Source organism: Pecten maximus, chromosome 7 (genome assembly GCF_902652985.1).
Source record: "Pecten maximus chromosome 7, xPecMax1.1, whole genome shotgun sequence".
NCBI lineage: Eukaryota > Metazoa > Mollusca > Bivalvia > Pectinida > Pectinidae > Pecten > Pecten maximus.
Genome location: NC_047021.1, coordinates 30,503,873 through 30,623,699, shown reverse-complemented (window position 1 = coordinate 30,623,699; position 119,827 = coordinate 30,503,873). Strand labels below are relative to the sequence as shown.

Here is a 119,827-nt window from a genome sequence, read left to right as displayed (position 1 = left end):
GGGTGATATATTGCTCGATACAAATGTACAGTTATATGACACGTTTTGTCATTTCAACAAATATGACCGTGTTATACAAAATTAATGTCATAATATTATTGTAGCAGATATTAATTGAATTTTTATGAATGCAGACAACATTTCATGAAACATATCAATTAATTTCAGACGTCAAGTGACAGGTAAATATCTCGAGAAAAGAAGTTCTCGCCAAACTCGACCCCTCGGGCCCCTTCCGATCTCACAACCAAAGGCAAGGGTCAACAGACGATGGGACAAGGTCGATTTGGTAAATCAGTTTTGTTTTATATTTCATTCTTGAAGACTCACAGCTCCTGTCAACATCGAACGAAATTCCTCAGCAAACATGGATCTTAAGGGAACATAGACAGTTATTATTCATGTTTGAAAAAGTTTAACTAGATACTGTGCGCGCTATGGAATACAACTCAGATTTGAGAAACTAGAATTTAAATCGTTCCAACTTCTACAAAAGACAAAGAAATCCTTATTCTAGAAATCTGTGATATTTTATTAAGACAAAGCAACATGGATCCGAATGTACGTGCTACCCTTTTGGAAATGAATCGGAAACGAGGAAAATTCCGGACTGAAGCTCTAAAGCGATCACACGAGAAAGTGAAGCAAGAACTCTCCGGGAAGTTAAAGTTAAAAAAGGTTTGGAAAACTTTCAACTCAGTTGTCCCGAACCCGAGTTGTTCCGTAAAATGTACCAGCTCTTTTCTATACGAACTGTTTCCGTTCTGGGGGATAATGAGGAAATACAGTATACGGAGGTTCTTGTTATCCGACTTTCTGGCGGGACTGACAGTAGCCATCGTCCATATACCACAGGGTACGTATTCCGCAGAGTCCGTATATATTACGGTATGTATTTTACAATGTGATACTGTGATTTGTAGGTAATATAGATAAGGGTATGTTTTTATACAGATTCAACACCGGTAACTGAATGTATTGTATATGATTCAATATAGGATAGGGTTCGCTTTATACAGGTTTATTCAACTCCGGTAACTGAATGTATTGTAAATAGTTCAATATATGATAGGGTTCGCTTTATACAGGTTTAACACCGCGGTAACTGAATGTATTGTATATTGTATAATATAGGATAAGGTTCGCTTTCTACAGGTTCATTCAACACCAGATACGGATTACAGAGGTTCCGTATCATTATTTGTATATTATACAGTTCATTCAAGAAAAGTTCCGAGTACATTCAGCAGATACATGTTACCGTTTGCGCGTTTCATATTTTTACGTGTTAACGTTTGTTTTCACATCACTAATTTCATCTTCGTGTAAAGTAATGATTTTAAATATTTATTTCAAATACGAGTTGATTGACCGTATCCATGTACTTACAACTACTTCTAGGAATGGCGTACGGACTGCTTGCGGAGTTACCTCCCGTTTATGGACTTTACAGCTCATTTCTTCCAGTCATTACGTACTTCTTCTTTGGTTCCTCTAAACACATATCTATGGGTAAGTTTTTCTCTCTATCACCTGTCTACAGAAATGTTGGTCTATGTTGATAATACGCGTCATGTTTAAGTGTTTAGATCTCTAAACACGTGTCTATGGGCGAGGAATGATATCTAAACACGTGTCTATGGGTAATGAATGATCTCTAAACACATATCTATGGGTAAGTTTTTCTCTCTATCACCTATCTACAGAAATGTTGGTCTATGTTGATACTACGCGTCATGTTTAAGTGTTTCGATCTCTAAACACGTGTCAATGGGCGAGGAATGATATCTAAACACGTGTCTATGGGTAATGAATGATCTCTAAACACATATCTATGGGTAATTTTTTCTCTCTATCACCTGTCTACAGAAATATTGGTCTATGTTGATAATACGCGTCATGTTTAAGTGTTTAGATCTCTAAACACGTGTCTATGGGCGAGGAATGATCTCTAAACACATGTCTATGGGTAAGTTTTTCTCTCTATCACCTGTCTACAGAAATGCTTATCTATGTTGATAATACGCGCCATGTTTAAGTGTTTAGATATCTTAATACGTGTCTATGGGTGAGGAATGATCTCTTAACATATTTCTATGGGTAAGGGTTAGCTCTCAACACGTTCTATTGGTAAGGGTTGCTATCTAAAAACGTGTCTATGGGTAAGGAGTGATCTCTAAACACGTGTCTATGGGTAAGAGTGATATCTAAATACGTGTCTATGGGTAAGAGTGATATCTAAACACGTGTCTATGGGCAAGAGTGATATCTAATCACGTGTCTATGGTTAAGGGTTGGTCTGTAAACGCGTTTCTATTGGTGAGGGCTAACCTCTTAACAAGAGTATATATTTAAGGGCTGACCCCTGTTGGTAAGGGTGGACCTATAAACACGTGTTTATGGGTAAGGGTTGACCTCTTAACACGTGTCTATTGGTAAGGGCTGACCTCTTAAACACGTGTCTATAGGTAAGGGCTGACCCCTGTTGGTAAGGGTTGACCTCTAAACACGTTTCTATGGGTAAGTGTTGACCTTTTAATACGTTTCTATGGGTAAGGGTTGACCTCTAAACACTTTTCTATGGGTAAGGGTTACCCTTTTAACACGTGTCTATTGGTAAGGTTGACCTCTAAACACGTGTCTACTGGTAAGGGCTGACCCCTATTGGTAAAGTTGATCTCTTAACATGTGTCTATGTGTGAGGGTTGACCTCTAAACACGTCAGTGGTAGGTAATAAACACGTGTCTATCGGTAATGGTAGTAATCTCTATACAATAAAAGAGCGCTTAAAAGAAGCCATCCGCCATTTTATTATGATATCAATAATACTAAAATCAAAGTACAACTACGTACTTGCTAACTTCTCAAGACTCATGTACAAACCAATTAAACAAACCAACAAATATCCGGATGTAACGGCATGTACTTCCCTTTAGACTTGGAAGGTACAATGCCGATAATTGATAATCTCACAGAGCAGCAATGTCATATATATTGAAGCTAGCCTCTAAACGCGTGTCTGTTTTATTCTCCGACACCTGTACGTGTAAAATCATCATCTTAACAACTCCTCTGTGGGTAGGAGTCTAAAGCGCCTATATTGATAGATTCTTATTTTTAATGAATACTGTCATGTGCAAATGTGTTATCTTAAGTTTTATTCTGGAACATACAGGTAGCACATCCTAACTATATTAAGGTCTATATAGTTTTTGTCACATGAAGTCCAATCTGACTAGTTACAAATGTAGAAATATAGACGAAAACTCTCGTTACTGTATATTTCCACAGGGTTACGTCACGCCTCATCTGTTAATCAATACGGGCCCTATCATCAGTGTACTATTGTTTATTCGTGTTTGTCCTGGATTGGTTGCTGGTCCGGAACGACGATCCCGTCTGCTTTGTCAATTAGTTTACTAGGATAGGACCGTACTTATGTAATTAAGCATCGTATAATATTTCTATAAATTCTGTCTGTTAAACATTTAAAACTTGCCATGTTCATGCATGATGGCAATTGCTCCGGTTCAGTGAATATTGCGATGCTGTATGCCAAATGAGTTAACAGAATTCCAGGTTTGTGTTACTTCTGTTAATTTGAACAATTAAAACAATAATTGAGTGTTTTCTATTGTTGTCTTGTCTAGGTACATTTGCTGTGACGAGTTTGATGATTGGTTCGGTCGTTCAGGAGGGCCTCGAGAGATACGAAGCCATGCATGGTGGTGTTGCCACGTCTAATTCCTCGGCAGGGTCAAGAGTGGGACATCACTAACGTTACTCAATCGACTCTATACAATACGAACGCTTCTAGCGATGGCGTCAGTATACTTCAGGATTCTGGCGGGAACACAGCAGAAAGCGTCTTCTCTGAACTAGACCAAATGAAAATAGCATATGCAATGTCGGCAACCTTTACTGTTGGATTATTTCAGGTGTGTTTGAAAAGTTGAGCCAAACAAAAAACAAACAAACAAGCAAACAAACAAAAACACAAACAAAAACACAAAAAACATTCCACGTGCTTAACAAATACGAAACGAAACGACAGTTAGAATTTGTGAACAATAGCTTTGGATATTTTGCCCCTCCCCCCCCTTCCCTCTTTTTTTTACATTAAAATTGTTTCGTTAGCAATGATTATAACTCGCATTGTCCAAAGTTCATGCATGTCATTTTGATACCGGTACAATTATATTTCTTCATTTTGTTGTTCCTAACATCAATAATTGATATTTTACCTTGATCTTGAAATGCTATTATAATTGATGAGTGAAGGTCTCGCTTGAACCCAAGTTCGTGCTCTAGTTTATACCGCTCTCATTGTTTAACAATCTTTGTGCCAACCATGTACACGTTCTATTTACCACAGTTGTTGATGGGAGTATTCCGACTCGGATTTCTAGCGTCGTTCCTCTCCGACCCGCTGATTAGTGGATTCACCACGGGTGCAGCGGTGCATGTCTTCTCCAGTCAAGTGCATCACCTTTTCGGGGTGAAAGTTCATCCATACCACGGTCCACTGCGTCTCATATATGTTAGTATGATTATATATTTATCATTTTCCTTTGGTATTGTTTTAACTAAATTCATTAATTTGGTGGAGTTATAGGGTATTCTCTGTTACTTGCACTCACTATGACGATACATTGGGAAGGAAACATGAATAGCGATTTTTTACTTTAAAGCAGCATGCATTCTCAGAAACTTCCAACAGTTTGAACGTGGCATATAATTCCTAAAACTTTATTTAAGATGTATTAAATATTGAGAATTTGATTGGCTTGTAATTTGTAAACGCTCTGCTAGTCTCGTCACTATTGATGTCACGTATTGATTCGCGCCACGAATAACAGCGTGACGTCACGACTATTGTTTCCATTCTCGGAGGGAAGCGCTCCGAATCAATGACAAAATGTGAATAAATGATGATTAAAACAGCGGTACATTGTTCATTAATTTGAAATTAGGAAATTTAGTGAAGTTAATTTCCCTCGTGTCACGTGACTTTGTCCAAGCGATCGCCAATCACGTGCACTCTGCTTTCTAGACCGACGTGGTAATATGGATTAAGAGAGACACTCTTTAGCGATTTAATTGCTTACGCATTCTTTCACTGAGTGAAATATGATCTTTTCACGGAAACTTAACTGTTCATGTATACGTTTTTTCATAAACAACTGAATTTCATTTTAACAGTAAACATGTCAAATATGGACTTCATTATGAGCACAATAACCGTAATTTAGGAGTTGTAATGAAATGCCTTGCTAAAAAGAACGAAGTGTCTGTAGTATTTAGATTCATTAATATTGATTGATAAACAAATAGGTCATTCTGAACCAAAAACGGAAAGAACAATTAAAAACCGTCGTTCGAACGTTTGGCACGAAAGCTTAATGCATATTATGCAGTTAACGGCGACAGGATGACCCGTATTTATGCATAGTACCATTTAATCATGTTTCATCAGGTGTTATTCCAAATATCTTATATATTTAGCAGATAAAAATGTATCCTTTTCATTTTGTCAAAAAAAAAAAAAAAAAAAAGAGAAAGAGAAAGAAAGAAAACAAATCAGGATTGACATTGCGCCGTAAGCTACTGTTAAGTTTGATTGGGACATACTTTCCCGTTCTCCCTGTTATTCACGCGAAGACACATATTCGGGTTATTTTCGACATTTTTTTTCTTTTGACATCTTGCACATATTTATTAACCCTTTCCTAAACAATACGTTTGTGTGCGCCAATTCAGCATTGCGCTAATTGACAATGCGCTAAATATGAGTGCGCCACAATAAGCAAACGCCATTTATTTCAATACGTATTATTTTGTGCAGTTTTACAGGGATTTTTTCCGGAACATCCACACCGTGAATCCAGTGACAGCCACTGCATCCGTCACATGTATCTTTGTTCTCGTCCTCATCAAGGAGGGGGTTAATTACAACCCTAACTGTCAGCCCGACCTCCCAGCTCCCGTACCTATAGAGCTTATTGTGGTAGGTATAACGCTCGTCCTTCACCTTCACCTCTCGAGATCGTAGTCACCACACCATGCCATATATCTGGAAAATAATCAAAATGGTCTTTATTATTTTATCTGATGCCAACTCAATTCCTATTGAAATCCAGAATGCCAGGCACATTTATTTGACCCGTTTTGATTTTTCCGACTACACTTTTGTGTCCTAGATGGTAGGAACAGCTGTATAATACACTTATTTTATCATTATAAGTCATAAAATGTCTATATTATCATTTAAATGTGTAATTGACTTGTGTGAACTTTAGGATTGTAGGAATCTAAACGATGTTCAAATAATAATGATAAAGACAACTTGAACAAACGCCGATTTCTTTTTCTTGAAAGGTAATTGCGTCTACTGTGATATCATATTATACGAGGATTCACGAGGAGTTCCAAGTAGATGTGGTCGGCATGATTCCGAGAGGGTAAGTTATTTATAGAACGTTTGCAATGATTACTGACAGTGCAATATCGAACTCGACTGCCAGAGACACGAATCGAACCTTTGCCAGAGAAGAGGCCCATTTTTATAAGCACGACGGCAGAACACAGGCGTTGTCATTTTTATCAACTGTAAATACATCTTCTGTCATTAGATGACGAGGAAATAGTTTGCACATGAAATTGATATTGGACAGGCAGATACTGAGGTTTTTTTCTCTCCTAAAAAGAAAAAGGCTAGTCTTCTGTACTTAACATACCAAAGATTGATCTTCACTAACAGATTGCATCCGTTTCGGTTCGAACAGCCTATTAGTCCTTCTGTTGCAGATTATAGTCGACAAGCGTGCATCTGAGGAAAAGTCGGAACTATCAGCTCAGCCTATGTTCGTTGTTGTGATTTTTAGAATCCATTTTCTGCAGAAAACTAGTTGTTTAAATAGTTTTGTATCTAGTATTGCAGTACGTGTCAAAAGGGTAACGTTTTGATAGATGGTCTAGCCAAACCACTTACAGAGAAAAAACGAAATGAAGTTGCAGAATACCATACGGGCGCCATACAATGTGTGATGGGATATGTACAAAATAAAACATTCAACAAACAGAAGGCTATCCCAACCTTCCTACTACACTTTTTACTGATAAATGACTATCAATGACGCTCCTCGTCATCCTTGACCTTTTATCAAAATTCCCCGTGCTTTGACCTTTATCTAACATTGGCATATATCATACAAAACACAGATAAGCATTTGTTATATATATTTCATATCGTCATGACTTTGATCTATTGCTTCAAATACTGCAAAACTTGCTTTTTCGATAGTTTGATGGTGTTCCGAAAAGTTTGAAACAAAGCAGACCATATTTTTCATAATTTTATTTGAAAGAATTTTGTTCTCCAGATTTTAACTATCCTTAATAATAGCTAGATATAGAATCATACGAAAACGAGTCGTATACTTTGGACAACACCATTTACTATGAACCTATATTAATAATCTATTTCCTCACCAAGCCTGCCCCCTGCCAGCGCCCACGACCTACGATATGTGTGGGAGACGTTTGCAGACGGACTGATGATGGGTTTTGTTGCCTTCACCATATCTTATGCTATGGCGAAAATACTGGCCGAAAAACACGACTACGCCGTCAACACAAACCAGGTACGACTGATGTGGAAACTAGTACCAATATGCCATGATTGTAAACTTTGTATTGACTTTTCTGACAGTAATCTATAAGAATTTGAAATTTACCGGCGACTCGTAAACAGAGAAATACTTTTTTTTTTGTAAAAATGTTTTAAATCATACTATCCGTATTGACTTGGTTGGTATAAACATCAACGGAAACAAATATGTTTATAATTGATGAGATATTTTTTTAAATGACGTTTCAATCATTAAATTTTCATGTGTTTTTTCAGGAACTTGTCGCTAACGGGATGTGCAACTTCATGGGTTCCTTTTTCTCGTGCTTTTGTTCTGCGGCGTCTCTGTCCAGGAGTCTGGTACAGGACAATGCAGGCGGCTGTACGCAGGTAAGGGCACCTTCAACAAATAACGGACTAAATCATTCATTTTAATGTGAAACAGCTTTATCCGAAATATATCTCATCAGCATGTGCTTTTCCTTGCGTGAATAGTTATAATATGCTAGTTTATGTACCTTTGTAACTTTAATTTAGAAAAAGTTCAAGACGCCATTTAATTGCCGAATATGATTAGAATGGAGTATTTATGTCATAAATATTCCATTTTAATCATTTTTAAAATAAGTCTATGAGTCAAAACAGCGCAGGAATCAGTAGCAGAATCGTTAACATTGTAGTTCCTTATGTCGTTACGATTGTCAACAAGACAACGCCATTTTGAATGGGCTGCCCAGCGAAATTGTTAAATTTCTTGTTACCAAGTAATATTCACTTAAAATGTTGTCAAATGAGTTCTTTGTTGGTATAATAACAAAAAACCGACATTTGAAATTTCTGTCGCCTTATCGATATAATTCCATTTAGTTCTCATATCTTAATAATTATTATCTTTTTTGCAGATGGTGGGAATATTTTCATCATTTGTACTTCTCATAGTTCTCCTCTATATTGGACCATTTTTTTCATCTTTACCAAATGTAAGTATCTCACAAATATAACTTTCCTTACGAATTCCCGTCAATAAGATATCAAATTAATCTATGTATTTTATAATAAAACCTATAAAATACTTTTATTTAAATAATTTCCAAATCTCTTAGTGAAATCAATACACAAATAAAATCCTTTGTTTACACAAACTGTAAAGTTTAAGTAGGCTAGAAAACACTAACATATGGACCAGAGTTACAATTTGGAAAACAACTTGTTAATTGGCGAAAACCTGCATGGACCGTTCCATATGGATTGTGCTTTGTTAGTGTGTAAACACAAAGGAATGATGCTTTATTAGTTTGTATACACTGAGGAATAGTGCTTATATTACTACAGACTTATTTTTATTATATCTGAATAATACTCAGGGTTTAGTTCTTTCCGTTAGCAATTGACAATAAATAAATAATTTCACCTTTCATGCAAACTGTATATGACAGGTTTTATTATAATCCACACAGACAGATACTTGGTTTAATGCTGTGTCGCTTTGTTATGTCACTAGATTTAATGGTTTTGTGGTGTCAAAACATTGTTTACGAATGTTCCAATTGTAATCATTTTGTTTTAACGTGTTAAAATATATTGTCAATTAAAAAATGTGACAGCACATCGCAAAATCGAAAATCAGTAAAATGGACTTGTTTTTCCCCCAAATGCATTATGCAACACCTAGATGTTAGATATGATGTTAGGTTTCATTGTTACTATCGGCTATTTAAAACGCTGTCAGTATGACATTCACGTGAATTGTACATAAATCATTGGTATTTGAAAGCTTCCAAACTATCTGTCATTGTCAACTGACATAGATAATGGATATTCATTTAACTACTCAGTTATTGCTGTGCATGTGTATGTAAATCAAATATCTATCATTAAGCAATTTCATCCAGTTAATAAATAATAAATGGTGGATATCGATACCAATATCATTGTTACAATGCCGTCCTTTCTGAAACTGTGAAACTAGAGAGTCAATGGACAATTTATAAGTAAACTGCTCAATTTCATTTGTAATTATAAAAAAAAGTGGTTTTCATAGGACATCACAGATGCTGGCTGATAAACACAATGGAAAATTTTATAGTTGGCATATATGATACCATTAGGAAACATTCTACTTCCTTGTGTGGAAATTAAACCAATTCATTACTGGTTAATACGCCAATTGGTTCCGCTGTCACCCACCCCAGTTCATATTTTGAGAACGTTACAGGGTTTGACCTAGATTCACATGGCGAGTGTCGTCGACGAAGCAGAAGACGCTTACCTGTCCTGAACACTTGGTCCTAATTACCTTTGAACGTTTTGAGAGTCTGTTAATTTAAAGTAAATTACTTTTATTTACAATTCATCGAAATGCAGTTAGACTTACAATTTGATTTACATGTCGGTATTCTCTTGTGAGTGGTGTAGTATAGTTATGGTCATCTAACTAGGGATTCTCTATTATCGGGTAATTATTTCTATCAAATACAAAAATCGCGACTGTAATAAAACGGGCTGGTATGACTGTTTGATTTGGAATTCCATCAGTATTTATTCCTGTACATATGTGAGCTTTTCGGTGGTTGAAATTTATCAAAACCTACTTGGAAGTTCTAATATGCACTTTGGTATAGTTATGAAATGAAGTATAACACATGAGTTTGATTATACTTTGAACCTAGTCGAGGCAGTAGAGGACGCTGAACTGGGTTATGAATATAACACATACGTAAATTGATCCCGTCTACAGGAAGCGGTCACGTGTAGAGGATATGTCACATTCATTACCTTTTGTTGTGTATTAGCACGTGACGGGTATCGACTCCCGTACAGGTGATTATGACACGCCTATCACACCAATGTCCCATACCTGTCGATCAGGGGCAATCTCTATACCACGCCGCTATTTATTTACATTACGACAGACAATGGTAATTCCGTCATTTTGTATACCGTTAATCATAGAGGAGATTCATACAAAATGTTACTTTTGTTTGAACTGCATTATAATCAATAAAATTGTACAATAGTATGTTTAGTAACCCATCATATTGGATTTCGATCTCGTTCCAATTATATCTCGCTTTTGAACTCTTTTATCCCAGCGTAAAAATGTTTCAAATAACTAAAATGATATCAATATTTCACCTATCTATGAATAATTCAGTACTTCTCTACTTGTAGTATTGTGTATGTTAACCGACTCTCTACACGCCCGGGGATGACTCTTTATGTCGGTATCCTGTCCTACAAATCAATTTAGTTTCGGGTCCCCATACCTATAACTGATAAAGCCACACTTTGTTTCCGGCAAAAGAGAAAATGCGTAAATGCAGGACAAACCTCGCATGGGTATCTTTATGAATGGGATGGATACTGTGTATACAACAATGGTATCTACTAGAAGGTATCGTTTCACGAACCCGTCCATATTCTCGGCTGTCCCACGAGGCCTCGCAGGCACGCGCTGGAACGGCAGCGCGTGAAGCGAGCTAATAAATGGTATCGAGGCCAATAAGAGACAACACGTTTCATTGTCATCATCAACTACACGTCTTCATATGTTATAGGTGAAAGGTCCCAGCACAATCCATGTGGGATTTGTAGTACCAATTGATATGGGAACACCATGGTCATGTGGTAGATACATATATTTAGATTCTAGATAAACACTGATGGAAATCAGAAGCAATGTGCCAGGTGACACACCGAACGGGACATTTTGCACCAGTACACATAGTTACACAGGTATCGACATGTATGTCAACGGTTTACACCGGATGATTATGTTATGAATATTTAATACAAATACATTGCTACCTGTTTGGTGTTTCTTACATTCACAGTGTATCCTGGCCTGTATTGTCATCGTGACGCTGAAAGGCATGTTCAAACAATTCAACCAGATGCGAATTCTTTGGAAGCTTTGCAGACGAGACTTTGTAAGTGAGAACCAAAAACCCTATTGCATGTTTTCGTATGGCAAGGTGATGGGAAACTAATCGAAGATCGGAAAATAAATAATCTATGCATGAGTGATCTACCGTGACAATGGGAAAACAAAACATCGCTAGTGGCTAAGTAATGATAGCAAACTGCATGCAAATTGGCTTCGATATTGGCGGTCACGGTTGTGAGTAGAACGTTACTGGATAATCATAACGCAATTGTCATGTCATTTACTATGGACTTTAGTTGGTGCTACCTGGATTCGCATCATTCAGTTTGAAGCTCTAGATGATATCTTGACATTTGAAAACTTTTTTTTGTGTGTGTGATGTAATTCGTCAGTGCCTTATTGGAGAGACACGAGGTTAGTTTCCTCTAAAACATGTCAACTCTACTGTCTGATATTACCTGATTCATAGAAGTCTAAGTAATATACGTAGGTGAGGCCGTACCATATATCTCTTAAAAAGAATTATTTAATTAATAATGAAAGCACAATGGACGCTGTGGATATGTATTCTTAATGTGTTGTATGGAAGCTTGACACTATTTGAAGTTAAAGGGTTTTATTAAGGATTATTACACTGGAAATTAGATTGTTGAAAATAATGTTGGAGCAGGAAAATGTGAAAATTTCCAAATTATAAATCAATGGAGTCCTCATCACCTCGATATGCTCCAGCATGGATGGGATGGACGAAAGAGATCAAGAGGTAATACTTCTAACTTCCATAGCTCCCTTATACCAATATCTGTAGGTCTATACGTCCATGGCTCCCCTATACCATTATCTGTAGGTCTATACTTCCATAGTCCCCTATACCATTATCTGTACCATTATCTGTAGGTCTATACTTACATAGATCCCCTATACCAATATCTGTAGGTCTATACGTCCATGGCTCCCCTATACCATTATCTGTAGGTCTATACTTCCATAACTCCCCTATACCAATATCTGTAGGTCTATACTTCCATAGCTCCCCTATACCAGTATCTGTAGGTCTATACTTCCATAGTCCCCTATACCAGTATATGTAGGTCTATACTTCCATAGCTCCCCTATACCAGTATCTGTAGGTCTATACTTCCATAGCTCCCCTATATCAGTATCTGTAGGTCTATACTTCCATAGCTCCCCTATACCAGTATATGTAGGTCTATACTTCCATAGCTCCCCTATACCAGTATATGTAGGTCTATACTTCCATAGCTCCCCTATACCAGTATCTGTAGGTCTATACTTCCATAGCTCCCCTATATCAGTATCTGTAGGTCTATACTTCCATAGCTCCCCTATACCAGTATCTGTAGGTCTATACTTCCATAGTCCCCTATATCAGTATCTGTAGGTCTATACACTTGTCCTATAGCTAGCCCTATACCAGATATGATATGTCTCATACTTCCATAGCTCCCTATACCAGTATATGTAGGTCTATACTTCCATAGTCTCCTATACCAGTATATGTAGGTCTATACTTCCATAGTCCCCTATACCAGTATATGTAGGTCTATACTTCCATAGCTCCCCTATACCAGTATATGTAGGTCTATACTTCCATAGCTCCCCTATACCAGTATATGTAGGTCTATACTGCTTTCATGTATCGAAATGTTAGGTTTCACATAACTTTTTAATTATCTTGAAATCAGCCTCATATATCCTGCAATGATTCTATTTTGTTGAATTTTATATACGACATAATTCTACATTCTGTTCTATTTTAACATAGACTATCTATTTAGCTGGGTGATCGATTTTCCATGACTGTTTTGCTATTCTTCCCATGGTGTTTGGTATCATCACTTCCTTTTTTTGCATAATTAACTGTACAAAATACGATATCTTAAACATTTTTTGGCAGTATATCAAGATTGAAAATGTCACTTAAATTTCTGGTTTATTAAAGGCAACATGATCACGTGTTCTTGATACCAATATATATACATGTATATATATATATATATATATATAATGAAACCTACTATAATGATGGGTCATATTCCTAGTGATAACTATCCATCTTACTTAGATATGTGTGAAAGAAAAAGTTTCAAAACACACTTATTGGAGTATGTTTGAAAATTTATGAATATTTTTTATATTTGTATCATCCTTTGGTCTCATGGTATGTACAATGTATGTACATACTGTAACTGTCGAGTTTCTAGCATGGCAGTTGAGGTTATCGTGGTTCAGCAACAAATTATTATCTCAGAAATTAGATTATGGGTAAATAAATCTATCATCTCTTCATCAACTGGACCACATATGTCACCAGATGGTCTAGTTTTAGGTTTGGGTTATGCAATCTTTGAGTCGTGTTGTCGTATTGACGACAACGTATGTCATAAAACATTTTGTTACGTCCTGTTGCTTTACAATGACATTTGCTGATAGAATTATTTTTATTTTAAAATTGGGAAAATATATGGCATACATTAAGATTTTGAATAATATATTCAATCTGTAATCATCAGTAATCTTAGATTTTAGGAGGTAAATCATGAAAAAATGAAAAACTTATTTTAGATAATATTTTCAGGTATATACACACTTGTATTCACATTGATGAACGTTTACTTCATGTTCTTACAGCTTGTTATGAATACGAACGTTTACTTCATGTTCTTACAACTTGTTATGAATACGAACGTTTACTTCATGTTCTTACAGCTTGTTATGAATACGAACGTTTACTTCATGTTCTTACAGCTTGTTATGAATACGAACGTTTACTTCATGTTCTTACAGCTTGTTATGAGTACGAACGTTTACTTCATGTTCTTACAGCTTGTTATGAATACGAACGTTTACTTCATGTTCTTGCAGCTTGTTATGAATACGAACGTTTACTTCATGTTCTTACAGCTTGTTATGAATACGAACGTTTACTTCATGTTCCTACAACTTGTTATTAATACGAACGTTTACTTCATGTTCTTACAGCTTGTTATGAATACGAACGTTTACTTCACGTTCTTACAGCTTGTTATGAATACGAACGTTTGCTTCATGTTCTTACAGCTTGTTATGAATACGAACGTTTACTTCACGTTCTTACAGCTTGTTATGAATACGAACGTTTGCTTCATGTTCTTACAGCTTGTTATGAATACGAACGTTTACTTCATGTTCTTACAGCTTGTTATGAATACGAACGTTTACTTCATGTTCTTACAGCTTGTTATGAATACGAACGTTTGTTTCATGTTCTTACAGCTTGTTATGAATACGAACGTTTACTTCATGTTCTTACAGCTTGTTATGAATACGAACGTTTACTTCATGTTCTTACAACTTGTTATGAATACGAACGTTTGTTTCATGTTCTTACAACTTGTTATGAATACGAACGTTTACTTCATGTTCTTACAGCTTGTTATGAATACGAACGTTTACTTTATGTTCTTACAGCTTGTTATGAATACGAACGTTTACTTCATGTTCTTGCATCTTGTTATGAATACGAACGTTTACTTCATGTTCTTACAGCTTGTTATGAATACGAACGTTTACTTCATGTTCTTGCATCTTGTTATGAATACGAACGTTTGTTTCATGTTCTTACAGCTTGTTATGAATACGAACGTTTACTTCATGTTCTTACAACTTGTTATGAATACGAACGTTTACTTCATGTTCTTACAGCTTGTTATGAATACGAACGTTTACTTCATGCTCTCACAGCTTGTTATGAATACGAACGTTTACTTCATGTTCTTACAGCTTGTTATGAATACGAACGTTTGCTTCATGTTCTTACAGCTTGTTATGAATACGAACGTTTACTTCATGTTCTTACAGCTTGTTATGAATACGAACGTTTACTTCATGTTCTTACAGCTTGTTATGAATACGAACGTTTACTTCATGCTCTCACAGCTTGTTATGAATACGAACGTTTACTTCATGCTCTCACAGCTTGTTATGAATACGAACGTTTACTTCATGTTCTTACAGCTTGTTATGAATACGAACGTTTGTTTCATGCTCTTACAGCTTGTTATGAGTACGAACGTTTGTTTCATGCTCTTACAGCTTGTTATGAATACGAATTACGTTATATACATTTTTTTTCTTGTATCTGTGATTGCGTGGGCGTCAGTTATTCACCTGCATAACCATCATGCCATTTTAAAAATGCTGTATTTAAAGCACTTCCACTACTCCCTTAATAGTTTGCTACATAGAAACATTCTCCTTATTTGGAAAGTATAGGATATTTCCTTAACACTATATTTACTCGTATATAACCCATCTAATTAAACAAAGTTCTGAATCATCTTGTGATGTTTTAATGACCGTTTTATTATCACAGTTACTGTATTCTGTTTTTAATGAATTGATGTTTTTAAATACTTGCTGTAACATTAGATATGCCGCATGCCTACACTTGTCAGTTGGAGACTGGTTCTAGGTCGTGGACAACACGGTGTGTGCGTCTATCCGTGTCCTTATAACGTGCCGCCATGGAAATGATGACACGAAACTTAAATTATTTAATGTAAATTCATGAATAATGGTAATGAGTCTATTTTTGGATGTCATATCAAAACTATGTATGGGCTTTTCTATATGTATTTGGCATAATGAATCATAGTTATTTCAGTGCAAGGCCTATGGTCTCTGTACCTCTAAATGACAATTATTAAGGTAAATTTTATTGGTTCTTTAGATAATTGAACTTTAAAAACTTCAGATACCTCATTGAAAGATTGTACAAAAGAAGACACACAATACAAGCTTCTTGCAATGAAATTGAGAGTTACATATAGCAGTGCCAACATTGAATCTAACGGCACCATGTAGCTGTTTCTTCGTTCTGGGACTCGTTAGTGTTGCTAAGAACATAACGCGTTGGTGTCTAGGATGCGACTAAAATAGGTCGAGTCAAAAGAACGTTATTCTGAACTATGTCAATTTTCCAATGAATGAAAGAGTTTTAAAGTAACTACAAAAGATACTATTTATTATTCAAAATGCTAGTAGCATAGTATTAAACTGTCGAGTTAATTACAATGATGACTAAATGATTACAATTTCAGGTACTCAGGTACTCTTAGTTTACAGCTGCTTGTGTCCCTTGCCATATCATAAATAACATGATTAACTCAAAATTGACACAAACATTGGTTATTTAACATATATTTATTTTTGGGACTGGGTCTTTTATATATTATCAACTTTGCACTATTTGGATATTTATACATTCTGAATTATCACTCAGATTCAGTTTAATGCACTTACACCAGAAAAAAGTTACAGATTTGTATTTTATTTTGTCGAGACCACGGTTCTCATTTTTAGAACGTGATATTACGCCTTGTTGATTTACATGACAGATGTCGTCGATTAATCAGAAAACAATTCTTATCAAAATACCAGGTAACACCAATATGTCTTATATTAGGAAATTTCCCAATCATATGCGATACGACTTCCACGTTTGTTTTGACATTTATATACCCATGAACTGTTCATTAATATCAGAGAGGACATATGTGATGATTAAGGGTAAGGCAGCAATTCACTGATTGATTCCCAGGTTTGACTTTATGTCATATAATGGTCATTAGCGGGGGATATTACGACATCACGATTGAGGATTAATTTGCATTTTAATGGCTAGTTATGATGCGTATCTTTTGACTCCATCTAGCAGCGGTGGTATTTACTGCTTGCAAATGACACAGGTGCACGATTAGAACCCTGCATTTTTGTTTTCCGACACCATATTTTACCCCAAGGGAAAGGATTTATAGGTTTCCTGCTGTTCTTATATTTGTCGTTCAATCAGAAAAGTGCCCGACCCATGACATCGATAGACCGAACGTTGTGGAATTGATTATGGTGAAACTTGAGTAAGAGTTTTATCCCTTGGGATTAATTCATTTCCCCTATATCAGAGATGATAACACCTTAACGTTATGTATATTACATCTCATTAAACACATACTCCGCCTCTGTTGAACACGTGACACGTCGTAGTTATCTGGCAGTATGTAGAAAGATTGCATAGTTACAAAAATGAGTATTTGAATGCCGAAGCATGAAACATTATTCTGTGATGGACAAGTATTCTATTGTGATTTGTAGTCATATTGTAATAGTTAGCCTCTATGGTATACCTCTACTCATTTGTCATTTGTTGTATTTAGATACAAAGTTAGACAACTGGTGTCCATCTGTTATTTTGAATTCACATGTACTTTGCCCTGTCCACTTTATTCCTTCTTCGCTAACACCTTAATCTACTATTAAGGGCATGTTGTTTGTCAATACATGTATTTATAGTAATTTTACTCCTGGCATGTATAGTCACAAATTTCGCGAATGACTCGTTGTATATTCAGATTAAAAGAAATCTCGCTAAAATGAAGTATTCAACAGGGAACAGCTACTGTATATTTCGCGAATCAAATAATTTGCTGGTATGAACAATTTTATACAGCATCGCCAAGTAAGCATTCTGCAGTAAACACCTACATTTATATTTGCGCTATAAGTACTGACCGCAAATATAGCAAATTTAAATCTCCCTAATATATTAGCTGTACAGTATATGGGTTAAAAACAGGCGAACATGAATAGAGTTATCGATACAACATTATATTTAATTCACGTTCAAGCTACTATTGATGTACATGGTCATTTAATTAGAATTGCACTGGTACGATTCCTGGATCGTGTCATTTGTGCATAGATGCATACTTCATGGAACATTGAACATAGCTTGCTATTCAACACATATTTGTCACCATTCTTGCTTGTTATTTATATTTGTTGCTGTACTGGCCTGTTCTGCCTTGTAAAACAAAACGTCATCAATATCGTTTGAAACACTCTGACTTTATTGATAAATTACAAGTGAAAATATGTCACTTTCTCCTGTTATGTTTATATAAATACACTAAAAAAAGTTCGTTTTATTTGTCATATGAGAAATGATATATTACGCTAATGACGATGTAGTACGGGGGTAATTAAACATATTTCTTCATTTAATCAACATATTTTTTTCATTTAATTAACATATTTTTTCATCTAATTAACATACATGGATGTATTTCTTCATTTAATTCGTTAATAAAGTAGATTAACAAACATGTAATATAGCTTCTGATCTCTACTGTTCGCTAATTATTGATAACACATTCAGCAGAACTGAGCCACTAAAATACCCGTGTATTGGTCATTGTTAAGGATTTGATGTCAATATTATACTTTCTACTTACACCTTATACTGCTTGAACTAATAAATCTGAAGTTATACTATTTGTAATTGAACAACAATATGGATACAGATACAAAGTATTTGTAATAAGATATTCAACATTCTGCTCTACAAGTTTTATGGAAATCGTTATTCTATTGTTATATCTGATTCTTTTTAAGTGTAATATTGTTGAATGGTGACCTTGACATTTGTTGCAGGCTGTATGGCTCGTGACGTTTATTGCCACTGTTGTCCTAGATGTTGCCCTTGGTCTGCTTGTTGGTGTCATATTTGCACTATACTTTATAGTGAGGAATTCACAAAAGTAAGTCTTAATATAGAACAATCCAAATCACAGAAAAATAAGGTATCTTTTATTCAATGGTAACGACTCTTCCTGAGATGGCATGCCATCGTTGTTCTATGAAATAATGACCTGTTAATATATTCAAGTAACGTAACAAATGAACACTACTAAGATTCAAGCCGAGACTTTATACGATTCCGACCAACTTTCGTGATGAAATGATTGTTCAGAAAAAAAAAACTATTTCATGATATATAGCTTATCTTTGCCAATAATTCTTCTGTTTGCAGGCCTCATACGTGTATACTTGGAAGAGTACCCGGGACATCAACGTACAAGGATATGAAAAGAAATCGACAGGTAAATCTAAGTCATCTTTACAAGCACAACAAGGAATACTGACATAATTACAAACCATAATTCAAACTTAAAATCGATTAAATGGGGGGAACATGTAAATAAAGATATGGATTTACATATTCTCCTAAAAAAAAGTACAAGGATAACTAGACCGGGTGTTCTTGAAGAGTAAGCGTCTTCTGCGTCTTTGACACAATCAATAAAAATTAAGTATACCTGCTTAAAGTATCATTGTATTAGAAATTATAATGATCCATTTTATTTCCACATTTATTTCGAATGTTGATTTTTTGTTATTCAAAAACCAAAAGAATTTGAATTATTGGATTAAATATAAAGTCAGAATCGACGTCATAAGGAAAGATAAATGAACTACCGTGGTTGGATTGAATTTAATTCATGATTATTCTATAATTGCTTATTATGGTACCTTTTGTTGTTTCTTACGGATGATATTAGGTGCCTAATGTAAACAGTAAAGACGGTAACGAGAACAATTTGAAATTTGAAACTACATGATAAACATCTATGTAAAATATATCCATTCGAAAATCCTATACAACATGTACTCGAATGTTAACTCCAATACTCGGTATATCTATAAACACACTGACTTTGAGATATCGAGGTTCGATTTAATATATTTGTTTCCTGATTGGCTCGTATAATATGGTTTATATACTATCTCAACTAATATATATAATATATAAAATGTACCAAGTTTCCTTCGACCTACACTTTTCATCGAGACTACTTACCACTTTTGTTAGAAATCATGTGTATTGATAGTTTTCATTTTTTTAAATGTACGATTATCACATTATTTTACAGGTATATGAATTGCCAGGAATAAAGATATTTCGGTTCGAGTCATCCTTGTATTTTGCGAATGCTGAACAGTTCAGAGATCGTCTTTACGAGAGAACAGGTCTGAATCCAAAGAAGCTTAAAGGAAAGAAACAAAGAGCTTTATACAAAGCCCTTCTTCAAAGGAAGAGGGAACAAGAGTTAGCAGAATTAGAGGAACGAAACTTAAAGTCTAAGTCCAAAAAGGATAAGGTAAGATATTGTATCATTTCATTTGTGTAATTTCATATCTTTAAAAGAATACAATAAAACAATCTGATCAGTGCTAAGGACATAAAGGAAATAATGAAAATCTGTTGTTATGATGTTCTCTTTTATCTAAATTTTGGTGAGATGCTTCAAAAATGAGTGATTTTTTTTAGCAAAACAATAAAAAAAAATTAAAAAAATTGTTTCCTCAGACACCTATCAACGTTGGAAGCTTGCCAAGGTTGGGACCCTGGGGTCAGTGTTAAAATCTAAAACTAATCGGAGGTTTATAGAAATATTTATATTTTATTTTCTAACAGAAGGAAGTCGAGCGTCAAAAGAACGCTATAGAGATAGAAATAGAAGAGGAAATACCGGAGGAGTTAACTGACGAACATAAAAACCTACTGATTGAACAGAAGAATGAGATTGTGGATCTCTTCTCCAAGGCGTGGATACCTCCCATACACACCCTCGTTATAGACTGTTCTGTTATCGATTACGTAGACACCAGTGCTGTCAAAATTCTAGCCCAGGTAAAGTGTCAGCAAGTTAACGGCAGTGGTAATTTGTTGTTACAGAAGACGTTTATCACTGTTGAACACCTGGTCTTATAACCTTATTTCAGGGTTCTCCGTGTTAATATATCTTGTCAATATTTTTCTGTTTTAAATTTAGAATTCGAATTAAGGCTTCGGATTAAATGGTGCTGTTTTTCAAATACTTTATATGCCATCTGTGGTAATTTCAGTGTACTTTGAAAATTAAACTTCATGAGGCCAATGTTTTAAAACTATGAAATTGATATATATGCCGAACATATGTATCCATTCTAGTGTATATATCTATACTTTGAATGGTTTTCGTCCAAACAGAGACTCCATTTTCTAGTTATAGAGTATGCTATTAGATTAAAAAGGAAAATTATTCTTATCATAGAACTGTCATCATTCGTTTGAGATTACATTGGACACAGTTATAATATATGTAGGTCATTGCTGATAAAAAAGACTGAACGTTTGTGATTATTTATAGGTTGTTCAATATCCACTGTATAGTCTGTAAATACTACTCTTGAAGTACAGATCTGCCACACATGTTACGATGTAAAGAATTGTGCAGTACTCTAAATGTATCCAGTAACACTAAAGCTTTTTATTGTAATTTCTTTTTTAAATTCATTGATTTTAAATTGTCCAAACAACTTCATAGAAAGGTTTACTTGCGTGTTAACTGTCTAACAAACAATCTGTGTGTGATAAAGTTCGATTCAAATATTTACATTATTTGGACGTAGTTAAGAGCAATTGATTTTATTGAATACATTATAATTACAGATAGTGAACGAGTATAAAGACGTGGGAATAAAGGTTTTTCTCGCAGGTTTGAGGGGTGAGTAGATAGTTTAAAAGTATGTTATCACTGAAACAGAAACTAAAATACGTATCGTATATTTTTCTTTTATGTTATTATGTTATTTGAAATGACAGGTCTCTGACATTGATTCAATTCATCATACTGTTTTTGATATATTTTAATTTAAATAAATATTACCGATGATATTCCAGGTGAGGTAAATATGAATTAATGATAAAGGTGCTCTAGTAAATACATATTAAAATAGATACTAATAATAGGTGACTAAAATCAATAGCTTCGTGGCATCACTGAAAGACACAACAAAAATCGATATCAATACATGTAAATATCACAAGGACTCAACGGGTTGAACAAGTATTTAATTCTTTAATTGTGATTTTCTTGCAGAGGATGGACGGAACATCCTGAAGAAGGCCGACTTTTACCATGAAGTCGAGTACAACTGCTTGTATTATACTGTACACGAAGCTGTGGTGATATCACAGGAAATCCATGCGCATGTACGTATCGAGTTTCTGGTTGTAATATTTTGAATAAGGCATTGTCTTTTACGTGTCGTCCCATTTGGGGACAGTAACTATAATGTTTCCTCCACTTAGAGGACAGACATGTAAGTGTCCTCCAATTATAGGATAGACATATGCAGTGTCCTTCAGTTATAGGACAGATATATTGATGTCCTCCAATTATAGGATAGATATCGGTGTCCTTCAATTATAGGACAGACATATGCGTGTCCTTCAGTTATAGGACAGACATATTGCGTGTCCTTCACTTATAGGACAGGTATATGCGTGTCCTTCAATTATAGGACAGACATATGCGTGTCCTCGAATTATAGGACAGACTATTGATGTCCTTCCAATTATAGGACATATATTGATGTCCTTCAATTATAGGACAGACTTTTATTAGTAAAGTGTCACCCAATTGCATGGCAGACACTTAAGGGTCCGATTTACGTGTAGGTTGAAGTGTCCTCTCATTACAAGATAGAGATATACTTGGAGTGTAAATTGTCCTCTCCATGCAGGATAAAGATATACGTGTAGTGTAAATTGTCCTCTCCATGCAGGATAAAGATATATTTGTAGTGTAAATTGTCCTCTCCATACAGGATAAAGATATACTTGTAGTGAAAATTGTCCTCGCCATGCAGGATAAAGATATACTTGTAGTGTAAATTGTCCTCTCCATGCAGGATAAAGATATACTTGTAGTGTAAATTGTCCTCTCCATGCAGGATAGAGTTGTATTTGCAGTGTAAATTGTCCTCTCCATGCAGGATAGAGTTGTATTTGCAGTGTAAATTGTCCTCTCCATGCAGGATAGAGTTGTATTTGCAGTGTAAATTGTCCTCTCCATGCAGGATAGAGTTGTATTTGCAGTGTAAAGTGACCGCTCATTGCAGGATATATATCTTTTTGTAGTGTAAAGTGTCCTTTCCTTGTAGTATATAGTTTTACTTGTACTTTATTGCCCTCTTATTGGAGAAATGACATAAAATGTCCTCGGATTACAGATCGGAATTGTATTGGCAATTTAATGAGAGGACAGACATATAATTATAGTGTTAAGAGTCTCCACCCATTGGAGGATATACTTTTACTTGTAATGTAAACTGTCCTTCCATTGGAGGATAGACTTTTACTTGTAATGTAAACTGTCCTTCCATTGGAGGATAGACTTTCACTTGTAATGTAAACTGTCCTTCCATTGGAGGATATACTTTTACTTGTAATGTAAACTGTCCTTCCATTGGAGGATAGACTTTCACTTGTAATGTAAACTGTCCTTCCATTGGAGGATAGACTTTTACTTGTAATGTAAACTGTCCTTCCATTGGAGGATAGACTTTTACTTGTAATGTAAACTGTCCTTCCATTGGAGGATAGACTTTTACTTGTAATGTAAACTGTCCTTCCATTGGAGGATAGACTTTCACTTGTAATGTAAACTGTCCTTCCATTGGAGAATAGACTTAATTTGTAGTGTAAACTGTCCTTCCATTGGAGAATCTTTGATTGTGCTCGGTACTTTCGTGCCATTACTGCCATGGTTGCTGTCCTCTTCATTTAACACTCGTATTAACATGATCCTTTAAACACTTCATCTAGATGTGTTCTGCTTCTTCTGATAATTGACCTAGGTATAGATGTCAGTGAAATTACGATAAACTATATCTGTATTCATATATCAAGTTTATAATTCATTTCAAGACAAGTAAGCATATATTCATCGGGAATCATTTATCAAAATTATAAATGCATTTATTGTACATACTTTCAGTTGGTCCAATCCGATCCAAAGTACCTACAGATGGTTAAACGAGAGTTCGGAGATACCTCGTCATTTACCAACCTTACGACAGTCGGAGAGTGTTCCGAGGAAGTGGACATGACTACTCAGGTGAGACAATGTCAATGACAAAACTGTCTTTGGGATCAAAACATTATAATGACGGTACATCAAATAGGGGTTGGGGTTGGATTTGGGGGGAGGGGAAGGGGGAGGGATAGGGGGGAGGGGTAAGTTTAATTCGCGTAATATATAATAATATAAAATAATTCGCCAGATAACGCAAAAATATTCGATGTTAGATTTATTCAATTTCTCTATATCTAGGGAAAAACCACTATACACGCTAAAAACGAAAGTCAATGTTAATAATACTCTCTCTTCATTATTTCTAAACATTTTTTTCGTTTTCTACATTTCAGGTGTAAAACTCCTCCGCAGTAAGAGGCGATACATGCTATACCCTACAGAATTTACTGGTGTGAATACTTCAACGTAAACACAAAATAAGCTGTCCCGCAACACATTTGCTGAATTGTTCCAAATTCGATGTATATTTATAAAGTGTTTGGATTCTTATCATTGACTATGACCGATGTTCAAAGACTAAGGAGAGGGACAAGGAAAGACAACTCCGTGTCATCATGTACATATATACGACTGGAGCGATAGATATTTTCATCATTTTAAAGTGTTGAGAATGGAAATAGTAATTATGTGCCTTGAACATGTGAACCTATTTGCTCGGTGCATATGTGAGAAAATGTGAAATATATCATATAAGTAGAAGATAGTAGACTTATACTGAGTTACATCGAAATCATACAGATATTAATTATTTATGCAAGGATTTCGTTTGCTCAGTTGTATCTTTATTTTGAAATTAAAAGAAAGTCTCGCGATTTTGTGCTAAATTAAATTAGATTGTTCGGTAAAAAAAAATCATCAACGAATGATCTATCTTTTAAGACGTGTATAGATTCCTATTGATAGGCGTGCAAATTTTAGATATGTACTCTGTTCGATTGTGTTCACTGTCATCGTACCATAACCAGTATTCCATTGAACAGTCGACTACATATCTAAAAAGTGAAACAATACATATACAATTTACAAATAGCTGTGTTCACTTCATGCTCATTTCGTTGTTATCTTATATCTATGCACAATATCATTTTGTACAGTTTGATTAAACCACACTATCTACGAAAAATGTTTTTTGTTTTATTTTGCACAATTTATAAATGTAAAAAAATAACCCTTGTTGTTACATTTGTCGGAGCTCTACTTCGGGAGAAATCTTTTTCAGAAATATTCGTTTCACGAATAAGTCTTTTTCATGAATAACTGTAATTTATTGGTATTTTCAGTACAAAGTATTTTTCAACTAATTGCCTTCTTTATGAAAACGTAATTTGACATTACAGGAATAAAAGGGAGGAAAGAAATATTGGATGAATGTGATCCATGCCAGTAAGTGTTTTCCCTCATGTACAATTAACTAAAAGTTTTGTACAGAAACGTGTATGACCTGTTTTCAAAATCATATCTTATTTTAACTCCAATGTCAAATAAGCTACACGTTAGGGATTAAAAGAAATTGAAAATAACAATCAATGCAAGAAACCTCATATTTAGAGAAAAACAAAAACAAAAAACCCCCCCAAAAAAAGCGTGTGAAATGATGTTGCGATGACATGAAATGCGATTATCACTCAATCAACAAATATTTCACGCTTTTCTCACCAATGTATCAAATAAACAAAACACTACAATGACCTTGTCCCTTGACAGTGTGTTTGACAAAAGACACTTTATATGTATGATATACATGGAATGATAAAAACGAGGAAGCAGAACTCATTTTGAGACCGAAGACAATAAAACAGAATTGAAGACGAATAGATTAGGTTCACACCTCGGAAAAACAAAACCGTCAAAAATGGAAATCTAAAGCACATTCACGGCATAATATCGGATAATGCAGGGCTATTTATCTCCCTCTGAACCCGTATACATTCATGGATGTTTTTAAAGCGTGAGAATTTTGACAGTATATTGTGCATATTTTGATCTGATATGTAGTTAATAAAACATGTTTGAAAGTTTGCCAAATTATTGAATGACAAATGTGTTTTTACAATTTCCTAAAGAAAACAGGACACTTGAGAATGGCAACAGCGTGAGTAATGAGGCCATTGTAATTAGTGACCCATAAATAACACTAAAGAAAAATAACAACATGTTGTAACAAAACTGCCCTACGTCGTTTTCACACGAATATACATGTATCTTTTTAAACCATAGCAACCCGATACAACATTAGACTAAATATATATAATTATACCCCCGCAACGATGTTAGGGGGGTATACTGGAATCAGGTTGTCTGTCCGCCCGTCCGCCCGTCCGTCCCTCCGTCCGTCCGTCCGTCCGTCCCTCCCTCCCTCCCTCCGTCCGTCCGTCCGTCCGTCTGTAGACACATTTTGTCCGGACAACTCCTCCTAAACCGATGGGCTGATTCCAATGAAACTCCACACACATATTAATGATCATGTGTAGATGTGCATGCCACTTTCTTTTTCTCAAAATTATGGTTGCTATGGCAACTGGTCACTATAAACAGGTTTTCCGATAAGAACCATAACTTTAAGTTTGTCCTGACAACTCCTCCTAAACCGAAGGGCCAATTTCAATGAAACTTCACACAAATATAGAGGACCATGTGTAGATGTGCATCTCACTTTCTTTTTCTCAAAATTATGGTTGCTATGGCAACTGGTCACTATATTACTGGGTTATCTTAGTTAGCCTCTAATTAACAGTTCCAATTCACCATTGACTCATGCAGATTGCGGGGGTATTAGTCAGCCATCCTGGCGACAGTTCTAGTTGACCTTTGTAGGATGGAAAATCAATATTAATACATCAAGTTACATGTATTATTCTACATTTACTTTCTTTGCTTTTGAAAATAAAATAAAAAAAACCGTTTCATATTTTAGCTACTGGTAAGTTTTTTTATGTTCCACTAATATTTTTATCGCTATAAGAACAATGGGGTATTTAACATGCTTTTGTTCCTCACACAAAGGTATTAAATGACGCCAAAACACGTCGCCATTTTTAAAGTACTGTTACGGAAATTTTTGACACGCTCTGTGAAGTTTATATACTCGTGTATTGAATTCACCTGTATTTTAAAGAGCCGATATAGCAGTCGTCGATCGAGCCGGCCGACATTCTTACGGTCGATCGAATTAGGGCACCAGTATACCTAAGTTATAGTGGTATTCCCAATATTGTGGTCTTTGGACGTCAATAGCAGCTCGTTGAAGAACTGTTTTGTTGACAGAATAACATCGGAAAGGTAGGAACCACACCTTATCTTACAATTTCTTATATGTAGTACTCTATGCCTCTATTTTGAAAAACAGCTATATCGAAAGTAGAATATTTTAGTAGACTTATATTTTCCAATAGTTGTCCTCTCTTTCGGTGGTGTATACAGGTACATCGTTCAACAACACATATCTGATTATGCCTTTGATGTAAATGCAGGTAGATTTTATTCAAGGTGATTCATGTCCATTGCATATACGCTGTAGGTTGTAGTATAGTGCTTGTAAGCTTTATATATGATATTGACCAGACCTGACACTGATATTAGATTTGATGTGGTGCACATTCTGATGAAGCTGTAATAGGTTAGTGTAGTTGTCATCTCACAAAAAATGTGAGATAGAACCATCAAAAGTAGTACCCGATTAGATATAAACTGTTTTTGCAGATACCCTTTCTTGTGAGTGTTCCTCCAGCCAGCATTAAGGTTTCGTATCGAGTACAATTATCATTCGAATTTAAGCCCAATGTAATTGATAACACATTGATTTGAAATATTTAGTATATTAGCTTAGCCAATTCCATTGAATCCTGAATATGAATGATATATTCGGCCAGTAAAAAATTCTGAAGAGTCATTTCCGACCAAATATGTTTTGCGATGCGAGTGTGCATATAATGGTATTGACGATTAATCATTGATATGATTCGGACTGTTCATCACTACGACATCAAAACATCCGTCTTTAGGAATGTCGTCATGGCGAAGTAGTAACAACTTATGGCTAGGCGATTTGGTGTTGTAGACCAGAATTTGAGGCTGGTCAGAGCACGAGGGTAATATATTCATTCTAGATGGCATGTGACGTCACTTTTGATGTGAGAACATCAAAAAATTATTTCGGAAATATAATAGCTATTAATTAAAATGTTTTCAGCTTAATGGTCGATAAACAACTATTGTTGATACAATCTTACACTTGCGTGCACCATGTCTGCACAATGTGCGGACGAGGTATCCAAAATACTTCCATCTTTTGTGTTGAAACTTATTGTAAACAGTGAACCTTCTTCTTCTTCTTCTTCTTCTTCTTCTTCTTCTTCTTCTTCTTCTTCTTCTTCTTCATGCGCCAATTTATCAATTAGCTAATCTGTTATTACTTTGAATTTGAGAACACGAAAAAACAAGAATACTTTACAGTTTACAGCTCATCTATGAAAATATCAAAAGGCTATGGTAGGGGTTCAGAACCTCCTCACATAATAATTGTAATCAACCAAAGCCGCAAATTCATGAAAAAGGGCGTTCACATAATGTTATTGAATTTCAATATAGGCGACAACTGTTTTCTATTTTAGTCAGTGTAAGATTGTTATCTTAACTTGCCTGCGTGAACCAGAAATAAGTTGGAAAAAACTATCAATTTCATGCGGGTGTACTCAATTATGGTAAACTAGTGTAATCGTTGAAAAGATCACCTACACTATATAAAAATATGCTTATTTAATGTCTGTCTGTCTGTCTGCCCTCCCCTCTCCTCCCCCTCCCCCCCTCCCCCAAACACACACTCTCAGACTCACGGTGATGAATAAAATTTTAGAAAAACAACACATTGGAAGTTTTTCAAATGGATCCATTGTGAAATGACTAAAATACAATGACATCCCACACGACTTGTAATGGAATTAAGTGTGGCAACAACAATGGTGCATAATGTCAAATGTATTGTATTACAACTCCAAGATAAGGACTGTGTCACATTGTTCTATTTTATCCCATGCAGAGATGTCCTGAATTGACTTGTTGATACATAAGATATGGTCGGGCAATCAGTCAAAATATTCGGGCACTCAATGGAGTGTGTACCGACTTAGCTTTTATTTACCATTGTAACCGTTGTAATTGACATTTTGAATACTGTTTATCTATGTATGATGTTAAGTATTCGATAACCTAACTAGTGATATATTTATCATGATAAAGATTCATGATTTATAGAATTGTCAATGACGATAATTATTTAACGAGGGGAATCACTTTTGGTAAAAAAAATTTTTTTAAATAGTCATTTTTTTTTCAATAATACAGTCTCATCTTTGAACTTTGAACTTAACGCTTGAACGATAATAGCAGGTAAAATATATAAGACATTTGGTTTCAAGATATCAGTAAGTGATGAGATCTACATGTACTAAAAAATACAAACCTTGATTAGCTTTCAACTTCGACAAGTTGGGTTTGAGTTATATTGCGAACAAATACACTATGTACTTTTGGTGTTACGGTGTCATCTAAGGCCAACTGTAGATCAAATTTCAGGCCAGGAATAAATAAACAGTGCTACAATTTCCTTAATTATAAATATTTAACCATGCAAATCTACATGACTTTGACTAACGCAAGTAAAGCACGCTACAGCTTGCCAACAATTTCTCAAGTGTAATTAATTCCCTTGCTCTCTCATATTAGAAATCTAGTAAAGACTATGGACGATATAATTTAATGGGGCCGTTAAAGTATGAAAACAAATATATTTCCCTTTATTAAAGTATTTGATAGGTCTTACGGAAATAATTTATATTCGCTTTCATTGTATTTCTGATGTTTATTTCATCGTGTCTATAGAAAATCAAATACGACACTTAATGTGAACGGACATGAATACTGCTGTTAATGAGCGAAAGAAATAAATTACATGTCTATCGATGAAGTGCAATACAACGAACCAAATATGTCACGCGACATATTTACTTGATTTCATTCTAAATTAAATTGAAGACTTATTGTTGTGTATACAGACAGGTAGGCGATATTTCCTGTCCCCGACCATCCACGAAGTTTATTCCACACTTTACAGTTAATTGAAAATGTTTCCTCAATATAATATCTAAAAATGTTTTGTCAAGATATTTGAAGTCAATGTTGACCAAGGATAACGTACCTGTCCTTAAGGAATTAGATAACTGTTCAGGTAGTGAAATCATTTTAAATGAAATACTATACGGATAACAAGTTATCTGATGCCTCACTAGCTTATATAAGAATATTGAAATGACAGAAAGAATAATGTTATTGGCCGATCTTACAAGCTGTCCAGGAGGGCACAACATATCCGCTTTCGTTTGTAGAATCAGAGATGATATGAAGCCTACCTGAGTTCTTTGCAGGATACATAAGCAATTGTAGCGAAATCCTTATCTTCGTTACATCCCAGAACTTTAGTACATAACTGTTAAAGTACATCTTTGTAATTTATGTTGTTTATCTTCGTTCTTTACAGGATGTTTGTTGTTGGAGTCTGGGTATGCCTGTTTACTCTGGCCATTGGTAGCTCAGGTCACTATGGTAAGTAGCATTCATTCATATTGTCAATCAGAAACTGAAAGCAAAGTCGTTGAATTTTAGTTATACATGATGATGACGTTGTCATCTAATGTTCTAAACGATCTCTTGCAAGTAAACCAGCCACACTATATAAATTGGCCGACATCCACCGCCAAGGATCAGTAACACCGCACAGTTGCTACTGCACAACAAATACATCGATACTTACTCTTAATTACTCTTTTCTTTAATGTCTAGTATTTCTTTCTGTGCGTTGTTGTTTCTAAAAGTATCACCTCATATGGCTCGGCTATTAGTGTTCTCATATGACCATGGTTGTTGGTGTCTCCTTGACGCTAGACCTCATATTACCAGGCTATTGGTGTTCAATACCACCCGCCCTCATATAACCATGGTCGTTGGTGTTCCATGACACCTGTCCTCATATGACCATGGTTGTTGGTGTCTCCTTGAAGTACTTCCTGATATGACCCGGCTATTGGTGTTCCATGACACACGTCCTCATATGACCATGGTCGCTTGTGTGTCCTTCACATCAGTCCTCATATGACCAGGCTATCGGTGTTCCATGACACCCGTCCTCATATAACCATGGTCGTTGGTGTCTCCTTGACATCCGTCCTCATATGATCATGGTCGTCGGTGTTTCCTTGACATCCGTCCTCATATGATCATGGTCGTCGGTGTTTCCTTGACATCCGTCCTCATATGATCATGGTCGTCGGTGTCTCCTTGACGTTAGTCGTCATATGATCCGGCTATTGGTGTTCCACGACACTTGTCCTCATACATGCATGACCATGGTTGTTGGTGTCTCCTTCACGTCAGTCCTCATATGGCCCGGCTATTGGTGTTCCAAGACACCCGTCCTCACCAATGGTCGTTGTTGTCGCTTTGACGCATGAAGTCATATGAACAAGCTGTTGGTTGTTCCCTTGATGCATGCCTTCATACAACCAGGCTTGTTGATGTCTCCTTGACGCCTACCTACATATGCCCCGTCTGTTGGTGTCTCCTTGACTCCTGTCCTGATCTATCCGGCTGTCAGTGTCCCCTTGACGCCTGACTACATATCACTCGTCTGTTGGTGTCTCCTTGACGCCAGTCCTCATATGACCCGGCTGTCGGTGTCTCCTTGACACCTGTCTTCATCTGCCCGGCTGTCGGTGTCTCCTTGACACCTGTCTTCTTCTGCCCGGCTGTCGGTGTCTCCTTGACACCTGCCAACATATGACTCGTCTTTTGGTGTCTCATTGCCGTCTGTCCTCATATGACCCGGCTGTTGGTGTCTCATTGCCGCCTGTCCTCATCTGCCCGGCTGTTGGTGTCTCATTGACACTTGTCCTCATCTGCCCGGCTGTCGGTGTCTCCTTGACGTCTGTCCTCATCTGCCGAGCTGTTGGTGTCTTCTTGACACCCGTCCTCATATGACCCTGGCTGTTGGTGTCTCCTTGACACCTGTCCTCATCTGCCCGGCTGTCGGTGTCTCCTTGACAACTGTCCTCATGTTCCCGGCTGTCGGTGTCTCCTTGACGCCTTTCCTCATATGACCCGGCTGTCGGTGTCTCCTTGACGTCCTCCCACATGTGACCCGGCTGTTGGTGTCTTATTGACGCCTGTCCTCATATGACTCGGCTGTTGGTGTCTCATTGACGCATGTCCTCATATGACTCGGCTGTTGGTGTAACATTGACGCCTGTCCTCATATGACTCGGCTGTTGGTTGTCTCATTGACGCCTGTTCTCATATGACTTGGCTGTTGCGAGGACGTTAACAAACAAAAAATACACTATCACCATATGTTTACACGTATGAAATACACTATCACCATATGTATACACGTATGAAATACACTATCACCATATGTATACACGTATGAAATACACTATCACCATATGTATACACGTATGAAATACACAATCACCATATGTATACACGTATGAAATACTCAATCACCATATGTATACACGTATGAAATATACAATCACCATATGTATACACGTATGAAATACACTATCACCATATGTATACACGTATGAAATACACTATCACCATATGTATACACGTATGAAATACACTATCACCATATGTATACACGTATGAAATACACAATCACCATATGTATACACGTATGAAATACACTATCACCATATGTATACACGTATGAAATACACTATCACCATATGTATACACGTATGAAATACACTATCACCATATGTATACACGTATGAAATACACAATCACCATATATGTATACACGTATGAAATACACAATCACCATATGTATACACGTATGAAATACACAATCACCATATATGTATACACGTATGAAATACACAATCACCATATGTATACACGTATGAAATACACAATCACCATATATGTATACACGTATGAAATACACTATCACCATATGTATAAACGTATGAAATATACAATCACCATATGTATACCAGGTACACGTATGCGAATTTTCAATTTTTGATAATGAACATCTAAGTATTCTTTTGCAAAAAAAAAAAAAACAACAACAAAAAACCCCTGGCTTCAGCCCTTGAACATAATACCATTAGAGAACAAATTATATTCCAATTTTTGACAACTGATACATACAAGATTTTATATCATTCTCCAGGTGGAATAACTTTGATAGAGTTCTGCCGGTGTTGGAACGCCAGTATTCACCGGACTGGTAACAATCTACATGTTGGTATCACCTTCACCAAGACCTGTTGGGAATCACCGTCAAAGGATGATGGAGATTTTCAAATACAATACGATAGTACCATGCTGTTCAAGATTGGCATCAATGAATCCCTAAGGAAGTTGTTGAAGGTGACAGAGTTAGATTGCAAGTTAAATGTAAGTTTTCCACAAACCTATATATATTGTTTGCATGTGTTTATTTCATAGATTCATTATGTAAAGAGACAAGAAAACAATACCAACTTTAGAGGAACTGAGTGAAAAACAATATACGAGTAATAAAAATGAAATTGTACCATACGGCATTTCGTCTTTCCATGACTTGTCATTGATGCTATAGGCAAAAAGTGTGGAAATGGAGAGGGGGGTTATGAAAATAGTTGCCCCCCCCCCCCCCCCCTTTTTTTTTATCGATTTCAGTTAGAATTACGGTTTCTTGTTCGTGTCGATATTATCTGTTTTTCCTGTTCACAGAAAGGATGTTCAACTACCATAAAAATGGTCCGCAACACAAGTTTGGAGGTAAGATATGTAATATTTATATTGAATCATATTAATTGGAAACTCGAAACTAATATGTATTTTAAAACATTGCCAAAGGGTGCATTTTTTAACATCAAAATCTTGAATTGAAACTAACATATCGGTTACCGGGGAAAGTCTGTTGAAATAACTGAACTACATAAGTATTCTATATATTGAATTTTTCCGTAAACTTTTAAACAAATTAATTGTTTTCTTTATGTTTTTCATTTTACAGATTAGTTCCCATTTGTAAATATTGCGAAAGTTGCATGGGAAAAGAAACAGGTAAGCAAACAAAATATAGGCATTTTAAATATAAAAATATATCGATTCCTGAAAACTGATTCATTTTTATCCATGAAAACTTCAAAAGGATTCTCTATCATATTACAAACAGTTGATTTTCTGATCAGCGACAATTGAGAAGCAGTCATTTGTCACTAATTAGAACAGCACCTGTCTATAAATATAGGTAAGTTTTAAAATCCTTTGATAACTTAAGTTATGTTTACGCTATGTTCCCGACGGCCAGGACAATCCGGTTTTCCCAGAAACGCTATTGGTCGTGGGGTTTTGGCAAATTTTCTTTCCTTGTTCGAGTTTTATTTGTTGTGGCGTTTTATCATGGTCTATCACGTCACCTGTGGGGGATAGCAAGGGGCTTAGTCTCGGAGGGTCAAAGCCACACTACGGTTCGGCCTACGGTCTATCACGGATTCCAGTACGTCTCTCCAGGCCCGTCACGTTGTGATGTGTCCCTCAAGCGTCTCACGTTCTGTCAAGGCTTTCTACGGATGAAACTTAGATGCCTGGCAACTTTTATGAGGAGCACTTATGTGCTCTAAAAATAGAAGGTATCTCAAGCAAAAGAAAGCATTGTAGATTTTAAGGAGACAACATCATTAATGTCCAAGATAAATATTATTTCTTTACTTGTTTGCAAATTGCTGCTGTGTGGAAAGTAAGCAGCAGTTAAGGAGATGAAAGGCCAAAGTGCCCCAGGTGGAAATACATGAAGCTCCCCTTTGGTCCCTTATCATGGCTATAGAAGGGTATGCTTCGGAGCTCTGTTGTGTCAGTCTGTAGAAGGACGTAATGCGTCGGACCAAGTCATTAAACGCGACGAAACGGCTACCATGTACTCTATCTAGCCGTTGAAATAATCACAAAACGTGGCAAAAATGAGCAGCTACCGTGAATGTGGTAAAACGTGATAAAACGTGAAAAGATTGTGAAATGCCTGGGAGTACAATGTTTCCCATCCCACCTCTACAGACCGCCTTAACCTTTTGCTGTTGTCTTTTTCGCATTATCACGTTTTGTCGTGTTCATTCCGTTTTACTACGACCTGCTGAGTTTCTCATCTACACTTTGACTGCCGTAGAAACTATGACAGTTAAAACTGGCCCAGCATCCATGTTCATGTACACGGCCTGTCACATGTGTCCTTATTGTCCGTCGGTAACATAGTGTAAACCTTATTTTAAAAGTTGTATAGGAATTCAAACTACTGTATTAAAAAACTTTGCAACTGAAAAGTATGATATACCGGACAGTCGTCATGTTTCTATTTTTTTCTTGATTAACATCTATCATTTGTTCGTTGACATTTTTCAGTTTTGTCTTTCCAGGCTACATAACTTACAGAAATGACAATAAAATTCACCCTCTTGAAATAGTTCCCGTCAAAGCAAAGCCTCCTCCCGTCGAGAAACCACACATACCTCTCCTTCTGGTCATGGCTGGCGTTGTCACTTGTGTTACCTTGATAGCTTTCTTCATCATTCTAAAGATAGCATGTCGAAATTACAGAACCAGGATAGGAGAAAGAGGTATTACAAATGCAGGTGTATGATATGAAAAAAAAAAATGAATATCTGGTATATTTTCATTTGTATTCAGCTCAAAAACCTTTCAACAAAGTGAATTAAGATTTGTCATATGATGAAGAGTTTTTTTCATAACGAGATATTTATGAAGAACTTATTTACAGAAAATAATGATAGACGTAACCTAAGTGATGGATATTGAAATTAAAATTATTGTAAAAAAAAAAAAAAAAAAATCTCGTATCTATATTTTTATTTTTAATTTATCTGCAGATCATCGCCAACAATCGTTACTAAGAAACTATGACGGCGGTACAGGTAAGGAATATTTAAGATATATAACATATGAGTCATATGATTCTGAGTGTTCCAATGACAGTTTATCTTTATCAAAAGAACGAATTAAGTACCCCTTTATTTGCAATCAATACAGTTTAGTCTCTGAAACCCAGATAGTTCACTGTCCGATAAGGGTCGCTAAACCCCCGTTAAACTTATTTAAAATTAAGAGTAATCCCTAATGGCGAAACCTCTTAAACACTGGAAAGAGTCATAAGTCATATTGCCATTTAAGGTAATGTAAAACTATTGTGACCGATATGCTCATTATGGCTGATATGGCACTTTACATTAAAATACTGACTGTGTTAGTTTTTGCTGATGTGCCCCGTTAAAACATTGACGACTTACATTACCTTTCGAAATACTGATTGGAGTAGTTGTTGCTGATATTATAACCTGTCAAAAGTCAACACGCTGGCGGGGGGCAGTACTCAGTAGTACTTGACAACATGACTTCTCAAAACACTGAAATGAAGAATGGTCTTGCATAAATAAAACAATATATTTCGGTTCATAGGTCAACGTGTTCCATATTTTTCTTATGTATGATGTAAGCATGTATTATAAAGGTTTTAGGCATCACATATATATAGGATATTTAATTGTTTCCCGTTGAATATGACATACATTGTATATTTCACGAGTTTGACAGAATATCGATAATTTCACGATTGCAAAGCACGAGTGAAAAATATCGATACTCTATCATATAAGTGAAATATATGTTAGATTCAACGGGGAACCATTCAAGTAACTGCTCGTCGCTGCAGTAAAGATAGATTTTATTAGTTTGATAAATATCTGTATTTCACTGGCAAAAATGCACATGTTTCTTTATTTGTTTCAGGTGATTCCATACAGATATCAGAACCTAGCTCTACAGAATCCTCCCTCACAGAAACGGACGTTCAATCTCATCAAATCCGGCAACATTCCATGAACATTGGAGTTTTCTACCCTCATTTCCCGAAAGAGTTTAACTTGAACGAAAGTCCTTTGGATACACGTGTTCAACGTATGATTAAAATCCTTAAATCTCTGCAAGCGTTAGACGTGAAATATTTGAAACCGGATTTTATCAATTGTTTTGACGAAATAGATATAATAACCAGTTCTCCAAAGATAATCATTGTCCTATGCGATAGATTGAACGAACTGCTGTTCAACAAAACAGAATGTGTACACGGTGAAAATACGACTGAAGCGAGTTGGAGGCAAATTGAAAGTAATCTTTTGAAAACAATACGTACTCGTTATTATGAAGGTTCTGGAAATAACCCTTCTTTATATTTTGTAAATTTTAAAGATATTAAACAACAGAGTAATGTTCTGACTGCGGTTCGGGAGAAGTTTACCAGTCAATCATATAGGATATACAGTATTGGCTCTCTGGATGAGGGGGACGACCACTTAAAGGAACTTATGGATTCAATATTATTTGACATCATAAGCAACACCGAAGAACGTAGAAGACGAATAGATATGATATTAAGTAAACAAAATGGGAATTCCAACTATGAATAGAAAGTTGTTATGAATATTAACATTCTCGTGGTGGTCATCATTGATATTTTTATGATTGTGAAATATTAACAAATATTATATTGGTTATGCTACAAGTTGGCCTGTAGTCCTATGAAAACAATACCATGATTATTGACCAATTGGCGTGCAATTTTGCTTTTCAATAAAGAGCATGAGGCGCATTTATTGTACACCCCAACAGGGCCTTGCCACTGGCGGTATAGTATAGAGCAATGGAGTGGAATTATAATATTGGGCAAATAACACTAGTACTATAGATGTACCGAAGTGTAAGTCAAACAGCGCTGTTATTAATGTACTGTCTTTATTTAAGCAATGAACAGTGATCTTAATATTGTTATAGTCGATATGGCAGCAAACTACATGTAGGGCAAATGCCATGGGAACCGTTAAGGGTTCCCATGTTATTTACCCACCATTCATCTTGCTGCCATTCCCACCATACATCTTGCTGCCATTCCCACCATACATCTTGCTGCCATTCCCACCATACATCTTGCTGCCATTCCCACCATACATCTTGCTGCCATTCCCACCATACATCTTGCTGCCATTCCCACCATACATCTTGCTGCCATTCTCACCATACATCTTGCTGCCATTCCCACCATACACCTTGCTGCTATGTCCACCATACATCTTGCTGCCATTCCCACCATACATCTTGCTGCCATTCCCACCATACATCTTGCTGCCATTCCCACCATACATCTTGCTGCCATTCCCACCATACATCTTGCTGTCATTCCCACCATACATCTTGCTGCCATTCCCACCATACATCTTGCTGTCATTCCCACCATACATCTTGCTGCCATTCCCACCATACATCTTGCTGCCATTCCCACCATACACCTTGCTGCCATTCCCACCATACATCTTGCTGTCATTCCCACCATACACCTTGCTGCGATGTCCACCATACATCTTGCTGCCATTCCCACCATACATCTTGCTGCCATTCCCACCATACATCTTGCTGTCATTCCCACCATACACCTTGCTGCCATTCCCACCATACATCTTGCTGTCATTCCCACCATACACCTTGCTGCGATGTCCACCATACATCTTGCTGCCATTCCCACCATACATCTTGCTGTCATTCCCACCATACATCTTGCTGCCATTCCCACCATACATCTTGCTGTCATTCCCACCATACATCTTGCTGTCATTCCCACCATACATCTTGCTGCCATTCCCACCATACATCTTGCTGCCATTCCCCCATACATCTTGCTGCCATTCCCACCATACATCTTGCTGTCATTCCCACCATACATCTTGCTGCCATTCCCACCATACATCTTGCTGCCATTCCCACCATACATCTTGCTGCCATTCCCACCATACATCTTGCTGCCATTCCCACCATACATCTTGCTGCCATTCCCACCATACATCTTGCTGCCATTCCCACCATACATCTTGCTGCTATTCCCACCATACATCTTGCTGCCATTCCCACCATACATCTTGCTGCCATTCTCACCATACATCTATCTGCCATTCCCACCATACATCTTGCTGCCATTCCCACCATACACCTTGCTGCTATGTCCACCATACATCTTGCTGCCATTCCCACCATACATCTTGCTGCCATTCTCACCATACATCTTGCTGCCATTCCCACCATACACCTTGCTGCTATGTCCACCATACATCTTGCTGCCATTCCCACCATACATCTTGCTGCCATTCCCACCATACATCTTGCTGCCATTCTCACCATACATCTTGCTGCCATTCCCACCATACACCTTGCTGCTATGTCCACCATACATCTTGCTGCCATTCCCACCATACATCTTGCTGTCATTCCCACCATACATCTTGCTGTCATTCCCACCATACATCTTGCTGCCATTCCCACTATACATCTTGCTGCCATTCTCACCATACATCTTGCTGCCATTCTCACCATACATCTTGCTGCCATTCCCACCATACATCTTGCTGTCATTCCCACCATACATCTTGCTGCCATTCTCACCATACACCTTGCTGCTATGTCCACCATACATCTTGCTGCCATTCTCACCATACATCTTGCTGCCATTCTCACCATACATCTTGCTGCCATTCCCACCATACATCTTGCTGTCAGTTATGGTGGCAATGGTGACTCTAAGCGTGGTATTAATGGGAAACTGTAGAGCAAATGTAAATATGTTATAATAACATTGGAATATTGTTTCTAATACATGTATCGTTAATTATCTTTCATTATTTGTTGGCTCAGATATTTATTTATATGCTATGAATTATTTTATAAACTCACAAAATAAATTATGAAAGTTGTATCTATTTGGACTTATATACCAACAAACAACCTTGACCGGTAATTTATATTGATGAAAAATTCTGTCTTTCCTTTTTTTCTCCTTTTTACTCAGGATTGCATCTTTTATAATTTTTGGTACCATATATCTACATTATTTTTATCATTTTTAGTTTCTCTCTTATTTTTTTAACAAAAATCATATGGTTTCAAAAGGCGTTTTAGCAACCGTTAGTAAGTCTACGTGCCAGTCGATATCTTTCAAATTACTTGATGCAATACATAACAGTTTGATGCCCTTAGCACCGAGCCGTTTTATCATAGTACATTCATCGTTATAATTAATCCTTTTTTTTCTTATCAAATTCCTATATCTTCACTCAACAGAATTCAATTTTTGACAAAAAGGTGTGCATTGCTGTGTCAAAATGAGGTTTTTAATAAAACTGTATCTTTCATATACTCTTACTCTTCGTTATGTTTTTTTCTAAATCTGTTATCCTAATCCTAAAGCGGTGAGTATTATCGATTACTCTGTTGGGCATGCTTTCATAGTACAATATAACTAATTGTGTTTGGTAGGTAAGAAGACATAATAGTCCTTAACAACATGGAGGAACTTATTCAAAAATCCATCATGATTAGCAAAAGTAAAAACAATGAAAATAGTTTAGCCTGACAATGCCCATGGCATCGTACATTTTGGGGACAGAAAATCAACAGGACGTGAATGTTTACTTTTTTCATTTATGTGAGATGAGAGATTAAAATTCAATGACAAATGAGTTCTGAATTAATGACGAAACATGGATAAAAAAAGTGAAAAATAGAGAATGATAGAATATCAACACAAGAGAGGTGCAGGTTGATGTCCAAAGGAAAGTTATATATTGTAATTACATGTATGTGATCAAGGTTTTGTGACAATTGTCACTATGCCTCTTATTCTAGTGTTGGAGATCTAGATGTCGTGGCGTCTCAAATTTTGTTTTTCACCCAAATGTCAAGTTATCATACAATGTATGATATAACAACCCCTATGAGGGAATGCATGTTTATGCTTTATATTATCAATAAATGGTAAAATTTGATAACATTTATAAATTGATAATACAATAGGATCCCCAGTCTCTCAGATGAAATGTGTATGAATGTGACATTATATAATAAAAGCACGAGATCAGATTCCAATGTTTTGTATAGTCGAGTTAGGCGAGCTCAGGATTAGCATTATTTTGTGTTATATGTGATCCACATAGCAGCGTTTTATCTATTTGACTGAAAAAACGCTGTCATTCGTGAAATCATAATATCGTGATGTCTTTTCTACTTTAAATGGCTAGATATGACTGTTGATATGTAGTGTATAAGCATGTACATGTTCAAACGATACATATTATTCAGGCTTCCTTTGTGTTCTTTCTGTACATGAGTGATGTCCTTCAACACAGAACTATTTGTTTCATCATGGTCAATATTTCTAATATTATGGAGGGAGGCAATATCAAAGGCAAATGCAGCATAAAATTAGCTTTCAATATATCTGCAAGATGAGAAGTCGGAATGGTTTTAGATAATTTCTTAATATGATGTCAGCTGCACTGATGTTATCATGATAGAGGCAATTGCTAAAGTTGTGTATTTAGTTGAATTGTGTGTCTTAAATATTTACTTCAAGAAACTTATCACAATTTAGGAATACAGAACGAGTATGTATATTAGAGTTTATATCAGTCAATATATCATCATATTGTTATGTAACAGCTTTTAAATCAGCAAATTCCTGAATGAGGAGGCCATATTAAGGGAGTGTGTCCTAGATGTGTTAAGTCATAGTTGAAGTACAGTGTATATTGAGTTATTAATAAAGATATCAATTTACCGAGAACATAGATATTGTTTGTATATGGATCCAAAATCCTTTCTTTAATCTTTATTTGATACTATATCAAAACTTCTCTGTTATGTGGTACACACATTACACCCCGAAAAGGTAAGGCAGCAGAGGTTAAGGGTTGAGGAAGGAAATACATCAAATAAGTATTACATAGAAATGTTATGTCAGCCTATACCCATTTTCTATCCAGAATCAATTAAAATAAGCTATTAATTTTCTTGGCAATTTTTCCATATAGTACTTCAAACATTGTTATATTTAAAGGAAGAACCATAATTTGCAAACTTGGTGCTGATGATGATACTTATTTTACGATATCTTTGTTCAGATGTGAACAGTAATGGAATGTACAAATATGAAAGGAATATTATATTAGTTAATCTACTGAACAGAAGAATGCTGACTACATCTCAACTATGCCAATGATATATGATCAACATTGGTAGGAACTGTAAATTTACGGCTTTTACCAGCGTTGATAATGTATTGTTGTTGTTATTTTTCTTAATCCAGTATGAAAAGTTAAATGTAGTATCGAATATATTTGAACGAGACAACAGAAATGGGTAATTCTGACATTTAACAAATTATTTTACTATTTTATTGATTTGTGTATAGTGTATGCATAAAATAAATATGACCCGAATGTATATGACTCTACACGAGTTATAGCTTTAACTCCACATGGGATTGTCAACTACAGGTATACCGTTATATCTACCATGTTCTCGACACAGGTAGACACTTAAATGTTCCGATGATTGTGTTTGGTTTGTTTTATTTATAGAATCCAAGGTTGAATGAGCATACATACGTCAGAGAACTTTATTTCGAAGATTAAATATCCCGTGGTGCATTGTTCGCCTACAATAGACCTAGCGAAACGAGTCATTATATATATTGATATAAGCTTTTATAGACTGTTGTGGTGTATTGGCACTGAATGTGTGTATATATTGTGCATGGTTCAGTTTTGGAGACATGTAGTTTGTGATATAGTGAATCGATAGGTACGCATCTGCCAAGGTAAGAAGAGAAGTTTTATTGCCAATACTTTATGTAAATCGTATTCTAATTTAAGGCGACGAATATGTGCAGATGTCAAGTCCATTATTTGTGTACGAATTATTAATGGTCACTTTAACACAGTTGTTTACAATATATTCGGAAAAGACGCCATCTTTGTTTTTGCAATCTAGTGGTAGAATATGTTTGCTCGAAGACAAAAATTCAATAATGGGGTCAGTTTGTCCCTGTCTTTATATCTTATGATGACGTCATAGTCCGTGTCTGTCTCTGTGTGTATATGTATCTATCGAACTTCATTATCGAGTTAAATCAAGTAAGTAGTGCATGTAAAATTTAAAAAAATTGCAATTTCAAACTAAAAACTATGTTTTTGTGCTTTACTTACAAGATTAAGAGTAAGTGCAAGAGTAATAAGTAAGTCCCCCTAATAAATTTGTTTATATCTAGTATACCTGCATGTCATCGTTCTATAGTTTGTATATATCTTATGGAGGAGAAAAGTTCAACAAATATTATATGCCACTTTCTTAGCTTTTTAGCTTTGCTTTATCTGCTCATTGCATTTGCAACGTTTCACACGCGCATTGAAGATATATAATGTCTGTTTCCTGAGAACGAATGTAAAACCGTATAACGCATATTCATAATTAAATCAGAGAAAAGGGACACATAGACTATATACTAAAACGTTAAACCAGACGACAACATTTTAAACTTCAGCCTTTACGTAATGTATGAAAACTTAATCAATTGCTGAAGTATTTCTCTATTATTCACATAGGGTTTCAATGGCCACACCAACAGTTTTCACACACCGAGTCGGAACAATAATAGTAGACCAAAGGGAACATATTATTCATCCATGTATTGATGGCATTTTATTGTAAGAAATTGTGACGTGATAAGTCACGCAGTGTTCACATGGGTATTTGTCAATATAATGAACTTATTGGTATAACCTGTACATTTGTATATCCAGCTTTAGTGCACATTGTCTGATCTTTCAGCACCTGATTACCGGCCATGGCTGTAGTATGGAGCTTCTGGTTCGTGACATTGTCTTGTATTTTAGTCGGAACTGTCAATTCTTCTAATAGTAAGTAAATAGATCATAAAATGTATTGATAATTAACACGTCTTTATTTTTTATATTTGATCTTTTGTTTACCTCTTCGAATATCACGTACACACTTTTGTGACATGAAAGTTGGTAAATGACCGACGAAATATTTTCGCATAAGCATCATTTTTTTTGGTGTTGAGAAAACATTATGGTTTTCTATATTTAGCTAAGAAATTGTAACACTTTTGAGTCTAATTCTTTCCACGTGTAAACGGTAGGATTTCTTATGGATATTCTCATGTTGAGAACTTCCTATTACCTTATCTTACCTTACCTACCCTTTCAGTGCGCCTAGTCTAAATTTCGTTTCCTATTGTTATTGTGTTCGATAAAACGAATTTCCACCTTCATGAAAAAAGTTACTCGTTTTATCATAAACATCTTTTGAAACCTTTGGTAAATAAAGCATAGGATATCATTGTGATAAATGACTTCTACAGTTGGACAGACCAGTCTGTATTTTCTGTATATTTACAGGTAATGTAACTGTCATTGAGTTCTGCAGTTGTTGGTCAGTTCAGTCTACAGCTGTCCAGGGTGATTCCTGTACTGTGGTATTAGATTTTGGGAACTGCTGGTTGGCCAGCAATGCCACCCCGACTCCTGGAGTGGACGTCATCTCCAATGCTGATCTCGTCAAGTTCGGGCTGACTGTTGACAATTCTGTATCACAAGAATTGAACTGCACAGTGGACGTAAGTGTCACATAGCAAATCCTGGTGTAGCAAGTTTTAGAAATAACGTTTTGGTACCTTATTATCCTTAAAAGAAAATTGGACAGATCGAAATCGGTCTAAAAATGTGCAATATAGAGATGGATATCGACAAATACCACAATTCAGTTCATTTTACAAAAAAAAAATTGATAAAGTATTTTTGATTATGTTTTTAAGTAAGACTTGAATCTGTACGCATATACTTTCTTTAAACCAACAGAATATTTGCAGTTTGGCTTTCGGAATAAGCACACTTGCAGCTGGCAAAAGGTACACTGTAACGGTAAGTATGACAAAATTATATACACGTGCTGTGTCTAGTGCTAGACGTGCCAATTAATCTATATCGCGTGTTTCATGACTTACGAAGACGTTCCTAAACAGCCACTATAATTTTGGCCCTTAATGACACTGATTTTCGATGGACCATAAAAGCCATGTTCTAGTCCCAAAGATTCAAAGATTTGTTGTTTTTTTCTTTCCAGATACAACCCCAGTGCGATACATGTAATATATGCAATGGCAAGGTTACAGGTAGGTACAGTAAACATGTAGATAGGTACTCAATAGATTTTTGTAAGTTCATATAAAGCTATTTCACTGTTTAACAATATATCACTGTAAGACAAAACAACACTTGGAGTCAATTTATTACTGTAAGACAACACTGTAAAACAACACAACAATTTAAAACAACACAGCACTATAAAACAAAACAACACTGTTAGACAAAACAACACTGTAAGACAAAACAACACTGTTAGACAAAACAACACTGTAAGTCAATTTATCACTGTAAGACAACACTGTAAAACAACACAACACTGTAAGAAAAAACAACACTGTAAGAAAAAACAACGTTAAGACAACACATCACAGTATGACAGTTCACCACTGCAAGACAAAGTATCACTCGAACAGCGTAATATATCTTTAATGGATCGGCTATGGTACAAAAGATTGCACATAACATATATAATTTTTGTAGCATCTCTAGAAATGAGTTAATTAATATATAAATAACTGCATTATACAGCCGTCTCTTCCTTCTAGGGCTCGCTAGTAATGCTAATCGATAAAGTTGCCCAGAAGGGTGTCAAAAAATCCAAAATCGCCTGTCGTTAAAATTTAGAAGGGGATTTGCGTTAGCCTCGTTATTTCATCAATGTGGTATTGGGGGTAATATAATAACTGATTCACCATGAAGTTGAGTCCTCATTCTTGTTTTTGTTTTCAGATTAAAATAAACCATAGTGTAAAGAAAGTTGAATTTATCGACATTGTTCTTTTGTAGAGTTTTCCAAAGCGATCCCAACCACCACTGAACCCCCCTCAACAACAAAGAGATACAAGCCACTACCACACAAGTATCTGTTCCCTACCTTACTTATTGGGGCTATCGTCTGCGTCATCACCGCCTTTATCTTTGTCATCAGGCGCTGGCGACAACGAATCCATCATGGTATGACGTCACTTCCGCTTTACTCGTATAGTTATAATGTTGTGATATTTTGTAATGAAAATGTAGTACTTCATATATCAAGATCGATGACATTATGAATCTATTAGAAATATTAACGTATCATATCTTTGTCTTGTGTATTTATATTTTTAAGGTATTGTATCGTATGTTCAACTAATTGTCTACTTGTTGTGGTCTTTCACACACTTATATAACTCATGTTGCAGTTTACGCTTTATTATTAATACACTGTATATGCTTTATGACGTTGTTTTGTTTTACGTTTTGAGACATTTTAAGTCCTTTGTACATGCAGTTTTGTTATTCAAGCAGTATTCATGAGATTGAATAAAGTTTTGTCGATCAACAGTTCTTAAAAAGAATCGACCCACAAGAATTTTCGTTTACAAGATTAAACAGCTAGACTACCTTTGAAATTGACCTCGAGTAAACGTTCATATTGGAATTTAAATGTAACCAGATGCAAGCATACAATCGATAAGAATACAATTTGGGCGACAGATAAATAGAATGTCGTCCGTTAGGGCTAGTATAATCGACTGTATATGTATTAGAATCTGGTTACAATTCAATGCTAAAATAGTATTCCATATATAAACACAAAAAAAGATAATACATACTATTTAATATGTATTGCATACCATTACAGGGTAGATTTTGTTTGCATACTCGTATTTTTTTTCTAAACAATCTTTTTATGGTTGAAGGGTTCTATTTTAAACGAATTCTGCGGAAAGATGAAAAAACATAAATGGCAGTACTATCTTTTTATATGCTGTTTTGTGTATTTATAAGCTTCCTGGCTGTAGTTACTACTAACACCCTATGTACGCACCGTTTACAGAATATAAAGACACCTACTTATATGAACCAGGCACAGACGTTGTGTGGAGTAACCCAGCATGTGGTTAGTACTAACAAACCCCTCTGTAGTGTGAACAAACCAAATGCTAGTTGATAGTGCTAGTTTTCAGGGAGTGGGAAGATGTGCTTTTTGTTAGATAGGACGGTTTGAAGTTGTTCTTGTCAAAAACAGTATTGTAAAAAAAAAAAAGCATTGGTATTGGATGGACCATTGTTCGTGCTACCAGTATTGGTGGTAAAATTGGATAGACAGTTATAAATGGAGAGTTGTCATAAAAATCACAGTTGTTCGTGTGGAAAGACGCTTACTCTTCAGGAACACAATTCCACAGTGTCTTCATGCAAATCTTGTTTGTATTAAGCTGTCATTTTATCGGGGTGGAGTTGACGTTACATCGCTATTTTCTGTTTGTTTGTTTGTTTGTTTGTTTGTTTTTTGTTTTTGTTTGTTTTTTGTTTTGTTATATTAAATGGGTAGATGTTTAAGTTTCACATATTGTTCTCAGCCATTAACAGTTTGAGTTGTTTGTACCAAAAAGGACAGTGATTTGTGTTAAATGTGCAGCGGTTGTACTAAATAGATAAACAAAAAAAGAGAGATGTATTTCAATGTGGCAAATGGTCACAAAGGGTTTTACTGCAAAATGAGTGTCTAAACAAATGTAAATTTGTCACAGCGATAGGATAGCCGTACATGACAGCTAGTTGGTGATATCCTAATGATTGAGTCGTGGACGAATCCTGGATTAGATATCTGTGTCATATCAACATGTAGCTAACCTAAGTTCGTTGTGTGTATCCTTCCAGAAGCGACAGCTACTCAACAGTCCAACGGAGTCCGTAGCTGTCATGTCATTTTATTAGACATGGAGGTACATTTAGTTGTTGTATGGTTAAGTATGGCATGAACAATCGACTGAATATATGTTATATCGATATTATATCAATAAGGTTTCCTTCAGTGGGTATTTATTGAAAATCAAGTGGACATGGTGGGTTAAGTGAATTGTATATCTCGGTTAGTGTGAAGAAGTAATTAATCCAGATATTCGGTTAGGGATTCTGATACAGCTAACATAGCTTGTTTGTTTCAGTTCAGTGTGTCATAGATATTTATAGGATTCAGGATGGTTTACAGCATTATGTCAGCACGCTTCTGTTCACAAAACACTCTGTGTCACTATTAACATGCTTACTACTAATGAAAATCAATCAACTGGATCAATCAATAATCAAACTAGTTTGTAACAATTACAGAACATGGCGTTATTAGAAAAGTTAAAAATCCTAAAATGGCTCACAATCAGACCTGATTGACAATTTGGATGTTTGTAGTGGTTGTTATCAGCTTTTTGTATACTAAGCTGTTCATTTGATTAATGAGAAAACCAAAACTGCTTTTGAGATTAATTAAATTCATGATAAAAATTGAATATATACAAAAAAATGTGTAATGAAATAAAACTTTACTGAAGAATGCTTTGAATTAGTATCTATATAACTTCAATATAATTATTCCGTTGTTTTTGTAAAGTAATGTATTCCAGTTGGTATTGGGAAACTTTTCATAACCAATAAATACGATTTGTTTTATCTCAAAAAGCAACGGGATATCTTTTTATTACTTTTACCTGAAGAAATATGAAATAGATAAAGATACACGTTGTCATGTGAAATCAATTACATTATCAGACATATTAAAATAGTATCATGTTTATCCTTTGAATGAATAACTAACAAATACTAACAGTACTAATAATATATATGATGTATTGCATATTTTATTCAAAGACAACATATGTAAAAATAGCACGTGCACACGTCACATGTTACCGTGTAACATTCCATTTCGAGATGTTATAAGTCACATGAAACCTGGCCCCAGTTTCATCAATGTTCTTTAACTTAAGGAAATTCCTGAACTTAAATTTTCCATAGGAAAGCGTCACAGAATTTAATAAGAGTTCTTTCATAAGATTTTCCCCTTAAATCTAATAATGCATTCCTATTGAAAAAATAAGTTAAGGAATATCACGTTGACGAAACCGGGGCTTAAGATCACTTCATATTTTTTAGCTCGTAAGGAGCGTGCAGCTGTTGCAGCTAGCTTTGCAAACCTCCAGTCAGAGACTGACAACAACAATGGAAGGGGAGACAACCCTAGTCCTCCTCCCCGGTATGGTACAACTGAGCAGTACAATGGTGGCGCTCATTATCTCACCATCAACGAGAAACACGGGATAGTGAACGACGGCTTTGATTACAAGAACTGGTTAGTAGTTTTGTAGATTTAGATATTTTAGTGGTAATCATTTTAACGCTGGTCAAATTCACGGCGCTGAATTGTGATTGGCTATTGGCAGTTCCTACATGTATATTGCTGTCTGTGGAGAATATCGTGTGTGCATAATTGTTAAATTTTGATAATGTGCTTCTGAGTGCGCTAAAATAATTGTTATAGAGTATTAATTGATATGATCATAAAGTTGTCTCAGTCGATTCATATAGTTGTATATATTGATGTAAAATGATGAATATTATTAACAGTATTGATCCAAAACGAAGTCTTAAAACATTATATTTTTGGTATTCACTGTAATTTTCCTAGCACCAACACTGTTGATACCTGGCTGTATTCGCTGTAATTTTAACGATATATGTCTTTGACATTTTTCTTCTAATAACACGCATGAACAGGTCCACTAGGTAGGTCCTAACAGCACAATGCCCCCCCCCCCCCCCTTTTTTTTTTTTATATATAAGTTGGTTTCTATATTCTGTTTTTTCAGATATTTTTGTGAAGTCTGCATAATGTGCCAAAGAAAGCAACGAACGGAAGATGTATATTACCAGACTAGTGCCCGGATGGTGTTAGACCAAACTGTGATTGGATGAATTAAGGAGCATGGCGACATTGTTCTGGACCATGGACATAGATTCTTAATCTAATACTTTACCAACAGGACAATGCTGAAATAGGAGAACGTTGTTTCTTGTAGAACTAGTTTTGTTGTTGTTTTCTTTACGGAAAATTTGCTTTTAACGCGAGTCATCAAACAATATTTTACATACTGACATCAAAACGTATAACTCATACAATGGCAAAATACTGATTTAATTTCAATGTCTCGAAAGTAGTATTCCTGGTAAAATGATGTCAAACCGTTTTCAAAATATGTAACCTCCTGAAAGTGTTAACGAAGAAAATCAAATAATGTTTTTGTTTCATTTGCTGTTTCACTTCGTTGTGCTTAAAACCAATGTCTATAAATCCAATGAAAATGGCAATTTTGATAGCTGAACTCATTAATTTAATTCAAAACAGGCTTTATGTCATTATTTCATGATTTTTTTTTATCGTCATTGTTGGTGTTGCCCGAGTCATTTGATTTGTAGTAATTGAGAATTTGTCCGATTGTATGTCGCATTCTGATCTATCAGAGTTACCTCCCTTTGTTTTTTCTCCGTCCAATGATAGGCTAATCAAAATGACAACTGACGGTTAGACGAAAACAAATGGAAATCCATGTTCTATACCCTATCCATTCCTTACTTTCTATTGTATGTGTGAACAATCGATATTTCCTATTCATACGATGATACGTATCAGAGTGATTAGAAGATAGATATTGAGGTATTTTGGTGGCGTCTTCAGCATGTTTATAAAACCCTTATCAAATACTCAGGTTTCTTGTCTTCTCTATAGAATACCTCCGTGTGTGTACTATTCTAAATAATTAGATTTGATCCACGCAACAAATATTCGCCTTTGCGAGTTTGGAATTTATCTTAAACTTAAGCAATTTTGAATCTAAGGAAAGATTCTAAATAAAGACTTCCCACTTAAATCCAAAAATATTATCCGATGGAAAATTTTCGAAAACTAATTTTCTTCGGTTAAGAACATTAATGAAATTGGTGGGAGGATAAATGCAAAAGTTTTATGTGTGACAATGTATGTGCTCATCAAGTATGTTATTCATTCCATCTTTATGTAAGTACATGTTATTGATATAACTTCCGTTTCTATGTAAGTAAACATGTTATTGATGTAACTTCCGTTTCTATGTAAGAACACATATTATTGATGTAACTTCCGTTTCTATGTAAGAACATATATTATTGATGTAACTTCCGTCTCTATGTAAAACATATTATAGATGTAACTTCCGTCTCTATGTAAGAACATATTATTGATGTAACTTCCGTTTCTATGTAAGAACACATATTATTGATGTAACTTCCGTTTCTATGTAAGAACATATTATTGATGTAACTTCCGTCTCTATGTTAGTACACATATTATTGATGTAACTTCCGTCTCTATGTAAAACATATTATAGATGTAACTTCCATCTCTATGTTAGTACACATATTATTGATGTAACTTCCGTTTCCATGTTAGTATATACTTGTCATTGATGTAACTTCCGTCTCTATGTAAGTAAACATGTTATTGATGGACACGCTGTCTCGATGTAGTAGTCATGGCAAATGCATGTGTGATATTATTTTGTTACCTTAAAACATAAAACATCTCCAAATACATTTTGTTAATAAAATATTTCAAAAAGAAAATGCATCTCTGTTATAAATTCATGTCTACGTGTTCATCATAAACATAACACATTGTACAAAACGAACTTTGGAGATTTAGACATGTCATTGAACAAGCTGAATTAAAGTAGAGTTACATTGTAGCAATGAGTAGATGGTCAATCCGAACTATAACGGAGAAAGATGCCGTAAGTGGCGACTAATTATGGCACATGCAGGTCGTGGAGTTATTTGACTGAAGTCTACTAATCAGTGGGGGTATTTTAGAGCTCGTTAAATATATCCTTATCCCACTGTATATCGATTGTAGGCTAAAAGTGGGACCCCTGCAGAACCTGACTTTTCCTTAGAGGAAGAGGGCCATTGAAGAAATCAAAACTGATCCACTGTCCCCCATTACAATACCTGAATTGACCATAATCTTATTGTTTTTATGTTTCTTAATTGTTTCTTTTATGTTTCCTTTTTATGTGTGCTTTGTTTTCTTCAATTTCTCGAACCTTCCTCGTATGACAATAACACTGGGTGTTATTTAGCCACATACAAAGAAAGAAAGATACAAACAACAGCATTGAAATGATCACCAAAGATCAAATCATTTTACATGAAAAGGTTATGTACTTATAAAGAGAACAGCACAATTTCACATAATAACTCAAAGTCGATAGCACGCGAGCTTACCTGGGAACCTTATGATACTATGAAATACAAGCTTTCCTTATCACATTCACACCTGCAGTCTATTATACTGGATTGTCAGGGGTTTTTTCATACGGGACAATTGCAGTTTTCATCAAAACTTTGTGGATATGGTTATTACACACTAACGGTATTTTTGTTATCTATTGTTATTATTATTTTGATCTGCCATTTTCATAGCATTTCTGCCCCAAGCCATAAATGTAGACAGAATCTTGTCCGGACTAATGGTTTATTCAGGTTTTAATCCATATTTTGGGAATCTACTCATATTTGTTGTCTCTGTCTATATTTTATCTCAGTTATTTCCCTTCTACCATCCCAACTTACAGTTATGCTGCTTCGCATTTATTTGTAAGTGTGTCATATTTTTCATTTGTGTGCGAGGGTGTGTGTGTGTGTGTGTGTGTGTGTGGGTGCGCGCGCGCGCGCGCAGCGTTGTCCATTTTACTATAATGGTAGACAGAAGCTTGTCGGACAATTAATTAAAGTTTTCATCCAAACATTTTGAAGTTTATGTTGATATAGCCAGCCCTCATGTGTTTTGAATTCTTGTGACCTATGCATGCCTACTTATTTGGAAGTAGTGGGTTGGTTTTATAAGACATTCTGGCAACAGTCCTAGTTCAATTATCTCGTGTTCTAGTCTCGTCATTCTTGTTTTGTTGTCAGAATTGTTTTAAGAAAGACATTTTTACTAAAGAATAACAACTGCGTGATCAAAATCATCTTAAAGATCAATCAACCACATTTTGTCACGATAATACACACAATGTGTTCCTGCGGGTGTAACAATTAAGATTTTGACAATAGATGTACAGTGTGTATACTTATGTATACTGTTGCCGTTAAGTGGATTAGTTAACCAGTGAATTAGTCCGCCTTAGATACATGTAGCTTCTTGAATTATAAAGTTGTCATCAAACCCCGCTATATACATTGTACATATGCATATAATTTCCAGCTTATGTCTGTCCAAATTTTCAGAATAGTACGGAATTGAAACATATTTAAAACATTTTGAGTTTCATTCAATTGTGTGAGTCACAGAGATGTATCATCTTAGATATTTAAGGTTTCATACACTCATGTGTATCCTTTGTGATTTTGATGTTTTTTCCACGAGTATGTAAAAATGTAAACGTAAGTTATTTTACAACAATCGCGAAACAAGTAATAGCATCTTATATCAATCTCTCTTCTTGGGCCAGCTATTACCACGAAATCCAACCCCGGCCCTATAAGTGAAAGAAACTGTCTAGTATAGTGCTATCACTGTCCCACCCGACCACCCTAAGTCTCTAAAAATATTTATCTTTTTTGAAAAGTGTTGCCGAACAACAACAACAACAACAACAACAACATGAATGTTTTATTTATTGTACGGTGCAGGTACAATGTGTAAAGACGTGGTTTGAGACATTCCATCTTCCTCGAGACCATATCCCTCGATTTTGATTTATTTTCCAGCTGTATTTATATTAGTCATACATTTTACGTTAATAACACTTGTTGTTGCAACAAGGAAGACTATATTAATAAAAAAAAAGTTTCCCGGCCATTTTCTCGAAAACTATTTGTCGGATTCTAATGAAACTTTGGACGAGTATAGGGGTGTTTAAACAAAATGGCCACCATAGCAAAGCTTCTGATTGGCTGAAATTTAGATATTGTCCGATTTGAGCGAAAATTGGTATATAGGGGTTTTGAGGGAAGGATAACACAATGGTACCACTTTCGAAAACCTGTGTTACCATGGAAACGAAGTGGAGACCTCTGATTGGTCGAAATTTAGATATTGTCCGATTTTCATGAATTTGGTATGTAGGTACATCATGGGACACCGGCCACTCTCATAACCTCACTTTCACTTTTTAACAAAATGGCCGCCATTTCCTTGCCTCTGGTTGGTCTGAATTTACATATTGTCTGATTTTGATGAAATTTGGTATGTAAGTACATGATCATGGGTCACCGGCCACAGTCGTTACCTCACTTTCACTTTTTAACAAAATGGCCGCCATTTCCTGGCCTCTGATTGGTCTGAATTTACATATTGTCTGATTTTGATGAAATTGGTATGTAGGGGTATTAGGGCACTGCAAAATCAACTGAATGGGTTTCGTTGCCATAGCAACCATACGGAGGCTTCTGATTGGTCGAAATTTAGATGCTGTTCGATTTCAATGAAATTTGGTATAAAGGGATATTGAGAGATGCCGAACATAATGGTACGACTGCGGGGGCGTTTGGGGGACTTCTGTAATGGTTTCCCATTACAATTAGTACTTGTTTTTATTTGATTTTTCTCTATATTCAAATAAAGAAATATGTGAAATTGACCTCAATATCTGGTTAGTTTTGAGGTCAAAGTTACCAAAAGACCTTTTGTTTGCGATAGATTAAATGTCTTTTGAAAATGTTTTGAAATTATTTCCATTAATGTTACAGAAACATCGAATCCCAGGAGTGAGCTGTATTGTTGTTTGTTTTTGAAACCTGTAGTAAAGTTTGTTCCTTTGTATATTACACTTCTTGCAAAATGTGGAAACATGTCCGTGATAGTAAAACGAGAAACAGGTTAGAACTCTTCTACGTTGGAGATACAGCAGAGATCATCGGGGCATATGCACCTTAATCTGTGACGGTTCGTAGTACTCTTAAAATTTATCTGTTTAATTTTTGTTTGTGTGGTTTTGTTTGTTTGTTTTTGTTTTCACGGATTCTTAATTTCTTGTTTATTTTACCGGTGCGTTGTGTATTAGGGCTTTAACTTGATTGTTCTAATAACAAAAAGCCATACTAGGGAAGGCGTGGGAAAGGTGGCCATGGCCGCGAGCAGTGATACTGTCTGAAAAAAATTATTAAAGGAAGAGGGAACTAAAAACCATATATGATAAGAATTGAAAAGGCGTTTACTTCTCGGTATTTATTGTTTGTGTAAACAAAATAACTACCGTGTCCAACATCAGAAACGCACGTGTCAGAGTGATGAGATTTAGTCACGAACTGGGAAATAATTCTTTATAAGAACTGTCGACCATATCATAAAGGATCCGCACAAATATACGTCTTACGGAAGAATCATATAAATGAGTGGTGGAAATTGAAACCGAATGTAAATGTACGATACTATCCTGGTACAGGTAATTAGAATCAGTATTTTAAATATACATAATAATAATGTTTATAAAAAAAAACAAAAAAAAAAAAACAAACGAAAACGAAGAGTAGCTCGGCTGATTTTATTGTAAAACAAAATTTAGTGAATTATTACATATTCCATTTTATCTGTAAATCTTTTAAAAAAGAGATATACTCAGTAGAAACAAAAATTATCGAGGCTACTTATCGAATTAAGCTTTGTCTGCTAATACTGCACAGAACTAGAGAAAACACACTCGCTCTAAAATGTTTACTGAATGTGGAAACATTGACTCTCCAATAACATCGAAAAAAAGGAGATGTTTTTTTCTTCTTTTCTTTCTTTCTTTCTTTTTAAATAGGAAAAAGAAATTTTACTAATCTTATTAAATCATGACACCAAATAAACGTTATTTTAGGGGTATTTCATATCTTTATCAAAGTGAGAGTATATTTTATATAATACTTTTTTCTCCTTTTCTACTATATGGCTGCTCTCTCGTTGGCTCCTGTCCAGTGTTACTCAGCACCAGAGGCCACGGGCAGCTTGCATCTAGAAAGAGTTAATTTCAAAATTTCTCCTTGCGCTCAATAGGATACGTAATTTTCAAGGAAATAGTGAAATTTTAAGAATGTTTATAACTTTAATTTTATTCCATTTTACATATGACTGCTTTACAGGCAAATGCATCTGTAAATCGGACAAAAATGTGAAGAAAAAAAAATAAGAGAAGATTTTCTTGGTTTAGAATCATGGACATAGCCATTTTACAGTTTTCGCATATCGTAAACTCTTCTTACCAAAATAAGTATTTCCAGTACGTGTAGAACATACACAAATGGCTATGAAATACCTGTAAGAACTTTCTGTTTTTTGTTTGTTTAATTACATACTACACCAGTTGGTATATTGTTCAGTTAGAACCTAAGGTAAATATAATTTATCATGCTTCAGAAGTGGTCAGATATGAGATTTTCCTTATTCATTTTCTTGATGTTATACCTAGAAGCCAAAAAATACTTCCCCAAATCTTTGATTTGAAGAGATTTTTTCCTTGTATAATGCTGATAAAATCATTTAACTAATAGAAAGATAAATAAATGCTGATGCAATTAATTATGTAAGTTGTTTTATCATTTAAATTAATTTGAATCTTTTCACTTCTATCATATTTACAAATGTATCCTGTTTTGTATTCTCTGAAAGCGTTTTTTTCTGCCCCCTTCTTTTTTGTTGTGGTCATTTTCCTTCATTCTTAAAAAGGACCCCATATGAATGAATAACTGTTTCGTGCTAACTTATGAGTTCTTCTTAGGTGAATATGTAACTTAATATTTCATCTACGTGTGAGGCAAAATGTCTGTCTTATCTACTATCAGTCTATCTTCGCAGTGTACTGGTCATTTCAATTAGAATGTAGGCCTATCAATTAGCTTCTTTTTATTTATTTTAACTTAAAACAAAATATTAGAAAAATGCTGTGATATGCCAAAAATTGAAAATAAAAAATAAAAACTTTAATTATCGTCGTTTGTATGGTTAACAAGCAACATCAGCTTTTTATTTAAACGACGCCGCTGAGGGAATTTCGAATGTTGGAGGAAAAACCCACGAGGGAAAACCAACGCACCCATATATACAACAGACATCGTCCCCTGCCGCTAGCGCGACTCGAACTCACGTTCTAGGGGAGAGTAATCTGAAGCTCATCCACGACTGCGGTGACCACTGTCAACTGTCAACGCAATAGCGATCACGGCTACCGATCGCGAGGCGTGTACCGTTAATGAACCGAGTATGTATCTATAGGCCTTCTATATATTGTTATGTGTTGTACCAGCGGCGTGTATAGATGGAAATGATTGGACCTATGTGCTCAATTTAGTGCAAAGTAGGTCACTGTCTGTAGGTCGTTTCGTCTTTTTGTACTGCATAAAATTTGTAATATTGCACAACCGTACGCGTCATTGTTGCACAGTAGATTTGTTTACGAGACGACGACAGTAAGAACAGTCTGTGACGCTATGAGGAAGCGTTTCGTTCGCTGTGATACACACGTACGGGGAAATATTATTTCTACATTTGTTTTGGAGATAGACGCCCATCGATAACAAAAACAACACGAATCGGTGTTTAGGGTCGTACTTTAGCCTATATATACGCTATGTAGGGAGTCGGTACACGAGCACACGTTCACTGTCAAAGTGAAAGTTGAACATGTGCACATTCGTGTCATGCTAACTCTAGCAGACTACATACGCGTACACGTGTTGACAAAATGTGTGGATATATACATATATGATCGTTTGCCACTGTTGGATCGATATGTTGAAGACGAATGATGGAGGTGATGAAATTGGTATTATATGCAGGGCTTTGCACGTGTTTCTTGTCCCTGGAGCTTATGGCGGTGAGAGGGAAACTGCTCGAAAATCCCCCGTGCACACCATCAGAAGTACAGATGGATAATACATGTGAGGTGTGCGCCCGGCCTGAACAAAGTGGAGTATGTCACCCCGGATACAAGTGTTCAGATGTAAGTTTGTGGTTCCAATATATTATGGTTCCAATTCAATATTGATGGTTCCGTACATCTCTGGTAGTTTTAATACATTATTTGTGGTCCCAATACAATAGCTTTAATTGGTCCCAATTAAATGGTTGTGGTTCCAATATGCTACATGTCAGTCATGTGTACTTGTGGTTCCAATGCATATTTGTGGTTCCAATACAATAAATGTATCTGTGGTTTCCTTACAATATATATGGTTCTAGTAAATCTGTGGTTCCAATGTACGTGTTACTTGTGGTTCCAAAAAATATTTGTGGTTCCAATAGATATTTGTGTTTCCAATAGATACTTGTGGTTCCAATAATATTTGTGGTTCCAATAGATATTTGTGGTTCCAATAATATTTATGGTTCCAATAGATACTTGTGGTTCCAATAATATTTGTGGTTCCAATAGATACTTGTGGTTCCAATAATATTTGTGGTTCCAATAGATATTTGTGGTTCCAATATAATATTTGTGGTTCCAATAGATATTTGTGGTTATTTGTGGTTCCAATAGATATTTGTGGTTCCAATAATATTTGTGGTTCCAATAATATTTGTAGTTCCAATAGATATTTGTGGTTCCAATAGATATTTGTGGTTCAAATACAGTAAATGTTTCTATGGTTTCCTTACAGTTTTTATGGTTCTAATATTTTATCTTTGGTTCCCATGCGTTACTTGTAGTTCCAATAAATATCTGCGGTTCTACTATAATACTGTAGTTTTGGTTCCAATTCAGTGTTCAAGGTTTGAATACATATTGTGGTTTCCAGGGCTTGCAAACTTAACGGTAGCCTGTTAGTCCGGGACTTGTAGATTCTCCAGCTTAATTGGCTAGTGGTTTGAAAGTCTGGTAGCCTAGCTGGCTGACTGAGTGAAAATCTGATCATACTTTTTTGGCTAAAAAGGTCAGCCTGGTAGGAATCAAAATGTCAAACACCCAAAAATATTTAGATAAACAAATCATGTTCCTTTGCGTATTATTTATTCGTATGTTCATGAAAAAAAGATCCTCCACTTTCTCTTTTCACTCCACAACATTTTACCTTTGGTATGTATATTTACATCTGAGATTTCCGAAAGCATTGCAATGACGACAAGGTCTGGTGAGTATACGGATGTACATGTACAACACAATGGTAATTCTTGGTCGCCTCAAGTTAGCTTTTGTAATGAAAGCATTAATTAAAACCCCATACTCCCAATGAAATATGTATATAAACATTTACGTTTTAATTTGACCTCTTTACAGTTTTCAGACTTAATATACCTAACAAATTATCGCGAATCAAAAACTGGTGGAAAATGTGTATTAATGTATAAAAATAATATCTGGGTCTGATGGACCAAGTTTCTATATAAATTACTCCAACAATGCAAGGGGGGGGGGGGGGGGGGGATGATTATCAGTCAACATAAATAAAATGGATGAATGCCGAAAGTATGGTCCTACCAAAACACAGACAGATTCTGAATGCCTAAAAGTAACGTAAAAGGGACTTGAATCGGCAAAACCCCAGAATTTCCATAAGAAAAGAACTGATTCATTGGAACTTAGCAAGAGTAGAAAAAGGAATAGACTCAAATTCTCACGTGAACTGTGATTTTGCTGCTGGTTTGCTTTTTCCGTATTCCTCGAACATTGTCAACTTTGCTGATCTGAATTTTATCAATGTTTTGTTGTATTCATTTATCTATATTTTGTAATTAAGTATTTAGTTGTATGTTGTTTATAATGATCATTTTTTACGAGGATATTTTGCTAATATGTTCAAATGAAAGCAATATTTGGCAAGTTCCTGTGTAACCATACTGTGTAGGGAACTGATCTGGTGTGTAACCATACTGTGTAGTTAACCAATCAGGCGTGTAACCATACTGTGTAGTCAACCAATCAGGTGTGTAACCATATTGTGTAACCATACTGTGTAGTCAACCAATCAGGTGTGTAACCAAAAAAACTAACCATACTGTGTAGTTATAACCAATCAGGTGTGTAACCATACTGTGTGTGTAGTTATAACCAATCAGGTGTGTAACCATACTGTGTAGTTAACCAATCAGGTGTGTAACCATACTGTGCAGTTAACCAATCAGGTGTGTAACCATACTGTGTAGTTAACCAATCAGGTGTGTAACCATACTGTGTAGTTAACCAATCAGGTGTGTAACCATACTGTGTAACCATACTGTGTAGTTAACCAATCAGGTGTGTAACCATACTGTGTAGTTAACCAATCAGGTGTGTAACCATACTTTGTAGTCAACCAATCAGGTGTGTAACCATACTGTGTAGTTAACCAATCAGGTGTGTAACCATACTGTGTAGTCAACCAATCAGGTGTGTAACCATACTGTGTAGTCAACCAATCAGGCGTGTAACCATACTGTGTAGTTAACCAATCAGGTGTGTAACCATACTGTGTAGTTAACCAATCAGGTGTGTAACCATACTGTGTAGTTAGCCAATCAGGTGTGTAACCATACTGTGTAGTTAACCAATCAGGTGTGTAACCATACTGTGTAGTTTACCAATCAGGTGTGTAACCATACTGTGTAGTCAACCAATCAGGTGTGTAACCATGCTGTGTAGTCAACCAATCAGGTGTGTAACCATACTGTGTAGTCAACCAATCAGGTGTGTAACCATACTGTGTAGTCAACCAATCAGGTGTGTAACCATACTGTGTAGTCAACCAATCTGGTGTGTAACCATACTGTGTAGTTAACCAATCAGGTGTGTAACCATACTGTGTAGTCACCAATCAGGCGTGTAACCATACTGTGTAACCATACTGTGTAGTTAACTAATCAGGTGTGTAACCATGCTGTGTAGTTAACCAATCAGGTGTGTAACCATACTGTGTAGGGAACCAATCAGGTGTGTAACCATACTGTGTAGTTAGCCAATCAGGTGTGTAACCATACTGTGTAGTCAACCAATCAGGTGTGTAACCATACTGTGTAGTTAACCAATCAGGTGTGTAACCATACTGTGTAGTTAACCAATCAGGTGTGTAACCATACTGTGTAGTCAACCAATCAGGTGTGTAACCATACTGTGTAGTTAACCAATCAGGTGTGTAACCATACTGTGTAGTTAACCAATCAGGTGTGTAACCATACTGTGTAGTTAACCAATCAGGTGTGTAACCATACTGTGTAGTTAACCAATCAGGTGTGTAACCATACTGTGTAACCAAACTGTGTTGTTAATAAATCAGGTGTGTAACCATACTTTGTAGTTAACCAATCAGGTGTGTAACCATACTGTGTAGTCAACCAATCAAACTTTATGAAACTCTGAAATTCTTAATCACTTCAAACTGGCTTTATTTAATGATGATATACTCACAGGTTTTGCTATAAATGAGAAATTAAATTTTCACTAATCGAGTGATTAAGCTAGTCACCTTTTGAACAACTGGGCCCAGGTGTGTAACCATACTGTGTATTTAATCGATCAGGTGTTACCATACTGTGTAGAGAACTGTTATGTTGATTATCCACCATTAATTACATCTGACTGGTTTCATTATTACTAAGTTTTTGTGTGTTTATATTATTTTGGTCAGTTTAAACTAATTTGCAGAATTTATCTTGCAAATATCGATATAAAATTTCAGGAAATTGGAATTATATGGACCATCTTCCTGAATATTATTCAGTATTGTCCTGCTCAATTAACATGGGACATTATAGCACATTTCCACATTCACCATTCAGGCCTACTTATTAAGTAGACTTAGGTAGTGTACAGTAGTAATCAGGGTTATAATTGCTGTGACTTGCGGATAGTAAATTACACTAACAGGATAAAAATTACATAATTACATTTTTTAATTTTATGCAATTGAAATACTTTTATCCAAGATATATATCATAGGTATGATAATGAGTGTACAGATGTACTGCATCAATGCAACCAAATTCTGTATTTATTATAAGATTAAGTCATTGTTCAAGACAGCAGATTTAAGAAAAATGTACATAAAGCATATGAAATGAAACAATATTTTAGATTGAATTCTGTTTTGGTGTTATTTTTCAACAATTAGGGGAACTACAACAACTGACTTCTTCTTAACCACTGATCTGAATTTAAACAAATTTGGTAGGAAGCATCCCTATGTAGCTGGGATTCAAATTTTTATAAATGATGGGGCTGACCCCTTAAACTGGGCAATGTATGACATTGATATTTCAGTGGTAACATCCCTAGGAAGCTGGGATTCAAATTTATACAAAAGGTGGAGCTGAACCCCCAGAGGCCTGAGGAGTGGTGTTGGTTTTTGCCTTTCTGCTGTGTTACCTTAAATCATAAAGATTTGAATCCTGATTAGTATTTTCATATGACTGGCACGCCTGGCTATGGGAGTATTATGACCTGATGTCCGTCCCTCTGATGTATACTCTGGCACGCCTGGCTATGGGAGTATTATATGACCTGATGTCCGTCCCTCTGATGTATACTCATATTTGTCCAGAGATATCTTCTTACATTTTCCATTGATAACTTAGATAATTGATAGGCTTTATAATCAGGATATGTAGGTGTGTCTCCTTAAGCAGCATGTTAAATGAAGATTTAAAAAAAAAATTATCTCCCTTTGTTTATTTTTAGTATTTAAACCTCAATCTCAAATTTTAATTTTGTTTGTTGATATTTTACCCTCAGCTTTGAACTAATTTCTGTCAAATATAGTTTGCTATGAATCTTAATTTGTCTTTTATTGGTGGAGACCTAAAAATGTTTTCTCTGTTTTAACAGGTGGCAGCTGACAATGCAGCATTTTCCTGTTATTACACAAGATTAAAAGGTAGGTCATTATATAATGTAGTGAAAACAAAGTTATTAACAAAACCTATTAGGTTATGATTTTGAAAAGACTTTTTAGTACTGTTTGTTTTTTTGCTGGATTTTTACAGCCAGGGTCATTTTGAGACAGGTTCTCATTGTAGTAGTTGGTGACTACCTCACTGAACAATATATAGGAAGCTTGTCACATGGCATCCAGAGCAAATAGGGTAAAGTGTCATATGTCCAAAGACACAAGCACGGTAGCAAGGACAGGCTCGTTTTTCTGCTCCCCAAGAAATAAACCAGTGCTTTTTTGTGTTGCCTGCAAAAAAAGCAAGCAGAATATAGGCATCACTTTATTGGCATCAGCGTCAGCCCAGAAGTTGCTGGCAATACCTCAAGTTCCTTTAGGCCGATCAAACTTCATGTAAATCTTTCTTATCACAAGTGCTTGCTTGGGATTGCTTTTCAGGTCCAACAGTCAAAGGTCAAAGTCAGTTATTAAAAATAGATTTTTTTCCCCGTGAAATAACTCAATTTCCCTTCGGCCTATCAAACTCAAACTTCATGCAGGTCTTCCTTACCACAAGTGTTCAGGTTCAGAGGTCAAAGGTCAAGGTCACTGTTACTAAAAATAGAAAATTTGTAACTTGTAATTACCATATTTTCAGCTCAGGTGACACATCCACTTCTGTGGAATTTTTGTAGTACTTTTTAACATGTTATGGAGTATCCTTGCCCATTCCTTGGGCAAAGTGGAGTCAGGGTTTTATATTTAACTGAAAATGTTACGTCCCTTGGAAAAAAGGATAGGACTGACACAAGATATGGATCTGTTTTAATTTATTCTTGTGAATGAAATAAAACTTCATTTAGCACTGATAGTATCCTTTAAAGATTTGGGTGTGCATTGGGGTAGTATATCCAATGAAAGAATCTCGGCCCAGAAACACTTTATTCCAGACTGAAAATCTAATATGGGAATATTGACAAACATAGGTACAAGTGATCATAATATACCATATATAGTTCACTTCTATGCCGTTTTAATTTTTATTGGTCAGATTTGTGACCTTGACCTTTGATATATATACAAAGTGTATATTGTAATGAAAAAAACAACACAGTAAAGCTAGTAGACGAACCTGACTTCTCAACCTGAAGTAAAAATGTACCAGATCGGATTTGACCTGGTCCTGTCGCTAGAAATCTGACCCACATGGACTTCAGTTTAGGAGAAATATCTCCTAAAAATTGAGCAAAAAAGGTGTGGTCAGTTACTGCTGGAAATTCCTGGCATGTAATCTTGACCAACATAAGTATTTGTACCAAATATTACGAAGCAGAAAAGGAATTCAACATTAGGTTCATTTGGCCTCAGTCAAGTGTCATCAGGTGCTTCTCGGTTCTAGCTATCTTCTTATTTGATTAAGACTGTAAGACTGCATATTACAAAGCATCTTCTTGGCTTCCTGCTTCAGATGCTGTCCAGCTGAAAGGGAAACCATGTTATTTCTGTCTAATACCTCAGTGCAAATGAAACCGCTTCCTTGTACTCGCGTTAGATTCTCCACTGCCTCCGGTATATATTTTTAGCCAGACAAACCTGTCTATATAGTTTCGTGTTCTGTACCATCTTTATCCTGTTATCACCCATACAGAGATAGCTAATTAACACATAATTTTTAACTAAAACACATAGGATTTATGGCATTTCCTCACCAAAATATACTGTGTAATGGGAAAAAAACTTGTGAAACATTTTTTTTTACATTGAATATTTTATGAAAAAGGCTATTTTTGTGTGTAATTGTGAATCGTTAGGTAACTATTATAGGTACGATTATAATAAGTTGTGGAATATCAATACATGTATCTCCTAAATTACGAAAATTAGTGGAAATAAAACATTGCAAGGTATTTTTGAAATTCATTTATTCAACTTGACAGTCATTTTTCTGAAAACTGGACATACATGTATATTTTTCACCTGAATATAATCATGGATCATTATTGACTTAAGTCAGGGGTGGGTTAAGTGATTACAGCCAGGTAGATGTGTTTATATATGAAGCTAGGTTTTATATGAGATTGACAAGATCCTCCACAATATCTTAGCAAACAAGGTTACCAAGGATCAAGAGACTTGAAATGTTACAAAAAAGTAGTTTCCAAATACCAAAGATATCAATTTTTTTTGAAACTATAAAATGTACACTGTACATACATGTACTTGAATTGACTGTGAATAGCATTTATTGGATGAGAGTATCATGTTTGGACACAGTTACCTGTGACATTACAAGTATTGATTTTGTGAACTTTTATTAGTCATCATTGGAAAAAAAAAAAAATCAAATAAAGCACCTGGGATTTAAGAGTGCAATGTGTATAGTACAATGACAACAATCTTCAAAAGCTTTTAAAATAAATACGGTATACAATAAATTGAGCATTTATGTGAACTTTAATATATTTTGAATTTTGTAAAATTTACATTTCTTTTGATTTCCATTAGTTGCTGATTTACAAAACCAACAAAAATACATGATATATGATAAAATCTAGAAGTAAACAAAAATTAGAAAAACACTAAAAATCTACATAGATGTATGAATTACCGATAATTGTGTTATAATATTTCTTTATGAATTACCAGTAATCTAATATGTGAATATTGACAAAAATAGGTACAAGTGATCATAATATACCATATATAGTTCACTTCTATGCCGTTTTAATTTTTATTGGTCAGATTTATGACCTTGACCTTTGATATATATACAAAGTGTATATTGTAATGAAAAAAACAACACAGTAAAGCTAGTAGACGAACCTGACTTCTCAACCTGAAGTAAAAATGTACCAGATCGGATTTGACCTGGTCCTGTCGCTAGAAATCTGACCCACATGGACTTCAGTTTAGGAGAAATATCTCCTAAAAATTGAGCAAAAAAGGTGTGGTCAGTTACTGCTGGAAATTCCTGGCATGTATAATCTTGACCAACATAAGTATTTGTACCAAATATTATGAAGCAGAAAAGGAATTCAACATTAGGTTCATTTGGCCTCAGTCAAGTGTCATCAGGTGCTTCTCGGTTCTAGCTATCTTCTTATTTAATTAAGACTGTAAGACTGCATATTACAAAGCATCTTCTTGGCTTCCTGCTTCAGATGCTGTCCAGCTGAAAGGGAAACTATGTTATTTCTGTCTAATACCTCAGCGCAAATAAAACCGCTTCCTTGTACTCGCGTTAGATTCTCCACTGCCTCCGGTATATATTTTTAGCCAGACAAACCTGTCTATATAGTTTCGTGTTCTGTACCATCTTTATCCTGTGATCAGCCCATACAGAGATAGCTAATTAACACATAATTTTTAACTAAAACACATAGGATTTATGGCATTTCCTCACCAAAATATACTGTGTAATGGGAAAAAAACATGTGAAACATTTTTTTTTACATTGAATATTTTATGAAAAAGGCTATTTTTGTGTGTAATTGTGAATCGTTAGGTAACTATTATAGGTACGATTATAATAAGTTGTGGAATATCAATACATGTATCTCCTAAATTACGAAAATTAGTGGAAATAAAACATAATTAACATTGCAAGGTATTTTTGAAATTCATTTATTCAACTTGACAGTCATTTTTCTGAAAACTGGACATACATGTATATTTTTCACCTGAATATAATCATGGATCATTCTTGACTTAAGTCAGGGGTGGGTTAAGTGATTACAGCCAGGTAGATGTGTTTATATATGAAGCTAGGTTTTATATGAGATTGACAAGATCCGACCTCCACAATATCTTAATAGCAAACAAGGTTACCAAGGATCAAGAGACTTGAAATGTCACAAAAAGTAGTTTCCAAATACCAAAGATATGAATTTTTTTTGAAACTATAAAATGTACACTGTACATACATTTACTCGAATTGACTGAATGGCATTTATTGGATGAGAGTATCATGTTTGGACACAGTTACCTGTGACATTACAAGTATTGATTTTGTGAACTTGTATTAGTCATCATTGGAAAAAAAAAAAAATCAAATAAAGCACTTGGGATTTAAGAGTGCAATGTGTATAGTACAATGATAACAATTAATCTTCAAAAGCTTTTAAAATAAATATGGTATACAATAAATTGAGCATTTATGTGAACTTTAATATATTTTGAATTTTGTAAAATTTACATTTCTTTTGATTTCCATTAGTTGCTGATTTACAAAACCAACAAAAATACATGATATATGATAAAATCTAGAAGTAAACAAAAATTAGAAAAACACTAAAAATCTACATACATTTGTAGATGTATGAATTACCGGTAATTGTGTTATAATATTTCTTTATGAATTACCAGTAATTGTGTTATTAATTTTGTTTATGAATTACTGGTAATTGTGTTATAATTTTTGACATTACCAACAAGGAAACAAACTTTAATTGAACAGCATGTTTGACTGATTGTCATGGTTTTGTAAATAATCTCTGTCCGTCTGTCGTCCGTCCGTCCATCAACAATTAACTTCTTCTTCATAACCACAGATCAGAATTTGACCAAATTTGGGCAGAAGCATCCCTATGGGGTTGGGACTCAAAATTGTACAAATGGTGGGGCTGACCCCCCAGGGGTCTGAGGGGCGGGGCCAAAAGGGGTCTATTTGGCTCTATTAATTACGGGGAATCTGTAATCTGGTGTAACACTCTCTACGTGTGTAAACTGGTTTGTTTTAAAGAATGGCAGTCTGGTGATCAAAGCCACGCATCGATCAGATTGAAGCTTTAAGTCGATCAGACAAACTGGTCGCTGCTGCAAATGCAAAGACAATGATTTGGTAAAACCACAACATCATCTACGACTTACAGTGTTAAGACTTAAAATCAGAAGAGAAAATTCTCCCTAAGGAGAAATTCTCCAAGAACCAACGTCCTGCAGAGTTCAAAAAGATGCTTTGTTTCATTGCTTGGTTCCAGGAGGATTAAGACTTAGTTAACACAAGTCTGTTAGACGAAAATATAAGAAAGGTGGTTAAACATGAAATTCTCAGGATTTGGTTAACAATCCATGCCTTCTGTTTATCGTGATAAGATTTTTAAGATATAACTTGGCATGTGCGGGGTTGATTCACGTTATAATTAATTCACATTTTACATATGATTGTTGAAGTTACTGAGCAGATTTGATGAAAATCAAATGAAGATAAACTCGTAGGGGATCATAAAGATGCTTAATACATACTGTATGTATTTATATTCTGTCATTCTTGTTGATTGAAAACTATTTAGTTATATCCTGTATATCATTTACTATTGTAATATATTATGTAGTGTATCTCGATCGTATTGCATTCTCTTGTCAATTCTATATATTGTTTGATTAAATAAGATCCATTTCTCATACCATACACCATAAAACCCCATGTAATTACTGGAATCGACCAACATGCTGTTTATGGAATCTTTTAAATTTCTATATTGATCAAACAATTTCAGAACATGGCAGCTCTTGTAACAGTAGGTAAGCAGCTTGGGAGGTTTCATGTTTTATGAAACACTATATATAATTGCAGACCACATTTATCCACATAAAATTCTGTTCTCCAGTGAAATACATATTTTCAAGCCCCTGCCATGAAATGGGGGGCATATAATTTTACCCAAGTCCGTTTGTCCCGTCCCGTCCTGATGCAATCGTAACTAGCTAATCTCAGGAACTGCTGATGTGATCCTCACCAAACTGTGTTTCAGGGTGTCAAATGGCAGCAGGGCATTTATGTCTTACAGACATTTTCTAGTTTCTTATGAGTTTCACTTAATGTTGTAACCAGTTGAAAATTACAAAGATCAGAAGATTGTGTTACAGTTCTATTTTACCATTATCACTCTCTGTTTAGTTCTATATAGGAATTGCTTTTTCCTAAAGATCTTGTAATTTACTAAAATTAAACTGTTCAGGAGTTATATAAATGTACCAAGCAATTGGTTTTTCCAGAGTAATGGAAGTTTTATAGATGATAGTAGGAAAAATATTGAGCTGTGCTATCAACTTCAACAGTTACTCGGTGAGTACCAAATATTTGCTGAAGATATTTAAGACACTGTCTATATATGTAAAGCTATTAAAGTAAGTCAACAGATGAATGAGTTCAGATTTAAAAAATAGAAAAAAAACATTATTTATTTATTTTTTTAAATTTTACAATGACATGATCGATGCAACACAAATATGGTACATGATTGTTGTTAAACCTTTAGGATTATGGATAATATAATGACTATATTAATTTTATACCTATCAACCATGTACCTGTAAACAGAAACAGAAAATTCGTAAACACATACCCACACACCCACCCACTCACACACCCACACACCCACCCACAAAACCACACACACACAAATAAGGTAAACAATTAATCATACATAAATATTTAAGAAATGGTATTCATTTCATTTCAACACATTTTATTGACAAAGATGATTACAGTCAATGGGATTAAATAATAGGCAAGGCCTATATAAATTCTGTATAAAATGATATAAAATGGTATTCATGACAATAATAGCTAGGTATACTGACATAAACACAAAAGACAAAATACAAATCATGATGTACCAAACAGACAAAGTAAACCTGGGTTATTACGTTGTAAGATTTAGTATGAATGGGTTCAGATTTTATCTGATCATTCGTCTAACTATATTAGAATTCCTCAACATTTACATATCTGTGTGTTGCACTGTTGATTTGCAGAGAGAATATCTTCCTGCTGTGTTTTGATTGGTCAGCCAAGGATATACCATAGCCATTCACAATAAGTTTACCTCGATATTGCATTGTAATGTGCAAGATGTACTTGTGTGTCAAAGTATCCATCGCAGGATGTAGAGTTTCAACTGGAGTTCACATATATAGTAGTATGTGTTATTGTATATATACAAGTCAGAATTGTCATTTTTGTAACTTAAACTGTACTCTAGATATAGAGTGAATCATCAAACAAATATGTTCTATAGAGTCCAGTTCCTGGATGTTATGTCTAAAGATATTGAATCAACTATCATGAGGTTTGATTTAATGACCCTACGATGAGTGTTAAATGTGTTTGTTGTACATAGATATATATGTCACCTTATCTTAGCGACACACAGTGTAAACACCAGTACATATTACAGGGACGGTCAAAACCATATTTCCCCTGATAAGCCGCGATAGCTCAGTCTGTTAGAGTGTCGGTCACACCTCAATCGAGGATCCGAGGATCCGAGGTGACTGGTTGAACACTCCCTATAATTCTCTGACTTTTTGTGTCCTTGGAAAACAAAGAAATGGGCCAGTCTTTGCTGTTGTGTACTAGTGTACAGTTATTGTATGGGTGTGAGGGAAATCACACTTTTATTGTCCCCCGAGACATAAACTATTTCCTAAGCGAAGCCTTGGGAAATGGTTTATGTCATGGGGGACAATGAAAGTGCTATTTCCAGAAATACTCATACAAAGCATGGTTGCAGTACATGCTGTACAGAAGCATGGTACCATGCTGCTATGCAGCACATGCTGCAATCATGCTGTGAACTAGCAGCATGATGCCAGCATAAAAGCAGCATGATTCCAGCATATGCTGCATTGCAGTCCATGCTGCAAATTGATAAGGGCATACAATTACTGTTTTATTATGCCTACATTAAATTATTTCATCTCTCGAACCAGTGTTCATCCTCCAGTGTCCCTAATATTTGTTGCCAAAGAAAGTCTTTAAGTATATAAGTATATATGGTAACTGCCATTTGTATTACTTGTTGTGTGTAAGCGCTGTCTTTTTCAGAAACAATCCTCTCCATCAAAATGTTTTGGAGGATGTGTTTCAAATAGCATTTAATTCTATTGTCTACTTTTTATATAGTGTAAAATAAGAAAAGGTATCATGTTTATGTTTTAAAGGGCAAGATCAAGTGACTTTACCCTAATTGCTCTTGATATCATGTGACAGGCACATCGGGGTTCAGTGTTAAGGTAGTCACCAACTGCTACAAGGAAACACTGTCTCAGAATAATTATGGCTGTTCATGGTGTGATAAACTGTCGAGCTAACAAACAAACAAAGAAACCCTGATAAGCATGCCTCTGTCACAGTGTCCAAGAAAAATGTAGCATAAATCTGGTAGCTGCTCGAAATAGATGAAAATCATGAAGGATTATATTTGTAAAAAATTGACTAATATAAATGAATTGTTATGTTTGCATATTAACAATTATCTGCATTGAACACTTAATTGGTGGAAAGATCTCCAACTCAGACTGCAGGCTATTACCTGGTAGTAGTAACCTTAAATACAAAATGTAGCTACTTTCTATAACAAAATAAAAATGGTGTTAGCACTATGCAGTTAGCCCAAGGCCTTTAAAAATTAACACAACAAAGATCTCAATTTATATTCTACACAACATGACAATATAGGAGGAAGAATCTGAGGAAGATGTGAATTATATAAACGTCACTATAATACTGAGGTTATAGCAGTAACCGTATAATACTTAATCACTAGTGTACAGGTATGATTCTCATCAACGACTTCGCGTCGTCTTACACAGTATTACCTCTATACGTTTATATTTCCGGGGTTTGACGTACGACCACACAATTATCTGTCCAATTATTTCAAGATATTTCAGGTTCAAAACTAATTGCCCTAAAGCAGGAAGTTGTACCATGGTTTGGTGGCTCATAAACAATAGGTACATTATAGGTTTCAAATCTTCCACAGGTGTCGGGTAGATCTCACAAAAAATCAGTACATGACAGGTGTAATAAAAACTATACATTATTGTGGTTGTTATCATAGAAACAGGAATATCTGTCAGAGTTTCAAAACATGTAGGGTGTTTGGTTCTATAGTAACATTGCCTGGTGTCTTAATGACTATAGCTGTCGATAAGACACTAAACAATACAAAACAAAACCAGTTATATCTTAGCAACTATCATAGGCTTGAGAAATTTTATGCATGTACAGTGAACCTGGAAAAGGTCGCTTTATCAAACACTTTCCCTGTTACTTGGAGTATGTAACACCTTCACAAAGTTTACAAGGTACAAAGTATACAATGTAAACAAATAAAAAAAAAATGAATTAAAGTTTCATTTGATTTACTTTAGACTATTGTTAAAAAAACCCATTATTAATGGTTAAAAAGTGTATGATGTCCCTGACAACACTGACCAGTCCTAGAAGGCTGGAGTATCTGTATGATGTCCCTAACAACACTGACCAGTACTAGAAGGATGGAGTAGCTGTATGATGTCCCTGACATCACTGACCAGTCCTAGAAGGATGGATTAGCTGTATGGTGTCTCTAACAACACTGACCAATCCTAGAAGGATGGAGTAGCTGTATGATGTCCCTGACAACACTGACCAGTCCTAAAAGGCTGGAGTATCTGTATAATGTCCCTAACAACACTGACCAGTCCTAGAAGGATGAAGTAGCTGTATGATGTCCCTGACAACACTGACCAGTCCTAGAAGGATGGAGCAGCTGTATGATGTCCCTGACATCACTGACAAGTCCTAGAAGGATGGAGTAGCTGTATGATGTCCCTGACAACACTGACCAGTTCTAGAAGGATGGAGTAGCTGTATGATGTCCCTTACAACACTGACCAGTCCTTGAAGGATGGAACAGCTGTATGATGCAGTTTAATTGAGTCAGCCAGATGATACAGGGATAAGTTTTGTGTATCACTCTACAGACTTTACTAATGATCCAATTATCCTGAAGCTTAGTCCACTACTCATAACAATCATTGATCATATCTTCTACAAGATTGTAATACAATCACCTGGGGTCAGAAATGAGGTCACATGTTATAAAAAGAATTTTGACATCCTCAATCTACTGACTTCATTAATGATCCAATTTTCCTTAGAATGCACACAGTTGCCTATCATCTCTTGTTATGACATTTAGCCGTGTCGTCTGGAGCAACATTGTGGTTATACACAACCATCTTTTGTTGCATATTGGTCAATTTAAAACAATGATGGATACATATCGCTTGAGATGCTTTGTTCATTTTGTCTCTACTGTATTTAATTCATTAACTTGTTTTGAAAGGTGTTTATACAATTTGTACAATCCTTTGTTTGAATGAACTCTTATATCAAGATAGAAACTCTAAAAAGAATCACTTATACTTATTGATGAAAACAGAAATAGGAAATGGAAAAAAGGTATATTATTTGTATTTGAAAAATCAAATTAAGCTTTTGGATTACACTATATGTTATCACAAAGCTAACGTAAGGTTATATACATATATTTAGTAAGACTAAATAATATAAAACTAAATGTTATCATTTAAATTCTGTAAACACGTTAACATGGAAATTGTCAATATTGCTGTGTTTCCTTCTGTCAGTAAAAGAAACAGATTACAAAGTTCTTTTGTTAAAAACACCAGGACCTGGAACTTGTGTGTTACATTTTATTAAAACTTGTGTTTGAGTAAGTTTATATTAAAGTTGTTTTATGTATACATGTTTCCACCCTACCTATCCTAGCTGATTATATTGATTGTCCTGTAGGTATACCGTTCATGAGTCACCAAAATGCCGGTGTTGCCACCAAAAAAAGATTTAATTTTGAAAAAGGGAGACAACTGTATTGTTGTGGCTTGATAAACAAGATTTGTTTTTTGAAATTCTTAATCACAGCTGATTTTATTGATATTAATAAATCTTCTTTCTTTTGTGTATTTACAGGTTGGGAAAACTTTTCAAATCAGTATGACATCACGGTGTATAAACAGGCCAACCAATCGAGCCCGTTGCCGCTTATCTCAACCATTTTTTTGTACCAGGTAACCACATAGTTCCATCATTCATCCTGTATTAAAATTAAGTCTGTATATCCCTCTCCTTCCTTTGTAACCCGGTAACTCGTTCAGATAATGACATGATTATAAGATTAATGCTTTTTAAAATATTTTTTCATTCTGAGCTTAACTTCAAAATTACTGTTCAGAATTTTGAAAAATGTTTTTTTTTTCTGTTTGAATATATGATCAACATTTTTCATATTTGTATGATATATTTATAATAATTAAAAAACATACGAACAGCAATAATAAATTAATAAGTAGAAAAATAATAATTTACGCGGTAAATAATGTGCTAAGTCATACTTACCAATCCTATGTAAGAGGGATACTCCCTAATTTTAACTTAAGGAACTTTATGCTATACAATGGAAATTTGCTCTGAAGTGATTTTTTTAACCAAATAGATATCTTAATATTTATCTAGTATCTTGATATATTTACATTTGTATGCTTGAAAACATTGGCAAAAATTGTATTCATTTTTCATAACAACATCACAGTGTGTTGTAATGTCAGGGACGACATTACTACAGGACTAGAGCTTGATCTCCACCGTCAGATTTTGTCTTCTTCAAGTGTCCTTTTAGATAAACACAATCCATGTAATATTTACATAAATCCCATGTTGTTACGGTCTCCTTTATGTTCAAAACATAAATATCATATCCCCATAATCTCATAGAATAAATGTCATAGATGGAACTACGTACATTTTGTTTGCGTTGTTGTTATGACGTTTGTGAAGACCTTGCCAAGAACTGTCTAACACTTTCCTTCGAAAACGGCTGTTCTCTCTCCGACGTCACTCCCAAGTAAAACACATAGAAAAATGCATTTTTTTAATTATTAGATGCTTAAACAAATAAAATAAAAAATAATCATCATATAAATAAAAGGAATGAAATTTATTTTATCAGCATTTATGAGGTCATAACATTGGCTTTCTGGACTTATTTATCATGAATCGCTAACGAATATGTCTAGAAGCCAATATTGTTATGACCTCATGAATGTTAAAGAAATGATCGAATTTCATTCCTTAAATTAACCAAAACATTTTTCAGTATGCCTTATTTAAAGGGGTTGAAGTCATGCACATCAAGCCAATTTGGAAATGGTGGAGCACAACTTAGAGGAATATTTGGGATCGGTACTTAGACGGCAGTGTATTGGCATCATGTTTCTTTAACAGTTGTAAATCGTCAGGACATTGTCAGGACATTAGTAAAAACATAGAAACGGCAGGCGACGTGATAAATTTGTTAGAGGTGGAGCTTATGTTGTCGTCCTGGCGTCGGCGTTGGTTTCTTAATGTTAAGTTTTTGGTGCAAATGTAGAAAAGCATTAGTGAACTTGTTGATAATTTGTACTAGAGTTCTAATATTTGATTTCAGAGTTCCTATATATATGGGGGTCAACTGTTACTTCCTGGAGTCAGAATGAATGTTTCGGAAAAAGTCTGTTTAAAAAAACATTTTGGCCATTTTTTGGTGCAAGTGTTCAAAGGCATGAGTAACCCTAAGTTATAAGATTATTCTATGATATATCTACTAAGTATACGAGGTAAGGGAGTTGCTTTGGGGGTTTATACTATGGGTTAATTATCTTCTGGCTTTGAACATATTTCATAACAACCATAATTTCAATAATACTACAACTTTTGAATATTACAACCTTTTTTTAGATTTTTTTTTATGTTGGTATACATGTATATATATTGCCATAAATATTCCTGTTGGTGAACTGGCTCACCTCCTTAAAAAATGTGTCTGCAGCGAGCCTATAGCTTTGTACCAATGACAGTATATCCTCGTTAAACCATGCTAAAAACAAATTCTGCCATTAAATGTGCTCCTGACCATGCAGTGTAGTTTTGTTAATCTTCGGTAGAGCACCCTGTATGTAGCAGATCAGCTCAGACGGTCTCAATGTGTACGATACTGAATGTGATACCATAAAGTTCTGCCGATGTAATACTTACCAATCCTAGTTTTAACTTAAGGAACTTTATGCTATACAATGGAAATTTGCTCTGAAGTGATTTTTTTAACCAAATAGATATCATAATATTTATCTAGTATCTTGATATATTTTACAACCTTTCTTAGCAATGACAGTACAGAGTTGATAGTCCATTCCACTCTGTTGGGCATTTTATTTAGCATAATGACAACAGTAACACAAGGGGAATTATGCCCATACAGTGTTGTTATAGGCTAATTGTGATTTTTGTAATGGATTCTCTGCCAATTTTCTTACTGTTGTAATGTCTTCTCTGGTTTAGTGCCAGCGCTGGTGCGTGAAAGGACCTTGTGGTGTTATGGTTCATTAATCAAGTGTTTAACAATTTACAGCATAACATACACATGCGTAAATAAAGCACTAATAAAATGGAAGACAAGTTTATTGATTATCATAAACATACATGTAGCTACCATGATACAAAGGGGATTTACCTGAAGAATTTGATATCAAATACTGGTATAGATTGGATGTTTTTTTTTTGTTTTTTTTTTTTAACACTCAGAGAATGGGAGTTTTTGCCAACGATTTGAATTAAAAAAGTGTGAATTGCCAATAATTATAAAAAAGGACATTTTTGGGGATTCTAATATATAGTATAGTTAATATGCTTAATTACTTCTGGTGAACAACAATCCGGTTATAAAATTATACAGAAAGGATAGATTGGATGTTGCAAAACATGTTGTTTTATGAAACAAAAGGTGCTGAATCAAGAAGAAGCCCGTTTATCTTGACATAGTTTACGGATTTCACTTCACTCCGTTAGGAATATGGGCAGGTTATTTGATACCTTCAAAAGAATTATGCATGTACTAAAAAGGGGCTCCTAGGTCTTACCTTGATTTGAGCATTTTAGGAAAATTGGTGTACTTGATTCTTATTGGGACTGGGATACACAGGGCTCAGAGTGGACATTTTTACCAGGTGGCCTATTGGGCTACCAGACCATAAAACATAGGTGACAATTGGAAAATTTGGGTCACCCAGTACTAGCAAACATTTCCTACTAACTTTTCAGGTCAGGATACAATAAATGTTTGGATTGTAAATGTCAGGCAAGCATTAACTGCAACCTTTGGAAGAAAAATACATATAGGTTTGGATTTAGATATTGCTGTGGGCTGGTGTACACCTCCTCATTTAAACATATTGTACACAATCCTTACAGTGAAAATTATGAGATGGCCCCAAGTATTGTTCTATCTCATATATCGATCATTCATGAGAATTGTGCTATTTTATTTATAGTCACTCACAATTGTGTTTCTTTCAGATTTTAACTTTAGTCTAAACCTAACAGATACTGTTAAATGTCTGTTATGTGGTGTCACACTGTTGTGTGGTGTCACACTGGTGTGTGATGTCACACTGGTGTGTGTTGTCACACAGGTGGGTGGTGTCACACTGTGCTGTGGTGTCACTGTTGTGTGGTGTCACATTGTTGTGTGGTGTCACACTTTTCTGTGGTGTCACACTGTTGTGTGGTGTCACACTGTTGTGTGTGTGTTGTCATACTGGTGTGTGATGTCACACTGTTGTGTTGTGTCACACAGTTCTGTGGTGTCACACAGTTCTGTGATGTCACACTGTTCTGTGGTGTCACACTGTTGTGTGGTGTCACTGTTCTGTGGTGTCACACTGTTGTGTGGTGTCACTGTTCTGTGGTGTCACACTGTTGTGTGGTGTCACTGTTCTGTGATGTCACACTGTTCTGTGGTGTCACACTGGTGTGTGGTGTCACACTGTGCTGTGGTGTCACTGTTGTGTGGTGTCACACTGTTCTGTGATGTCACACGGTTGTGTGGTGTCACTGTTGTGTGGTGTCACACTGGTGTGTGATGTCACACTGTGCTGTGGTGTCACTGTTGTGTGGTGTCACACTGTTGTGTGGTGTCACACTGTTCTGTGATGTCACACGGTTGTGTGGTGTCACTGGTGTGTGGTGTCACACTGGTGTGTGATGTCACACTGTGCTGTGGTGTCACTGTTGTGTGGTGTCACACTGTTGTGTGGTGTCACATTGTTGTGTGGTGTCACACTGTTGTGTGGTGTCACACTTGTGATGTGTCACAAAGTTCTGTGGTGTCACACAGTTCTGTGGTGTCACACAGTTCTGTGATGTCACACTGTTGTGTGGTGTCACACTGTTGTGTGATGTCACACTGTTGTGTTGTGTCACACTGTTGTATGATGTCACACTGTTGTATGATGTCACACTGTTGTGTGGTGTCACACTGTTCTTTGGTGTCACACTGTTCTGTGGTGTCACTGTTGTGTGATGTCACACTGTTCTTTGGTGTTACATTGTTCTGTGGTGTCACTCTGTTGTGTGGTGTCACACTGTTCTTTGGTGTCACACTGTTCTGTGGTGTCATGCTGTTGTGTGATGTCACACTGTTCTTTGGTGTCACACTGTTGTGTGGTGTCACACTGTTCTTTGGTGTCACACTGGTGTGTGGTGTCATGCTGTTGTGTGATGTCACACTGTTCTGTGGTATCACTGGTGTGTGATGTCACACTGTTCTGTTGTGTCACACTGTTCTGTGGTGTCACACAGTTGTGTGGTGTCACACTGTTCTGTGATGTCACACTGTTGTGTGGTGTCACACTGTTGTGTGGTGTCACTGTTGTGTGGTGTCACACTGGTGTGTGGTGTCACACTGTGCTGTGGTGTCACTGTTGTGTGGTGTCACACTGTTGTGTGGTGTCACACTGTTGTGTGGTGTCACACTGTTCTGTGATGTCCCACTGTTGTGTGGTGTCACACTGTGCTGTGGTGTCACACTGTTGTGTGGTGTCACACTGTTCTGTAATGTCACAGTGTTGTGTGGTGTCACACTGTTCTGTTGTGTCACACTGTTGTGTGGTGTCACACTGTTATGTGATGTCACACTGTTGTGTGGTGTCACACTGTTCTGTGATGTCACTGTTGTGTGGTGTCACACTGTGCTGTGGTGTCACAGTTCTGTGGTGTCACACTGTTGTGTGGTGTCACACTGTTCTGTAATGTCACAGTGTTATGTGGTGTCACACTGTTCTGTTGTGTCACACTGTTGTGTGATGTCACTGTTGTGTGGTGTCATACTGTTGTGTGGTGTCACACTGTTCTGTGGTGTCATACGTGTTTTGTGCTGAATCACTATGAGTTTGCAAAACATACATCATAAAAAGTTATATACAGGTATGACTTTTTAAAGGCTACTTGAGATTATTTAAGGCACAATAAAAATACTGGTATATCAAATGGGTAGCTACATAAGGGAGTATACCAAACATTCATTTAATATTGTGTAAATAAAAGCAAATCTTAAATGAAATAACACAAGTGATTGTTTCTATATTGGGAATAGAAAAAGTTTGACTCCACCGTATCCTTTATACTCCCGGGGTAACCTTCACTTTCTCTCTCCTCAATACTCCAGGGGTTACGTTCACTTTCTTTCTCCTCAATTCTCCCGGGGTTGCGTTTACTTTCTCTCTCCTCAATACTCCAGGGGTTACGTTCACTTTCTCTCTCCTCAATACTCCAGGGGTTACGTTCACTTTCTCTCTCCTCAATACTCCAGGGGTTACGTTCACTTTCTCTCTCCTCAATACTCCAGGGGTTACGTTCACTTTCTCTCTCCTCAATACTCCAGGGGTAACCTTCACTTTCTCTCTCCTCAATACTCCAGGGGTAACCTTCACTTTCTCTCTCCTCAATACTCCAGGGGTTACATTCGCTTTAACTCTCCTCAATACTCCACTGATTAGGCCTTTTTTGCCTCACGCTTAGTGAAAGTGAACACAACTCCCAGACTATCAAGGATGCTCCATTGGGGGTCAATCCCATGCCCCTCAGCTTGATACACTGCTCTACTGTGGGCTGCTGTACACCTCTGCCTTTTAAACATATTGTACACAATCCTTACAGTGAAAATTATGAGATGGCCCCAAGTATTGTTCTATCTCATATATCGATCATTCACGACAATTGTGCTATTTTATTTATAGTCACTCACAATTGTGTTTCTTTCAGATTTTAACTTTAGTCTATACCTAAAAGATACTGTTAAATGTCTGTTGTGTGGTGTCACAGTGTTGTGTGGTGTCACAGTGTTGTGTGGTGTCACAGTGTTGTGTGGTGTCACACTGTTCTTTGGTGTCACACTGTTCCTTGTTGTCACACTGTTCCTTGGTGTCACACTGTTGTGTGGTGTCACACTGTTGTGTGGTGTCACACTGTTGTGTGATGTCACTGTTGTGTGATGTCACACTGTTGTGTGGCTTCACACTGTTCTGTAATGTCACTATGTTGTGTGGTGTCACACTGTTGTGTGATGTCACACTGTTGTGTGGCGTCACACTGTTGGTCTGTGATGTCACACTGTTGTGTGATGTCACACTGTTGTGTGATGTCACACTGTTATGTGGTGTCACTCTTTTCTGTGGTGTCACACTGTTGTGTGGTGTCGCACTGTTGTGTGGTGTCACACTGTTGTGTGGTGTCACACTGTTCTGTGGTGTCACACTGTTGTGTGGTGTCAACTGTTGTGTGGTGTCACAGTTCTGTGGTGTCACACTGTTCTGTGGTGTCACACTGTTGTGTGATGTCACACTGTTCTGTGATGTCACACTGTTCTGTGGTGTCACACTGTTCTGTGGTATCAGACCGTTGTGTGATGTCACACTGTTCTGTGATGTCACACTGTTCTGAGATGTCACACAGTTGTGTGGTGTCACACTGTTCTGAGGTGTCACATTGTTGTGTGGTGTCACACTGTTCTGTGGTGTCACACTGTTGTGTGATGTCACACTGTTCTACGGTATCACTGTTCTGTGATGCCACACGGTTATGTGGTGCCACACAGTTCTGTGATGTCACACTGTTCTGTGGTGTCACACAGTTGTGTAGTGTCACACTGTTGTGTAGTGTCACACAGTTCTGTGATGTCACACTGTTGTGTGGTGTCACACTGTTGTGTTGTGTCACTCTGTTGTGTGATGTCACACTGTTGTGTGGTGTCACACTGTTCCGTGGTGTCACACTGTTGTGTGGTGTCACACTGTTCTTTGATGTTACACTGTACTGTGGTATCACACTGTTGTGTGGTGTCACACTGTTGTGTTGTTTTACACTGTTGTGTGATGTCACACTCTTGTGTGATGTCACACTGTTATGTGTTGTCACTCTTTTCTGTGGTGTCACACTTGTGTGGTGTCACACTGTTGTGTGATGTCACTGTTGTGTGATGTCACACTGTTGTGTGGCGTCACACTGTTCTGTGATGTCACTATGTTGTGTGGTGTCACACTGTTGTGTGGCTTCACACTGTTGTGTGATGTCACACTGTTGTGTGGCGTCACACTGTTCTGTGATGTCACACTGTTGTGTGGTGTCACACTGTTCTGAGGTGTCACATTGTTGTGTGGTGTCACACTGTTCTGTGGTGTCACACTGTTGTGTGATGTCACACTGTTCTACGGTATCACTGTTCTGTGATGCCACATTGTTGTGTGGTGTCACACTGTTGTTTGGTGTCACACAGTTGTGAAGTGTCACACTGTTGTGTGGTGTCACACAGTTCTGTGATGTCACACTGTTGTGTGGTGTCACACTGTTGTGTTGTGTCACACTGTTGTGTGATGTCACACTGTTGTGTGGTGTCATGCTGTTGTGTGGTGTTACACTGTTGTGTGGTGTCACACTGTTGTGTGATGTCACACTGTTCTTTGGTGTCACACTGTTGTGTGGTGTCACACTGTTCTTTGGTGTCACACTGGTGTGTGGTGTCATGCTGTTGTGTGATGTCACACTGTTCTGTGGTATCACTGGTGTGTGATGTCACACTGTTCTGTTGTGTCACACTGTTCTGTGGTGTCACACAGTTGTGTGGTGTCACACTGTTCTGTGATGTCACACTGTTGTGTGGTGTCACACTGTTGTGTGGTGTCACTGTTGTGTGGTGTCACACTGGTGTGTGGTGTCACACTGTGCTGTGGTGTCACTGTTGTGTGGTGTCACACTGTTGTGTGGTGTCACACTGTTGTGTGGTGTCACACTGTTCTGTGATGTCCCACTGTTGTGTGGTGTCACACTGTGCTGTGGTGTCACACTGTTGTGTGGTGTCACACTGTTCTGTAATGTCACAGTGTTGTGTGGTGTCACACTGTTCTGTTGTGTCACACTGTTGTGTGGTGTCACACTGTTATGTGATGTCACACTGTTGTGTGGTGTCACACTGTTCTGTGATGTCACTGTTGTGTGGTGTCACACTGTGCTGTGGTGTCACAGTTCTGTGGTGTCACACTGTTGTGTGGTGTCACACTGTTCTGTAATGTCACAGTGTTATGTGGTGTCACACTGTTCTGTTGTGTCACACTGTTGTGTGATGTCACTGTTGTGTGGTGTCATACTGTTGTGTGGTGTCACACTGTTCTGTGGTGTCATACGTGTTTTGTGCTGAATCACTATGAGTTTGCAAAACATACATCATAAAAAGTTATATACAGGTATGACTTTTTAAAGGCTACTTGAGATTATTTAAGGCACAATAAAAATACTGGTATATCAAATGGGTAGCTACATAAGGGAGTATACCAAACATTCATTTAATATTGTGTAAATAAAAGCAAATCTTAAATGAAATAGCACAAGTGATTGTTTCTATATTGGGAATAGAAAAAGTTTGACTCCACCGTATCCTTTATACTCCCGGGGTAACCTTCACTTTCTCTCTCCTCAATACTCCAGGGGTTACGTTCACTTTCTTTCTCCTCAATTCTCCCGGGGTTGCGTTTACTTTCTCTCTCCTCAATACTCCAGGGGTTACGTTCACTTTCTCTCTCCTCAATACTCCAGGGGTTACGTTCACTTTCTCTCTCCTCAATACTCCAGGGGTTACGTTCACTTTCTCTCTCCTCAATACTCCAGGGGTTACGTTCACTTTCTCTCTCCTCAATACTCCAGGGGTAACCTTCACTTTCTCTCTCCTCAATACTCCAGGGGTAACCTTCACTTTCTCTCTCCTCAATACTCCAGGGGTTACATTCGCTTTAACTCTCCTCAATACTCCACTGATTAGGCCTTTTTTGCCTCACGCTTAGTGAAAGTGAACACAACTCCCAGACTATCAAGGATGCTCCATTGGGGGTCAATCCCATGCCCCTCAGCTTGATACACTGCTCTACTGTGGGCTGCTGTACACCTCTGCCTTTTAAACATATTGTACACAATCCTTACAGTGAAAATTATGAGATGGCCCCAAGTATTGTTCTATCTCATTTATCGATCATTCACGACAATTGTGCTATTTTATTTATAGTCACTCACAATTGTGTTTCTTTCAGATTTTAACTTTAGTCTATACCTAAAAGATACTGTTAAATGTCTGTTGTGTGGTGTCACAGTGTTGTGTGGTGTCACAGTGTTGTGTGGTGTCACAGTGTTGTGTGGTGTCACAGTGTTGTGTGGTGTCACACTGTTCTTTGGTGTCACACTGTTCCTTGTTGTCACACTGTTCCTTGGTGTCACACTGTTGTGTGGTGTCACACTGTTGTGTGGTGTCACACTGTTGTGTGATGTCACTGTTGTGTGATGTCACACTGTTGTGTGGCTTCACACTGTTCTGTAATGTCACTATGTTGTGTGGTGTCACACTGTTGTGTGATGTCACACTGTTGTGTGGCGTCACACTGTTGGTCTGTGATGTCACACTGTTGTGTGATGTCACACTGTTGTGTGATGTCACACTGTTATGTGGTGTCACTCTTTTCTGTGGTGTCACACTGTTGTGTGGTGTCGCACTGTTGTGTGGTGTCACACTGTTGTGTGGTGTCACACTGTTCTGTGGTGTCACACTGTTGTGTGGTGTCAACTGTTGTGTGGTGTCACAGTTCTGTGGTGTCACACTGTTCTGTGGTGTCACACTGTTGTGTGATGTCACACTGTTCTGTGATGTCACACTGTTCTGTGGTGTCACACTGTTCTGTGGTGTCAGACCGTTGTGTGATGTCACACTGTTCTGTGATGTCACACTGTTCTGAGATGTCACACAGTTGTGTGGTGTCACACTGTTCTGAGGTGTCACATTGTTGTGTGGTGTCACACTGTTCTGTGGTGTCACACTGTTGTGTGATGTCACACTGTTCTACGGTATCACTGTTCTGTGATGCCACACGGTTATGTGGTGCCACACAGTTCTGTGATGTCACACTGTTCTGTGGTGTCACACAGTTGTGTAGTGTCACACTGTTGTGTAGTGTCACACAGTTCTGTGATGTCACACTGTTGTGTGGTGTCACACTGTTGTGTGATGTCACACTGTTGTGTGGCGTCACACTGTTGGTCTGTGATGTCACACTGTTGTGTGATGTCACACTGTTGTGTGATGTCACACTGTTGTGTGGCGTCACACTGTTGGTCTGTGATGTCACACTGTTGTGTGATGTCACACTGTTGTGTGATGTCACACTGTTGTGTGATGTCACACTGTTATGTGGTGTCACTCTTTTCTGTGGTGTCACACTGTTGTGTGGTGTCGCACTGTTGTGTGGTGTCACACTGTTGTGTGGTGTCACACTGTTCTGTGGTGTCACACTGTTGTGTGGTGTCAACTGTTGTGTGGTGTCACAGTTCTGTGGTGTCACACTGTTCTGTGGTGTCACACTGTTGTGTGATGTCACACTGTTCTGTGATGTCACACTGTTCTGTGGTGTCACACTGTTCTGTGGTGTCAGACCGTTGTGTGATGTCACACTGTTCTGTGATGTCACACTGTTCTGAGATGTCACACAGTTGTGTGGTGTCACACTGTTCTGAGGTGTCACATTGTTGTGTGGTGTCACACTGTTCTGTGGTGTCACACTGTTGTGTGATGTCACACTGTTCTACGGTATCACTGTTCTGTGATGCCACACGGTTATGTGGTGCCACACAGTTCTGTGATGTCACACTGTTCTGTGGTGTCACACAGTTGTGTAGTGTCACACTGTTGTGTAGTGTCACACAGTTCTGTGATGTCACACTGTTGTGTGGTGTCACACTGTTGTGTTGTGTCACTCTGTTGTGTGATGTCACACTGTTGTGTGGTGTCACACTGTTCCGTGGTGTCACACTGTTGTGTGGTGTCACACTGTTCTTTGATGTTACACTGTACTGTGGTATCACACTGTTGTGTGGTGTCACACTGTTGTGTTGTTTTACACTGTTGTGTGATGTCACACTCTTGTGTGATGTCACACTGTTATGTGTTGTCACTCTTTTCTGTGGTGTCACACTTGTGTGGTGTCACACTGTTGTGTGATGTCACTGTTGTGTGATGTCACACTGTTGTGTGGCGTCACACTGTTCTGTGATGTCACTATGTTGTGTGGTGTCACACTGTTGTGTGGCTTCACACTGTTGTGTGATGTCACACTGTTGTGTGGCGTCACACTGTTCTGTGATGTCACACTGTTGTGTGGTGTCACACTGTTCTGAGGTGTCACATTGTTGTGTGGTGTCACACTGTTCTGTGGTGTCACACTGTTGTGTGATGTCACACTGTTCTACGGTATCACTGTTCTGTGATGCCACATTGTTGTGTGGTGTCACACTGTTGTTTGGTGTCACACAGTTGTGAAGTGTCACACTGTTGTGTGGTGTCACACAGTTCTGTGATGTCACACTGTTGTGTGGTGTCACACTGTTGTGTTGTGTCACACTGTTGTGTGATGTCACACTGTTGTGTGGTGTCATGCTGTTGTGTGGTGTTACACTGTTGTGTGGTGTCACACTGTTGTGTGATGTCACACTGTTCTTTGGTGTCACACTGTTGTGTGGTGTCACACTGTTCTTTGGTGTCACACTGGTGTGTGGTGTCATGCTGTTGTGTGATGTCACACTGTTCTGTGGTATCACTGGTGTGTGATGTCACACTGTTCTGTTGTGTCACACTGTTCTGTGGTGTCACACAGTTGTGTGGTGTCACACTGTTCTGTGATGTCACACTGTTGTGTGGTGTCACACTGTTGTGTGGTGTCACTGTTGTGTGGTGTCACACTGGTGTGTGGTGTCACACTGTGCTGTGGTGTCACTGTTGTGTGGTGTCACACTGTTGTGTGGTGTCACACTGTTGTGTGGTGTCACACTGTTCTGTGATGTCCCACTGTTGTGTGGTGTCACACTGTGCTGTGGTGTCACACTGTTGTGTGGTGTCACACTGTTCTGTAATGTCACAGTGTTGTGTGGTGTCACACTGTTCTGTTGTGTCACACTGTTGTGTGGTGTCACACTGTTATGTGATGTCACACTGTTGTGTGGTGTCACACTGTTCTGTGATGTCACTGTTTGGTGTCACACTGTGCTGTGGTGTCACAGTTCTGTGGTGTCACACTGTTGTGTGGTGTCACACTGTTCTGTAATGTCACAGTGTTATGTGGTGTCACACTGTTGTGTGATGTCACTGTTGTGTGATGTCACACTGTTGTGTGGCTTCACACTGTTCTGTAATGTCACTATGTTGTGTGGTGTCACACTGTTGTGTGATGTCACACTGTTGTGTGGCGTCACACTGTTGGTCTGTGATGTCACACTGTTGTGTGATGTCACACTGTTGTGTGATGTCACACTGTTATGTGGTGTCACTCTTTTCTGTGGTGTCACACTGTTGTGTGGTGTCGCACTGTTGTGTGGTGTCACACTGTTGTGTGGTGTCACACTGTTCTGTGGTGTCACACTGTTGTGTGGTGTCAACTGTTGTGTGGTGTCACAGTTCTGTGGTGTCACACTGTTCTGTGGTGTCACACTGTTGTGTGATGTCACACTGTTCTGTGATGTCACACTGTTCTGTGGTGTCACACTGTTCTGTGGTGTCAGACCGTTGTGTGATGTCACACTGTTCTGTGATGTCACACTGTTCTGAGATGTCACACAGTTGTGTGGTGTCACACTGTTCTGAGGTGTCACATTGTTGTGTGGTGTCACACTGTTCTGTGGTGTCACACTGTTGTGTGATGTCACACTGTTCTACGGTATCACTGTTCTGTGATGCCACACGGTTATGTGGTGCCACACAGTTCTGTGATGTCACACTGTTCTGTGGTGTCACACAGTTGTGTAGTGTCACACTGTTGTGTAGTGTCACACAGTTCTGTGATGTCACACTGTTGTGTGGTGTCACACTGTTGTGTGATGTCACACTGTTGTGTGGCGTCACACTGTTGGTCTGTGATGTCACACTGTTGTGTGATGTCACACTGTTGTGTGATGTCACACTGTTATGTGGTGTCACTCTTTTCTGTGGTGTCACACTGTTGTGTGGTGTCGCACTGTTGTGTGGTGTCACACTGTTGTGTGGTGTCACACTGTTGTGTGGTGTCAACTGTTGTGTGGTGTCACAGTTCTGTGGTGTCACACTGTTCTGTGGTGTCACACTGTTGTGTGATGTCACACTGTTCTGTGATGTCACACTGTTCTGTGGTGTCACACTGTTCTGTGGTGTCAGACCGTTGTGTGATGTCACACTGTTCTGTGATGTCACACTGTTCTGAGATGTCACACAGTTGTGTGGTGTCACACTGTTCTGAGGTGTCACATTGTTGTGTGGTGTCACACTGTTCTGTGGTGTCACACTGTTGTGTGATGTCACACTGTTCTACGGTATCACTGTTCTGTGATGCCACACGGTTATGTGGTGCCACACAGTTCTGTGATGTCACACTGTTCTGTGGTGTCACACAGTTGTGTAGTGTCACACTGTTGTGTAGTGTCACACAGTTCTGTGATGTCACACTGTTGTGTGGTGTCACACTGTTGTGTTGTGTCACTCTGTTGTGTGATGTCACACTGTTGTGTGGTGTCACACTGTTCCGTGGTGTCACACTGTTGTGTGGTGTCACACTGTTCTTTGATGTTACACTGTACTGTGGTATCACACTGTTGTGTGGTGTCACACTGTTGTGTTGTTTTACACTGTTGTGTGATGTCACACTCTTGTGTGATGTCACACTGTTATGTGTTGTCACTCTTTTCTGTGGTGTCACACTTGTGTGGTGTCACACTGTTGTGTGATGTCACTGTTGTGTGATGTCACACTGTTGTGTGGCGTCACACTGTTCTGTGATGTCACTATGTTGTGTGGTGTCACACTGTTGTGTGGCTTCACACTGTTGTGTGATGTCACACTGTTGTGTGGCGTCACACTGTTCTGTGATGTCACACTGTTGTGTGGTGTCACACTGTTCTGAGGTGTCACATTGTTGTGTGGTGTCACACTGTTCTGTGGTGTCACACTGTTGTGTGATGTCACACTGTTCTACGGTATCACTGTTCTGTGATGCCACATTGTTGTGTGGTGTCACACTGTTGTTTGGTGTCACACAGTTGTGAAGTGTCACACTGTTGTGTGGTGTCACACAGTTCTGTGATGTCACACTGTTGTGTGGTGTCACACTGTTGTGTTGTGTCACACTGTTGTGTGATGTCACACTGTTGTGTGGTGTCATGCTGTTGTGTGGTGTTACACTGTTGTGTGGTGTCACACTGTTGTGTGATGTCACACTGTTCTTTGGTGTCACACTGTTGTGTGGTGTCACACTGTTCTTTGGTGTCACACTGGTGTGTGGTGTCATGCTGTTGTGTGATGTCACACTGTTCTGTGGTATCACTGGTGTGTGATGTCACACTGTTCTGTTGTGTCACACTGTTCTGTGGTGTCACACAGTTGTGTGGTGTCACACTGTTGTGTGATGTCACACTGTTGTGTGGTGTCACACTGTTGTGTGGTGTCACTGTTGTGTGGTGTCACACTGGTGTGTGGTGTCACACTGTGCTGTGGTGTCACTGTTGTGTGGTGTCACACTGTTGTGTGGTGTCACACTGTTGTGTGGTGTCACACTGTTCTGTGATGTCCCACTGTTGTGTGGTGTCACACTGTGCTGTGGTGTCACACTGTTGTGTGGTGTCACACTGTTCTGTAATGTCACAGTGTTGTGTGGTGTCACACTGTTCTGTTGTGTCACACTGTTGTGTGGTGTCACACTGTTATGTGATGTCACACTGTTGTGTGGTGTCACACTGTTCTGTGATGTCACTGTTGTGTGGTGTCACACTGTGCTGTGGTGTCACAGTTCTGTGGTGTCACACTGTTGTGTGGTGTCACACTGTTCTGTAATGTCACAGTGTTATGTGGTGTCACACTGTTGTGTGATGTCACTGTTGTGTGATGTCACACTGTTGTGTGGCTTCACACTGTTCTGTAATGTCACTATGTTGTGTGGTGTCACACTGTTGTGTGATGTCACACTGTTGTGTGGCGTCACACTGTTGGTCTGTGATGTCACACTGTTGTGTGATGTCACACTGTTGTGTGATGTCACACTGTTATGTGGTGTCACTCTTTTCTGTGGTGTCACACTGTTGTGTGGTGTCGCACTGTTGTGTGGTGTCACACTGTTGTGTGGTGTCACACTGTTCTGTGGTGTCACACTGTTGTGTGGTGTCAACTGTTGTGTGGTGTCACAGTTCTGTGGTGTCACACTGTTCTGTGGTGTCACACTGTTGTGTGATGTCACACTGTTCTGTGATGTCACACTGTTCTGTGGTGTCACACTGTTCTGTGGTGTCAGACCGTTGTGTGATGTCACACTGTTCTGTGATGTCACACTGTTCTGAGATGTCACACAGTTGTGTGGTGTCACACTGTTCTGAGGTGTCACATTGTTGTGTGGTGTCACACTGTTCTGTGGTGTCACACTGTTGTGTGATGTCACACTGTTCTACGGTATCACTGTTCTGTGATGCCACACGGTTATGTGGTGCCACACAGTTCTGTGATGTCACACTGTTCTGTGGTGTCACACAGTTGTGTAGTGTCACACTGTTGTGTAGTGTCACACAGTTCTGTGATGTCACACTGTTGTGTGGTGTCACACTGTTGTGTTGTGTCACTCTGTTGTGTGATGTCACACTGTTGTGTGGTGTCACACTGTTCCGTGGTGTCACACTGTTGTGTGGTGTCACACTGTTCTTTGATGTTACACTGTACTGTGGTATCACACTGTTGTGTGGTGTCACACTGTTGTGTTGTTTTACACTGTTGTGTGATGTCACACTCTTGTGTGATGTCACACTGTTATGTGTTGTCACTCTTTTCTGTGGTGTCACACTTGTGTGGTGTCACACTGTTGTGTGATGTCACTGTTGTGTGATGTCACACTGTTGTGTGGCGTCACACTGTTCTGTGATGTCACTATGTTGTGTGGTGTCACACTGTTGTGTGGCTTCACACTGTTGTGTGATGTCACACTGTTGTGTGGCGTCACACTGTTCTGTGATGTCACACTGTTGTGTGGTGTCACACTGTTCTGAGGTGTCACATTGTTGTGTGGTGTCACACTGTTCTGTGGTGTCACACTGTTGTGTGATGTCACACTGTTCTACGGTATCACTGTTCTGTGATGCCACATTGTTGTGTGGTGTCACACAGTTGTGTGGTGTCACACTGTTGTTTGGTGTCACACAGTTGTGAAGTGTCACACTGTTGTGTGGTGTCACACAGTTCTGTGATGTCACACTGTTGTGTGGTGTCACACTGTTGTGTTGTGTCACACTGTTGTGTGATGTCACACTGTTGTGTGGTGTCATGCTGTTGTGTGGTGTTACACTGTTGTGTGGTGTCACACTGTTGTGTGATGTCACACTGTTCTTTGGTGTCACACTGTTGTGTGGTGTCACACTGTTCTTTGGTGTCACACTGGTGTGTGGTGTCATGCTGTTGTGTGATGTCACACTGTTCTGTGGTATCACTGGTGTGTGATGTCACACTGTTCTGTTGTGTCACACTGTTCTGTGGTGTCACACAGTTGTGTGGTGTCACACTGTTCTGTGATGTCACACTGTTGTGTGGTGTCACACTGTTGTGTGGTGTCACTGTTGTGTGGTGTCACACTGGTGTGTGGTGTCACACTGTGCTGTGGTGTCACTGTTGTGTGGTGTCACACTGTTGTGTGGTGTCACACTGTTGTGTGGTGTCACACTGTTCTGTGATGTCCCACTGTTGTGTGGTGTCACACTGTGCTGTGGTGTCACACTGTTGTGTGGTGTCACACTGTTCTGTAATGTCACAGTGTTGTGTGGTGTCACACTGTTCTGTTGTGTCACACTGTTGTGTGGTGTCACACTGTTATGTGATGTCACACTGTTGTGTGGTGTCACACTGTTCTGTGATGTCACTGTTGTGTGGTGTCACACTGTGCTGTGGTGTCACAGTTCTGTGGTGTCACACTGTTGTGTGGTGTCACACTGTTCTGTAATGTCACAGTGTTATGTGGTGTCACACTGTTCTGTTGTGTCACACTGTTGTGTGATGTCACTGTTGTGTGGTGTCATACTGTTGTGTGGTGTCACACTGTTCTGTGGTGTCATACGTGTTTTGTGCTGAATCACTATGAGTTTGCAAAACATACATCATAAAAAGTTATATACAGGTATGACTTTTTAAAGGCTACTTGAGATTATTTAAGGCACAATAAAAATACTGGTATATCAAATGGGTAGCTACATAAGGGAGTATACCAAACATTCATTTAATATTGTGTAAATAAAAGCAAATCTTAAATGAAATAGCACAAGTGATTGTTTCTATATTGGGAATAGAAAAAGTTTGACTCCACCGTATCCTTTATACTCCCGGGGTAACCTTCACTTTCTCTCTCCTCAATACTCCAGGGGTTACGTTCACTTTCTTTCTCCTCAATTCTCCCGGGGTTGCGTTTACTTTCTCTCTCCTCAATACTCCAGGGGTTACGTTCACTTTCTCTCTCCTCAATACTCCAGGGGTTACGTTCACTTTCTCTCTCCTCAATACTCCAGGGGTTACGTTCACTTTCTCTCTCCTCAATACTCCAGGGGTTACGTTCACTTTCTCTCTCCTCAATACTCCAGGGGTAACCTTCACTTTCTCTCTCCTCAATACTCCAGGGGTAACCTTCACTTTCTCTCTCCTCAATACTCCAGGGGTTACATTCGCTTTAACTCTCCTCAATACTCCACTGATTAGGCCTTTTTTGCCTCACGCTTAGTGAAAGTGAACACAACTCCCAGACTATCAAGGATGCTCCATTGGGGGTCAATCCCATGCCCCTCAGCTTGATACACTGCTCTACTGTGGGCTGCTGTACACCTCTGCCTTGTAAACATATTGTACACAATCCTTACAGTGAAAATTATGAGATGGCCCCAAGTATTGTTCTATCTCATTTATCGATCATTCACGACAATTGTGCTATTTTATTTATAGTCACTCACAATTGTGTTTCTTTCAGATTTTAACTTTAGTCTATACCTAAAAGATACTGTTAAATGTCTGTTGTGTGGTGTCACAGTGTTGTGTGGTGTCACAGTGTTGTGTGGTGTCACAGTGTTGTGTGGTGTCACAGTGTTGTGTGGTGTCACACTGTTCTTTGGTGTCACACTGTTCCTTGTTGTCACACTGTTCCTTGGTGTCACACTGTTGTGTGGTGTCACACTGTTGTGTGGTGTCACACTGTTGTGTGATGTCACTGTTGTGTGATGTCACACTGTTGTGTGGCTTCACACTGTTCTGTAATGTCACTATGTTGTGTGGTGTCACACTGTTGTGTGATGTCACACTGTTGTGTGGCGTCACACTGTTGGTCTGTGATGTCACACTGTTGTGTGATGTCACACTGTTATGTGGTGTCACTCTTTTCTGTGGTGTCACACTGTTGTGTGGTGTCGCACTGTTGTGTGGTGTCACGCTGTTGTGTGGTGTCACACTGTTCTGTGGTGTCACACTGTTGTGTGGTGTCAACTGTTGTGTGGTGTCACAGTTCTGTGGTGTCACACTGTTCTGTGGTGTCACACTGTTGTGTGATGTCACACTGTTGTGTGATGTCACACTGTTCTGTGATGTCACACTGTTCTGTGGTGTCACACTGTTCTGTGGTGTCAGACCGTTGTGTGATGTCACACTGTTCTGTGATGTCACACTGTTCTGAGATGTCACACAGTTGTGTGGTGTCACACTGTTCTGAGGTGTCACATTGTTGTGTGGTGTCACACTGTTCTGTGGTGTCACACTGTTGTGTGATGTCACACTGTTCTACGGTATCACTGTTCTGTGATGCCACACTGTTATGTGGTGTCACACAGTTCTGTGATGTCACACTGTTCTGTGGTGTCACACAGTTGTGTAGTGTCACACTGTTGTGTAGTGTCACACAGTTCTGTGATGTCACACTGTTGTGTGGTGTCACACTGTTGTGTGGTGTCACACTGTTGTGTTGTGTCACTCTGTTGTGTGATGTCACACTGTTGTGTGGTGTCACACTGTTCCGTGGTGTCACACTGTTGTGTGGTGTCACACTGTTCTTTGATGTTACACTGTACTGTGGTATCACACTGTTGTGTGGTGTCACACTGTTGTGTTGTTTTACACTGTTGTGTGATGTCACACTCTTGTGTGATGTCACACTGTTATGTGTTGTCACTCTTTTCTGTGGTGTCACACTTGTGTGGTGTCACACTGTTGTGTGATGTCACTGTTGTGTGATGTCACACTGTTGTGTGGCGTCACACTGTTCTGTGATGTCACTATGTTGTGTGGTGTCACACTGTTGTGTGGCTTCACACTGTTGTGTGATGTCACACTGTTGTGTGGCGTCACACTGTTCTGTGATGTCACACTGTTGTGTGGTGTCACACTGTTCTGTGGTGTCACATTGTTGTGTGGTGTCACACTGTTGTGTGGTGTCACACTTGTGATGTGTCACAAAGTTCTGTGGTGTCACACAGTTCTGTGGTGTCACACAGTTCTGTGATGTCACACTGTTGTGTGGTGTCACACTGTTGTGTGATGTCACACTGTTGTGTTGTGTCACACTGTTGTATGATGTCACACTGTTGTATGATGTCACACTGTTGTGTGGTGTCACACTGTTCTTTGGTGTCACACTGTTCTGTGGTGTCACTGTTGTGTGATGTCACACTGTTCTTTGGTGTTACATTGTTCTGTGGTGTCACTCTGTTGTGTGGTGTCACACTGTTCTTTGGTGTCACACTGTTCTGTGGTGTCATGCTGTTGTGTTGTGTTACACTGTTGTGTGGTGTCACACTGTTGTGTGATGTCACACTGTTCTTTGGTGTCACACTGTTGTGTGGTGTCACACTGTTCTTTGGTGTCACACTGGTGTGTGGTGTCATGCTGTTGTGTGATGTCACACTGTTCTGTGGTATCACTGGTGTGTGATGTCACACTGTTCTGTTGTGTCACACTGTTCTGTGGTGTCACACAGTTGTGTGGTGTCACACTGTTCTGTGATGTCACACTGTTGTGTGGTGTCACACTGTTGTGTGGTGTCACTGTTGTGTGGTGTCACACTGGTGTGTGGTGTCACACTGTGCTGTGGTGTCACTGTTGTGTGGTGTCACACTGTTGTGTGGTGTCACACTGTTGTGTGGTGTCACACTGTTCTGTGATGTCCCACTGTTGTGTGGTGTCACACTGTGCTGTGGTGTCACACTGTTGTGTGGTGTCACACTGTTCTGTAATGTCACAGTGTTGTGTGGTGTCACACTGTTCTGTGGTGTCATACGTGTTTTGTGCTGAATCACTATGAGTTTGCAAAACATACATCATAAAAAGTTATATACAGGTATGACTTTTTAAAGGCTACTTGAGATTATTTAAGGCACAATAAAAATACTGGTATATCAAATGGGTAGCTACATAAGGGAGTATACCAAACATTCATTTAATATTGTGTAAATAAAAGCAAATCTTAAATGAAATAGCACAAGTGATTGTTTCTATATTGGGAATAGAAAAAGTTTGACTCCACCGTATCCTTTATACTCCCGGGGTAACCTTCACTTTCTCTCTCCTCAATACTCCAGGGGTTATGTTGTGTGATGTCACACTGTTCTACGGTATCACTGTTCTGTGATGCCACATTGTTGTGTGGTGTCACACAGTTGTGTGGTGTCACACTGTTGTTTGGTGTCACACAGTTGTGAAGTGTCACACTGTTGTGTGGTGTCACACAGTTCTGTGATGTCACACTGTTGTGTGGTGTCACACTGTTGTGTTGTGTCACACTGTTGTGTGATGTCACACTGTTGTGTGGTGTCACACTGTTCCGTGGTGTCACACTGTTGTGTGGTGTCACACTGTTGTGTGATGTCACACTGTTGTGTGATATCACACTGTTGTGTGGTGTCACTGTTCTGTGGTGTCACACTGTACTGTGGTGTCACACTGTTGTGTTGTGTCGCACTGTTCTGTGGCTGCACACTGTTGTGTGGTGTCACACTGTTCTGTAATGTCACACTGTTCTGTGGTGTCACACTGTTTCGTGGTGTCACACTGTTCTGTGGTGTTACACTGTTGTGTGGTGTCACTCTGTTCTGTGGTGTCACACCGTTGTGTGATGTCATACTGTTCTGTGATGTGACACTGTTCTGTGATGTGACACTGTTCTGTGGTGTGACACTGTTCTGTGGTGTCACACTGTTGTGTGGTGTCGCACTGTTGTGTGGTGTCACACTGTTGTGTGGTGTCACAAGGTTGTGTGGTGTCACACTGTTCTGTGATGTCACACTATTGTTTGGTGTCACAGTTCTGTAGTGTCACACTGTTGTGTGGTGTCACACTGTTTGATGGTGTCACACTGTTGTGTGATGTCACACTGTTATGTGGTGTCACACAGTTGTGTGATGTCACACTGTTGTGTGGTGTCACACAGTTGTGTGGTGTCACACTGTTGTTTGGTGTCACACAGTTGTGTGGTGTCACACTGTTGTGTGGTGTCACACAGTTCTGTGATGTCACACTGTTGTGTGGTGTCACACTGTTGTGTTGTGTCACACTGTTGTGTGATGTCACACTGTTGTGTGGTGTCACACTGTTCCGTGGTGTCACACTGTTGTGTGGTGTCACACTGTTGTGTGGTGTCACACTGTTCCGTGGTTTCACACTGTTCCGTGGTTTCACACTGTTGTGTGGTGTCACACTGTTGTGTGATTTCACAGTGTTGTGTGGTGTCAAACTGTTCTGTGATGTCACACTGTTTCGTGGTGTCACACTGTTCTGTAGTGTCACACAGTTGTGTGATGTCACACTGTTGTGTGGTGTCACACTGTTGTGTGATGTCACACTGTTGTGTGGTGTCACACTGTTGTGTGGTCTCACGCAGTTCTGTGATGTCACACTGTTGTGTGGTGTCACACTGTTCTGTGATGTCACTATTGTGTGGTGTCACACTGTTCTGTGGTGTCATACCTGTATTGTGCTGACTCACTCTGAATCTGCAAAACATACAATATGTACATCATAAAAAGTTATATACAGGTATAACTTTTTAAAGACTACTTGAGATTATTTAAGGCACAATAAAAATACTAGTATATCAAATGGGTAGCTACATAAGGGAGTATACCAAACATTCATTTAATATTGTGTAAATAAAAGCAAATCTTAAGCGAAATAGCACTAGTGATTGTTTCTATATTGGGAATAGAAAAAGTGTGATTCCACCGTAACCTTTATACTCCCGGGGTAACCTTCACTTTCTCTCTCCTCAATACTCCAGGGGTTACGTTCACTTTCTTTCTCCTCAATACTCCAGGGGTTACGTTCACTTTCTCTCTCCTCAATACTCCAGGGGTTACGTTCACTTTCTCTCTCCTCAATACTCCAGGGGTTACGTTCACTTTCTTTCTCCTCAATACTCCAGGGGTTACGTTCACTTTCTCTCTCCTCAATACTCCAGGGGTAACCTTCACTTTCTCTCCTCAATACTCCAGGGGTTACGTTCACTTTCTCTCCTCAATACTCCAGGGATAACCTTCACTTTCTCTCTCCTCAATACTCCAGGGGTTACGTTCACTTTCTCTCTCCTCAATACTCCAGGGGTTACGTTCACTTTCTCTCTCCTCAATACTCCAGGGGTTACTTTCACTTTCTCTCTCCTCAATACTCCAGGGGTTACGTTCACTTTCTCTCCTCAATACTCCAGGGGTTACGTTCACTTTCTCTCTCCTCAATACTCCAGGGGATACGTTCACTTTCTCTCTCCTCAATACTCCAGGGGTTACGTTCACTTTCTCTCTCCTCAATACTCCAGGGGTTACGTTCACTTTCTATCCTCAATACTCCAGGGGTTACATTCACTTTCTCTCTCCTCAATACTCCAGGGGTTACGTTCACTTTCTCTCTCCTCAATACTCCAGGGGTTACGTTCACTTTCTCTCTCCTCAATACTCCAGGGGTTACGTTCACTTTCTATCCTCAATACTCCAGGGGTTACGTTCACTTTCTTTCGCCTCAATACTCCAGGGGTTACGTTCACTTTCTCTCTCCTCAATACTCCAGGGGTTACGTTCACTTTCTCTCCTCAATACTCCAGGGGTTACGTTCACTTTCTCTCTCCTCAATACTCCAGGGGTTACGTTCACTTTCTCTCTCCTCAATACTCCAGGGGTTACGTTCACTTTCTCTCCTCAATACTCCAGGGGTTACGTTCACTTTCTCTCCTCAATACTCCAGGGGTTACCTTCACTTTCTCTCTCCTCAGTACTCCAGGGGTTACGTTCACTTTCTCTCCTCAGTACTCCAGGGGTTACCTTCACTTATGTGCTAATTCGACTGTCTCAAACGCACATAAATAATTTATCATCACAACACAAACACTTTTATGGGAGGAAGCCTCTGTAGTGAGCAAAGCACCATTTATTGTGGGAGATTTTTACAATTAAATCGACAGATGCAGAACTCTGGGATTTAGGCAAAACAATTGGCCCATGGAATTCATCCGTCTCCATCGAAGTCCCTCGATCTGTGTACACAATGCCTTCTAAGTAAAACATCATTTTTCACACCTGTCCAGTCTTAAGTCATCAGCGATTGTCGACAAATTACCTATAAGGTAAAAAGGGTAAAAGAAGAAAACCAAATAAAAAACATTTGTCTCGTCAAATTTGGGGGGGGGGGGGGGGGGGGATGCGTGCTTGCTGTAGTGACTACAAGGCTCGAATGACGAGCCGGCCGCGCGCACCTGAAAACACCTGTTAGGGCCACTAAAAGCATGTGCTCACGTGCAACACCATGCATACAATTATCAACCCGTCGCTCACGCATAACCCCGCCCTCCCCTACACGTGTATGTGTACCCATGATAAATACATTTTCTCTCTCCTCAATACTCATCTTTATAGCAGAATAATGTTGAATTTCAAACACGAATAAATATCTTAAAATTTGCACAAAAATAGTCATATAATATACCAAAATGTTTGTTTGGACATCACAACTAATTTGATGTAGATGCTAACAATTTCTTCTATAGAGTTACCTTGTGGTACGTTGTAGCATGGAATAATTCTAAGTCACAAAAATAACCAAAAATGAAAAATAGCCCAGCTGTCATGCTCACAAGTGTCTATAGCACATGGTAGGAGCATTTGTTTGACCGGATTTGACTTTATGTAGGTATAAACACATATTTTGTTTTGACCTTGAAATGCAAATATATATGGCATAAAGGGGGGCATTTCAACCATGCTTCTATATCATACTTTTAAGACATCTGATTATAGTAAGAATGACCTTTTTAAGACAAATTGTCAAACTGATGAGTTTTGGGCCTTTTTCAGAAATATATATCTTTTACCCCAAACTGAACGGAGGAACAATTTTTCCTAAAAACAGTCTTCCTGCCATGTCTAGAGTTCTTTATAGTATCGAATAAGAGCATATTTGACGTTTGAAATACCTTCTTATATGCCATAATTGTGTGATATTATTCACAACCGCCATTTGCATTTCAAGGTCAAAATAAAATCAGTGTTAATACATATGATAAAGCCAAGTCTAGTCAAACCAATGCTCCTACTTTGTGCTTTAGACTCTTGTGAGCAAAACGACATGACTGTTTTGCACAATAAATGCGATACAAATGAGTTAATTATGTCCCCCTGAAACATACATTTTTCTCATGTTTTGTTGAAATATACAAACAACTGAACAAATTGAATGTCAACAACAAGTCCCACAGTTTGACAAGATACATATCAAAACTTTATCAAGTTACTTTTATTAAATTGCACCCTAGTAGGGATTGATAGCCTTGTAAAATATCAACTGTTTTGGCTGGATTTGCTGTTTAGATGCCCCTTAACTCTCCTCAATACTCCACTGATTAGGCCTTTTTTGCCTCACGCATAGTGAAAGTGAACACAACTCCCAGACTATCAAGGCTGCTCCATTGGGGGTCAATCCCATGCCCCTCAGCTTCATACACTGCTCTACTGATCAAGCTAAAGGTAAATGGTGTATTTACAAACCCAACCCCCTCCTTCTTAGTCAACAGTCAGAAGTATTTAAATTTCAATAGATAGTTTTGATTTGACAGGTATTAAATGCATAAAAAATTTCTGTTTTGTTTCCTGAATAACTTCAGGTATAGGCCATTTTACTTTTCTAGCTACAAAACAATCAAACCCGTTTTACTATTGACCAGCTTGTATTATTTTCTAGCAATTTTCCTTGGAAACAGACAAAAACAACTAATTTATATTTACACTGAGAGTCGGGTAACAATACCAGTGTAACAGGAGAGTGATTAGCCACTCAGTGCCTCTACCTGGGATCCATACCACTTAGCTAGATGGAAACCGCATCAATATATGTACACTTTTTGCAAATCAAACCTTTGATTATATTCACATTAAACGGCCACTCAACACTATAGTCAACGTAGACCTAAAAGACTTGGGTACTCTAGTAGCGTTCTGATAAATATTGAAACAAACTGTGTTATTGTGTAATTGAAGGATTAAATCGTTTAAAATTTAATTGTTGTATTGAAAGTAAATGGCATGTTATTTAATCATGAGTTTACACAATACTAGAGAGTAATTGTCAAGTGATACAGAACCTGTCACTGCAATTAAAGTGTAGCTGGATGTCCTGTTAGTGTGCTTAAGGCTGCTCTGTATGACATTATACTGTAAATGTGAAATGGAAAAGAAACCTGTTAAATTCAGCATTAGCACAAGAAATCATATTATAAGACTAAGTTTTGTCGTTAAATTGTGATGAAATGTTTTTGTCCTTCCCTTATATAGTTCAGTCATATTCACCAACAAGTAAGGAATGTTAAATCACCAACTACTGCTTAGTCAAGGTCACCAACCAGTAATCATATGTCATTTATTACTGCTAGGTCAAGGTCGCCAATTAGTACTGTAATCATAGGTCATTGACCACTGCTAGGTCAAGGTCACCAACCAGTACTGTAATCATAGGTCATAAATTACTGCTTGGTCAAGGTCACCAGTCACTGCTTGGTCAAGGTCACCAACCAGTACTGTAATCATAGGTTATTAATTACTGCTAGGTCAAGGTCACCAGTCACTGCTTGGTCAAGGTCACCAACCAGTGCTGTAATCATAGGTCATTAACCACTGCTAGGTCAAGGTCACAAACCAGTACTGTAATCATAGGTCATTAATTACTGCTTGGTCAAGGTCACCAGTCACTGCTTGGTCAAGGTCACCAACCAGTACTGTAGTCATAGGTCATTAAAGAAAACCACTGCTAGGTCAAGGTCACAAACCAGTACTGTAATCATAGGTCATTAATTACTGCTTGGTCAAGGTCACCAGTCACTGCTTGGTCAAGGTCACCAACCAGTACTGTAATCATAGGTCATTAACCACTGCTAGGTCAAGGTCACCAACCAGTACTGTAATCATAGGTCATTAATTACTGCTTGGTCAAGGTCACCAGTCACTGCTTGGTCAAGGTCACCAACCAGTACTAAAATCATAGATCATTAACCACTGCTGGATCGAGATCTTCAACAACTGATGGTTGGAAGTCACCAACTACTACAGAGTCAAGTTATAAAACAGCTATACTTGTTAAAGATCAAGGACAACAACTGGGTCAACGTTGTCAATTAGTATAATGCAAGAGTCAATCAACATCATATTGAAAATTTGGAACTCTGATGTATCTTTAAGTGTTAAGCTATTATAGGTTATATGGTGATAATTACATTGTAGGTACATGTATAGGTAGATCGAATCCCGATGTATGTTGTCTTCAATGAAAATACATCTAGATCTACCAGTAGGTATATCACAGTTTTGGGTTTGTTTTTGTTGAACGTCCTATTAACAGCCAGGGTCATTTAAGGACATGCCTGGTTTTGGAGGAGGAGGAAAGCCGGAGTACCCAGAGAAAAACCACTGACCTACGGTCAGTACCAGGCAACTGCCCAATGTAGGTTTCGAACTCGCAACCTAGAGATTGATTGAGGGCTAGTGATGAAGTGTCGGGACACCGTAACCACTCGGTTACTACTTATTATACCCCCGCAACGAAGTTAGGGGGGGGTATACTGAAATCAGGTTGTCCGTCCGTCTGTCTGTAGACACATTTTGTCCGGACAACTCCTCCTAAACGGATGGGCCGATTTCAATGAAACTTCACACAAATATAGAGGACCCTGTGTAGATGTGCATGCCACTTTCTTTTTCTCAAAATTATGGTTGCTAAGGCAACTGGTCACTATATTACTGGGATATCTTAGTTAGCCTCTAATTAACAGTTCCAATTCACCATTGACTTGTGCAGATTGCGGGGGTATTAGTCAGCCATCCTGGCGACAGTTCTAGTTTTCAGTGGGTTGGTTGAGGACCTATTGGTATTTGTCCATTGTTCTTTCATTTTGTTGGAAATGTATATTAAAAGGTCTTAACCCAATGGTTTCTTTTTTTTGATTTTTTCAGAGAAATCAGACAAACAGTGTATACGGCTATCCGGCCCTGAATGTCAAAGTAGACGTCCCTTACATGCTCTTTGGGCCTGGTGAACAAAATGGTAAGTTGGATTCATGGACACAGTGATACATAATGGAGGTCATACAAGTCTAGTTTCCTAAGGTCACAATACAATGTGAAATATTTGTATTATGATGGTGTTGACATTGACATAATTATTCGCAGTTTGAAATTTTGTAGATCTTCAATCAAAAGTAGATTACAAAAAAAAAAAAAAAATATATTGCTTAATCTGAAATCTCAATTTTCACCTTTAGTTATCGGGTACCTGTAAAGTGCGAAACGAAAGCAAAATGAAATCAAACGAAACGAAATCAAACGAAATGATTAGGAATGATGAGAATGGGACACTTAGGCCTATGTAAAGTCTAAAATTATCTATATATCTATTTTTTCCATGTTTTCATTTTTCATTTCATTTGATTTCGTTTTCGTTTTGTTTCGTTTGATTTCGTTTCGTTTCGTTTCGTTTCGTTTTGCTTTCGTTTCGCACTTTGCAAGTACCTTTAGTTATCTGAAGCTCTAAATTTTTTTAGACCACTAGAGTTGGACTGTTCCATTAAAACCGATGTAAATGCATGTCTATATATAATTGTTTATGCATATTTTGACCAGAAGTGCCGAAGTCGCTGCGCATGGTGTTTTCAAGTGTGGAGGATGCAGAATGTAGGGACAGCTACTACTACAAGCAACACATCACACGGTTTTATAGATTCTCCAGCTACTCCCCAACGTCTAGTGATTTGCTAAAACCGGTAAGCAGTATTTATAACCATATTCTTGCGATCCCTTATAACTAATAACTATATTATACAATTGTAGCATTTTGATAAGGCCGATACATGGCAATATCAACCTAAGAAAAAAATACTGACTGAGGATGAAGTTTGAGGCTGATATTTTTTTCTTAGGTAGATATAACAATGTATCAACCAAAATCAAAATGTTACAATATTGCTTTATTATTTTTCTTGATTTATTTTGTTATTTTTTTTTTGTTATTTATATATTTAAAAAAAAAATTCTGGATGATAACAATAGCAAAATTTACTTTCTTGTCTCTGTAATGTAAACATGGTAAATCGAGACATTATTTTAAAGAATAATTTAATCAGAATTGTAAACATTGAATGATTTAACTGTTCACACATGGAGTGACATTAAATTTGTTTGGAAGAATTTTCTAAATTGTTTTAGTTTCACCGCTGTCATTGTGGCCCTTTCAGTATTGGCTGAATACATGTTATCCAATTCATTCCACGGACTGAGGGGAATCGCGATGTTTTCAGCTGTTTGCTGACGTCCACTCCATCCATTTTGCCAAAAGATTGTTGCTTCGTACATGTAACTAGGTCTTCAGAGTGCTTGACAGTTGACTAAAGGACATTGATGCGTTATTCAAACTTCAAAGTGATATATGGCAGGGATTTATTAGTCTATTTATAACCATGCGACACACTTTTTTTACCAACTTATTTGCTTCTATCAAGTCAATATACTTTTTACAGACATCCATGTGACACTGTTCTAACCAATCAATGAACACAAAAAATCAAGAAAAATAATAGACATGTATTTTGTACATAAGGAACATCTAGTGGTGTGCCTCGACCAATAACTTTATAGATATATGGATACAATATATATGTACATATTAAGTATATTAGATCTCTTATGTTTAGTGAAAATATATGAACATAATATTATACATTTTATTGAACTGGCAGCTGTTTACATGTACAGTGCTGGGAGAATGATTATAGTATTTAACCTGTATGGGAGGTCAGTGACAGGGATTATAAAAGTCACTCTGCAGCAATGTCAACTGAGCAATGTTTCCTGAAAGGAGTATCTATTACAAAATGTAGAATAAATAAAAATTATATTAAAGATTTTGATTGTGGAATATTATTATTGTAGCAACAAGTACAGTTTAAATGTCTGACTGGCCTTGATGTTTGTGGGAAAGTGCGTGTGTACAACGTCCAGTTGACATCATACACTGCTCCAAGTACTGGCTCCCTCTACATCGAACAAAACTTTACTGTGACAGCCTTCATGGGTAAATATACAGCCATTCTAATTCATTGATATTGTTAGTCAGTGATCATCAGATCACGATGTAGGGCCAATATCAAATCACGTTTTGTCTCTACATCTTCAGTCCCTAAAAATGTTTTTATCACTGTTGATGCATGTTATCCCTATTTCTTAGATAATACTAGATGGATCTTTTCTGAATTATTTTGATTATTTGATGGAGTTAAGACCCCTTCTTTCACATGATTTTTATTTGACGGAGTTATGGCCCCTTCATGCACGAAAAATGAATTTTTCTGCTGTTACCGTGAAAATAACTGGAAGAGCTTAATTGTTAACAGATTTTCTTCAAACTTGATGACAAGGTTAAATGCCTTAAGGGCTCATTCAAGTTCGATTGCTATAGCAGGATGTTATTTGGCAGAGTTATGGCACCTTGTTTAAATGAAAAAAAAAAGTTTTCTGCTACTATTATCTGATTATCATCAGATTTAGTAACAGAGTTATCGTCCATTAGTGGTTTATGAAAAAAACTTTTTTTTGTGGCATTAAATAACTCTACCAAATACTTTCCAAAAGTCTTTAAACTTAGGAATAGATTTAAGGTATTATGGGCTCAGCCAAATTCATCGTAGAATATGGCAGATGAGAAGAGAAGTTTTGGAAAATCAGTTCACGTTATCCCATAATTCATCTTCAATGAAATATTTAATTTCTTTACTTTTTTCTTTGAGTTTCAAGCAATACATGATTACTCAATAGAATTTATCATTCTGTCGAGAAAAAAAAAGTGAATAATTATTGCAATGTACTTTTGTAGGAATTCCAAACATATCATTAATTTTCATAACTTTTTTTCAGATGAATCAAAGTGGTTTCCGGTAATTGCGACAGCTGTTTTACCAAACAACAGTGTTTATGTGGTATTTAATCCCAGATCATGGACTGGTGTCACTCATGAGATTTATCTAGAAAACAAAGATGGACATAGAAAAACTGATGTTCACAACTTTCCAAAATCTGTTGAGGTAATGAAGTTTTCTCCCTTAATTGTTAAAACTCCAGTTATTACATAGAGCGAAAATTAGTTACTCTGCAGATATTTCTTGACTAGAAGATGATTTGGTGCTAAAGATCAAGTTTGTGATTAGCAATTTCTTTTGGTTTGTTTTGTAATTTAATATAAAATATAGAAGATTTTATTTGAATTTCTCTGTTAAATGGTCTGTGAAAAAAAAAAACAAAAATAAAAAACAAAAAAGAATTTGTAATTTTAATAATTATAATATTTTTTTTCAGAAGTATGTTTGTGTGTTCGATAATGTAGAACCTGGTACCTACAGAGCACAGGTAATTATAGACTTAAAAAAACCTGAAATGATAAATAGTATGGAGTATATATTTGACTCCTCGATGTACAACCTTGGAAACTTGGCATATTTTTGCATTTGAGTTTACTTCTTGTTGTGCAGTATCGAATGTCAGAAAGACCTAACTTTACCTGCCCAAATTTACAGTACAAAGGGGACCGGAACTGTTTCATTATCATTGTATATAAACCTTCTCGGATTATGTGGTTTACTATATATGTTTGTACATGTAATTACATACATTCCCTTTCTCTTCCCAAGGACAATGCTACGATGCATTTGAATGAAATACAAAAACATGACAGGTATAATTATGTGGTTTACCTTTTATTATGGTTTTAAAGATTGTTTCCCTTACAATATTTTAGGAATTATTTCCATGTATTGTAGTGGTTTAAGTGAATTATCTCCACAAGCATCTTCAAAAGACACTTATTAGTAGTACATATAAAGCATGTTTAGTGGACATATCCATCATGGTTGGTCACAGATATTTCGTTTATGATTGAACAATGTTCCTGCTTTAACTTTGAATAAAACTTGTGAATAAAAGATTTAATGATTTTTTCTATACAAGGGAGCTAACTCTATTATTATATTCTCATGCCTAGCTCTTGGTCAAGTACACCAAACATCAGACAGAACCAGTGGCTAGGTACCAATCAGCACCTTTGGTGATTCCTGGAGAAACAGGTTGGTATTTCATTTACTTTTAATTTGTATAATGTCAAAGTCATTTGATTGATAATTAAATCAAAAAGATTTTGATGTCAATTTCTGCCATTTTTAAAGTATGTGCCCCCTAAGTCAGTACATGTAGATAAGTATCCAATTCAGAGATTTAAAACATATTTTGTCAGTAAATTTTTAGGTACTGCATTTGTGAGTGAGAGATATCTCTGTATGCAATAATGAAACATGTCTTTTGTTAACATGATGTATCAGAATTGGAATAACCTGTTAACAATGTATCAGAATTGGAATAACCTGTTAACAATGTATCAGACCTGGAATATATAACCTGTTAACAATGTATCAGAATTGGAATAACCTGTTAACAGTGTATCAGAATTGGAATAACCTGTTAACAATGTATCGGAATTGGAATAGCCTGTTAACAATGTATCAGAATTGGAATAACCTGTTAACAATGTATCAGAATTGGAATAACCTGTTAACAATGTATCAGACCTGGAATATATAACCTGTTAACAATGTATCGGAATTGGAATAGCCTGTTAACAATGTATCAGAATTGGAATAACCTGTTAACAATGCATCAGAATTGGAATAACCTGTTAACAATGTATCAGAATTGGAATAACCTGTTAACAATGTATCAGAATTGGAATAACCTGTTAACAATGTATCAGAATTGGAATAACCTGTTAACAGTGTATCGGAATTGGAATAACCTGTTAACAATGTATCAGAATTGGAATAATCTGTTAACAGTGTATCGGAATTGGAATAACCTGTTAACAATGTATCAGAATTGGAATAACCTGTTAATAATGTATCAGAATTGGAATAACCTGTTAACAGTGTATCGGAATTGGAATAACCTGTTAACAATGCATCAGAATTGGAATAGCCTGTTAACAATGTATCAGAATTGGAATAACCTGTTAACAGTGTATCGGAATTGGAATAACCTGTTAACAATGTATCAGAATTGGAATAACCTGTTAATAATGTATCAGAATTGGAATAACCTGTTAATAATGTATCAGAATTGGAATAACCTGTTAACAATGTATCAGAATTGGAATAACCTGTTAACAATATATCAGAATTGGAATAACCTGTTAACAATGTATCAGAATTGGAATAACCTGTTAACAATATATCAGAATTGGAATAACCTGTTAACAATGTATCAGAATTGGAATAACCTGTTAATAATGTATCAGAATTGGAATAACCTGTTGATAATGTATCAGAATTTGAATAACCTGTTAATAATGTATCAGAATTGGAATAACCTGTTAACAATGTATCGGAATTGGAATAACCTGTTAACAATGTATCAGAATTGGAATAACCTGTTAATAATGTATCGGAATTGGAATAACCTGTTAATAATGTATCGGAATTGGAATAACCTGTTAACAATGTATCAGAATTGGAATAACCTGTTAACAATGTATCAGAATTGGAATAACCTGTTAACAATGTATCAGAATTGGAATAACCTGTTAACAGTGTATCGGAATTGGAATAACCTGTTAACAATGTATCAGAATTGGAATAACCTGTTAACAGTGTATCGGAATTGGAATAACCTGTTAACAATGTATCAGAATTGGAATAACCTGTTAACAATGTATCGGAATTGGAATAACCTGTTAATAATGTATCAGAATTGGAATAACCTGTTAATAATGTATCAGAATTGGAATAACCTGTTAACAGTGTATCGGAATTGGAATAACCTGTTAACAATGCATCAGAATTGGAATAGCCTGTTAACAATGTATCAGAATTGGAATAACCTGTTAACAGTGTATCGGAATTGGAATAACCTGTTAACAATGTATCAGAATTGGAATAACCTGTTAACAATGTATCGGAATTGGAATAACCTGTTAACAATATATCAGAATTGGAATAACCTGTTAACAATTAATGTATCAGAATTTGAATAACCTGTTAACAATGTATCAGAATTGGAATAACCTGTTAATAATGTATTGAAATTGGAATAACCTGTTAACAATGTATCAGAATTGGAATAACCTGTTAATAATGTATCAGAATTGGAATAACCTGTTAATAATGTATCAGAATTGGAATAACCTGTTAATAATGTATCAGAATTGGTATAGCCTGTTAACAATGTATCAGAATTGGAATAACCTGTTAACAATGTATCAGAATTGGAATAACCTGTTAATAATGTATCAGAATTGGAATAACCTGTTAATAATGTATTGAAATTGGAATAACCTGTTAATAATGTATTGAAATTGGAATAACCTGTTAACAATGTATCAGAATTGGAATAACCTGTTAATAATGTATCAGAATTGGAATAACCTGTTAATAATGTATCAGAATTTGAATAACCTGTTAATAATGTATCAGAATTGGAATAACCTGTTAACAATGTATCGGAATTGGAATAACCTGTTAACAATGTATCAGAATTGGAATAACCTGTTAATAATGTATCGGAATTGGAATAACCTGTTAATAATGTATCGGAATTGGAATAACCTGTTAACAATGTATCAGAATTGGAATAACCTGTTAATAATGTATCAGAATTGGTATAGCCTGTTAACAATGTATCAGAATTGGAATAACCTGTTAACAATGTATTAGAATTGGAATAGCCTGTTAACAATGTATCAGAATTGGAATAACCTGTTAACAGTGTATCGGAATTGGAATAACCTGTTAACAATATATCAGAATTGGAATAACCTGTTAATAATGTATCAGAATTGGAATAACCTGTTAACAGTGTATCGGAATTGGAATAACCTGTTAACAATGCATCAGAATTGGAATAGCCTGTTAACAATGTATCAGAATTGGAATAACCTGTTAACAGTGTATCGGAATTGGAATAACCTGTTAACAATGTATCAGAATTGGAATAACCTGTTAACAATGGATCAGAATTGGAATAACCTGTTAACAATATATCAGAATTGGAATAATCTGTTAACAATGTATCAGAATTGGAATAACCTGTTAACAATGTATCAGAATTGGAATAACCTGTTAATAATGTATTGAAATTGGAATAACCTGTTAACAATGTATCAGAATTGGAATAACCTGTTAATAATGTATCAGAATTTGAATAACCTGTTAATAATGTATCAGAATTGGAATAACCTGTTAACAATGTATCGGAATTGGAATAACCTGTTAACAATGTATCAGAATTGGAATAACCTGTTAATAATGTATCGGAATTGGAATAACCTGTTAACAATGTATCAGAATTGGAATAACCTGTTAATAATGTATCAGAATTGGTATAGCCTGTTAACAATGTATCAGAATTGGAATAACCTGTTAACAATGTATTAGAATTGGAATAGCCTGTTAACAATGTATCAGAATTTGAATAACCTGTTAATAATGTATCAGAATTGGAATAACCTGGTAATAATGTATCAGAATTTGAATAACCTGTTAATAATGTATCAGAATTGGAATAACCTGTTAACAATGTATCGGAATTGGAATAACCTGTTAACAATGTATCAGAATTGGAATAACCTGTTAATAATGTATCAGAATTGGAATAACCTGTTAACAATGTATCAGAATTGGAATAGCCTGTTAACAATGTATCAGAATTGGAATAACCTGTTAATAATGTATCAGAATTGGAATAACCTATGTAAGTTGAAACTGTTTTGCTAGAGGAAGTTTTAGTGTGCCTTCTCCTAAAATATCAGATTTTTGGAATCAAGTTGCTTTTTTATTGATTAATTTTACATCTTTGTTGGTCATTATGATTTAATATTTATCCACAATTAACAACCTTTGTTTAAACAGTTTTTATGCTTTTTTGACTTATTCAATTTTACTTTTAGCTCCTGAAAATGGTGATTTCAGAAGTAGCAAAAGCAGTGAAAGTTGTCAAGAAACAAAAACTGCTTAAACAAGATATTTATAACAAGCACATTGAGTATATAATTGTTAAAGCATTACATGTCCCCAATTGACCCCCAATAAGGGGTGCTGGCAAGGATTTTAAGTTCTCCTGACAAAGTCGCAAGTGACCTATTCTGATCACCTTTTGTCCATTGTCTTGTGTCGTTAGTTGTCTGTTGTACGTGTGACATCCTTTTGTAAACAATTTATATTTTTGACTTTAAATTCTTCTCAATAATTAAAAGGCCCAGATACATGATATTTAGCCTATAGCATGCTTTGGTGAAGGGCTATCAAGATTGTTCAAATGAATGACCTTGACATTCATTCAAGGTCACTGGGGTCAAATATGTTGAAATCTTTAATGACTTCTTCTCATTAAGCTAGAGTCCCAGAGACCTGTTATTTGGCCTATATAGCATGCTGGGGTGAAGGGCTATCAAGGTTGTTCAAATGAATGACATTGACCTTCATTCAAGATCACAGATGTTAAGTATGCTTGAATATTTAAATGACTTCTCCTTAAGCAAGCAGACCAAAGAATGACCTTGACTTTCATTCAAATAAGTGTGGTCAAATATGTTAATGAACTTCTTCTCACTAAGCAAGAGGTTATACAACACCTCCAGTTTATGCAAGTGATGGTCAACTTACTATACATACATATGTCATAACTCTTCAATAAAATATATGTACACCTATCAACCTCTTAATACTGTAAGCTATATATAATTCAACAATGGTACATCTTTATCTTAATTGTTCAATGCATACTTTATTTCTGTTAGCCACTAAACATTGTTTCAATATATATACATGTACGCATTTTCTAAAATGTTACTATTACGTATACCAAATCATTGTCACCCTTGATGCTCTTCTCAAAAAATGATATTGTGTTGCTGTAAAACTGTATCTATAATTGATGTTTTTTCTATGTATTTCATGTACTTATAATGTGCAAAAGGATGAATAAAAAGATTTTAAAACTGAAAAAAAGCAAGAGGCCCAGAGACCTGAGAATTGCGCCTATACATATATAGTAGAGTGCTAGGGTGAAAGACATTGACCTCAAATTCAAGGTCACAGGAATTAGATCTGCCAAATACATTTGTATATCCAAACTGAGGTAACCGTTAAGGCCATGGACCTCTTGTCTAAAAATACTTATGACAAAATGGACCTTGACCCAAAAACCCTGAAACTTGAACTTATCGTGAGATATTTTGGTCCTTTATAATTGACTGAAGTTAGATAACGATCCTTCAATGAATGAAGCTGCTAAAGCACTGACTGGCGTATAAATTAGGTGTTATGTAAAACAAAAGTCCCCCCCACACACACTTCATACACTGTACAAACAAATGTCAAAATATGGAAAGGAATAAACAGTTTTTATATGTGACACACTATTGTAAAAAATACAATGATGTATGTTAAATGAATATGTCTTGACTTTCAGTGGTTTTCCTACCTGTTGTGTCTATTTATTAAGGAATATATAATGGCTGGAATATTATAAGTCTCCTACCAGTCAAACTGTAGGAACTACAAAAATGTATAAGTTTCCTTCTGTCGGTTTTGTACATGTGTAAATATATATGTATGTACGTAACACCAAAGTTTGTCAGCACTCTAGCAGGTTTGTTCCTTAAGGCATTTTTATCAACTTCATACACTTACAAAGGGCAGCTATGAGTTTTAGGGTTTTGAGGTCAAGGTCACTATTTTAAGCAGGGGACAGTAGGGGACATTCAATGCTTTGGCAATACTCTGTGTGCTTGTTTTTCTTCCTTTCAAACATTACTTGAAATAATTTGTAACATTAGACATTCTTTCAATCTAAAGGATGATTGGAAATACTATTTAATTTTAAATATTTAATTTTTAATATTTATTTTTGTAATTTTTAATATCTAGGTGATAAAGTTTCACAAGAACCGCCAGTTACTAACCAAGGCCTTGTCCTGCCGATTCTTGTGATTGTCAGTTTTGTAATAGCCAGCATTTTGTTGGTGTTGCTGTACTGGCAAAGGAAAAATAACCTCTTCAAATTAATCTGCCAGTGGTCAAGGAATCACCAGGAGTCTAAAAACAGTAAGTTGTATTCTAAAACATGATTCAGTGAAACATGTCTGATCTGACATCTCATGGAACATACTCACAACATTATATTTGTCTAAACTGACACCCTGAGGAACATAGTATTGATCTGTCTAAACTGACATCCCGAGGAACATAGTATTTATCTGTCTGAACTGAAACCCTGAGGAACAAAGTATTTATCTGTCTAAACTGACATCCTGGTGAACATAGTATTTATCTGTCTAAACTGACATCCTGAGGAACATAGTATTTATCTGTCTGAACTGACATCCTGGGGAACATAGTATTTATCTGTCTAAACTGACACCCTGAGGAACATAGTATTTATCTGTCTAAACTGACGTTCTGAGGAACATAGTATTCATCTGTCTAAACTGACATCATGAGGAACATAGTATTTATCTGTCTAAACTGACATCCTAAGAACATAGTATTTATCTGTCTAAACTGACATCCTGAGGAACATGGTGTTTATCTGTCTAAACTGACATCCTGGGGAACATAGTATTTATCTGTCTAAACTGACATCCTGAGGAACATAGTATTTATCTGTCTAAACTGACATCCTGAGGAACATAGTGTTTATCTGTCTGAACTGACATCCTGGTGAACATAGGATTTATCTGTCTAAACTGACATCCTGGGGAACATAGTATTTATCTGTCTAAACTGACATCCTGGGGAACATAGTATTTATCTGTCTAAACTGACATCCTGGTGAACATAGTATTTATCTGTCTAAACTGACATCCTGTTGAACATAGTATTTATCTGTCTAAACTGACATCCTGGGGAACATAGGATTTATCTGTCTAAACTGACATCCTGGAGAACATAGTATTTATCTGTCTAAACTGACATCCTGGGGAACATAGTATTTATCTGTCTAAACTGACATCCTGGGGAACATAGTATTTATCTCTTTAATCCGAAATCCTAAGGAACATAGTATTTATCCCTTTAAACTGACATCCTGGGGAACATAGTATTTATCTGTCTAAACTGACATCCTGATAAACATAGTATTTATCTGTCTAAACTGACACCCTGAGGAACATAGTATTTATCTGTTTAAACTGACATCCTGAGGTACATAGTATTTATCTGTCTAAACTGACATCCTGGGGAACATATTATATATCTGTCTAAACTGACATCCTGGGGAACATAGTATTTATCTCTGTAAACCGACATCCTGAGGAACATAGTATTTATCTGTCTAAACTGACATCCTGAGGAACATAGTATTTATCTGTCTAAACTGACATCCTGGTGAACATGGTGTTTATCTGTCTAAACTGACATCCTGAGGAACATAGTATTTATCTGTCTAAACTGACATCCTGGTGAACATAGCATTTATCTGTCTAAACTGACATCCTGGGGAACATAGTATTTATCTGTCTAAACTGACATCCTGGTGAACATAGCATTTATCTGTCTAAACTGACATCCTGGGGAACATAGTATTTATCTGTCTAAACTGACATCCTGGTGAACATAGTATTTATCTGTCTAAACTGACATCCTGGTGAACATAGCATTTATCTGTCTAAACTGACATCCTGGGGAACATAGTATTTATCTGTCTAAACTGACATCCTGAGGAACATAGTATTTATCTGTCTAAACTGACATCCCGAGGAACATAGTATTTATCTGTCTAAACTGACATCCTGAGGAACATAGTATGTATCTGTCTAAACTGACATCCCGAGGAACATAGTATGTATCTGTCTAAACTGACATCCTCAGGAACATAGTATGTATCTGTCTAAACTGACATTCTTAGGGAACATACTAGTTATCTGTCTAAACTTAACGCTCTGAGACATCGTATTTAATTGTCTAAAAACTGACATCCTGGGAACCATAGCATTTATCTGTCTAAACTGACATCATGAGGGAACATAGTATTTATCTGTCTAAACTGACATCCTGGGGAACATAGCTATTTTATCTGTCCTAAACGACAGTTCATGAGGAACATTAGTATTTTATCTGTCTAAACTTGACATCCCTGGGGAACATAGTATTTCATCTGTCTAAGACTGACATCCTGGTGAGCTAGTATTATCTGTCTAAACTGACATCCTGGGGAACATAGTATTTATCTGTCCTAACTGACATCCCTTGAGGAACATAGTATTTATCTGTCTAAACTGACATCCCTGGGGACATAGTAATTTATTCTGTCTAAACTGACATCCTGGGGAACATAGTATTTATCTGTCTAAACTGACATCCTGGGGAACATAGTATTTATCTGTCTAAACTGACATCCTGAGGAACATAGTATTTATCTGTCTAAACTGACATCCTGAGGAACATACTATTTATCTGTCTAAACTGAAACCCTGAGGAACATAGTATTTATCTGTCTAAACTGACATCCTGGGGAACATAGTATTTATCTGTCTAAACTGACATCCTGAGGAACATAGTATTTATTTGTCTAAACTGAAATCCTGAGGAACATAGTATTTATCTGTCTAAACTGACATCCTGGGGAACATTGTATTTATCTGTCTAAACTGACATCCTGGGGAACATAGTATTTATTTGTCTAAACTGACATTCTGAGGAACATAGTATTTATCTGTCTAAACTGACATCCTGGGGAACATTGTATTTATCTGTCTAAACTGACATCCTGGGGAACATAGTATTTATCTGTCTAAACTGACATGCTGAGGAACATAGCATTTATCTGTCTAAAGTGACATCCTGGGGAACATAGTATTTATCTGTCTAAACTGACATCCTGGGGAACATAGTATTTATCTGTCTAAACTGACATCATGAGGAACATAGTATTTATCTGTCTAAACTGACATCCTCAGGAACATAGTATGTATCTGTCTAAACTGACATCCTGGGGAACATAGTATTTATCTGTCTAAACTGACATCCTGAGGAACAAAGCATTTATCTGCCTAAACTGAAACCCTGAGGAACATAGTATTTATCTGTCTAAACTGACGTCCTGAGGAACATAGTATTTATCTGTCTAAACTGACGTCCTGGGGAACATAGTATTTATCTGTCTAAACTGACATCCTGGGGAACATAGTATTTATCTGTCTAAACTGACATCCTGGGGAACATAGGATTTATCTGTCTAAACTGACATCCTGGGGAACATAGTATTTATCTGTCTAAACTGACATCCTGAGGAACATAGTATTTATCTGTCTAAACTGACATCCTGAGGAACATGGTGTTTATCTGTCTAAACTGACATCCTGAGGAACATAGTATTTATCTGTCTAAACTGACATGCTGGGGAACATAGTATTTATCTGTCTAAACTGACATCCTGGTGAACATAGTATTTATCTGTCTAAACTGACATGCTGGGGAACATAGTATGTATCTGTCTAAACTGACATCCTGGGGAACATAGTATTTATCTGTCTAAACTGAAACCCTGATAAACATAGTATTTTTCTGTCTAAACTGACATCCTGGGGAACATAGTATTTATCTGTCTAAACTGACATCCTGAGGAACATAGTATTGATCTGTCTAAACTGACATCCTGAGGAACATAGTATTTATCCATCTAAACTGGAACCCTGAGGAACATAGTATTTATCTGTCTAAACTGACATCCTCAGGAACATAGTATTTATCTGTCTAAACTGACATCCTGGGGAACATAGTATTTATCTGTCTAAACTGAAACCCTGATAAACATAGTATTTATCTGTCTAAACTGACATCCTGGGGAACATAGTATTTATCTGTCTAAACTGACATCCTGAGGAACATAGTATTTATCTGTCTAAACTGACATCCTGAGGAACATAGTATTTATCTGTCTAAACTGACATCCTGGGGAACATAGTATTTATCTGTCTAAACTGACATCCTGATAAACATAGTATTTATCTGTCTAAACTGACATCCTCAGGAACATAGTATTTATCTGTCTAAACTGACATCCTGGGGAACATAGTATTTATCTGTCTAAACTGAAACCCTGATAAACATAGTATTTATCTGTCTAAACTGACATCCTGGGGAACATAGTATTTATCTGTCTAAACTGACATCCTGAGGAACATAGTATTTATCTGTCTAAACTGACATCCTGAGGAACATAGTATTTATCTGTCTAAACTGACATCCTGGGGAACATAGTATTTATCTGTCTAAACTGACATCCTGATAAACATAGTATTTATCTGTCTAAACTGACATCCTGGGGAACATAGTATTTATCTGTCTAAACTGAAACCCTGATAAACATAGTATTTATCTGTCTAAACTGACATCCTGGGGAACATAGTATTTATCTGTCTAAACTGACATCCTGGGGAACATAGGATTTATCTGTCTAAACTGACATCCTGAGGAACATAGTATTTATCTGTCTAAACTGACACCCTGAGGAACATAGTATTTATCTGTCTAAACTGACATCCTGGGGAACATAGTATTTATCTGTCTAAACTGACATCCTGGGGAACATAGGATTTATCTGTCTAAACTGACATCCTGAGGAACATAGTATTTATCTGTCTAAACTGACACCCTGAGGAACATAGTATTTATCTGTCTAAACTGACGTCCTGAGGAACATATTATATATCTGTCTAAACTGACACTTTTACCTGGTATTTCTTTTGTACTGTTGATAATCCACATGTTCTTAACTAATTGTGATATATTTATCCCCACAATATATACTGTAAATGTACATATTTTTGTGGTATAATATTTTGTGCGCTTTTCGCTCATGAACAATTGTGCTAAATTATGATTGTGCTTATTACATTATTTATGTGATTTTCCTACAGAAAATATGGGAATGTGCTAATTTTTCATTGCACTGATTTTTAATAATTTGGAAACGTGTGAAAGTTTAATTGAGTCCTCCAAAATTATTTTGTTTACAATATCTTGTGAGTAGTCTGTTAGATACATGTATTCTATACGCTAAGCAGTACCTTCAATTACCAGTAACATAATAGAACATTGATCCACAAATTTATGTTTGTACAAATATGTGTCACTACCTGCTGATATGGAGAAGCAGGCAAAGTGAGGCATACAATTGTAATTTCTATACTTATAGGAGGCTACGATGTAAACTGTTAACATAGAGGTTGTAAGATATAAGTAATGTCAGTGCTGTTTGCTCTGTTTTCAGAAGTATTCCTACTATACCCGAGGGAAGCAGAGAAATTTGTGCCCTGCATAACGGATTTCCTGAAAAAGAAATTAGTGGTTGTGAGTGAAAAGGATTGGAAAATTGGTCAGTCTTGTCCATTGGATTTGTTTCGGACAGATATCAAGCTGTGCTCCCATCTACTTGTGTTATGGTCCCCGTCGGCTTCAGGCCTCGTGTCTGGTCTCAATAACCATAGGAGTATTGAGATCAACCCTCGCTTTACAGTCCAAGACTATTTCAGGGAGGCTGTTACCTTCTCAAAAGATTTAAGCATTTGTGGTAATCTGGAAATTGTGGTATTATGCATTCCTGGGTATGGAGAAATGACAATATCGGAGAATATCGGGGAACAGAAGACCTTCAACCTCACTAGAGATTGTAAAAAACTATTAAAATATCTTACAGATGATAGATCAGATTTAAATGACGTAGCTGAAAATGCTCTTGACAGGGAGATCATGAGAATAATGAACCTACCACATGAAGAAGATCAAGTTAAAGTGGTTGATGATGATTGTCCTACACCCTCCCAACCACTTCTGAATGAGCAGATGGAGAGGAATATGAACCCCCCACAGGAAGGCGATCACGTTATAGTTGTTGATGATGAAAGTCAAGATATCGATGGATCAAACAATTCCTATATGCCAACTAAGCATGATACAGATCTGTTTAACTTCAATACAGATCACAATGAACCAGACAATTTTAGTGGTCATCACAATAATCCCGGGAATTTTAGTAGTCATCACATATCAGCTGGCCGTTTTGAATATCATCACATGCCAGACAACAATCTTAGTGGTCAGTGCACACCAGCTTGCCATTGCAATCATTACATGCCAGACAACATTTCTAATGGTCAGTGCAAACTAGCACGCCATTGCAATCATTACATGCCAAACAACAGTTCTAATGGTCAGCATATTCCAACAACCAATTGCAATGATCAGTTGATGGCAACAGACTATTGTCATGTCGGGACAGAATTGGATCCTCCACCCAACAAACCACTTCTGAGTGAGGAATTAGACCAAGGCTACCATACCACGAAAAGTTCAGACCTCCAAGGAAAATTCTACATCTTGTGTAATGATCAGTCTCTATAGACTGTTCTGTAGTTCTGGCTTCTGTAGGATTGTTAAATGTAGCTTTTATAGTATTATAAGTGAAAAACAAACTTCAAGTGAATTTGAAATGATTTTGGGGCCATAGTGGCCGAGTGGTTAAGGTCTCCTGACACTTTATCACTAGCCCTCAACCTTTGGGTTGGGAGTTCGAAACCTATGTGGGGAAGTTGCCAGGTACTGACCATGGCTGTTAATAGTATGATAACAAAATAAACCAAATAAACCACATTGAAATGATTTAATTTTTATAAGTATATAATTATTAATTTGTAAATACACTTTGTACAGTATACATTTTGTATGTATCCTTTGATTTGAAATATGTTAGTCCATCTGGCCTGAGGGGCCAACTGACCTTATACTGTGGTGGGGTGTCTGTCATCCATCATCATCCATCATCCATTGTCTCAAATTTTCATTCAAACAACTTTTTCTCAATAGCCAAGAGGCCCAGAGACCTAATAGCTGGCCTGCAGCATGCTGGGTAAAGGGCTACCAAGTTCATTCAAATTAATGATCTTGACCTACCAATTAGGTCACATTGGTTAAATAAGCTCAAACTTTTTAAACAACTTCTTTTCAAAAAGCGAAGAGGCCAAGGGACCTGATATTGCTCTTATAGCATGATGAGCTGAAGGGCTACCAAGTTTGTTAAAATCAAAATGACCTGGACTTACAGTCAAGGTCACAGGGTTCAGATGTGTTAAAATCTTTAAACAATCATTTCTTAATAACCAAGAGACACAGAGACCTGACATTGGGCTGCTAGTATGCTGGAATATGAATAGCTACTTAATCTATTGAAATGAAGAAACCTAGCCCACTGTGATATTTGAATGAAATGGTAATCAGTTTAGTATCTGCATAAATGTTCCAGAAGCACTAGAATCAGGTGAGTGCTACAGGCTCATTGGGCCTTGTATTTTTCTTTTTTGCGTGTTTTAGGACTCATGGCTAGGAGGGTGATTGGGTTTAATATTTTGTCATGAATGAGACAGCAACTGTTGTACATTGGGTTGTCTGCCAAAAGTTCTTTAAATCTCTACTTATCCTGAATGCCTAAATGAATTTTGATGAATTTTGGTGTGGAGAATTATTTGGCAATGTTCTTTATATGAAAGTTATGACTTCACTGGGGCTGGAGGGGCGGGGCCCAATAGGTGAAAGTAAGGTAATTTCTTTAAATCACTAAACAGATGTTGTAACTCATTGAGGCTGGAGAGGCAGGCCCAATAGGGAAATCATTTAAAATTCCACTAGTGCTGAACAACTGAATGAATTTAAAGAAATTTGATCTGGGGAATTATTAGGCAAAAGAAATATAATGTTGTATAAATAGAAGATGTGTGTCCCTTGGAGCCAGAGAGAGGGGGCCTCAAATAACCCTCCTTTTTCCTACTTAAAGGAAGACAGGATGTGGTCCATATTTGGGTTAACCATAGTTGGATGATGCAGCAAAAAAGCAGGTTATGTAACTTCAGATATTTTTGCCAAGATTACTGAAATATCCAGGTGAGCAATACAGGCCATCTGGACCCTTTATTTTTGAATTTTTAGTGAATGTTAGAATAATTTGCTTAAAATGTTATACAGACATATTCGGACAAGTGAGATGCATAAAATGTGTCTACTGATTATTCAAGT

The 119,827-nt window shown here is 37.0% G+C and overlaps 4 protein-coding genes and 1 long non-coding RNA gene across 7 annotated transcripts; all 5 read left to right on the top strand.

Annotated features, from left to right (window-relative positions):
• Positions 1–549: 549 nt before the first annotated feature.
• On the top strand, positions 550–25,404 carry LOC117331165 (prestin-like). Its single transcript, XM_033889763.1, has 18 exons — positions 550–856; positions 1,402–1,512; positions 3,652–3,764; positions 4,377–4,541; positions 5,847–6,008; positions 6,380–6,462; positions 7,497–7,644; positions 7,908–8,021; positions 8,534–8,611; positions 11,465–11,560; positions 19,009–19,115; positions 19,388–19,457; positions 20,289–20,516; positions 20,846–21,049; positions 21,851–21,905; positions 22,281–22,393; positions 24,183–24,302; positions 24,614–25,404. The coding sequence occupies exons 1-18, from the start codon at positions 550–552 to the stop codon at positions 24,617–24,619; spliced, it is 2,280 nt and encodes a 759-aa protein (XP_033745654.1). The 3' UTR covers positions 24,620–25,404.
• Positions 25,405–27,450: 2,046 nt separating this feature from the next.
• LOC117330550 lies at positions 27,451–33,734 on the top strand. The gene is made up of 3 exons (XR_004533359.1): positions 27,451–27,560; positions 30,814–30,878; positions 33,514–33,734. It is a non-coding gene; the product is annotated as an uncharacterized LOC117330550 (long non-coding RNA).
• A 303-nt stretch (positions 33,735–34,037) lies between these two features.
• LOC117330549 lies at positions 34,038–38,556 on the top strand. Its single transcript, XM_033888942.1, has 5 exons — positions 34,038–34,106; positions 34,345–34,394; positions 35,741–35,941; positions 36,212–36,256; positions 37,128–38,556. The coding sequence occupies exons 2-5, from the start codon at positions 34,379–34,381 to the stop codon at positions 37,802–37,804; spliced, it is 939 nt and encodes a 312-aa protein (XP_033744833.1). The 5' UTR covers positions 34,038–34,106; positions 34,345–34,378; the 3' UTR covers positions 37,805–38,556.
• Positions 38,557–42,903: 4,347 nt separating this feature from the next.
• Positions 42,904–51,802, top strand: LOC117330548. 3 transcript variants are annotated; one of them, XM_033888938.1, is made up of 8 exons: positions 42,904–43,035; positions 44,046–44,134; positions 44,639–44,856; positions 45,098–45,160; positions 45,363–45,411; positions 46,172–46,339; positions 49,301–49,496; positions 50,014–51,802. In XM_033888938.1, coding segments are annotated over exons 2-8 (768 nt in total). In that variant the 5' UTR covers positions 42,904–43,035; positions 44,046–44,061; the 3' UTR covers positions 50,015–51,802. The 3 variants fall into 3 exon arrangements, with proteins under 3 accessions (XP_033744829.1, XP_033744830.1, XP_033744832.1); XM_033888939.1 differs by having other exon boundaries at positions 42,987–43,019; XM_033888941.1 differs by lacking the exon at positions 42,904–43,035 and adding an exon at positions 43,072–43,351.
• Positions 51,803–57,379: 5,577 nt separating this feature from the next.
• LOC117330546 lies at positions 57,380–118,362 on the top strand. The gene is made up of 11 exons (XM_033888936.1): positions 57,380–58,161; positions 62,956–63,004; positions 73,767–73,864; positions 101,688–101,778; positions 102,354–102,493; positions 103,659–103,800; positions 104,640–104,806; positions 105,078–105,128; positions 105,760–105,841; positions 111,689–111,865; positions 117,033–118,362. Exons 1-11 carry the CDS (start codon positions 57,964–57,966, stop codon positions 118,160–118,162), a joined length of 2,325 nt encoding a protein of 774 aa, XP_033744827.1. The 5' UTR covers positions 57,380–57,963; the 3' UTR covers positions 118,163–118,362.
• Positions 118,363–119,827: the final 1,465 nt, after the last annotated feature.

Excerpts from the sequence above, each read along its gene's own strand:
- LOC117331165 (XM_033889763.1), top strand. The coding sequence starts at position 550 with ATGGATCCGAATGTACGTGCTACCCTTTTGGAAATGAATCGGAAACGA. Across the intron at positions 4,542-5,846 it reads GTCCACTGCGTCTCATATAT|TTTTACAGGGATTTTTTCCG; the intron begins GTTAGTATGATT and ends TATTTTGTGCAG. Across the intron at positions 8,612-11,464 it reads TTTTTTCATCTTTACCAAAT|TGTATCCTGGCCTGTATTGT; the intron begins GTAAGTATCTCA and ends TTACATTCACAG.
- LOC117330549 (XM_033888942.1), top strand. Across the intron at positions 35,942-36,211 it reads AACCAGGATAGGAGAAAGAG|ATCATCGCCAACAATCGTTA; the intron begins GTATTACAAATG and ends ATTTATCTGCAG. Across the intron at positions 36,257-37,127 it reads AAACTATGACGGCGGTACAG|GTGATTCCATACAGATATCA; the intron begins GTAAGGAATATT and ends TATTTGTTTCAG.
- LOC117330548 (XM_033888938.1), top strand. The coding sequence starts at position 44,062 with ATGGCTGTAGTATGGAGCTTCTGGTTCGTGACATTGTCTTGTATTTTA. Across the intron at positions 44,135-44,638 it reads AACTGTCAATTCTTCTAATA|GTAATGTAACTGTCATTGAG; the intron begins GTAAGTAAATAG and ends GTATATTTACAG. Across the intron at positions 45,412-46,171 it reads ATGCAATGGCAAGGTTACAG|AGTTTTCCAAAGCGATCCCA; the intron begins GTAGGTACAGTA and ends GTTCTTTTGTAG.
- LOC117330546 (XM_033888936.1), top strand. The coding sequence starts at position 57,964 with ATGATGGAGGTGATGAAATTGGTATTATATGCAGGGCTTTGCACGTGT. Across the intron at positions 101,779-102,353 it reads TGGGCCTGGTGAACAAAATG|AAGTGCCGAAGTCGCTGCGC; the intron begins GTAAGTTGGATT and ends TATTTTGACCAG. Across the intron at positions 105,842-111,688 it reads GGTGATTCCTGGAGAAACAG|GTGATAAAGTTTCACAAGAA; the intron begins GTTGGTATTTCA and ends TTTAATATCTAG.